General features: G+C 46.0%; 1 protein-coding gene and 1 pseudogene across 4 annotated transcripts; one reads left to right on the top strand and one right to left on the bottom strand.

Annotated features, from left to right (window-relative positions):
* Nucleotides 1-45,991: 45,991 nt before the first annotated feature.
* Nucleotides 45,992-110,864, top strand: ST8SIA5 (ST8 alpha-N-acetyl-neuraminide alpha-2,8-sialyltransferase 5; the record flags this gene model as incomplete). 3 transcript variants are annotated; one of them, XM_079717458.1, is made up of 8 exons in its annotated part: nucleotides 45,992-46,122; nucleotides 73,230-73,337; nucleotides 90,409-90,501; nucleotides 101,001-101,087; nucleotides 104,484-104,628; nucleotides 108,345-108,457; nucleotides 109,235-109,327; nucleotides 110,396-110,864. In XM_079717458.1, 8 exons carry the CDS (start codon nucleotides 45,992-45,994, stop codon nucleotides 110,862-110,864), a joined length of 1,239 nt encoding a protein of 412 aa, XP_079573584.1. The 3 variants fall into 3 exon arrangements, with proteins under 3 accessions (XP_079573584.1, XP_079573585.1, XP_079573586.1); XM_079717459.1 differs by lacking the exon at nucleotides 73,230-73,337; XM_079717460.1 differs by lacking the exons at nucleotides 73,230-73,337; nucleotides 90,409-90,501.
* On the bottom strand, nucleotides 49,935-50,363 carry LOC307062077 (small ribosomal subunit protein uS12-like; annotated as a pseudogene). Its single transcript has one exon. The product of its transcript is annotated as a small ribosomal subunit protein uS12-like (transcript).
* Nucleotides 110,865-111,116: the final 252 nt, after the last annotated feature.

Here is a 111,116-nt window from a genome sequence, read left to right as displayed (position 1 = left end):
GTCTCAGTTGGCTGTAGTGTTTATTGAGACACGTCTAGTTCTTGCAGAGTTCGTAGGTGTGCTCACTTAGGTATTTTCTATTCTAATATCTATTTCAGTAGATATTTCTAATATCTATATATATTTTTGAAAATACTGATTGTGACTCACTACACTGATTTCCTGACACATTAAATTGAAACGTCTAGTTCTTGCAAAGAGTCCATAGCTATTTTTCTATTCTATTCTGATATCTAACTATTATTTTAAAATTCTCATTGTGACCCACTTCATTGATTTCCTGACCCATTAAACTGTGTCAACCAGCAGTTTGATAAGCATTGCCTGACAACACTGGCTGTTGTCCAGTTTGCCAGGTTCAAACAGGCACCTATTTGAACCTAGCCAGGTTAGTAGCTCTTGATAGAACAACCAAGAATCCTGGATTTTAAAAAGTACTTTTTTAAAAAAAAAGCCTGGAAACATTGATTAACTAGCAAAAAATCAAGGAATTCTCAAGGAAGAAGTTGAGTAAAAGTGGGAGATCCAGAGAGTAAAGCAGAGCACTGCTGCAGCTGGCTTCAGCAGTTATTTGTTGAACCAGAGGAATTGACGTTGGCTTTCACAGGCTCTGGGGCATGACTACAGCAAGCAAATCTCAGAGGTTCTAAATTGTCTAATATGTGATACTGTCCCCACAGAACCAGAGCCCAAAGGGCTGTGCCCTTAGTATAAAGATGACATAGAAAATAATCCCACTCTATGAGGGAACCACAAGGAATCTTAGCTTTAGCTAAGGAGAGAAATTACTGCTAAACATTGGGAACCACAAGGCTTCACACAGTCTTGTGGCTTGAATGCACAGTATTAAATGTTTTGACAAAAACTTCAACCTAAGAATTTAGTGTCCCTCCAGAACGGTAGTGCCCCATGGTGCCTGGCAAATGTAAATGCAAATTCACTCTGGAAGAACCTACATTCACCCCAGAAAAAACTTCCAAGGCAACTGAGCTGCTTGGAGTAAAACAAAAATCTTCAGTTTACGGTGATCAAGAGGAAGAAACAATGAAACAACAAAAACCTTCACGGACTTCAGATAATGAAATTATCAAAGACAGACTATAAAATGACCATCTTAGCATGTTTAATGAAGTGAAAAACAAGACTGAAAAATATATGCAAGGAATGAATTATAAAGTATATCCAACTAAATGCTAAAAGGTACCAAATAGAACTTGTAGAAGTGAAAGTGATTGAAAAATTGAAAACTACGTACAGGTTTAACCACAGATTAAACTCAGGTCTGAAAGTTAATGAACAAGGTAAATGCTTTGCAAACTTTAATGTGCATGAAAATTATGTGGGAATGATATTAAAAGGCAGAATATGATTCTGTGTGTGTAAAGTAGGGCTTGAATTTCTGCATTTCTAAAAAGCTCAGAGGTGAGCAGGATCCTCCAGATTCAAGGAGGAATAGCAAGAAATTTCAGGATAAGTCAGAAGTCATCTAAAATGCAGCTCAGAAGTATAATGAGATGGAAAATATAAAGAAGTTGTTATGAGTCATGAATGATAGAGTGAGAAGGTCTAATATGTTTCTAGTTGGAGTCCCCAAAGAAAGGAAGAGAAAGAATGGGAAAGAGACAATATTCAAAGAGATCATGGCTGAGAATTTTTCAAAACCAATGAAAGATATCATGCCACAGATTCAGGAAGGTAATAAATTCCAAACAGAAATAAGAAATTTACACCTTGACATATCAGAGTAAGACTTTAGAACACCAAAATAAAGAGGAAACTATTAAAATCAAAGAGAAAATAGATATCTTCAAAGGTTTGACAGTTAAACCAATAGATGATCTCTCATTAGCAAAAATGCAAGCCAAAAATGGACACTTCAGTGTACACTGGAAGAAAAATAATCTAGAACTCAGTACCAAGAGGAACTATCTTTCAAGTATGAGAGTAAAATATATTTTCACTTGAAAACAGAAATTTGCCCTAATAAACCTTCACTAGAAGATGATATAGATCAGATAGGATAGAAGGAAGAAATCCCACATGGAAGAGCTCAGATGTGAGACAAAGGCCACAGAAAGTGACTGATTAGCAGATGTTGACTAAATAACAATTCATTGTGGGATTTTAAAAAGGGAAAAAAGATAGAATTAAAATCATAAGAGGGACTTCCCTGGTGGTCCAGTGGGTAAGACTCCACGCTCCCAATGCAGGGGGCCTGGGTTTGATCCCTGGTTGGGGAACTAGATCCTGTATGCATGCCACGATGAAAATTCCCCATGCCACAACAAAGATCCTGTGTGCTGCAACTAAGACCTGGCATAGCCAGAATAAATAAATATTTTTTAAAAAATCATATGAGTGGCATATGAATGGGGAGGAACCTAAATGCCCATCAACAGATGAATGGATAAAGAAGTTGTGGTACATATATACAATGGAATATTACTCAGCCGTAAAAAGGAACGAAATTGAGTCATTTGTTGAGACGTGGATGGATCTAGAGACTGTCATACAGTGTGAAGTAAGTCAGAAAGAGAAAAACAAATATCGTATATTAGTGCATGTATGTGGAACCTAGAAAAATGGTACAGATGAACCGGTTTACAGAGCAGAAGTTGAGACACAGATGTAGAGAACAAATGTATGGACACCACGGGGGGAAAGCCACGGGGGGTGGGGATGGTTGTGTGCTGAATTGGGTTATTGGGATTGACATGTATACACTGATGTGTATGAAATCGATGACTAATAAGAACCTGCTATATAAAAAAATAACATAAAATTCAAAAATTAAAAAAAAATCATATAAGTGGCATATGAGTGGGGAGGAAGTGATGAATAGGCTTTTTATTGGCAAAGAAGAGGGTAAGATATTAATCCGCTTTAGATTACATGTTGTCATTGTTGGAATAACTGCCAAAAAAAAAAAAAAAAATGGAGACAGAGTGAACAGCTTCCAAACTGGTAGGGGGATAAATGGGATGTAAAAACATAATTCAAATGATAGAAATGGAAGATCGAAGTAGAAACATCAAAATTGTGGGATAAATGGAAAGCAAAAAATAGTTGATATAAGTCCATATATCTCAAAAATTACATTGTGAAAATGGACTAAGTGCTTCAGGTATATTACAAAGGTGGTCAGATATCAAATAATATGCTGTTTACAAAAGACATTTGAAACATAAGAGTGCAAAAATGCTAAACTTAAGATCAAATTCTGGGCTTCCCTGGTGGCGCAGTGGTTGAGAGTCCGCCTGCTGATGCAGGGGACATGGGTTTATGCCCCAGTCCGGGAAGATCCCACATGCTGCAGAGCGGCTGGGCCCGTGAGCCATGGCCGCTGAGCCTGTGTGTCCGGAGCCTGTGCTCCGCAACGGGAGAGGCCCGCATACCGCAAAAAAAAAGAAAAAAAAGATCAAATTCTAACCCAGGGAATTTTGAGGTAGTTGTATTAATATCAAACAAAATGGCCACAAAATTATTAGATAAAACAATTTAAAAGTTATATGCACCTAGTAACATAGCCAAAATATATATTGCAGAAAATGTAAGAACTGCAGGGAGAATAAAAAAAAAATCCAGTCATTACAGGAAATAGTAACACACCTGTCTTTGTAAGGGATAGAGCAAACATTAAAAAAATTAGAAACCTACAGAATTAAGCATTAACAAACATGATTTAATGAATATATATAGAATACTATATCAAACAACTGCAGAATATACTTTTTTTAAGCATAGATGGGACATTTCATAAAGATTTCAAAAAGTTAAAATACAGAAGTATGTTCTGTAACCACAGTGCAGTTAAGCTAGAAATCAGTGCAAAAAATTACATGTCTAGAAATTAAGCATAAATAATTCATGTGTTTAAGAAGAAATTGTATGACTCTATATACAAAACAGAAACAGACAGACATAGAAAACAAACTTATGGTTACCAAAGGGGAGAGGGAGGGAAGGAGGGGCAAATTAGGAATATGGGATTAACAGATACAAACTATTATATATAAAATAGATAAGCAACAAGGATTTACTGTATAGCACAGGGAATTATACCCAATATCTTGTAATTTATTACAAGATAATTACAATATCTTGTAGTAACCTATAATGAAATATAAACTGCAAAAAAACTAAATCACTGTGCTGTACACTCAAAACTAGCACAGCATTGTAAATCAGCTATACTTCAATTTTAAAAAAAGTTTTATTAGAGATTAGAAAGTATTTAGAATTGAATGAGAGTAAAAACACAATATATATAAACTTTTGGGATATATCTAGAGTAATACTTAGGGGGATGTTTGTAGCCTCAAATATGTATATTAGAAAAGCTAGGCTGAAAATTGATGAGGCAAACATCCATATTAAGTTAGAAAAAGACTGGCATTATAAGTCAAAAAAAATAGAAGGAAAAAATAAGAGTAGAAATAAATACAACAGAAGAATGCAATAGAGAGATCAATATGTTTTCACCCCACTCCCCACAGCCTTCTTCCCTTTGCAAACTCTAACCCTTCAGATTCCAGTTTAGCCATCCCCTCTTCTAGGGTAGTGGTTCTCTAAGTGTGCATTCTGGGAGTTTATCAAAATTGCAAATTTGTGGTTCAGACTTACTGGGGGTGAGGCACAGCAATCTGGGCCTTGATGCTCTGTATACATTAACCAGGAGCCCTCCAGGGGATTCTGATGCCTGTTTAAGAACCACTGTTCAAACCACTGCTGAAACTTGAGTTTGCATCAGAATCCCCTGGAGGGCTGATTTAGTGGAATTTCTAACAAGTTCCCATGGGATGTTAATGCTCTTCTTTTAGAGACCACTGTTTTAGGGGCTTTTAAAACATGCCCAGGAGATTCTGGTTGGATTAATCTGGGTTGTGGCTTTGGTTTGGCAATCTGACAAACTTCCATGTGTTCCTAATATACAGCCACTTCTCCAAGAAAACTTCCCCAACAATCTGTGCCCTCCCAAGCTTTGAGCACATCTCTCTGGGGAGTTCTCCTAGCACCCTGTGCTTCCCTTCTCTGTAGCAATTATTTTGCAGCCCAGGATGGACAACTGTCTACTTGTCTGTCCCTCTCACCAGAAGATAAAACTCTTGTAGGCAAGGACCTTGCCTCCTTTGCTCTTCTACCCTTAATGCTTCAGTAGGCATTCTGTCAATATTGGTTGAATAATTAATACATGAAATGCCTCTGACTGTTAGTAGTACTTACCAGCTGGGTGGTGATAGTCTCCTTTGACACTCACAGAAGCACAAAGAAAGGCATGTGTTCTGGAGTTTGGGGTGAGGTTTCTGGAGGGAGAAAAATCAGTAGGGGAACTGAATCAGACATTCCCTGTCACTTGGAATTGAGCAGTCTGGCAGGACCCTGTCGTAATGGCTAAGAGTGTGGACTGCCTGGGCTCGAATTCTGCCTCCCTGTCTGCCATTTACTAGTGTGATCTTGGCAAAGTTACCTAAGCACTCTATATTCCAGTTTTCTCTTGTGTAAAATGAGGATAATAAAAGTACTTCCCTTTTGGGTTTGTCTTTTTTGAGAATTAAAATATATGTAAAGTTATCAGAGCAATACCTAATACTAATTAAGTACTATTATTCTACTCCCTTTTAATTTATGGAAGTGACTAAAAATTATTCGATGATTACATCTCAGGCTAGAATAAATGGCTCGCATTTGCCAAGCCTTTAATTAAGCCCAAATATTATTTTTCCCCCTAAGGATGACCACAGATGCGACCAAAGTAAAAAAATTAAAGTAGTAAAGCAATGCAAGCTGATAAAATTATTAAACCAAAGGCATTAAAGTATTTGCTAACATGAACTCATATTTTTCACTCAGTTTTGGTATATTTTCTAATTGGATGTATTTTGCATATAATAAGGTTATTACATTTTTCTTACTTTGTAGCTAGTGCCAAGCTTACATTTTATTGGTCTTATTGATTTGGCAATCCACCCCCTGCCCCCAGTTTGAGGTTCTCTCTTAGGCTTAGAGGTAAACTTGCTGTGAGCTCTGTAGAGAGGTAAATGTATTAAAACAGTGCCTGTACTGGCATACTGACTTTATTAGGGATATTAAAAAATAGCCTTTTATATAACTTTTTCCCCCAAAGAGCTATATCCCATAATCCCATGAGGAATATACAGCAGAAGTCTCTCACTCTCTCTCTCTCTCTCTCTCTCTCTCTCTCTCTCTCTCTCTCTCTCTCATTTCCGCAAAGGAAACCAAGCCACGGACTGTTCATCAAAGGTCAAACAGGACTCCAAATTGATTTCCAACCCAAGACATTTCCCATCAGGCGCGCTGTCTCTGGAAGGAGCAGTAACCATCTTACATGAGGCTTGGGAGGTAGTGGCGGGTAGTCATCAAAGGACACCGTAAATTCACTCATTTCATCCAAATCCACAAGCTCTTAACCCAGTGGTTCCCAGCCCTGCCTGCACGTCCGAGTCACCTGGGGAGCTTTCACAGATTAACCTGTGACTGGGCCCCACCACAGACCAGTTAAGTCAATTTCTGGAGAATGGGTGTCCAGCATGGACATTTTTTAAAAGCCTGGGGCAGGGGAATGGGGAGGGGAGATTCTAAGGTGCAGAACCATAGTGCCTGGAAGTAGGATAAATATCTGGAATGAACGAGCAGGAGAATGAACCCACAGGACTGTAGGAAGTTGCGGTGCACTGAGACTCAGTCACCTGCCGTGGAGAGGGTTAATTGTTCCAGAGGCTCCTGTCTACAGGGGAGAATTCTAGCCTTGCCATTGTCAAATATAGGGATAGCAGGAGAAATAAATATTGAAACTCTGGTTCCTTTTCCTTCTCTCCCTACCCCCCGACTCCCTCTTCCCCTTACCCCCAGACTAGCTGTTCATCCCAGTTGGGTTCCAGCCCCCAGGCCTTTGTGCTAAGTTAGAAAGTCACCTGGCCTTGCTGGCTGCCACACACCCACCCTTCAGCCCTTTGTGGGAGTATTGCTGCAGGTTCTGCATGGTTTGGGAAGGTCTGGTTCTCCCCACCCAGACTAAGACAGTCTTCCAAGCCTGGGAGGAAGACGGTGGATTTCTAATGATGACGCAGTACCCCTCATGGCTGCTGCTGCCCAAGGGGTTGAGTGGGACTGCCAGGGTCAGCCAGCGGTGTGCCAGGAACTCTGTTCCCACTCAAGTCAAAAAAACCTACAATCCAGAGTGCCCACAGGAACCAATGATCTGTACCTGGGACCTGTCAGAACTCAGCGCCTCTTCAGTATGCGAGTGGGGGAAGCTCTCCATGTACTTGAGGCTGAATTTCCTGTCTCCTCCGAGGGTGGGGGTAGGGTGGAGGTGCAAGCAGGATTATATTTATTTAAAGGAAATAAACACAAATGCCAGAGTTTATGAACAGATCCACTCCTGTTATGCATGCCAGAAAACAGAAAGGAATTAGCCTTCGTTGAGTGTCTAATAAGAGCTAAGAGTTATTGACCCCTTACTCCGTGCCAGGCACTGGTTAGCTCATGTAGTCAGCCCAGTGACCCTGTGAGGGTGGAGATGTTGAGGAGGTGAGTGGGAATTACTCGTCCAGATTCACACAGCTGCTAGGTGAGGAAAATGAGATTAGAATTCAGGCTGCCGCATTCCAGCCTCTTACTCAAATTGCTGGCTATGTCTCTTCACCTACATCTTCTCACTCAGTCCTCAAAACAAACCTTAAGGCCAGTGATGTTTCACCCATTTTACATCAAGGAGACTGGAGCACTAGGAGGTACACTTACCCAACATCTCCCAGCTACTAAATGGTGGACCCAGGGTCTGTCAGGTGATAAATACAAATTCTTCCTAATTCTGCATGTTGCCTCTGCCAGATGCCTCACCTCATTCTGTCTCCCCTCCCTCCATGAGGGAACAGTTGATGACAGAGCCAGTCCTTGCCTGGTTCGAGCAAGGCAGACACATAAGCATCTGTAATGTAAGTAATTATACTATAATGTGATAGGTGGTAAAACAGAGTTCCATGTAAAGTGTTGTGGGCAGTGGGGATGGAGTAACTGCTCTGTCTTAGAGGAGGAAGGGCAAAGTTCTGGCAGAGAACCAAAGGAAGAAGGATATTTTCAGGTGGATCCACTCATCCAAGTGAAGATGTCACCATGGGAAAAGGCCCAAGAAGTGAGAGGACTTGTACTTAAGCAAAGGTTGATCCAGGTTTTGTAGAATTTGGAAATTATACGATTTTGGGGTCCCTCTTTAGGAAAATACAATATTAGGAATACAAGGTTAGGTATGAAAGTAAATATTCACTGAGAAAGAAACAGATCACACAGTTCAAAATTTTAAAAGCTAATGTGTTGAAAGTCCCCAAGACCACTCTCAGGCTCAGTGATAAACTAGAAGGCTTCAGAAAAGCTGTTATGCTCATGGTTATGGCTTATTACAATGAAAATGTACAGATTAAAATCAACAAAGGGGAAATGCATAGAGGGTGCTTGTGTTCAAATAACCCATATTTTACTTAGTAATGGCTCCCAAATGCAAGAATCATGATGCTGGCAATTTGGATATGCCAAAGAGAAACCATAAAGTGCTTCTTTTAAGTGAAAAGGTAAAAGTTCTTGAAATAATAAGGAAAGAAAAAAAATCGTATACTAAGGTTGCTAAAATTTACTGTAAAAATGAATCTTCTACCTGTGAAATTGTGAGGAAAGGAAAAGAAATTTGTGCTAGTTTTGCTGTTGGACCCCAAACTGCACAAGTTACAGCCACAGTGCATGGTTAGTGTTCAGTTAAGATGGAAAAGGCATTAAATTTGTATAATATATTTTGAGAGAGACCGCATTCACATAACTGTTATTACAATGTGTTATAATTGTTCTGTTTTGTAATGTTATTGTTGTTAATCTCTTACTGTGCCTAATTCATAAATTAAAATTTACATAGTTATGTAGGTATAGGAGAAACCATGGTATATATAAGGTTCTGTACTATCTGCAGTGTCAGGCATCCACAGGGGATCTTGGAACATATCCCCCAACGATAAGGGGGGAACTACTGTACCCTCCCTTAGGATACCCCCTCAGAAGGGGGGACTTCTGATAAACAACAGAAATTTATTTCTCATAGTTTTGGAGGCTGGAAGTCTGAGATCAGGGTGCCAACATGGTCAGGTTCTGCTGAGGACCCGCTTCCAGGTTGCAGACTGCCGACTTCTTGTTGTGTTCTCAAGTGGTGAAAAGAGAGAGCTCTGGTCTCTTCATCCCCTTATAAGGGCCCTAATCCCATCCATGAGGGCTCCACCCTCATGACCTTATCACCTCCCAGTACCATCACACTGGGGATTTAGGTTTCAACATATTAATTTTGGGGAGGGGAAAACACAGAAGGAGGTCTGCAAAGCTTTCTCCTTGAGGCCCCTCGTCCTGGAGTCCAAATCTTCAGATTTAGCTATGACCCAGGCTCGCTTAGGATTGGAGGGCAAATTGGGGGACAACTGATAAAGCAACAAATCAGAAAACTTCTTTATTACTAACAGAATGACTTTTGTAAAATATAAACCTAGATTTCTACTTCATTTAGCATATTGATAGCTTTTTACCAAAATTATTTAGTAAGCAAGATTGAAACTTATTCAGTGTATAATTGAACACTGGTTTATTTGTATTTAATGGGTAAATGAAACAAACTATGATTACTAAAGGCTACTGGTATGATAAAGCTAACTGAAAAAACACTGATATATGAACTAATGAATAAAAATAGATGTAAAGTGCTTATATTTTAAAATAAACCATAAATACAAAGTTAAATAGAAAATGTACAAAATTTTACAAAATGGGCTACAAAAAATATTTTTTTAAAAGATGACTCACAAGACAATATAAATAGCTAAGCAGTGTTTTTAACATTAAGACAAAGAAATGGAATGGATGGCCATTCACAGATTATCTCCCTGTGCTTTCTGTGGAGAGAGGGCTGTGAAGAGGGGACCAGAGGCAGTTACGACCCTCAGACTCAGGCTGGGCAGCAGAGCTGCTGCTCTGCTCATGAACCTGCTCAGCTAAGAATACCATGAGAGATGAGTGACAGCTTCTGTAATCTACAGCGGTAGAGCTATTAGAAAAAACCTGGAGGAGGTGGATCAATCCAAAATCAACATCTGTAACAAAAGGCTTCACCCAGCTCCCAGCACAAACGTGCCACTGAACAGCAGCTAAAACGTGAGCATCCCAAGACTTTGAGAGCCTCATCAAATTCACCCTGTTGTCCCCACCCTGAGCTTCTGATGGTACTAATGGATAACATTTAGGTAGCACTGTAGTTTAAAAGTGCTTTTACTTATATTCTCTTATTTAATCAAGCATCATCAGAGAATGATTTACCAAAACTGATGGAAAGAAAGATACTCTAAAATTTAAAGAGGTCATTCTCAACCATAGCTAAACATTCAAAACACGTGGGGAGTGAAAAAAAATCTGTGATGCCCAGGCTGCATGCCAGGCCAATCAAACTTCAGGGGCTAAGGAGCCAGGTGGGAGCAGTAGTCACGTGTAGAGCTGTACTTTCTGATTTAATGTGCATCTGGGCCTTGGCCTGGGTGAGGGTTGGGAAGGGCCTCTGGCCTTTGAATATGCTCTGCATCATTGCCCAGGAACAGCAGGCCCTGCAGTGGGAAGAATGTGGAGCCTGAGGCGGGAGGGCCAGAGTAGGGGCTTTGAAGAACTTTCTTGGTGAACAGAGGCTTAATGAAGCGAGAACCCAGTCTGCTGCCAGCTGCCCCAAATTATCTGAATTTAGAAAGGAACACACAATTACAGCAAGTGCTGTATCTTCTTTTAGCTCAGGCGAACCCAAAACCATGGGTAGAAGAGAAAAAATAAAAACCCCATTCAGAGCTTACCTCCTCCAAGAATTTGGGAGATTTTTCATCTGTCTCCCTGTGAAGGATCATTTCATAATTCAGAGCAGCTGTTTTTCTTTTATCTTTTTTTTTGTTGTTGTTCATTCAGCTTTAATGGATAGAATTTCAACATCTCGAGGTGATGGGGAGGGAAGAGTATTCCAAGCAGAAAGAGACATGAGCCTCTACAGAAAGGTAATGGCTAGTTCATCCATGAGGCACTTCACATGGTCTGGTTTGTTATGGGCAAAAGGAGAATGAAAGAGGGACAGCAGAAGATAGAGTTTTGAATCCAAAGTTAATAAATTTGGCCTTTAATCTACAAGCAACAGGGAGCCGGTGAAGATTTTCTATCATCTTAAAGATGAGTAAACCTACAGCAGCGATGTGTAAGATGGGCAGGTAGGAGAGTGATGCTAGAGGAAGGGCATCAATGAGAAAGGTATTGCATTCCCACTGTCCAGGGCGTGATAATGACAACTTTGACTAGGTAGAGGCAGTGGGTATGGAGAGTGGACGGATGCCAGAATTAATGTAGGGTAGAATCGACAGAACTTAGCAACTGACAGAAGCAAGGGAAAGAAAGAAATGGCATCAAATGTAGACACTGATGTTTCCAAGCCGGAAACTCATGAGAGTATTAACAAAAAGGGGTACCCAGCCTGGAAAGCAATTTGGGAGGGAGGAGACCAAGATATATGAGGGAATATTCAGCGTTTATAGCACCTACTGAACATCCCAGAAGAAGGGACCAAGACTCCTGGAGGTAGCTAGATACTGACCACTTAAGCTGGAGCAGAGCGGGGCTGTGTTTTGGCAAAAACACGTACAAAACAGACTACAGAAATCTTACCACTGAAGCTTGCCTGGGCAGGAGTGAAAGGTGTAGCACCACTGAAGGAATCCACCTTTCATCGCCTGCCCTCGCCTCACGTTCCTCACAAAGACTCCCGGCACAGGCAGCCAGAAGTAGCCTTTCCCTCCCTGCTAGGCACAGAAGTTCCAGAACTTCCGTCCCTACCCATCACTGGCTCCCAGTCAAGGGAGCTCAATATACAGCGATGCATCTATTCCTGCACAGCCACCAGGCAGACCGAAAGCACATGGAGGGCACCATCACCTTTAGCCCGTCAGCGCACCACCCTCGTAGAGCTACATGCGAGCCACCAGCGTTGGAAGAATTCTTTCTTTTATCTTATAATCCATCTTCATTGTTAATCAAGTTGCTGAATGTATTTTGGCCTATTTCTCTGCTTTCTATTCTGTCCTATTGGTAATCTATCAATTCAAGTATCACTACCACACTGTTTTAATTATTGAGGCTTTATAGTGCATTTTAATATGTGGTCAAGCTATTTCCATCTTATTGTGCTTGTTTTTCAGAGTTGGAGAATAAGGTTTAATCAAAGTCACAAGTTTATCTAGCCTAGATCTAATCTTTCATGCCAGTGGTTTGCAAATGCTTTCTCTCTTTGCCCTGGATCCCTATTCTCTTTTCTTCATCTTTGGTGATACTTTTTCTTTCAAATTAAATCTTATGAGTAGATGAAGAGGAGTGACCCCGGTGAAATGGGGGTAGGGCCTGGAGCCTATCTCTGGAAGTGCTGCCATAGAAACCTGTGGTTTTGAAGAAGGGTCTGAAAATCAATGACTTATATACTTATTATCGTGCTGCATGATAATTTGCTAGAAATCACAAGCCATTCTTCTAAATAACTGCAATTGATATTTTAATATTGGCACCACATTAAATGTTTTTCTCTTCTCACTGTATAAACACTCCAGTCTATTGACTATTAATAGTATTCTCTTACCTGATGTCTCTCTCTCTCTCTCTCTCACTCTCTCTCTCTCTCTCTCACACACACACACACACACACCCTCCTACATTTCTCAGAGAACAGACCCACATCTTGCCCCACATTCCCTCAAGACTAGTGTCAGGCATGGCATATCAGAGCAAGAGCCCCTTAAGACCTTCTTCATCTAATTATTGATGCCCCTTATTTCCTTTACAGGAGAAAAATCCCTGACATAATAAGAAACATTAGTGTGAATAAGCACTGCTCCACGCAGATATGGACAGCTACCATAGCAAAAAGATGAGGAAACCATGGAGGCCACTGAGGGAGTCAAGGCCATAGGAAAGGAAGGGTAGGTATACAGAAGACTCTGGGACTTCACAATTTCGTAGTGGTCTCTTGTTGTCATTATCTTTCTATCTCCATGTGTACAGAGAGAACTATGGGCAGATGTGAGCTGGGTCCAGAAAGATGCAGTGAAGCCTCTGATTATAGAGCCTTCATTTTTCTTTGTGGGTAAATTGGCCTGTCCGGCCATCGTTTAATTGAGCATCTACTGTATGCCAGGTGCTGTGGGGAATATAGAGATTTTTTTAAAAATGATGCTTCTCTCAAGGGAGAAATAGGCAACGATCTCACAAAGATAGAAGTGAATGACAAATTCACTAGAAGATAACATAGGTGAAAATTTAAATGACCTTGGGTACGATGATCACTTTTTACATACAACACCAAAGCCATGATCCAGAAAAGAAATAGTTGATAAGCTGGATTGTTTTTTGGTTTTTTGTTTTTAAACTTCCTCCTCACTTCCTCCCCTTTGAAGTCTAGCTTTTATTTTTTTAATTTATTTTTTAAGCTGCATCGTGTCATGTGGGATCTTAGTTCCCTGACCAGGGATTGAACCCGTGTCCCCTGCAGTGGAAGCATGGAGTCCTCACCACTGGACTGCCAGGGAATTCCCCTGATAACCTTCTTCTGCTCTGCTAAAGACACTGTCAAGAAAATAAGAACACAAGACACAGACTGAGAGAAAACATTTGCAAAATATATATCTGATAAAGGATTGTTATTCTAAATGTACAAAGACCTCTTAAAACTCAACAATAAGAAAACAGGGCTTCCCTGGTGGCGCAGTGGTTGAGAGTCTGCCTGCCGATGCGGGGGACACGGGTTCATGCCCCGGTCCGGGAAGATCCCACATGCCGTGGGGCAGCTGGGCCTGTGAGCCATGGCCGCTGAGCCTGCGTGTCCAGAGCCTGTGCTCCGCAACGGGAGAGGCCACAACAGTGAGAGGCCCGCGTACCGCAAAAAAAAAAAAAAAAAAAAAAAAAACCCTCAACAATAAGAAAGCAACTCAAATTTTAAAATGGGGAAAAGGCACCTCATCAAAGAAGATATACATCTGGCAAATAAGCATATGTAAAGAAGCTTAATATCATGTCATTATGGAATTGCAAATTAAAACAACTTATTATAATGGCCAAAATCCAAAACACTGGTACCACCAAATGCTGACAAGGATGTGGAGCAACACACTCATTGCTGGTACAGACACTTTGGAAGACAATCTACTAGTTTCTCATAAAATTAAACATGCTCTTATCATACCGTTTAGCAATCACATTTTTTGGTATTTACCCAAAGGAGCTGAAAACTAATGTCCACACAAAAACCTGCAGCTTTAGTCATAATTGCCAAAACTTGGAAGCAACAAAGATGTCCTTCAGTAGAAGAGTAGGAGAGTGGTACATCCAGACAATGGAATATTATTCAGTGCTAAACAGAATTGAGCCATCAAGCCACGAAGACATGGAGGAAACTTAGATGCATGTTGCTAAGTGAAAGAAGCCAATCTGAACAGGCTACATACTGTATGATTCCAACTCTGTGACATTCTGGAAGAGGCAAAACTATGGAGACAGTAAAAAGATCAGCAGTTGTCAAAGGACAGTGGAGAGGGAGGGATGAATAAGGCAGAGCACAGAGAATTTTTAGGGCAATAAAATATTCTGTATGGTACTATAATGATGGACATGTCTTATACATTTTTTTTTTTTTTTTTTTTTTTTTTTTTTGCTGTACGCGGGCCTCTCACTGTTGCGGCCTCTCCCGTTGCGGAGCACAGGCTCCGGACGCGCAGGCCCAGCAGCCATGGCTCACGGGCCCAGCCGCTCCGCGGCATGTGGGATCTCCCCGGACCAGGGCACGAACTCGTGTCCCCTGCATCGGCAGACGGACTCTCAACCACTGCGCCACCAGGGAAGCCCCATGTCTTATACATTTGTCAAAACCTATAGAATGTATAACACCAGGAGTGAACCCTAATATGAACTATGGGCTTTGAGTGATAGTGACATGTCAATGTAAGTTCATCAATTGTAACACATGTACTGCTCTGGTGGAGAATGCTGAAGTGGGGGATGTTGTGCATGTGGGGAGAGGGTGGGCAGGGGGTATATGGGCACTCTGTACTTTCTGCTCAGTTTTGCTGTGATCCTAAAACTTCTTTGAAGAATAAAACCTTTTTTTTTTTGTAAAGGCAAGGTATACAAGCAAACAGTTTAAACTTTATTAGCTTAAAAAAATTGCATGGAAATACATGAACTGTCAATAGTCAGTTGCCTCTAAAACATGGAGAACATCTTTATAATCTTGTGTTAGGCAAAGATTTCTTAAGCCAATACCATTAACATTCACTAAGAAAAAATATACATTGAGCTCCATCAAAATAAAGTTTTTGGGGTTTTTTTGCCTTTCTTTTGTTTAATTTTGTAATTACATTTGTATCTTAACAGTCCACATAATTGTAGTGTTTAAGACTATTTACAAAAACAACATTCATGGGAGGTCTACGAATCAGTACTTCTCTGGATCTTTTCTGTCACTTTGAAAACTAGTGACAGACTTTGTTCTTTTTATAAAAAACATCATATACGTGTGATAAAAAATTCAAGGAGGACAATGTCAATGCCTAGTCCACAGTGAGGGCAACAAGAATTTAGTTTCTTTAAAACCAAGGAGGTGCCCTTGCACCTGCAGGACAATTTGTTGCCCCATCCATAGGGAGGAATAAGTTTCCTGTTACGGCTGCAACTGCTAAGAAGCTGGCCTTGCTGCGATTTCTCCCAGACGTTTTTAGATACCATGTGGCTGACAGGGTCTTGGTGCTCCAGCCAGGTGTCAGGGCTGAGCCTCTGAGGTGGGAGAGCCGAGTTCAGGACATTCATTCACCAGAGACCTCCCAGCTCCATGTAATATCAAACAGCAAAAGTTCTCCTAGAGATCTCCATCTCAACGCTAAGACCCAACTCAACTCAATGACCAGCAAGTTACAGTGCTGGACAGCCTATGCCAAACAATTAGCAAGACAGGAACACACCCCACCCATCAGCAGAGAAGCTGCCTAAAATCATAATAAGGTCACAGACACCCCAAAACATACCACCGGGCACACTGTTGCCTACCAGAAAGACAAGATCCAGCCTCATCCACCAGAACACAGGCACCAGTCAGCTCAACCAGGAAGCCTACACAACCCACTGAACCAAACTTAGCCACTGGGGGCAGACACCAAAAACAATGGGAACAATGAACCTGCAGCCTGTGTAAAGGAGACCCCAAACACAGTAAGATAAGCAAAATGAAAAGACAGAGAAACACACAGCAGATGAAGGAGCAAGGTAAAAACCACCAGACCAAACAAATGAAGAGGAAATAGGCAGTCTACCTGAAAAAGAATTCAGAGTAATGATAGTAAAGATGATCCAAAATCTTGGAAATAGAATGGAGAAAATACAAGAAATGTTTAACAAGGACCTAGAAGAACTAAAGAGCAACAAACAATGATGTACAACACAATAAATGAAATTAAAAACTCTCCAGAAGGAATCAATAGCAGGATAACTGAGGCACAAAAATGGATAAGTGACCTGGAAGATAAAATAGTGGAAATATCTACCACAGAGCAGAATAAAGAAAAAAGAATGAAAAGAATTGAGGACAGTATTAGAGACATCTGGGACAACATTAAATGGACCAACATTCGAATTATAGGGGTCCCAGAAGAAGAAGAGAGAAAGAAAGGGACTGAGAAAATATTTGAAGAGATTATAGTTGAAAACTTCCCTAATATGGGAAAGGAAATAGTCAATCAAGTCCAGGAAGCACAGAGAGTCCCATACAGGATAAATCCCAAGAGAAACACAGCAAGACACATTAATCAAACTATCAAAAATTAAATACAAAGAAAAACTATTCAAAGCAGCAAGGGAAAAGCAACAAATAACATATAACAAATAACAAATAACAAGGGAATCCCCATAAGGTTAACAGCTGATCTTTCAGCAGAAACTCTGCAAGCCAGAAGGGAGTGGCAGGACATATTTAAAGTGATGAAATGGAAAAACCTACAACCAAGCTTACTCTACCCAGCAAGGATCTCATTCAGATTCGATGGAGAAATTAAAACCTTTACAAACAAGAAAAAGCTAAGAGAATTCAGCACTACCAAGCCAGCTTTACAACAAATGCTAAGGAAACTTCTCTAGGCAGGAAACAAAAGAGAAGGAAAAGAGCTACAATAACAAACCCAAAACAATTAAGAAAATGGTAATAGGAACATACATATCAATAACTACCTTAAATGTAAATGGATTAAATGCTCCAACCAAAAGACATAGACTTGCTGAATGGATACAAAAACAAGACCTGTATATATGCTGTCTACAAGAGAACCACTTCAGACCTAGGGACACATGCAGACTGAAAGTGAGGGGATGGAAAAACATATTCCATGCAAATGGAAATCAAAAGAAAGCTGGAGTAGCAATTCTCATATCAGACAAAATAGACTTTAAAATAATGACTATTACAAGAGACAAAGAAGGACACTACATAATGATCAAGGGATCAATCCAAGAAGAAGATATAACAATTGTAAATATTTATGCACCTAACATAGGAGTACCTCAATACATAAGGCAAATGCTAACAGGCATAAAAGGGGAAATCGACAGTGACACAATCATAGTAGGGGACTTTAACATTCCACTTTCACCAATGGACAGATCATCCAAAAGGAAAATAAATAAGGAAACACAGCTTTGAATGATACATTAAACAAGATGGATTAAATTGATATTTATAGGACATTCCATCCAAAAACAACAGAATACACTTTCTTCTCAAGTGCTCATGGAACATTCTCCAGGAGAGAGCATATCTTGGGTCACAAATCAAGCCTTGGTAAATTTAAGAAAATTGAAATCATATCAAGTATCTTTTCCGACCACAACGCTATGAGACTAGATATCAATTACAAGAAAAATATTTGCAAAAAATACAAATACATGGAGGCTAATTACTAACTTAATAACCAAGATATCTACTTAATAACTAAGAGATCACTGAAGAAATAAAAGAAGAAATCAGAAAATACCAAGAAAAAAATGACAATGAAAACATGATGACCCAAAACATATGGGATGCAGAAAAAGCAGTTCTAAGAGGGAACTTTAGCAATACAATCAATAGCAATACAATAGCAATACAATCGTACTTCAAGAAACATCTCAAATAAACAACCTAAACTGACACCTAAAGCAATTAGAGAACAAAAAACCCCAAAGTTAGCAGAAAGAAAGTAATCATAAAGATCAGATCAGAAATAAATGAAAAAGAAACGAAGAAAATGATAACAAAGATCAATAAAACCAAAAGCTGGTTCTTTGAGAAGATAAACAAAATTGATAGCCCATTAGCCAGAATCATTGAGAAGAAAAGGGAGAAGACTCAAATCAATAGAATTAGAAATGAAAAAGGAGAAGTAACAAGTGATGCTGTAGAAATACAAAGGTTCGGGAGAGATTATTACAAGCAACTCTATGCCAATAAAATGGACAACCTGGGAGAAATGGACACATTCTTAGAAAAGCACAACCTTCTGAGGCTGAACCAGGAAGAAATAGAAAATATAAACAGATCAATCACAAGCACTGAAATTGAAACTGTGATTAAAAATCTTCCAACAGACAAAAGCCCAGGACCAGATGGCTTCACAGGCGAATTCTATCAAACATTTAGAGAAGAGCTAACACCTATCCTTGCCAAACTCTTCCAAAATACAGCAGAGGGAGGAACACTCCTGAACTCATTCTACAAAGCCAAAATCACCCTGATACCAAAACCAGACAAAGATGTCACAAAGAAAGAAAACTACAGGCCAGTATCACTGATGAACATAGATGCAAACATCCTCAAGAAAATACTAGCAAACAGAATCCAACAGCACATTAAAAGGATCATACACCATGATCAAGTGGGGTTTATCCCAGGAATGCAAAGATGCTTCAATATATGCAAATCAATCAATGTGATAAACCATATTAACAAATTGAAGGAGAAAAACCATATGATCATCTCAATAGACACAGAAAAAGCTTTTGACAAAATTCAACACCCATTTATGATAAAAACCCTCCAGAAAGTAGGCATAGAGGGAACTTACCTCAACATAATAAAGGCCATATATGACAAACCCACAGCAAACATCGTTCTCAATGATGAAAAACTGAAACCATTTCCTCTAAGATCAGGAACAAGACAAGGCTTGTGGACACACTCTCACACTACTATTCAAAATAATTTTGGAAGTTTTAACCACAGCAATCAGAGAAGAAAAAGAAATAAAAGGAATCCAAATTGGAAAAGAAGAAGTAAAGCTGTCACTGTTTGCAGATGACATGATACTATACATAAAGAATCCTAAATATGCTACCGGAAAACTACTAGAGCTAATCAATGAATTTGGTAAAGTAGCAGGATACAAAATTAATGCACAGAAATCTCTTGCATTCCTATACACTAATGATGAAAAATCTGAAAGAGAAATTAAGGAAACACTCTCATTTACCATTGCAACAAAAAGAATAAAATACCTAGGAATAAACCTACCTAAGGAGACAAAAGACCTGTATGCAGAAAACTATAAGACACTGATGAAAGAAATTAAAGATGGTACCAACAGATGGAGAGATATACCATGTTCTTGGATTGGAAGAATCAACATTGTGAAAATGATGATACTGCCCAAAGCAATCTACAGATTCAATGCAATCCCTATCAAATTACCACTGGCATTTTTCACAGAACTAGAACAAAAAATTTCACAATTTGTATGGAAACGCAAAAGACCCCTAATAGCGAAAGCAATCTTGAGAAAGAAAAACGGAGCTGGAGGAATCAGGCTCCTGTACTTCAGACTATACTACAAAGCTACAGTAATCAAGACAGTATGGTACTGGCACAAAAACAGAAATACATCAATGGAACAGGATAGAAAGCCCAGAGATAAACCCATGCACATATGGTCACCTTGTTTTTTGATAAAGGAGGCAAGAATATACAATGGAGAAAAGACAACCTTTTCAATAAGTGGTGCTGGTAAAACTGGACAGCTACATGTAAAAGAATGAAATTAGAACACTCCCTAGCACCATACACAAAAATGAACTCAAAATGGATTAAAGACCTAAATGTAAGGCCAGACACTATAAAACTCTTAGAGGAAAATATAGGTAGAACACTCTATGACATAAATCACAGCAAGATCCTTTTGGACCCACCTCCTAGAGAAATGGAAATAAAAACAAAAATAAACAAATGGGACCTAATGAAACTTAAAAGCTTTTGCACAGCAAAGGAAACCATAAACAAGATGAAAAGACAATCCTCAGAATGGGAGAATATTTTTGCAAATGAAACAATTGACAAAACTTTTTCTTTTTTAAAGAAGATGTTGGGGGTAGGAATTAATTAATTTATTATTTATTTTTGCTCTGTTGGGTCTTCATTTCTGTGCGAGGGCTTTCTCTAGTTGTGGCAAGCGGGGGCCACTCTTCATCGTGATGTGTGGGCCTCTCACTATCGTGGCCTCTCTTGTTGAGGAGCACAGGCTCCAGATGCGCAGGCTCAGTAGTTGTGGCTCATGGGCCTAGTTGCTCCATGGCCTGTGGGATCCTCCCAGACCAGGGCTCGAACCCGTGTACCCTGCATTAGCAGGCAGATTCTCAACCACTGCGCCACCAGGGAAGCCCCTGACAAAAGTGTAATATCCAAAATTTACAAGCAGCTCATGCAGCTCAATATCAAAAAAACAAACAACCCAATGCAAAAATGGGCAGAAAATCTAAATAGACATTTCTCCAAAGAAGATATACAGATTGCCAACAAACACATGAAAGGGTGCTCAACATCACTAATCATTAGATAATGCAAATCAAAACTATAATAAGGTATCACCTCACACCAGTCAGAATGGCCATCATCAAAAAATCTACAAACAATAAGTGCTGGAGAGGGTGTGGAGAAAAGGGAACCCTCTTTCACTGTTGGTGGGAATGTAAATTGATATACCCACTATGGAGAACAGTATGGAGTTCCTTAAAAAACTAAAAATAGAACTACCATATGACCCAGGAATCCCACTACTGGGCATATACCCTGAGAAAACCATAATTCAAAAAGAGTCAGGTACCACAATGTTCATTGCAGTTTTATTTACAATAACCAAGACATGGAAGCAACCTAAGTGTCCAATGACAGACGAATGGATAAAGAAGATGTGGCACATATATACAATGGAATATTACTCAGCCATAAAAGGAAACGAAACTGAGTTATTTGTAGTGAGGTGGATGGACCTAGAGTCTGTCATACAGAGTGAAGTAAGTCAGAAAGAGAAAAACAAATACCACATGCTAAGACATATATATGGAATCTAAAAAAAAAAAAAATTGTTCTGAAGAACCTAGGGACAGGACAGGAAGAAAGACGCAGACGTAGAGAATAGACTTGAGGACATGGGGTGGGGGAAGGGTAAGCTGGGACAAAGTGAGAGAGTGGCACGGACATATATACACTACCAAATGTAAAATACCTAGTGGGAAGCAGCCGCAGAGCACAGGGAGATCAGCTTGGTGCTTTGTGATCACCTAGAGGGGTGGGATAGGGAGGGTGGGAGGGAGACGCAAGAGGGAGGAGATATGGGGATATATGTATATATATAGCTGATTCACTTTGTTATAAAGCAGAAACTAACACACCATTGTAAAGCAATTATACTGTAATAAAGATGTTAAAAAATTCAAAGAGAAAAGGTAGTTAGAAAATAAAATGCATACAGGAAGATATTTCGTTCAAGATTTTTAAAAGCCACCTCACTGACATCAAAAGGCTGTAATCAATGAAAGAATACCCTCTCTTCCCTACCACAAAATTTACAATAATACATTCAATATAAAGGTGACAATATTAAGGTGACTCCAACAGCTGAATTTTCATTATGGTGTCTATAGCACTGTGAAATATCTGTCAAATGTAAGCAAGATGATTCCTGGGCTGGACTAACTCAGGCTTTCTCCTGTTGTGTGTTAGCAGCCTGTGTTAATCTCAGCAGCCCACCTGCTGATGACCAGTGTGACACGTTCCTGAGATGGGAAGCGCTGAAGTTCTGTGTTTTGAAACACACTGTTGAAAAGCGGAAAAGATGAGTTATAGACTGGGAGAAAATATTTGCGAAAAACATATCTATATCTCTCTATATAATATATATGTAAATAATCAAGAATAAGAAAACAAACAACTCAATTATTAAGTGGGCAAAGTGAACAGAAATTTCATCAAAGAACAGGTATAGATGGCAAATAATCACATGAAAAGATGTTCAACGTCATTAGTCAGTGGACAAATGTAAATTAAAGCCATAGTGAGACATCATTATATACTTGTTAGCATAGAAAGAAAAAAAAATGACGATACCAGTACTGGCAAGTTCAGCCCTCATACATTGCTGGGAGGAATGCAAAATGTTACACCACTTTAGAAAACAGTTTGGTAATTTCTTATGTTAAACATTCACTTACAATATGATCCAGCAATTCCATTCCTAAGATAAATGAACATTTATTCCCACCAAAACCACTATTTCCACTAAAACCTATACATAAATAGTTATAATAGCAATTTTATTCATAATTGCTACAAACTGGAAACAACCCAAATGTCTTTCAACTGGGAAATGGATAGATATTAACTGTGATACGTCTATACAACAGAATACTTAGTAATAAAAGGAAATACTGCTGATATACACAATAATATGGGTGACTCTCAAATGCATTGTTAAGTGAAAGAAGATAGACTCAGAAAATTACGTAACATGAGATGCCCTTTACATGACATTCTGGAAAGGGCACGAAACAGATTAGTAGTTGCCAGCAGATGGGGGTGGCAGGGGATATTGACTACAGAGAGTCATATGAAATTTGAAAGGGGGGATAGAACTGTTTTATTTGTTTTAATTTTCATGGTGGTTACACAACTCTGCTTTTGTTAAATCTCCTAGAACTGTATAGTTTAAAGGGTGAATCTTAAGGTAGGTAAATGTGATGGTTAATTTTATGTGTCAACTTGACTGGGCTAAGGGATGCCCAGAGAGTGGTTTATGAGGAAGTTTCCAGAAGAGATTAACATTTGTATTGATAGACTGAGTAAAGAAAGTTGCCCCCACCGGTGCAATCATCCAGTCTGTTCTTGAGGGTGTAAATAGAACAGAAAGGCAGAGGAAGGGCGAATTTGCTTTCTTTTTATTTTTTATTTTTTTTTGCTTGAGCTGGGACATCCATCTTCTCCTGCCCTCAGATATCTCTGCTTATGGTTCTTGGGTTTTTGGACTCAGACTGGGAATTATACCATTGGTCCTCCAGTTCACAAGTCTTTAGACTTGGACTTACACCATCTGCTCCCCCTGGTTCTCAGGCCTTCAGACTCTGAATTACACCACCAGCTTTCCTGGTTCTCCAGCTCGCAGACAGCAGATCATGGGATTTCTAGGCCCCCATAATAACATGAGCCAATTCCTGTAATAAATGTCCTCTTATATCTACCTATCTATCTATCTATCTATCTATCTATCTATCTATCTATCTATTTATCTATCTATCTATCTACTATTGGCTCTGTTTCTCTGGAGAACCCTGACTAATACACTAATTATATATCAATAAACCTGACCCTCCTAAATAAAAAATCCATATCAACAGAATAAAGAAGAATCATATAATCATCTCAATAGATGCAGAAAAATGTATTTGAAAAATTCATTAAAAAGACTCGTTCATGATAAACATTCTCAGCAAACTAGGCATGAAAGGGAACTTCCTCAACTTAATAAAGGATATCAAAGAAAAACCTACAGATAATATAATTAATGGTGATATACTGAACAATTTTCCTCTAAAATGGGAAAAAGGTAAGGATAGCCATTCTCCCATTTCTATTCAAAATTGTTCTGGGAGCCCTAACAGATACAGGAAGACAAGAAAAAGAAATAATAGAGTTACAAAGGAAAAAAAATATTAACTTTGTGTGCAGAGATATGATTGTATATGTACAAAACCAAAGGAGTCAATAAAGAAACTTCTAGAACTAATAAGTGCTTCATACTATGGGACACAAGATCAATGTTCAAAATTATTCCTATTTCTATATACTAATGATAAACAATTGAAAAACAAGGTTTAAAAGATGCCATTTTAAAGCAACAACTCCTCAGTCAGACAGAGAAAAATACTGTATGATATTGCTTATACGTGGAATCTAAAAAATACAACAAACTAGTGAATATAACGTAAAATAAGCAGACTCAAAGATACAGAGAACAAACTAGTGGTTACCAGTGGTGAAGGGAGTGAGGGGGAGTGGGAGGTACAAACTACTGGGTGTAGAATAGGCTCAAGGATGTATTGTACCACATGGAGAATATAGCCAATATTTTGTAATAACTGTAAATGGAAAGTGACCTTTAAAAATTGTATATATAAAAACAACAACAACAACAACTCCTCAGTAGCAGTGAGCACATCTAGTGGCCAGATCTTTGTTTCTACAACCATTCTCCAATGAACAGGAACAGGGTCCTTGGTGAAATGGCTGATTCTAGGACTGGGGCAGGAAATACACAAGATGAACCTGGAGCATCCTGCAGTGCCAGAGAGTAAGTGCTAAGAGTAAGTGCAAACAAACAAAATCAAAAAACACTTTGATAGGGATATGTCAAAGCAACACAGGAAATTGAAAAAGCTCCCAAAGGCTCAAAGCTGGAACAATTTGTACAACAAAATTAATAAAGTAGTATTAGATTATAATCCAAAGTATGTAATAAATATCCATGAGTCCATACTCTTATAAACAAATGACTGAATAAATAAATAAATGGGGAAGGAAAGATCACCCATGCAGAAGAATTCCAAATAATTTATGTAGATTTACTACTTCCACACTCCCAAAGTGTGGCTGACCACAGTGACTTCTTTCCAAAGAGTATGTATGGAGTATAGTATGGAGAGGGGGGAAAAAGTAACTTTACAGGGGAGAAGCCTGACCAACACTGCCTCAGCCAGGTGATCAAGGAAGGTAAAATCAAGAGTGATTAGTCATGTTGATAGCATGTACCCTTGATATGATATGATGAATGTGGCACTTCACCTCTGTGGTCCTCTTGCCAAAAACCCATACTCCAGTCTAGTCACAAGAAAAACATCAGACAAACCTATCTGAGGGGCAGTCTACAAGATACCTGACCAGTACTCCTCAAAACTATCAAGGTCATCACAAATAAGGAAAATCTGAGAAACTGTCACAGCCCAGAGTAGCCTAAGGAGACATGATGACTAGATGTAATGTGGTGTCCTGGATGAGATCCTGGAAAAGAAAAAGGACTTTAGTTAAAGACTAAGGAAATCTGTAAAACTCAGACTTCACAGAAAGTGAGGGGAGATGAATCTGAATGTGGAATGTAGAATAGTGGTTACCAGGGACTGGGGAATGGGGAATTATTGCTCAATGGGAACAGAGTTTTAGTTTGACAAGATGAAAAAAGTTCTGTGGATGGAGAGTGGTGATGGTTGCACAACAATGTGAATGTACTTAATGCCACTCATTAAACTGTACACTTAAAAATGATTAAAATAGTAAATTTTATGTTGTGTACATTTTTTCAAAATAACAAAAATAAATTTTTAAAAATAAAAATAATTTAAAAAGGAGGCTCAATAGGATACTATTCCACAGAAGACTCAAATGAAGTGTGCAATGCTCACAGTCATCAAACCGAGTTGTAACAATGAGATGCCGTGAGCAGTTTCATATTTCTGATTTCTGACTCTCTGTAAAAGGTTGCTTAGCAAAATGATGTTGTGTCCAATTTCAACTTAATAACTCTATTATTGATAAAATTTGTTTTCATATTGCAAAGACATGTCCTCATAAAAGAAATATAATTATCTAATGATACAATAAATATTTGTTAAAAAATTGGGGGGCAAAACTAATAAAAGCAAACAAAACCTGTATCAATGTCTAACAAATTAAATATTCTTAGAAACCAAATTTTATAAATGTAAAACATTAAAAACTAAAGTCATTAAACCTTCTTGTACAATCTATACAAAAAGACTAAGGAAGTCTGAATAAACTCTGGACTCTACTTAATAACAGTGTATTAATATGGGTTGATTGATTGTTACAAATGCACCATACTAATGTAAGTTGTTGACAACAGGGCAAACTGAGTATGTGGGGTATATAGGAACTCTGGACTATTTCAAAATTTTTCTTTAAAACTGTTCTAAAAATAGTTTATTTTTTAAATGCCACTCACAATAACATCAAAGAACATAAAATACCTAGGAAGAAATTTAACGAAAGACGTAGAAGCCCTCTATGATGAAAACTACAAAATATTATTGAGAAAAACTCAATAAAATATGAACAAATGAAGATGTATTCTATGTTCAAAGATTGGAAGATAATATATTTCAGATGTCATGTTGTTAGGATGACATCCCATTTTTGTTTTGTTTTTTTAAAATTTGAATTAAAAAAAATTAAAGTATAGTTGATTTACGATATAGTGTTATTTTCTGGTGTTCAGCAAAGTGATTCACATATATATGAATATATATATAATCATTTTCAGATTATTTTCCATTATAGGTTATTACAAGATATTGAATATAGTTCCCTGTGCTACACAGTAAATCCTTGTTGTTTATCTAGTTTATATATAGTAATATGTATCTGTTAATCCCATACGTCTAATTTATCTCTCCCAGCCCCTTTCCCCTTGGTAACCATAAGTTTGTTTTCTATGTCTGTGAGTCTGTTTCTGTTCTGTAAATAAGTTCATTTGTATTAATTTTTTAGATTCTACATATAAGTATTATCATATATTCATCTTTGTCTGACTTCACTTAGTATGATAATCTCTAGATCCATCCACATTGCTGCAAATGGCATTATTTCATTCTTTTTTAGGGCTGGGTAGTAGTTCATTGTATATATAAACCACATCTTCTTTATCCATTCATCTGTCGATGGACACTTAGGTTGCTTCCGTATCTTGACTATTGCACATAGTGCTGCTATGAACATTGGGGTGCATGTATCTTTTTGAATTAGAGCTTTTGCCTTTTCTGGATACATGCCCAGGAGTAGAATTGCTGGATCGTATGGTAACTCTATTTTTAGTTTTTAAAGGAACCTCCATACTGTTCTCCACAGTGGCTGCACCAATTTACATTCCCACCAACAGTGTAGTAGGGTTCCCTTTTCTCCACTCCCTCTCCAACATTTATTATATGTAGACTTTTTGATGATGGCCATTTTGGCTGGTGTGAGGTGATGGCTCATTGTGGTTTTGATCTGAATTTCTCTAATAATTAGTGATGTTGAGCATCTTCTTGTGTGCCTGTTGGCCACCTGTAGATGACATCTCAATTATAATTCCATTAGACTTTCTGTAGAAATATCAATTTTTACTTATTAAAGCTGATTGTAAAAATGCATATGAAATTGCAAAAGGACCTAGAATAAGCAAAAAAAATCTTAAAGATTGAAGTTGGAGGACTTATACATTCAGATTTCAAGATGTATATAAAGTTACAATAGATGAGACAATATGTACTTGGATAATTAAATAGATCAATGGAATAGAATATCAAATCTGAGTAAACCCATAGATACAGTATAACTTGATTTTCTGTAAAAGCACTAATGCATTTCGATGGGAGAAAAACGTCTTTAACAATAAACGGTATTGCAATAACTGAATGTTCTTATGGAATAAAAATGAACTTTTACCTCTACTTCACACCACACACAAAGATTAATTTGAGATGGATTATAAATTGAAATACAAAAGCTAAGTCTATAAACCTTCTAGAAAAAAACAGAGGGAACTATCTTTGCAACCTTGGGGTGGAAAAAGAATTCTTAGAACTCCAAAGTACCTAATCAGAAAAGAGAAAAAATAGAGAGATTTGACTTCATCAAAATTTTAAATTTCTAATAATCAAAAGACAATATTAAGAAATGAAAACACAAATCACATTCTAGTGGGAAATATTCATGAGCCACATAGATCTGAAAAAGGACATGTATACAGAATATATTTTGAAAACCTCCTACAAACAAATCCATAATAAAAGACAAATATAACAGCATTATGAAAAGGGCAAAAATTTTAAACAGGCTCTTCATAAAAGAAGATATAAAAAGCTGCTAATAAGCGTATGAAAAAGCTATCAATTTCTCTTCCTTTTCCTCCAACACCTTCTTTAGCCACAGGTATCAGATAAGTGTGTGTGTGGGTGAGGGGAAAAGGAACCAATAGGGTGAGTGTGTGTGTGTGTGTGTGTGTGTGTGTGTGTGTGTGTGTTTAGAGAGAAAGAGAGAGAGAGATTAAGGAACTGGCTTTTGCGATTGTAGAGGTTGGGGAGTCTAAAATCTGCAGAGCAGGCTGGCAGACTGGAGACCCAGAGAAGAGCTGAAGTTGCAGCTCAAGTCTGAAGGCCTACTGGAGGCCAAATTCCCTTTTTCTCAGGGGAGGTCAGTCTTTTTTCTCTTAAGGCCTTCACCTGATTGGGTGAGGCCCACCCACATTATGAAGAATAATCCACTCTACTCAGAGTCTACTGATTTCAATGTTAATCTCATCTAAAACTTCTAGAATAGTGTTTGACCAAATATCTGGGTACCGTGGCCTAGCCCAGTTAACACGTAAAATTAACCATCACCTTCAGCAAACACTTACTGGACGTAACATCCCTAGGTATGCCTATTGGTGATATAGTAATGAAGGAGAGAAAGGTTCCTGTCCTCAGCTCTCCACGGTCTGGCCAGGTAGGGCAGCTGCACGCAGAGGAGGAGGCAAAGAGCTTAGCCTGCAGGTGGGCATGAAGGAGTGAAGGGAGGGAAGGTGACATTTGAACCAAGTCTTGAAGGTTTATTACTATATCCTGAGCTCCTAGAACAGTGCTTGGCACATAGCAGGTGCTCAAGAAGTATTTGTGAATGAAGCTGAAAGCCATAGAAAGAGAGGTAGATTAAGATAGTGACAGTCATCACATGCCTGGCTGAAGAGTTGAACACAATGGAGAGTGACGAATGGATTTTAAACAGCATGTGAGATCAGCATTGACAAGCAGTTGGTGGCTGTGAGAACAGACTGTAGGGGCTGACAGGGGAGACTGGAAGAACCATCCAGAGTCTACTACACTAGACCAGGCATGACATAAATAGGAATCTAGCTAAGGCGTTGACAAGCCTAATTGGTAAGGGGTGAAGAGGAGATTTAGGAGGTGGGACTGAATGTTAGAGAGGCTGCAGGGATGCACCCAGCACAGAAGGCCCTCATATACCCTTATTTTACAGATGGGGAGTCTGAGACCCAGAGACGGGAGGCAACTTGCGTATGGCCACACAGCATGCTGACAGCATATATTGGACGGCAACCCAGGTCCCATCTCTGGTCAGGTGTTCCTTCCATGCCAGACAGTCTGTGTTCTGCTCTCTCTTGCTCTCTTAGCCAACCTTGTCCTCAGGAAAGTTTCCAAAGTCATCCCAGCCCCTGCAGTGGGAGGGGAGTCCCCAGGCCTCCTTACTCAGCGCTGCCTCTGGCTGCTGACAGGCCGGAGAGGCAGTGGATACCATGGTGGGCGAAGGTCACCTGAGGCTTCTCCTGGAGCAGCTGCCTGCTCTGCACAGCTATGAGGCTGACCCCCAGCGGCAGTTGTTATTTTAAGTAATTCATGCTGGAGGGGGAAGTGACTGAGGAAAATGTGAAAATGAGTAGCTATTGCAAGATGTGTGTGATAAATGAAGCAGGGAACATAAAGACAGACCAAGAGGCACATCTGTTATTTTTGTTCCTTTTTATAGCAACCTCTAAGTCAGACTTTTCACACCCAGTAGGAACCTTAGCTGCTGAGCGATTTCCTGACCCAAGCACTCATGAGCCCAGATGGGAGGGGAGGAGGGAGGGTGTGGCGGGGCCCTGGGAACAGTGTGTGAACCCTCAGAGCAGCACCCCAGGCCCAGGCGCCAGGCACAGCCGGATCTGAGGCTCTGAGCAGGAGGGGCTGGACAGCTTCGAAGGCCAGAGCACTTCCCCTCCGTTGACTGAAGAGTAGGGTGGTGACCTCAGTCAGTCCCTAAACCCAGGGATGTCCGCACCCACACTGCCCCTCACCGGCAGCCAAGAATGCAAGGGGGCCGTTTTCACAAGAATATGGACCCGGTACCCTGAACCTGGGGGAATGCTGGCTTTCTCTCTCGAGGCGCTTTCCCTCTGTTTTGAGGCAGAGGGAGTGCCCGGTGCCCCCGTGCCAGTGGGGACTGAACCTGGGGGCGGCCAGAAGTGTCCTGGCGGAGCAAGCTTCCTACAGGGGGACTCTCTCTGTTCTGAGGCTCATCAGTGTCTCAGAGGAGGGATTGAGGGGCTGCTGGGGGAACCCTATCCCTGAGATGGCCCCAGTCAGTCTGCTCAGGGCCTCCTCTGGATGCACACGGGAGGCTCTGGAGCATCCTGGGAGCGTGTAGGGATTAAGCCGTTAGCCATGAGCGCCTTCGCTCTTATTGTTTGTTTCTGTTGATTGTGCGCTCAGCTCTGTGCTGAACGCTACTGTGGGACTCAGGGAGAGAAGGGGTCTGCCCTTGCCTGGGCACAGTCACCTCCTGGTTGGAGCTGGAGCAGCTTCAGAGAAACAAGAGGGACAGATGAGCGGGAGGACCGGAGGCAAGACCAAGGCTGGGAACAGGGGCGGGAAGAGGGTTTCAGGAAAATGAGTGAATACTTGGAAAAATTGCAATGAGGCATGTAAAAGAGAGGGCCATGGCCTTGTCCAGGAGTGGGGCTGGAAGCCACACGTCCACAGACTTCCCTGTCAGCATGACTGGGTCGTTTTCTCTAGCAGTGGGGACAGCCTGGAAGCAGAAGTGGATGGCGAAGTCATCACTGGCTGTGCATTGGCCTGGCAAGTCCTGCACAGCAGGAGGACCATCCTCCCCTTCTCCCTTTTATTTGGAGCAGGACGTAAGCAGCAACTAGGTGTGGCTATGTGACCGCGTTCTGGCCGATGAGAGGTAAGAGGAAGGCGTTGGATGGGAAGGTTCCAGGGCAGGAGGATAGACCGCTGGGGCTCTGCCTTTTGTTCTCCCCTCCTCTTCCTTCCTCCGTTATGCTGCCTGGAATGTAGACACCATGGCTGGTGCTCAAACAGCCATCTTGGACTATGAGACAACGTGCAAACAGTTAAGAAAAGAGCGTGGGTCCCCATCCACTTAGTAGAACCCAGGTGGTGTGACTCCAGCGCCCAAGCTCTCAGTCAGCCCTAGCTTCTGCCTTGCACGGCGCTGGGGACCACCGGGCAGGGTGGGGAGAAGCGTGTGAGCCCAGCGGGGTGAAGGCCCGCGAGGCTGGCCGGAGGCTGGGTGTGCGAATCTTCCAGCACGGTGGCAGGAGGTGAGGTGGAGGGGAGGTGGCAAGTCACAGCACCAAGCGCTGAGTCGACAGACCCCTGCCCTGGGCCCTGGGGTTCTGAGGGCTTGGAAGACGACACAGGGCTCTAGGGAGCCAGCACCCTGCAGCGTGAGTTAGATTTCGGCTGGAGCAGAAGAAAGGTAGGCTCTAGAACCAAATGGCCTAGGGTCAGATCCCATCTTCCTCACCATGTCACCTTGGACAAGTTACTTAACCTTTTGTGCCTCAGTGTCCTCCTGTGTACGGGCATAATAATAGGTCCTACCTCATAAGACTATGCAGATAAAATGAATTAACAGGGCTTCCCTGGTGGTGCAGTGGTTGCGAGTCCGCCTGCCGATGCAGGGGACATGGGTTCGTGCCCCGGTCTGGGAAGATCCCACATGCCGCGGAGCGGCTGGGCCCGTGAGCCATGGCCACTGAGCCTGCACGTCTGGAGCCTGTGCTCCGCAATGGGAGAGGAAACAACAGTGACAGGCCCGCGTACCGCAGTGCCCCCACACAGTGAGCACTCAATACTCTTACTGCTGCTGTTTCACAGAGCTCCGTGGAGAAGGGAAGGGGCAGGGATAGAGTGGATCAAGGTGAGGAGGGCAGACGGTGAGAGGACTCCATGGAGGAACCACGGGGCCAAACCACCTGTCAGGGAAGGCTCTCTTCCTTCTCCTCTGCACATCACTCTGGACGTGTCCCTGGGCCTCCTCTCCTGGGTTACTTGCTTGTCAGTCTCATGTTTATAATATGAGGAACGACCTGACTCCTTCTAAGTAGATGTCTGAGCATCTCGGGAAGGGTGAGGAGTTTTCCTCTGAAACTCCCATGCGTTTCTGAACCCATGCCCAAGTATCACTTGGCACCTGTTTCATGGTCACTGTCCACATGGTGTTTGTTGGATGATGGCATGAGCTGCCCAGCTTTGCTCATGTGGCCAGGATGGGGCCTGACTTTGGTCCACCGCCCTCCTCATCCGGCCAGGTGACCGGTTTCCAGCCCCGCCCCTGCCCTGGCTGTAGACACTGCCTTGGCCCTGACTGATTCACATTCCATCTGGTTCCAGAGGGTCCCACACACTATGCACGGTTAGTGATTTCCTCACTCATGTCTGCAGTTATTATTAGGCACTGTTGGAACACAATCCTGCTGAGGGAACTGTTTTTATTAGCAAGTGTCATAAGGTTGGTATTTGTGCATCTGTTTAGGAAGCATTCTGGCGAGGCTGAGACAAGTATTAGTGAGGATGCCAGCGAGTCTGGGAAAGAACCAGGCATCCCCGGGCCAAAAAAAGCACCTGGATGGCTACAGGACTGTGGGCAGGTCAGAATTCCCTCCCCAGTGTCCCCACCCCCCATCAGGAGGGCTGTAGCTCCAGGCAGTGGCTGGCCCAGCCTCGGAGCCCAGGGTCTACCCTTACCTGTGCTGCTGACCCACTGTGTGACGATGGGCAAGTCATCTTGCCTCAGTGGGCGTCACATTGTCAATCTGTGAAATGGACATAATAAGTGTCATCTCACAGGGCTTTTAAAATGCCCAACCAAAAGTATAAAAATGAAAGTGCAGTGGCTCCCCTGGTGGCACAGTGGTTGGGAGTCCGCTTGCTGATGCGGGGGGTGCGGGTTTGTGCCCTGGTCCGGGAGGATCCCACATGCCGTGGAGCAGCTGGGCCCGTGAGCCATGGCCACTGAGCCTGTGCGTCCGGAGCCTGTGCTCTGCAACGGGAGAGGCCACAACAGTGAGAGGCCTGCGTACCGCAAAAAAAAAAAAACAAAGAAAGTGCAGTGGCTGTCATATGGGCCACCACGTGTGGAGTGCCAGCATGCACGGGTATTGTGTGGAGTACAGGAACCAGCGGATTTGACCCTCAGGACGGTGTGTGGGCTGGGGTGAGAGAGGTTACGTCTCTTCCAGAATCACAGAGGCTGTGAGCATAGGGGCTGAGATCTAGATCTTGGTAAGCCTGGCTCCAAAGGTCATGCTGCGCCAGAAGGCACAACAGCCTAAAAAAATTACCACCACACCCCACCCCCACCCCCACCCCCAGCTTGTCTGGGAGGCCCGGGCAATGAGGAGAGCAGAAGAGAAGATGGGGCTAGGACAGAACTTCGAAGGAAAAGGGAGAAAAGGGAAGGATTCCAGATGGGCAGATTGGATTGTGGGGAGCACAGGAGGGCTCTGGGCGCTGGTGGTTTCTTTTTTTTTCTTAGTGGTAGTTACCTGGGTGTCTTCACTTTGTGATAATTTGTGGAGCCATACACCATGATTTTTACACTTTTCTGTACATATGTTATACTTTTTAAAAAGATTAAAAAGAAAATAGGAACTTTGTAGCATACAGTTAGTACAAATGCATTTTTAAAGTTCATACTCATTATTACTTATGCAGCTCTCATCTGCGTCTATTCTAATGACACTAAAAAATTATGTTTAAGAATCTGAAGGTATCCAAGTAAAATTCCCAAGAGCCTGGGTCAATGTATAAATCCCAGCACTGAAATTCTGAGGATCATTGACCCTTCCCTGTGGCGGACTAGCTCCTGACATGGAACCCACCAGCGGTCGTAGGTCATCCTTCCTTCTTCTCCCATCTAGAAGGTGATTTCCTCCTGCTTCCCTTTTATTTAGGTTGACTACAAAACTCAGGTTAGCTAATGAGGTGTGAGCAGAAGTGTTATGTGAAACTTCAGAGAATGTCTTTGTTTAAAAAATTTTTACTGGAGGGCTTCCCTGGTGGTGCAGTGGTTGAGAGTCCGCCTGCCGATGCAGGGGACGTGGGTTCGTGCCCCGGTCTGGGAAGATCCCACATGCCGCGGAGCGGCTGGGCCCGTGAGCCATGGACGCTGAGCCTGCGTGTCCGGAGGCCTGTGCTCCGCAACGGGAGAGGCCACAACAGTGAGAGGCTCGCGTACCACAAAAAAAAAAAAAAAAAAAAATTTACTGGAGTATAGTTGATTTACAAAGTTGTGTTAGTTTCAGGTGTAAAACAAAGTGAGTCTATTATACATATACATATATCCACTCTTTTTTGGATCCTTTTCCCATATAGGACATTACAGATTATTGAGTAGAGTTCCCTGTGCTATACAGTAGGTCCTTACTGGTTATGTATTTTATATATTGTAGTGTCTATGTGTCATTCTCAATCTTCCCATTTATCCCTCCCTCCCTTACCCCAAGAGAATGTCTTTAAATGGAGAAAGACCTCCATTTCTTTATCTCTTTCCTCATCTTGTTAACTGGACCTTAGATCTGATGGCTGGGGCTCTGGTGTCTATTTTGGAACAGGAGGACAAGAGCTCTTCCTTGGAATATTAAAGTGATGAGCTAGAAGGAGCCTGGATCTTCAAAGACTTTTTTGAATGAAGCCATTCTCCTAGCCCTAGATTGCTGTTGGATGTCTGTTATATAATAGAAAAGAATGTATAAGTTTATTGGATTTCTGTCCCTCAGAGCTGAACCTGATTCTAACTCATATTCCCCCCATGAAAGACATGATGGCTTTTCCTTTTCCTCCTTGGGCCTCTCCATTAACCAAGGAGCTGTTGGGAAGCCAAGTTGTCACTCACCAGCCTGAAAAATACCATTAACCACTTCAAAAGATTAGGCCCTTCATGAAAGCTGAATGGACAACCCAAGTCGTGTGATCTTAGGGGATCCAGGGGGTCTCCCAACTACCTCTTTCACACACATGGTGTCTGAAATTCTATCTTTATGTATTAATTCATAAGATTATACAGCTATGAGAATTCCTACTCAAATACAAATGATTCTAGTAGGGGTACTATATTACATTATATTATATTATATTATATTACTTCTCACATTAGCATGAAGGCTTTTATCTTAGAAGTAGAGACTGAGTTAGAGAATTTTAAATATGAATGGGACTTTGGGGGATCATTTAGCCCAGTGTTTCCAAACTATGCTTCAGTAAGCCCATGCCTTTCTATGAGGGTGCCTAGGGAATGCCATTTGGGCTGAGAAGGGGCGCAAGGAGAGGGATGAAGAACACAGAGCACCCTTTTGCTTTGAAGCCAGGATTTTAATGCTGGAAAAAGTTTTAAAAACCAGAGCTCTCTTTTCTTTTATAGGCTCAAAGTCCAAGGTTGCCAATAGGTTAATCAAGCCTGAATTCAGATGGCCAGTTAATGGCAGAGCCAGAACTAGGATTCAGGTTTTTGATGCTTAGGATCATGCTCTTTCCATGATTCCATACTTCCTTAGGTCAGCTTCAGGTGTGTAGTGAGACACAAGACAGGTAAGTTTGGTGGGAGGAAAGTGAAGGGGGCAGATTGTGGTCTGGGTTCCAGTGGGGATGCTGGGCCAGCAGACAGGCTGGACCCTGGGTGTGAGTGGTCAAGAGCTGACGGGGAAAGAGGAAAGCCACCGGGGATTCCTGACCACCTTCACAAATTCATTAAGACTCAACTCTCCCTCTATCTCCAGCCATAGTAAATACTGCTGTCTAGAGTTGTACAGCTTTATAGTTTACAAAATGCTCTTACAGCTTTACATTTAATCTTCACAGACTCCTCCTTTGAGGGGTAGGTATTATATTTTCCGGTTTACATATGAGGATACCAGTGGGCTACAGAAGGTAGCTGTCTCTCCTGAGCTCACAGAGCTGTGACCTAAAGTGTGTCACCTTCTGACTCCCCATCCCTGGCTCTTTCCCACCATCCAGCAGCATCCCCACACTCCAGGACACTGTCAGCCACTCTCTCCCGCCTGGCAGGCTTTGCAGCCAAACACCAGGGCGTTCAGAAAACAAACATAATCTGCTTCCTCACTTGTAAGTTGGCCGACCTGTTGCCTGGCTTCTCTATTTTCCTCTGAGCTTGGTGACTGTAGTCATGGGTGTAGCACCAGTAAACCAGTAACATGTGTTGGGGGTTGGTGGGATGGGCAGGAGACAGAGCCATGGGTGATGCTGTACATGGTTCTGAAATGGCATTTCTGGGATGTTGAAGGGGCATGGGTCCCTACTGTCTCATTTCTTTTTTCTCAGCACTACTTGGTCACAGCAACAGTGTCCTATTAAAACGAGGAAAAGGGAAACATAAGTGAAAAAAAATGCACTCTTGGTGGACACGGTTATGGACTCTCCAACATTCATTCCATCTTCAACTCTGTAGCAGCAATGTGGTTTCTGGAATTGACCCCAGCTCTTGGGGAGGGTTCTTAGTAGACTAAGCCAACTAGGATAACACCATTGCCTTGTCAGTGATTGGTTCAAGGACCCAGATGTAAGCCAGTCCCGTGCATGGCATCCGTCCAGTGATTATTATGGGTCCCATGTTGGAGGAGAGTGCCTCTCTCTTTCTTCCTCTCTCTCTTTTTCTCTCTCTGTTCTGCTAATGTCTCAGTTATTGCTGACAGCCACTATATAACCATGAGGACAGCCATGCTTAGGAAGAAGCCTATACTTTACATGGCAGAGCTAAAGATAGAAAGAACCTGGGTTCTAGAAATACTGGTTAGCCAATTGTTGATCCCACCTCACCTCTAGTTTTTCTGTTATGTGGGAACATAAATTTCCCTATGGCTCCTGTTATTTTACTCAAAAGCTCTTAACTGGTGCACTGACCTTCAAGACACAAGATTTATTATCTCCAGAAGTGAGATGGAGTCTCATCAAGCAGCCCATATTCATGCTCAGTTGTTCCTGATGACCAGGGGCATGTATTTATGGTACAGCTGGTCAAAGTTAGAGGGCATTCTATGCATGGGAATGTCATCCTGTGATCTCCAGCCTGCACTTCAAGGATAAATGAATCTGCGCTAACCTGTTGACAGTGGATAATGGATTAACATGTTATAATCTATCAGGCCTTTGTAGACATAATGCCTGAACGCAGGTGAATGCCTTTTACAGTGACTCCTTATGTCAATGGAGTAGGACTTTTGCACAGGGCTCTGCCTATCACATGATATGGACCAGGGGCAGCCACCTACAGCCTGTGGGCCAACTCTGGTCATGCCCATTCGTTTCTGTATTGGGCAACGGCAGAGCTGCCTGCAACAGAAGGGGTATGGCCCATGAAGCCTACAGAATCTGGCCTTTCCAGTAAAAGCTTGCTGACCCCTGGTATACAGCACCATCTGCTTGGCCTGTAAGTAACAACGGTCTGGGCAAACCCACCACATAGCAAGGCCAGGCCATCCTACTGGTGACTATGCTTGTGGACGAGGCTCTGTTTTCAGGGTCTTCAGGCAGAATACATCCATCCTGTTGTTTTTCATATGAAAGTACTGACAAGAAAACATTACAAGAAGTTTTCTGTAAAGAGTCCTGTTTCCACTAATTCCTATTATAACATCAGATCCATGTTCCTCCAGAAAACCACTCTCCAATAGATTGCATTGAAGACACAGGAGGATGTGGTCAAAGTGCTGCTCACCTGAAGGTTTCCTTCCAGTACTCTCTGTGCAGCTCTCCTGGGACTGGCCTTTGTTACAGGCACAGATGATACTTCACATTAAATTTCCTTCCATCAGGAGCACTGAACAAAAGCTATCAGAGCCTTTCCCAAGAGCAGGGCTTTAAAAGGGAGGGGGAAGAGAGTGCTTTTGTACCAGGAACCAGAGGGAGCCCTGGAAAAAAAAAAAAAAGTGTATCAGAGACAGGCTCTGAGCTGTCCCAGTTTACAGTGGACCTGCTCCGAGCATGCTTAACGATTTCCATGAATATCAAATGAGCTGGATGGTGAAGCACTGACTACGGTGACAGCTTTCGTGAAGCAGTGAGCCTGTGTCTCTACTCCTTGCCTGCTCCCCTGGAAGGGGCAGAGAATGCCTTCTCAAGTTGGTACCGTAATGAGAGATCCATGGTGGGTCCGCCTGCCAATGGGGTGTGGGGCCCTGCAGCAGTGGGGAGGGGTCTGTCACATCCGTGTCTTTGCAGGCATTTCTCCCTCACGCTGTTCTCCACAAACCTGCAGATTGATTTATCTAAAATGCAAATCTGAGCATATCATTCCCCTACTTAAAATCTTGCAATATGGGCTTCCCTGGTGGCGCAGTGGTTGAGAGTCTGCCTGCCTATGCAGGGGACACGGGCTCGTGTCCCGGTCCGGGAAGATCCCACATGCCGTGGAGTGGCTGGGCCTGTGAGCCATGGACGCTGAGCCTGCGCGTCTGGAGCCTGTGCCTCCGGAGCCTGTGCTCCGCAACGGGAGAGGCCACAGCAGTGAGAGGCCCGCGTACCACAAAAAAAAAAAAAAAAAAAAAAAAAAAATCTTGCAATAGTTCCGTGGATAAAGTCCCAGCTCCCTGTGCTCTGGCTCCTGCCACCCCACAGCCTCATCTCCAGCCACACTGAGCCGGCTGTGCCACATCTGCTGCTGCCCACATGGCTCCTCTGCCCAGCCTGCCTCGTCCTCCCAGTGCTCCACCTGGCCAACCTCCTTACCTGTCTCAGTTCATGTCAAACACCGCCTCCTCTAGACACCTTCCTTGCCATTCGGCCCCTGCCCACCTCTCCACCCGACGCCCCGATTTGGGTTTACAGTCACACTTATCCTGCCCTGGGGTGCCGTGTGTCTGTCCTCACTGTGCTGTGAGCTCCTTTAAGGGCACAGACTATGACTTACTGATCTCGTTTCCCTGGCATGTCATAGAATACGAAGAACACGGGAGCACCTCCATCACAGCTACTGAACATCTGGAGTTTTTAGGACCCAGGACGGCGGGTAAATGACACGTGCTCTGCTGTGGCCATGGCATTAGGGCTGGGAACCTCCCCTGGTGCTTTAGAAATGGATGATCACAGGGGAGCAGTCATCCCTTTCCATTTCTCAGGTACCTAAGGAACATTAAACATTTCTAGGCAGCTACACTGATAGGCATTTTTTGAAATTCGAGCATTATACAGACCAGCAGCAAAATGTGACTCGGGGCCAGCCCTGGGTTGTTATGAAAAACATTCAGCTGAATTCGTCAGTGTTCTTCCTCAAAGGACAGGACCTGATCCCAATGTTTCTACCCCAGGATTCTGCCTTTAAGGTGAGCAAAGGAGATCCCAGGTCCCTTTTTGGCCACCATGTCATCTAAGTGTGTTCATTTTTTGGCTGCGCTGCACGGCTTGTGGGATCTTAGTTCCCTGAGCAGGGATTGAACCCGGGCCCTTGGCAGTGAAAGTGCGGAGTTCTAACCACTGGACCGTCAGGGAATTCCCTCTAAAAGCGTTCTGAGTGACCTTATTATAAACCGTGTAGCTGTTTCTATCTGTGGAAATATGACATGCCCGAAGTAGAAATGAATCTCTTTGCACTGCAATGCCCTGGAAGCAAAAACTATTATGGAATAATAATGTCTCTACCTTTTGAAGCAAACTGGGTAAACTGGGGCAAGTGCAGGAGAGAAATACCTGTATAAACAAAAAGTGTTGCCCACCTTTCCAGTTCTACAAGGATAAAGCCATCAGCCACTGCAGTCACCCACTGACACTGAGCCCTGAAGAAAATTCAGGATGGAGAAAAACAGGAAGCATTCTGTGCTTTGGATATACTGCTCCCTAGATAGTTAAGATGCGTAGCTAAAGAAAATTTTCAAGTGATCCCAGATTCTTGCATCTTCCCATACATAGAAAAGCACTAAAATCATTAACTTGAGATGTCTGTTCTTTGTGATTAGCAGTCATCTTTGGATGTTTGACTACATGTTTTTTCCAGCAAAAAAAAATTCATGTATCCTGGCTCCTCCCTTACCTCTTCGGAGTAGTTCCTCAGAGCTGTCTGGGCTATAGTCCTCAGTAAGGTCCCTGAATAAAACTTAACTCACAACTTTATGTTGTGCATTTTTCTTTCAGTTGACACCTGGGAGGTGGTGCTGAGACGGATGAAGGATGTTTCTCAGGTTGGAGATGTGAAGGCCAAAAGGTGACTTCATATCCATGTTCAAGATTATTTCATAAATTATTTAGAGCAAAATTCATACTTCATAAGGGAACTGAACAAGGAGTTTAAGTTATAGTTACAGTCTATAATAATAATTTATTGAAAACAAGACTGGTGGCACAGAGTCCAGTGTCTGAAGCTGCCCACCCAAGTGGCAAACCCTGGCTCTCTGGATTACGAGGCCATCCCTGGGCATTTCTAGTCAGTGGCCACAAGACACCCTCATCCCAGACAAAGTGTCCCCAAACCACAAATCTGCCTTGTTCATACAAATATAAAGATGCACAAGAACAGCCTGTTCTTATCACAAACTCCTTGAACACATGGGTGGAATGCCACTTACATAATCTGGCAGGCTGCAGTTGTGCCATTTGTTATAAAACCCAGCTTTCTTTTTCTTTTTTTTCATCAAAATTAAAAATCTTTTGTTTTAAAGGAAAAAATCAAGAAAGTAAAAAGACAACCCATACAACAGGAGAAAAGTTTTGCAAATTATATATCTGATAAGGGACTTTTTTTTATAGTGGATGTATTTTTAAAATTTTTTTATTGGAGTATAGTTGCTTTACAATGCTGTGTTAGTTTCTACTGTGCAGAAAAGTGAATCAGCTATATGTATACATATATCCCCCCTTTTTTGGATTCCCTTCCCATTTAGGTCACCGCAGGGCACGGAGTAGAGTTCCCTGAGCTATACAGTAGGTTCTCATTAGTATCTATTTTATACATAGTATCAATAGTATATATATGTCAATCCCCATCTCCCAATTCATCCCACCACCCCGTTTTCCCCCTCGGTAAACCCAGCTTTCTTAAACCAGTAGAAACCTCTAAGATCTTTTCAAAATAGGAATCTTTCCATTTTCTATTGGAGACAGTGCTCAGAGCATGAGTAATGCCCATCAGTTATCAGTTATTTAGCAGATTGTGCCAGTGTTGACATTTATTCTTGGCTTAATTGTGCATGAATGTGTGTTTTAAACAATGATGCAGCTGTCCCCATTCCCGGCAATTAGGATATAAAAATGGCGTTCGCTGAATCTGGCAGAGGGACCAGTTCTCCATGTGTTTACTCTTTTGTTTGTAAGGCCTTCTGAGTACTTGCTGCAATTCTACAATCAGAATATCAATCTGGCTTAAAATAGAACCATGTTTCCATTAATAGAAACAACAGGGACTGCAGACCTCCATGTTTCAAGATCTTCAGTCTCTGACTCCATCATAGATGCTTGCGATTGTGTGTATGTGAAAGACACTTCTTTAACTTCCTGTGGAGACAGGTTTAAAATGCCATTAGGATCAGAAGAGCAGTGTCAGCAGAGATCTGGACTATTGCTAATCATCTGCAGAGTATCAAGCGATCCAAATATCTCCCATATATAAGTTCCAGGACCCCAGTGGACACCAAAATCCACCAGCTCAAGTCCTTTACATAAAATAGCATAGTATTTGCATAAAACCTATGCACATCACTAGACTGCTTATATTACCTACTACAATGTAAATGCTATGTAAACAGCTGTAAACACAGTTTAAATGCTATGTAAATAATTGCTGGTACACAGCAAATTCAAATTTTGCTTTTTGGAACTTTCTGGAGTTTGGATTTTTTTCCAAATATTTTCAATCCCTGGTGGGTTGAATCTGAGGATGTGGAACCTGTGGATATGGAGGGCCCACTATACTGCCACGAGATTCTATCTATGGCTAATGCCAGCATCAATATTCTTCGCTGCTGATTCATGCAGGTGACCAGGCCATTGAGGAGAGACAGTATCCAGGGTCTAAAGCTGTTATTTTCTCTTGACTATTGTGGCTCTTGGCTTGGTGGGCTTTTTGTTATTAGATTAGCTAGTTCGTATCAGCTAGGATGGGACCAGTTCCTTATTAGGTCATGGCAAGTCTGAATAAATTACCTATGAAAAAATAACTTATCCCTTTGGAAACTGTTTAGCAGTACTCACTAAAGCTGAGCATAAGTACTCCATGCCCCAGCAATTTCACTTCTAAATCCTGATAGCCAACAGATACGCACGCATATATTCACCAAAAGACGTGCACTGGAATGTTCATGGCTGCAACTACGCAGGCGTCCGTCAACAGGAGAATGGATAAACAAGTTGCACTATAGTCCAACAATGGCATACTATAAACTAAACTCTAACACACAAGGCATTAGTTTTCTGTTGCTGTGAAACAAATTACCACAAACCTAGCAGCTGAAATCAACACACACTTACCAGCTCACAGTTGTGCTAGTCTTAAATCTGGGCCCAGTGTAGCTGAGTTTTCTGCTGAGGGCCTCACAGGCTGAAGTTAAGGTTTAGGTGCTGAAGCTCAGGCTCCTCTTCCAAGTTCATTTGGGTTCTTGGCAGAATTCGGGCCCTTTTTTGTGACTGGAGGACTGAGGTCCCTATTTCCTTGCTGCCTGTCACCAGGAGCCAATGTCAGCTCTTAGAGGCCGTCTGTATCCATGTGGACCCCTCGATCTTCAATACCAACAATGAAGAATTTCCCTTGCGTCAATTCCTCTCATACTTCATTTCCCTTTCACCAGAAAAAGCCCCATCCTTTTTCAGGGCTCATGTGATCAGACCCACTGAGAACAATCTCCATACCTTAAAGCCAACTGATTCGGGTCTTAATTACATCTGCAAAATGCCTTTACAGCAGCACCTAGATTAATGTTCAATTGAATAACTGGGAGAAGCTGAGAGTACAAGAGAGGATGAGGAATCTTGGGGGCCATCTTAGAATTCTGCCTACCACACAACAGGGATGAATCTCACAGTCAATAGTGGGCCAAGGCAGTCAGACATGAAAGAAGATATAATGTATGATTCCATTTCCATCTTCCATAAAATGCAAGAAAAGGAAACACTGATCTTTGGTGTTAGAAGTCAAATCGTGGTTATTCTTCAGTGTGTAGTAACTAGAAAGCTGCAGGAGGAGATTCTGGGGGACTCATAATGTTTTTGTTTCTTGATCTGTGTGCGCCGATTACATGGTGTATTTAACTTGTGAAAACTCAGCAAGCTGTACATTTTTAGAATAATTTGGATTTATTATTTTAAAATAGAGTCGTTTGGTTTTTCCAGGGAAGCATGCATCCAAAGACAGCTATAAGTGTCGGTACCTGATGCGAGTGGAGAATAAGCAGGAAAGGAAAGGAAACAAGAGAGTGCCTTGACTGGCATGATGGTGATATACCTTATGCACACTGCAGGCAAGGGCCAACTAAGTGAAGAGCTAGGACTCTGTTAACTCGAGCCTGCGTGCTGGACCTGCTACATAATTTATGTGGCCCATTGCAAAGTGAAGTACTGGGCCTCCTTGTTCAAAAACTGAGAATTTTTTTTTTTTTTTTTTTTTTTTTTTTGGCGTTATGCGGGCCTCTCACTCTTGTGGCCTCTCCCGTTGCAGAGCACAGGCTCCGGACGCGCAGGCTCAGCGGCCATGGCTCACGGGCCCAGCCGCTCCGCGGCATGTGGGATCTTCCCAGACCGAGGCACGAACCCGTGTCCCCTGCATCGGCAGGCGGACTCTCAACCACTGCGCCACCAGGGAAGCCCCAAAACTGAGAATTTGAAGACAGTAAGAGTGGAATGTTAAGCCAAGGCTGAGGGTGTGGGTTACGGCACTGGTCCCACTCCCTGGAAGCCAACCCTGCCTGTGGGTGTGGGAGAAAGAGCTACCTCTCAGATCCCAGTCTTTGAGCTTTGAACCTATTGACTGTAGACTGGGTTAGCCGGAGCCTAGGAGGTGTTAACTCATTAGTACATGCAAAAGCAAGCATTTTGATGGGCAAGACACCAGTCAAATGTGGGGACTATAATAATAATGGACCATCTAAATGTTTATGTATTATTTCTTTCGTTGGCTAAAACGCCTACTGGCAACCTCATGGATAATATGCATCTGATACATAGATAGCACAGGGTCCACTTTCACCTTGTAAATTAGCATGAATTCCAAGACATTGGTGGAACCCTAATCATGAGATTTAACCATGTGTTCTTTGGTCTTTTCAGTTCAAAGAGCGGACTATTAAATGCCGAGACCAGAATATTGGAGTCTGGGTACTTCACCGTCAAAGTTCTATTTCTTGCTGAGAGATTCGAGTTCCAGTCAGGTTCCAAGTTGAAGCCCCGACCTGACTCTACAACCTCCCCGACTGGCTGGAGGGCCCTGGGAAGGGGCGCCCTAGAATCATCCAGTGAGGGCTACGTGGTGACCGCCGGGGGCACGTGACTGCCAGGCGGTGGAGACTCGCAGTGCCAGGCTGCCTGGGCTGTGGCTGGGCGTGCGGGGTGGGGGGAGTGGGGAGGGGAGGAGGGGGGAGCACAGTTCGAGGTTAGGGTTTCTGATGCGGTACGGCTTTGGCATTGCATTTCTGATTTTTCCCTGGTGTGCACCCTTGAAGCACAAACCTTTCTAGACAGTGACTTACTAAAGCTTTGGGGGACAGTGGCTCCCGAAGGCGGCCAGCTGCCTGGACCTAAGATTTACGAGTGGTTCCAAGGATGAGACAAGGTCCCAGTGTCTCGGTGACAATGAGGTCTTTGACGAACAGGCGGGAGCTGAGGCTGGGGAGTGCGAGGAGGCCTGTGGCCCTGGCGGAGAGCCCCTGAATCTCCTCCCTGCTGGAGTGGGGCGCCCGGGACGCGGGCGGGCGATCCCGCAGGCCATCAGCATGCAGGAGCCGCGCGCTCCGTCCTTGAAGGGCTACCCGGCTGACCTTGCTCCGCTTTCTCCGGAGAAATCTCCCCGAGAGCGCGAGGACGCGGCCGCGGCGGTGACTCGGTGCCTTGCGCGCCGCATGCACACGCTCCCCTCCAGCCAGCCCAGCTCCGCAGCCGCGGTTTCCCTTCCTGCCTCCTTTTTAAATTCCACGATTCAAACCCGGCATTTTCCGCTCCACCCCTTCCCCTTTCCATCGCCCGCCTGTCTTCACCCAGACAGTCTGGGTGTTTTGTCCCCTACCTCCCATCTGCAGAACTGAAGGTCGACCTTCGCGCTCCCTCGCTGCGGGCCCGGGGATCGGACGTGGCCCGCCAGGGCCTGGCACTGCGCTCGAAGACCGATCCGGAGCCCGGCCGGAGGGGGCGGTGTGCGGCGCTCTCGGGCGCACAGGCGGACCTAGCCCGTGCCCCGCTCCCCATTGGCCGCCACCTCGGCGGGAGGGGCCGCCCGCGCTCAGGGCACCTGGCGTCGCCGCTCCGCAGGGAAATCGGAGGCTGCCGGGCGCGGAGGCCGGGAGGGAAAGGCATCCGGAGGGAAGGCCCGGGGCCGCTGTCGAGTTCCCAGAGGCCTGCCCTGTTCTGCCAGCCGCCCCGCCGCGGGCGATGCTCGGATGCCCCTGCTCCGTCTGCGCCAGCCGGAAACTTTGCCCGGAGAAGTCCCCCACCCTCCTGACCGCGCGGAGAGGCGCCTGGTGGGCCGCGCGCCCCCGGGGGCCCCGCAGCCCCGCGCGTGATTGCGGGGGCCCCCAAGCGCCTGGCGCACGCCGCGCCCCGCCGTGCGCGAGCGGCCGCCAGGATGCGCTACGCGGACCCCTCGGCGAACCGGGATTTGTTGGGGAACCGAACTTTGCTCTTCATCTTCATCTGCGCCTTCGCCTTGGTGACCTTGCTGCAACAGATCTTGTATGGCAGGAACTACATCAAGAGGTAGGAAAGTCCGAGCGCGGGTCGCGGTGCGCGGAGCCCGCGGGTGAGTCCCCAGGTGGCGGCCGCAGCATCCGCCTCGGCGTCCCCGGGGTGAGCGACCGTGGGGTCTGCATTTAGCCTCGAGCAACGCCGCGTTAGGTTCGGGTCACCGCGCTCCGAAGCGCATCTCTCCTCCCAGCTAGAGGAGAACGGCTGCCCAGCGCTGGCCGGAGGCGCCCAACAACTTTGTTCTGGTGTGAAAAATGGGGGACAGGTTGGAGTTCGGAGCGGCCAAGCTGACGATAAATCCATGTGAATGCCCTGAGCGGCCGCAGGGGTCAGATCGGTGTCCCCAGATCTACAGCGGCATGGCCATTTGGTTGGAGGGGAGGCTGCCGGGTGTGGAGGGCTCAAAATCGGATAGGCTTACCCCTCGAGTCCTGAACTTTTGTGGGGGCCCTTAGGGGAAAAAGCATATTGTTCCCCGCAGGAGTGCCGGGTTAGGTTGGGGGGATAATGGGCTAGGACGATGCGACAGAGATAGTGAATCCTTATAAACCAGTAACCACTGGATCTGTGAAACTCACAACCTCATCCCTCTGAAACAGATGGTTCTTTCTCATCCTTACGCAGAAGGTCAGAGCTGCAGCAGAAGTTAACCCTCCCCTCCTGGGCTCTCCCCCCGCCCTCACCTCATCCACGGGCAAACTCCATTAAGAGATAGAGCAGTGGGAGGTGTCACTCAGAAACTCGGGCCCAGCCTCAGTCCCTGTGTGTGCGGAAAATATACGGAAATGCCAACCGTTTTCTTCTGCCTGCCCTGCTGGCTGAGGGGAACCGCTTCGGGTTACTCTGCCTGGTTTCAGGGCTTGGGGAGAGGGCTGCCCCAGGGTCCTCTCATTTCTGAGCCTCTTTTGGAAAGAACCCACCTCTCTTTTCTGCTGGAGGTTTTTCCTTTGCTGTCAGTTGTCTTCCTGCTCTCGCTGCCCCTCCGCAGCGAGGCTGATAGAAAACAAAATGCCTGGCTAGCTATGTAAACATCCCGTCTTCTCTAAACTTCTAAATAATAAAACAGTTGTTCTCTTTTCATCCTTTGGATTCCACATCGGTCATTTGTGCCCCTAGTCTGGGCGGCACTCAGGGGTGGGAGAGTGACATTGCTGCTGGGCCTTGGCTCACAGTAAGAGAGCCAAGCAGTTAGGCCATTTTCCGCTCCATGTCCCAGAGCTGGGTAGGATGAGGCCCCTTGGCCAGGACATTTGTTTCCAACCAGCCACTGCTCCTGACCTTCCCAGAGAGCGTTTTTCTCTGGTTGAGGGCAGCTGACGAGCTCTGCCTGGTGCTGGTATCTTTAAAGGACATTTTCAGAGAGTCTCCCGGCTTGCTGGAGCCCATTGGGCCTGCTGCCCCCCAGAGATGACCCTGCTGGGTGCCAAATGGCCTGCTTGCTGCACTTGCTCCTCAGCAGGATGGCTGTGTGTTCCTACCCCCTGCTGGCACCTACCCAGAGCTGCCGGGGCTGCCGGGGCTGCCGGGATCGTTGCCGTCTCGTCAACAGTGGGAGAATATCCGTGCCCACGGCAAACGGCAGCTCAGCTTCTAAGCGCTTGCCCCGGCAGGCCCTCCCTGATCTTGGGTGGATGTGCCAGCTGCCCGGAGCTCAGCGGGCATACCAGTTGCATCCCATCCTCTCACACAGAGACCCTGAGCCCCTCAGTCTCAGAGGCCGCCTCACAGGCCTCACTCCAGGGACTGGATGAATCCAATCAAGCAAGCAAAAGTTGCATGCATTCAATCCTGGAAGGGCGCCGTGGGGTCTTTAAAGAAGATGATGTGGTCCTGGTGTTCACGGGCCTTGATGTCTACTTGGGGAAACACAATGGCCACAAATGAGATAGGAATGAGTGTTGAAATATTTAAGGCGGGAGGCACCACTGGGCTGGAGCTGTTAGGGAAGGCTGCCCGGAGAAGGCTTGACCTGAGTGGGCCCGTGAAGGAAGGAGAAGCTTTGGGCAGGTGAGTGGAAGTGCACATCAGGAACCGAAGAGGGCAGGAGCAAAGGTGCGGAGATGTGGCACCGCCTCCTCGCACCTCTCCCAGGTTGACCCTACCTGTACTGTCACACTTGGCTTAACCTTTGGTTAGCTGCTCCTGGGGCTGTCCTAACCCTGAACCAGGTTGCGGCTGCCACGTCGGAGCATGAATAGCACCTGCTCCCCTATCTTGTTTCCTACACATCTCATCACTGTAATGAATCGACTTGATGGGATTGTTGGTCTGTCTCCTGTGTAGAAACACTTGAGTGTTCCTCCAGCAGATGTCCTGGAACAGCCTGCATCAGAGTCACCTGCATGGCCATTGAAATGCAGATTCCCGGGCCTCTCTCCGGGGGTGGGATCCAGTAACCTGCTTTTTTAACAAGCTCCTCAGATGATTTGTAACAAGTCCTCTCTGCTGCTCTAGGCCCGTGGTTCTCAATAGAGGGCAGTGTTGTTCCCCAGGCAATGCCTGGAGACACTTTTGCTTTTCACAGTGGGGAGAGGAGAGCATCTGGCATCTCGCAGGCTGAGGCCAAGGATAGGGCTAAAGATGCTGCAATGCATGGCCCGTCCACGACAAAAGACTTATCCAGTCCCAAATGTCAGCAGTGCTGAGGGGGAGAAACCCTACTCTAGATGAAAATTCCATAAGCTAGGGGTTCAGTCTGTTTTGTCCCCAGCTGTACCCTGAGTGCCAAATATGGTGCCTGGCACATAGTAGGTTCTCAAAATATTGGGTAATGAAGAAACGATTGAAAGTGGTGTGTGCGTGCACACGGGCAGGGGTAGTGATCACAGGGACACAGTGAAGACGTGGATCCCACTGGCGTAAGGGGCAGCGTAGGGAAGGAGGGAACAGACGTAATATTGGGTCAGCGGCTTCAGTGAAGTGCTTTGCGGATTGGGAAGGACAGTTGGAACTTGGTTCATTAGGCCATAGGGAGCCACATGGGGTCCTTGAGTAGAGTAGGGATGTGATCAAAGTCTTCTAAGGAAGGGGCATTGAAAGGGAGAGAAGGGGAGGCTGTTGTCACAGCCTGGTCAGAAGTGAGGAGAACGTGGTGCTGGGGGCAGATCTACTTTGGAGCCAGGGATTCATTTGTCCATTCTTTGCTTCTGTGCTGAGCTGTGTGGATGCATTCGGCAGAGCCTTCATTGTTTGATGTGACACAAAGAGCTCAGGGGCACAAAGAGGGCCAGCTGTTCCAGTGAGAATCAGGGACAGATTACACCCGAAGGAAGTGGGGGTGTGAGTCAGTCTGCATTCTATCTTTGGGCCCCTGGCTTCTCCCTGTGCTGTACAGGGGACACTGCCGGGAAAGGGAGTGGAGGGGAGACGGAGGGGAGGGGAAGGGAGGAGGAGAGGAGGAAGGTGGGGCAGCGCAGGTGGCTTAGTGGGCTCAGGGTCTCTACAGGAGAAGGTGCACTGTATGTGGATTAGGAGGGAAAGGCAAGAAACAGAGCTGTGAAGTTTGCCCTTGGTGCTTCTCGGCTCCACAATCTGCTCTTGATTGAACAAATCCTTAATGAAGATTTCCTACACGCTGAACACCACAATGGTGTGCAAGACAGACACAGCCCAGGGTTCTCGGGAGCTCACAGTCTATGGGGAATACAGAAGGACACATAACACGTACACAAGCCACACTGGAGGTGTGGACAAGGAACTCTAAGGATGTGGAGGGAGCCATAGTGAATCAGGGTGTCTTCAAGGTGCAGGGAGGCATTTGAAGGAAGTCTTTTTTTTTTTTGGCATATGGAAATTTATTACTATCCTGCTTTGATCATCAAAACTTATGATCTTGGTCTCTCCTTCTTGCCTTTGTATAAGGCCAAAAGAGAGACATTGGCTACTATGACAAACTTAAAGCAGACTCCAGGAATGTCACCAACAGCATGACCTTTGCTACCAAATCCGGCAACCAGAACTTCATTTTCCTCAATAAAATTCAAACAACCATCACTGGGTACAAAGGCGGTGCTTTTTTTGCCATTCTTGATGAGTTGAACCCTGACACGCTTCCTGATGGCAGAATTTGGCTGTTTGGCTTCAACCCCTACTTTTTCAAGCACAATTCCCTTGGCATGAGAAGCACCCCCAAAAGGGTTGGCCTTCAGGGCTGTGCCCAAATGGGCTTTCTTGTACTGTTTATCATGCCACTTCTGGTCTCATCGGTGGCTACGGAGCTTCCTGGCAGTACGAAGACTGCGACACTTGCCCATCCTGCTGGCGCCATGGGCCTGAGCGAAAGAGTGAAGGAAGTCTTAAGGACAGGGGAATGACCCATAAGAACGTGGGAATGTGGAAGGATGGGGGAAGATACCCAGGTTGACCAACGGTAGAAAGGTGCAGGGGAGACTTGAGTAATTCTTCATACCTCCTATATAGGTGGGGGGCAGGGTGGGGCAGGCAGGGCCGGGTTATGGAGAACTAAGTGGGAAATATGTGAGAAGGAGCTTGTCCAGAGCAAAGAGGGTAACAAGTTCGAGTCTAGATCTGCTCAGACCCTGCAAGGCAATCCACTTGGAACTCTCCAGCAGCTCATTGGAAAGGAGCTCGGGAACTGTGGGTGGACAAGAGCCAGACTAACAATGGAGAGTTTGGAGTCGCCAAGCATCAAAATCAGCATTTTTCCAACTTTTAGGATTGTTATCCACAGTGAAGAAATATGTTATACCCAGGGATCCAGGACACACTCACATACACATCCATCTGAAACAAGCATTTTGTGAAAGAATATTTGGCCTTATTATGAGAAATTCACTTTAGTATTTTCTATTCTACTTCATTAAAAAATTCTGTTTCACTTCATTTAAAACATAAATTCAGCCTTAAAAAGGAAATTCTTTTTTTTTTTTATTGTGGTATAGTTGTTTTACAAAGTGTGTTAGTTTCTACTGTACAAAAAGGAAATTCTGATGCATGCATGGACGAACATGGACAAACCTTGAAGATGTTATGCTAAGTGAAATAAGCCAGTCACAAAAGGACTAATATTGTATGGTTCCACTTATATGAGTAGTCAAATTTATAGAGACAGAAAGCAGAATGGTTGCCAAGGGCTGCAGGGTGGAGGAATAGGGAATAAGTGTTTAAGGAGTACAGAGTTTCAGTTTGGGAAATGAAAAGGTTTTGGAGATAGACGATGATGATGGTTGCACACAATGTGGCTGTGCTTAATATCGCTGGACTGTAGACTTAAAACAGTTAAAATGGTAAATTTTATGTTATGTATATTTTACTGCAATAATTTTTTTTTTTTAAATTCTGGAGGCAAACCACTGAATTGATTTTATAATCTGTTGGTTGAAAACGCTTAGTTAGAAAAACACTGGCCAGTGTGATGGAATTGGATGAGATCACCCAGGAGAGAGCAGAGTGAAAGGCGTAGATGGGCAGGGGCATAGAGGAGAGCCTCGAGGGGTGCCTGCACCCAAGGGCTTGAGAGAGGAGAGCTGGCCGGAAGCTGTAGCTGCAGAGCGGTGCAGGGGAGGGAGGAGATGGGGGTGTTGAGGAAACTAGGGATAAGGGCACCAGGCAGAGAGTGGGCACCTGTGACTTGCACTGCAGAGGGATCAGGTATGAAAGGGCCAATCGGGGTTTGGCACCAGAGGCAAGGGAGGTCTTGGGGTGAACGTTGGGGAGAGGGCCGAAAGAAGGATTTTCTAGAATGAGGGCATGGAAATTGTCCCCTCTTCCTTTGAGCCCTCCACTGCTCCAAATTCCCTTTGTTAGTGCTAACACCGTCACATAAACTCATATCCCTGGAGTGTTAAGGACTTCAGTTATTCATACTTTAACAGAGGGGCAAGGAAAGGGCAATGTTTCTGTTTTTTTGTTTTTTTTAAGGTAGAAAGGACATTGTGTGATCTGGTCGCAACCTGCCTTTTAAACTTAATCTCAGAGGAAGACTAGATAGGCATGGGCCTTGAATACCCTCCTTTACTGTCTCTCAGTGGAGCTTTATAATTCTCCATAAAGAATTTGAACATTTTTTTGCTAGATTTATCTCTAGCTACATAGTTTTTACTGCTATTGTAAAAAAAAAATCTTAAAAAATTATATTTTCTAACCATTTGTAGCTAGTATAAAAAATAAATTTGATTTTTTTGTATATTGATTTTATAATCAGCAAGCTTGATGATAATAATAATAATCAACACATAAGGATAATAATTTATCTGTAGAGTCTTCTGGGATTTCTTTGTAGACTTTTTTTCCCCTTTCATTACAACCCTCATACCATTTTTTTTTTTTTTTTTTTTTGCATTACGCGGGCCTCTCACTGTTGTGGCCTCTCCCGTTGTGGAGCACAGGCTCTGGACGCGCAGGCTCAGCAGCCATGGCTCATGGGCCCAGCCGCTCTGCAGCATGTGGGATATTCCCAGACTGGGGCACGAACCCGTGTCCCCTGCATCGGCAGGCGGACTCTCAACCACTGCGCCACCAGGGAAGCCCCCCTCATACCATTTTTTAAAAAATTAATTTTTATTGGAGTATAGTTGCTCTACAATGCTGTGTTAGTTTCTACTGTACAGCAGAGTGAATCAGCTATATGTATACATATATCCCCTTTTTTTGGATTTCCTTCCCATTTAGGTCACCACACAGCACTGAGTAGAGTTCCCTGAGCTATACAGTAGGTTCTCATTAGTTATCTATTTTATACATAGTATCAATAGTGTATATATGTCAATCCCAATCTCTGAATTCATCCCCCCTTTTCCCCCCTTGCTGTCCATACGTTTTTTCCTCTCTGTCTGTGTCTCTATTTCTGTTTTGCAAACAAGATCATCTCTACCATTTTTCTAGATTCCACATGTGTTAATATGTGATATTTGTTTTTCTCTTTCTGACTTACTTCACTCTGTATGACAGTCTCTAGGTCCATCCACCTCACTACAAATAACTCAACTTCGTTTCTTTTTATGGCTGAGTAATATTCCATTATATATATGTACCACATCTTCTTTATCCATTCCTCTGTTGATGGACATTTAGGTTGCTTCCATGTCCTGGCTATTGTAAATAGTGCTACTATGAACATTAGGGTGCATGTGTCTTTTTGAATATGGTATATGTCCAGTAGTGGGACTGCTGGGTCATATGGTAGTTCTATTTTTAGTTTTTTAAGGAACCTCCATACTGTTTTCCATAGTGGCTGCACCAATTTACATTTCCACCAACAGTATAACAGGGTTCCCTTTTCTCCACACCCTCTCCAGCATTTATTGTTTGTAGATTTTTTGATGATGGCCATTCTGACTGGTGTGAGGTGATACCTCACTGCAGTTTTGATTTGCATTTAATAATTAGTGATGTTGATCATCTTTTCATGTGTTTCTTGGCCATCTGTATGTCTTCTTTGGAGAAATGTCTGTTTAGGTCTTCCACCCATTATGTGACTGGGTTTCTTTTTTTTTTTTGATATTGAGCTGCATGAGCTGTTTGTATATTTTGGAGATTAATCCTTTGTCCGTTGCTTCGTTTGCAAATATTTTCTCCCATTCTGAGTGTTGTCTTTTCGTCTCGTTTATAGTTTCCTTTGCTGTGCAAAAACTTTTAAATTTAATTAGGTCCCGTTTGTTAACTTTTATTTTTATTTTCATTACTCTAGGAAGTGGGTCAAAAAAGATCCTGCTGCGATTTATGTCAAAGAGTGTTCTGCCTGTGTTTTCTTCTAAGAGGTTTTATAGTGTCTGACCTTACATTCAGGTCTTTTATCCATTTTGAGTTTATTTTTGTGTATGGTTTTAGGGAGTGAAGTAAAACTGTCACTGTTTGCAGATGACATGATACTATACATAGAAATCCTGAAGATGCCACAAGAAAACTATTAGAGCTAATCAATGAATGTAGTAAAGTCACAGAATACAAAATTAATACACAGAAACCTCTTGCATTCCTATACACTAACAATGAAAGATCAGAAAGAGAAATTAAGGAAATAATCCCATTTACCACTGCAACATAAAGAATAAAATACCTAGGAATAAACCTACCTAAGGAGGTAAAAGACCTGTACTCAGAAAACTATAAGATGCTGACAAAAGAAATCAAAGATGACACAAACACATGGAGAGATATACCATGTTCTTGGATTGGAAGAATCAATATTGTGAAAATGGTTATACTACCCAAAGCAATCTACAGATTCAAAGCAATCCCTATCAAGTTACCAATGACATTTTTCACAGGACTAGAACAGAAAATTTTACAATTTGTTTGGAAACACAAAACCCTGAATAACCAAAGCAATCTTGAGAAAGAAAAATGGAGCTGGAGAAATCAGGATCCCTGACTTCAGACTATACTACAAAGCTATAGTAATCAAGACAGTATGGTACTGGCAAAAACCCAGAAATATAGACCAATGGAGCAGGATAGAAAGCCCAGAGATAAACCCACACACATATGGTCACCTAGTCTGTGACAAAGGAGGCAAGAATGTACAATGGAGAAAAGACAGCCTCTTCAATAAGCGTTGCTGGGAAAACTGAACAGCTACATGTAAAAGAATGAAATTACAACCCTTATACCTTAATTTATTTTTCTTATGTTACTGTGCTGATTAGGACCTTTGACATCATGTTCAATAAAAATGTCATAGTGAATATGCTGGCCTTAATTCTGATTTTTTCCTTAAAAAATTTTTTTAAAAAGAATCGCTATATTGAAATATACTCATAAATCCACCCATCTATAAATTCATAAAATTCACCCATTTGAAGTATACAGTTAAATGGCTGTTAGCATATTCACACAGTTATGCACCCCTCATCACAATCAATTTTAGAACATTTTCCTCACCCTGCAAAAGAAACCCTGTACCCCTTAGCCATCATCCCCTAGTACCCCTATATCTCCCAGCTCTAGAAATAAATAAATACACTAATCTGTCTCTATGGATTTGTCTATTCTGGACATTTCATATAAATGGAAACATACAATATGTGGTCCTGTGTGACTGGCATATTTCACTAAGCATATTTTCAAGGTTCATCCATGTTGTAGCATGGGTCAGTTCTTCATTTCTTCTTTTTTAATTTTTATTTTATATTGGAGTATAGTTGATTAACAATGTTGTGTTAGTTTCAGGTGTACAGTAAAGTGATTCAATTATACATATACATGTATCCTTTTTCAAGTTCTTTTGCCATTTAGGTTATTACAGAATATTGAGCAGAATTTCCCATGGTATACAGTAGGTCCCTGTTGGTTATCTATTTTAAATATAGCAGTGTGTATATGTCAGTCCCAAGTTAGTACTTCGCTTCTGTTTATTGACGAGTAATGTTCAATTTATGGATATACCTTTTTTTTTTTTTTTTTTTGCGGTATGCGGGCCTCTCACTGTTGTGGCCGCACAGGCTCCGGACGCACAGGCTCAGCGGCCATGGCTCACGGGCCCAGCCGCTCCGCAGCATGTGGGATCCTCCCAGACCGGGGCACGAGCCCGTGTCCCCTGCATCGGCAGGCAGACTCTCAACCACTGCACCACCAGGGAAGCCCTCACTTTCTTGATGATGTCCTTTACAGCATGAAAGTTTTAATTCTGATGAATTCCAATTCATCTACTGTTTTCATTAGTTGCTTGTGCTTTAGGTGTCATATCTAAGAAACCATTGCCTGTGTACAATATCTAATGTCACAAAGATTTACACCTATGTTTTCTTCTAAGAGTTTTTATAGTTTTAGCTCTTATGTTGAGGTCTTTGATCCATTTGAATTAATTTTTGTATATGGTGTCATTAATCCTGATTTTAAGGGAAATGGTAAAGTGTCACCATTGAGTCTGTGTGCTTGGTTTTGTTTTGTTTGTTCTTGTTTTGTAGATATCCTCTAGTAGGGTAAAGAAGGTTCCCTTGTGGAGTATGCTAAAAAGTTTTGTTGTTTTACTGTGTTTGGATACTAATTTTAATCAGATGCTTTTTCTACATCTATTGGAGGATATGGACTTTTTCTCCTTTACTCTTTTGATGTGGTAAATTGTACTAATAAATGTTAAACTTATAATTTTAGAGATAAACCCATGTTCATGGTACATTATTTGTTTTATATGATGTGACATTTTATTGACTAATATTTTTATTTAGGATATTGTATCTCATGTTCTTGAATGATATTGGCATGTAATTTTTTTTGGTGTTGTTGTTGCGGTACGCGGGCCTCTCACCACTGTGGCCTCTCCCGTTGAAAGCACAGGCTCCGGACGCGCAGGCCCAGGGGCCATGGCTCACAGGCCCAGCCGCTCCGCGGCACGTGGGATCCTCCTGGACCGGGGCACGAACCCGTGTCCCCTGCATCGGCAGGCGGACTCCCAACCACTGCCCCACCAGGGAAGCCAGCATGGAATTTTTTAAATGCTATTTTTGTCTAGTTTTAAAACCAGTCTTGTAAAATGAGTTGGGAATGTTTCCTTTTATCTGTTTTCTGGAATGGTTTATGGAAGTTTGACATTTATTTTTTGAAAACTTCGCAGAATTCACCTGTATAGCCACCAGCACCTAATGTTTTCCTTGTTAAATTTATTAGAATTAAATTACTAATTATTAAAATTAAATTACTAATTCTGTTTCTTTAATGGTTCAAGACTTCAGGTTTTTATATTTCTTCAATCATTTTTTAGCAAATTATATTTTTACAGAAAATTTTCAAAAGACAGATTTATTCATACAAAGTTCATAATATTCTCTGTTACATCTGAGTTTTGGCCACTTTTTTTATTCCTAACATTGTTTATTTGTTTCTTTTTCTATGTTTTTACTGATGTTTATTAAATGGCCAGCTTCGGGCTTCGTTGATTTCTCTCTTGTATCTTTACTTTCTATTTCATTAATTTTTATGCTTTGGTTTTATTCTAGTATTATTTTTCTAACTTCTTAAGTTGGATGCTTATCTCTTTAATTTTCAGTCTTTAGTATTTTCCATTGTAAACTTCTAAGGTTATAAAATTTCCTCTAAATAATTCTTTAGTTAAAGCCCTATGTTTTGGGATGATGATGATGATAACAGCAATTTGGTGTTATATTGCATTTACCATATGCCAGGTACCAGCCCAAGTGGTTTATATATTACCACACTGAATTCTAACAACAAGTAATAGATGCAATTACTATTCTCATTTTATAGGTGAGGGAACAGAGGCACAGTGAAATTAAGTAATTTGTTCAAGGTCATACAGCTTGTAACTACCAGAAGTACTTTCATTGTCTTAAACTTTTATTTATTTATATATTAAAAAAATTTTGACTGCGTTGCGTCTTTGTTGCTGTGCACAGGCTTTCTCTAGTTTCGGCGAGTGGGGGCTACTCTTCATTGTGGTGCGTGGGCATCTCATTGTGGTAGCTTCTCTTGTTGTGGAGCAAGGGCTCTAGGCACGTGGGCTTCAGTAGTTGTGGTGTGCGGGCTCAGTAGTTGTGGCTCGCAGACTCAGTAGTTGTGGCACACGGGCCTAGTTGCTCCGTGGCATGTGGGATCTTCCCTGACCAGGGATCGAACCCCTGTCCCCTTCATTGGCAGGCAGATTCTTAACCACTACACCACCAGGGAAGCCCCTTTCATTGTCTTGAATTCCAAATATTTTCTAATTTCTCTCATGATTTATTTATTTTTGCTCATAAATTTAGAAATGTTTTAAAATTTCCAACTACTTTATTTATTTATCTTCTTGAATTTTTAACCCAAATTCATTGTGATAATAAGAGAATATGGTATTTATAATGCTGATTCTTTGAGATTTGTTGAGATTTTCTTTGTGATCTCGTATGTGGTTGATTTTCATAAACATTAGGTGTGTACTTGAAAAAAATGTGATCCTCTCATTGTTAGGTGCAGTATTCTTACTTGTCTTTTCTATCAAGTTGTTTTTTAAATTTTTCAATCTTCTGTATCCTTTTTTTTTCTGTTTTTTGGCTCAGTTGTTCTGTCAATTTCTAAAAGATGTGTATAGAAATCTTCCTCTGTGATAGTAGATTTATCAGTTTCTCCTTGTCAACTTACCAACTTTTACCTTATACATATTGAAGTGATGTTACTAAATGCATACTAGTTTAGACAAATTGTATTTCTAGTGAACTGAATCTTTTATTAAAGCGTAGTGAGTTTATTTTTAGTAATATTGATACATTGAACCTTAAAGTTGACGTTATCTAATATTAATATAGTGAAACAGCTTTCATTTGGCTAGTATTTGCTTGTCATGACTGTCTCTATCCTTTTTTTCAACATTTCCATGTCTTTCATTCCATGTCTATGTAACCAGCATATAGTTACTGTTTTTATATCTAGTCTGACAATATTTATCTTTTACCTGGAAAGCTTAGCGTATCTATGTTTATTGTGCTTACTGATGAATACCATATGATATTAGAATATTATTTCTACCATCATATTCTGTGTTTTTTATGTATTCTGCTTTTTTTTTTTTCTGTCTTGCCTTTGGATTATTTGTGTTTTCCTGGCTGTAGGAAGAGGTTTCTAACGAGAATCTTCATCTTGGGTAGGCCCTGTTGCCATTGCAAGGGAAGCATGAATCATGGGGATTGAGCGATGCCCCTAGGACAGCCGCTGGCTTTAGAACTCATCTACTACTTCTTTCCTTGCCATATTATTCATCCATTTAAGAAGGAGTTTTACACATATTATGTGTATTTTAGTGTTTTGTAGTGGGAAATGTTACAGATTGGGTTCCCTGGAAAGCAGACTCTTTGCCAGAGACTAGAATGCAGAAGGTTGATTAAGATGTGCTCTTGGGATCAACACCTGAAGAAGGGAGAAGGAATAAGATTGAGCAGGGGGAGAAATTGAGCTGCAGTGCAGTCCCAGAGAAGGCCTTAGCCACCCTGTAGGATTCCTTGAGTTGAGCCTTCCTCAGGGTGAGGAGGCTGGGCCTTTGTACCTCGGGGTTGAATTTTCAGTCATTGGATGCAGCTGCCTCTGGAAGAGGGTGGTCTTGACCAAGTTGGCTCTCCTTACATGAGGCAGTTCCCAGAGGGAACTGAGAGCTGGGGGCTGTCAACTCTGGGCACCCCCAGAAGGTGGGGAAGAAATCCTTCATTCCTGAAGGGGCACCTGCCACAGAGGGCTTTTCAGCCTGCCATTTTGCCAGAAATAGAAGTCCTCGAATGTCTCCATCCCCTACGCCCTCCCCAAACAAAAGTCTTACCCCCATGATCAGCCTGTGCCTGAAGCCCCACTATTTTTTTTGAAAGAACGGAGTTCTCAAAACTTTATTAAAGTGACTTTTCCAAAAACGTGAAGAGCCCACTATACCTCACCCCTTTAGTGAAGACGGAACAACCCACCTTGCAAGCCCCAAAAGGATCACCTGAAGCCCTACTCTTAAAGAAGAACATCGCTCCTGCCAGCCAAGGGTCTTTTATACACATCACATCTGTCCTGACTCTGTGCCTTTACCCACACTGTGTTCCCACCTGCTATGCCTCCCGCCTGTCCCTCTGCCAGTCCAAATCCTGCTTCTCCTTTTGTTCTCAGCCCACAGTGCGCTTCCCCTGCTCTGAATTCATAGCGCTTGTGCTGTGTGTACTTAGCACAGGCTGCCCAGCACTGTCCTGTTGTCTTCTGTGTGACTGGACAGCAGGCAGGAGCCCAGGCTGGGCCTGCCTTGTCCTGCCTGGTGTAGACAGGACTCCTCTATACTCTGTCTTCCCTCCAGCCTTCCTCTTTCCTGTGCCTCAAGGGGGCAGATCTGGGCTGCCTGCATATGGCTGGTGCAGGCCTGAAGCTTGAGGATATGAAACTGGGTCAAGGAAAAGTACAGCCTGACTTCGTGCTGTGTCTCAAGTGCACATTCGAAGGCTCTCACCGCTGATCCAACTCTCCCCCTACCGAGGGGTAAAGCCCTCTGTTTGACTGCCTGGAGAAACAGGCACAGCCCCAGAAGGTGGGGATCACAGGGACTGGAGGATCTACCGGGGGGTGGCTCTGGAGGGGGACGGTGCCTAGCGGGGACAGGGTGGAGATGGAGGGCGCCCTAGAGAGGAGGAAGGGGCTGAGCTGACCACCGCCTGGGGTCTGTGCTTCGCTGGCAGAACCGCTCCAGTTTTGCTGGTCAGAGCAAGTTTTGATGGGGCACCTGCTTGTAGGGCTGGGACTGGGGGGAGGCAAGCGAGGCACCCAGGGGACAAAGTTTAAGGAGGCTCCCTCTCAGGTATCGACCCTGCGCTTGCACAGGGTGGAGGGTGGGGCCGTCCTCGATTTTGTGCCCTGGGTGCCTTGCTTGCCTCCCTCTAGTCCTGGCTCTGGGCTCTCTGCGCCCAGCTTGCACTAGGTGGTGGGTATTAATCAGCTTCCTGTCCCTTCCCCAGATGTCCCTCAGGGATGCAGAGCTAGCCTCTCACTCCTCGCCCTCACCCATCTCTCTCTAGTTTTTTTCTTTTTGGTATTTGTACTTTCCAGGCAAATTTTACCTCTTAGAGGATCTGGTTTCTCCCCTTTGACTTATCCAGGCCTATTCACTTCTCATCTAATAGGCTCTCATCCAATAATTCTCAAACTTAGCTCTTAACCCTATGTGTAGGGACCTCCCCCTCCACATACATACACCTACAGGTGATGGATTCATCAGGTAATTACATGAATTATTAATATTCATTAAGGGTTCATGAGCGAGGCTCTGACCTAAGCAGATAATCCTAAATGAAGATTATCTCATTTAATCTTCACCATAATCCTGTTAAACAGATACAATCCTCCTCATTTAATACTCAGAGAGGATGAGTAACTTCTGTAAGTCTGCACAGCTTGTAAAACCCTTGTAAGAGATATTTTATTCATCTCTGAATTCCCAGGACCTAGCACAGAGCCAGACATTAATTGTTGAATGAATGGTGCGTACAAAGAGAATACACCAATTTTTTCCCTACAGTCAATGCATGTCCATTAAACACTCATTCCGCTTTGTGCTGGGCGAGAAAGGATGTTACTCAAGAATTATTGGGCTTCCCTGGTGGCGCAGTAGTTGAGAATCTGCCTGCCAATGCAGGGGACACGGGTTCGAGCCCTGGTCTGGGAAGATCCCACATGCCGCGGAGCAGCTGGGCCCGTGAGCCACAACTACTAAGCCTGCGCATCTGGAGCTTGTGCTCCACAACAAGAGAGGCCGTGACAGTGAGAGGCCCGTGCACCGCGATGAAGAGTGGCCCCCGCTCTCCGCAACTAGGGAAAGCCCTCGCACAGAAACGAAGACCCAACACGGCCAAAAATAAATACATAAATAAATAATGTAAACTGACATGTCATTAAAAAAAAAAAAAAAAAAAGAATTATTAAGTATGCTACATGTCCTTAAGGAACTTACAGAACGCTGAAAGGGACAAACATGAAAAATAGGTAAGATGGTATGTATATAAATACATTTGGAATTGTGTGACAAAGACTATAAATCTTGTAGGTTTCAGAGGAGACAGCAATCAGGATGGTGAGTAGCGAGGTGGGACTTGATGTGGGCTTCGGAGAACTAGTGGGTTGCAGAGACTGGGGTTGGAGATACTCTGGGGGACAGGCTGGGGTGCTGAGGCTGGAGGAGCAGGTGATGGAAGTCACTGAAGGCTTTTACATTTCTTTTTGTTCCCTGGCGCTCTGAGGCCAATGGCCTCTCTGGTCTCGGTTTAGTCTTAGGTAGTATGAGTGGGTGGCCTAGATGCTTTTGTCACAGGTTGGGCTTTGCCAGACCTTTTGAGGGGGCCCACAGGTCCTGCCGAGGCCCTGGACTGTGGAGGGATGGAAGTGGGGCAGGTAAGCCAGGAGGTGTGTGTGTGATGCCATGCATAGAGGGGGCTGGGGTTATTGGGAGAAACAAATACCCAAACCCACAGATGCTCAGCTTCCTTACAGTCAGCCTCTGTATCTGCGGATTCCACATTCATGGCTTCAACCAACCGTGGACTTGGACCCTGCCAATGCGAAGGGCTGACTGTACCATAGTCTGGGGGCTTAAACAACAGAATGTTATTGTCATACAGTTCTAGAAGCTGAAGTTTAAGATCAAGGTGTCTGCAAGGGGGTTCCTTCTGAGGGCCGAGAGGAAGAAGGAACCCCATGCCTCTCCCCTAGTTTCTGGTGATTTGCTGGTAATTTGGGGCATTTTTTGGCTGGTAGATCTCTGCCTTCATCTTAACACAGGTTTTTTTCCTGTGCACGTGTCTGTGTCCAAATTTCCCTTTCTTTATAAGAGAACAGGTCATATTGGATTAGGGGTCCACCGTACTCCAGTGTGACCTCATCTTAATTTAACTAATTACATCTGCAACAACCCTATTTCCAAATAAGGTCACCCTGGGATTAGGACTTCAACATATGATTTGTTTTTTGGGGGGCAGGGAGACACAATTCAACCCATAACAGCCAAAGGAATTAAGAGGGAGGCAAGGCTGGGGCAGGAATGAAACGATTGGAGAAGTTTAGCTGGACTGGGTTCCACAGGTCTGGCCAACAGTGTGAGATGCTAACCTCGGAGGCACCTGCACACGTAGAATCTGGGGGCTGCCATAGGATGGAGAAAATAGAATTAATGGGCGCTCTTGACAGAGAGAGTAGTTGGAATGAATGCTTGGATAAGTGTTTGAGGGAACCCTCCCCCATGTCCCCATCACTCTACTGCCGTCCAAGGAGGGAGGGGGTCCCCACTCTGCTCTCTGTGGTGTGCTGTCTGCAGCCTGAGTCCCGGAAGAAGCTGGAGGGCTGGTGTGCGCCTCCCCATGGTACCCCATGTTCCTCCTGAAAGTGGCCCCCCTTAGGCTTGAAATAAATGTTGAGCAAAGATTTGACAAAGAGTAGTTGGAAGGGCTGTAACATTTTTGGATGGCCTAGGGTACCCACTCTTTGGGTCTGGCCCTGACAGTAGAGGTCTGGAACGCCAGCCAGGGGAGCAGGACTGTTTGCAGGTTGGCCAGGGGGGAGCCCAGCTTCTCTGTGATGCAGAGGCTGGGGTGGGGCGAGGTTGCCCCAGAGTTGTGCCTGGAGCTCATCTGGTTTCTCTCTCTGGACCCCTCCTATGGCTGGTGCCCCCGTGTGCACCCTCGCCTCCCTTCACCTTGGCACTGGCTGTACTTGGACTCCCCGCGGGCCACTCCTTAGCCAGAGGCTTCCTCAAAAACATGGATGGCCTTGGCATCCAGGAGGCTCACTGACACCAAGGGCCTTTCAAGGAGGTCAGCCCTTTGCCACTCGCCTGCGGACCCCCACCCATGCCAGTGCCCACCACTTGCACCACCAGCCTTCTTTCCCCTCTGGGGGTGGAGAGCATGGGGGGGTCAGCCTGGGGAGCGCCCCCCCATTCCTGAACTCAGGATGCTTCACCTGCAGCATCTTTTCTGTTGCCCCCAATGAAAGGCTCCACAGGCAAACCCTGGGGAATGAACGCACTTCCCTTTCCCCCTGAGGTTCTTACCGTCAGGGAAATAAAGTGAGTCACTAGTGAGTCAGGATGGAGACCGGGTGAGGGAGTACGTGGAACCTGATAATTATGCGCATTAATCCTCCTGCAAAGGCTTCCCAGCCGGCAGGCACTTCCTCTCTGAGCTGGGTGGGGAGGGCCTGCACCTTCTCCAAGAGGGCCTTCCTGAGCACCCATCCCAGCTCCTTCTGTGGACCTGGGGACAGCGGAGGACTGTGGGAGGGGAGGAGGGCAGTCTGCAAGCCCCGGGGTGGGGGGAGGCCGAACCCCCAGACTCCTGGGGGCCCAGCTGAGTTCTTTGCTCAGAAGACGACATTGGTCACCTCCCTCCTAGATGGCTTTGAGGGGCCGCAGAAAGGTGGCGCTGCTTCACCTGCCACCTGCCCTGGACCCCTTGCCAGCCCCAGAAGGAGCCACTGTGCTCATGCCTCAGGCCACTGCAGGTGCCAGTCCTCTTCTGGACCATTCTTTTCCCGATCCACCCGTTTCCTCATCACCTACTTCATATCCTGCTCAGATGTCACCTTCTCAGGGAGAAGACCACCCTATGTGGAGCATCTCCTCACCCCAGACTCCTTATTCCCCTTGCCACCCTTTATTTTTTCCTCAGCACTTTTTACCATTTGACACATTATGTGTTGTGTCTCCTATTAGCTTATCTGTCTCCCTCTGGTCAAAATTAAGTGTCACTGGGGCAGGGCCTTTGCTAGTTTGTTCACTGTTGAACCCCAGCCTGGCATGGCTGTTCAACAAATATAGAATAATAAAATAATATATGTATATGTGTATATATATATATACACACACACACACACACGTATACGTATATAATGAAATAAAAATAGCATGAATGGATAAAGGAAAGATATCATGTCAGCTCTGAGGTACAACATAAGTGCTTTGCTGATTAGTTATAGAAGAGTGGTTATACATTTTATTTGACAAGCTTGGTGTGAAAGAAATGGCTCATTTCCTCATTTTCTTTTTTTTTGCGGTACGCGGGCCTCTCACTGTTGTGGCCTCTCCCGTTGCGGAGCACCGGCTCCAGGCGCGCAGGCTCAGCGGCCATGGCTCAGCGGCCCAGCCGCTCCACGGCGGCACGGCATGTGGGATCTTCCCGGACCGGGGCACGAACCCATGTCCCCTGAATCGGCAGGCGGACTCTCAACCACTGCGCCACCAGGGGAGCCCTCCAGAAGGCTTTTGCATCTGCTTTTTCTTACTTGAGAAAGTCCAAGCATCATTTCCTAAGGACCTACTAAGTTCCTCCAAAGGTCTATAAAGTTGTCTGCGATGATTGTTATTTATTATTATCATTATTATTGTATTGCTCTGAGTTTGCATTGTTTCTACTTTTTTAATGTGATTATAAAAATAATACATGTTTGTTTTAGAGCTTATGGAAAGGACAGAAAAGTATAAATAAGCGGGGAAAAAATCCCTCATCATGCCACATTCAGAGACATATTAGCTTTAGGGAATGTTTTCTCCTAGGCTCTCCTCTGAGCATTTTTTTAAAAAGAAATGAGATCATAGTGAACTTACACATATATTCTATTTATTTATTTATTTTTTACTTAAAGTTAATGATTTCCCTGCGCCGTTTAAAATGACTTCATAGATAGGATGCTTTGGGGGCCACATGGACACCTGTCATTTAGCACCACAGTTCCTTAGCCTTTCCCCAGTGTTGGGTATTTAGGATGTTTCCTGATTCATAAAAGATTCCAGACAACTGTGTGTCTGGTTCAAAGCCCTCTGATCTGTTGACGAAAATTCAATTAACTGTCAAGTTAAGAAGAAAAAAAGGGAATTTTATTCGAGCCAAACTGAAGATTATAACCAGGGAAGCAGATTCTAAGAAAGCTCTGAGAACTGTTCGACCTGTTAGAAGTCGAAGGCACAGTCATATGTGTTTTTGAGACAAAGGATTGTACATCAAAATGACATACTGATATTTTACATAAAGTTCACATAGTCCACGTAAACACATACAAAGCGAACAGCAAGTCACCATGACCGCCAATGGAAGTGGGAAAGAACACTATTCTTTTAAGAAGTTATGGGGCTTCCCTCGTGGCGCAGCGGTTGAGAGTCCGCCTGCCGATGCAGGGGACACGGGTTCGTGCCCCAGTCCGGGAAGATCCCCCATGCCGCGGAGCGGCTGGGCCCGTGAGCCATGGCCGCTGAGCCTGCACGTCCGGAGCCTGTGCTCCGCAATGGGAGAGGCCACAACAGTAAGAGGCCCGCGTACCGTAAAAAAAAAAAAAAAAGAAGAAGTTACGCTGCTAGCTTCAGCAGAAAGAAAAAAAAAATTGATCTTTATGGTTGAGCAGACACTCCCATCTTTGAGGAGCTCTGCACATTACTGCAGCTGCGCCCTGCACGTTAGGGAGGGAGAAGGCCCAAACAAACACACAGAGAGAATTTTATGTTTAATTTTTCTTGTCCTGCCTTAAAATATAAATTTTATTTTATCGGATCAAAGTTCGATCATTTCCTGAGGATCCTGGAAGGGTTATCATTGGGACTGAAGGTATAAACATTCTTATACCCTCTGATACATATCCCCAAATTCTCTTCCTGAAAGGTGATTGACACCAATGAGCAGCCCTAGGTATTAACATTACATGTATTTTGTCAACTCAATAGGTTAAAAAAAAGAATTGCATAACTTTCATTTGCAAGTCTTTGGTTACTAGTGAGATTAAACCCACACCACAATTTACCTTGATTTTGCATGTGTCAGATTCAAAAAGCACTAAAGAGTATGGATGTGGAAAGTAAGACTCCTTCTCACCTGGTCCTCCAGCAGCTTTCTTTGTCTTCTCTGGAAGAGAACTCTGAGTTACATGCATTTAAGTTGTATGTTATTAGATTTAAGCTCTTACACATTTGTTAGAATTTATATATCTGCTTTTGTGGACTGTTCATATCCTTAGGTCGAGGATTATTTCTCTCCTTTGACAGGTGGGGAAACTGAAGCTTCAAGAGGTGAAATGCCAGGAGTCACATAGTTAGCGAAAGGGGGTGAGCTCCGGGGGTATCTCTATCCGGGAATCTTTGGAGGCAGGAATGAGGCAGCTGCAGGCACGTGTGAGTGGGAGGGAGCACCTCCTCATCCAGGAATGTCTCCCTCATCAAACTGCTGCTGCCGCCCGAAGTCCCACCAAAGGCTGGCCCGCAGTTGGGCCATTCCAGTGTCTGAGAACTGGGAACTGGCAGTTTCTGAGGTGAGCCCTGCACGTGGCATGTGTCCAAGCCCTGGCCCTGCCTCCTCTTCTCTGCTTTTCTGGTCCCCTCACACCCCACCCCAGGCCAGTTCAGGCCCCCTAGCCAGTTGCCCTTCGAATCCAGCCTCTCCCTGCCTGGGAGGGTGAGAGTTTAGAAACACCTCTGTGTCTACAACCCCTCTACCCGCCCCAGGAGGGCTGGACCCAGTGAGCCATCTGGGGTGTGTCCCCCCACCCCACCTTGTTTCTTCCTCTTTCCTGGGATGTGAAAACCTCGTGCTCTAATTTTCCTCAAGGGGGACCCTGGAGAGGGTGGGATTCAGGATCCTGGAGTTCTAGAACCTAAAGGTACCCGAGTCAGCCCCTTTTTCCCCACTCTGCTTGCTTAAGGGATCTTGGGTAAGACAATTTTACATCAGGTTTATATACACGTCTCTTCTCTAGAAAGGACTATAAGCATGTAGGGACGACACACAGAGAGGTAGGCAAAGGGGACCAGTGACTCAGGGCAGAATGTGTGGTGCCGAAAGGCTTATGCTGACTGGGCCAGGGGGCTCAGGGAGGAGAAGACACTTCAGCTGGACTTTGAAGTTTGGGTGGGAGTCAAGTAAGTGGGGGATGGGATGAGGGTGAGTGGGAATGCCAAGGGCAAAGGCTTGAGAGTTGAAATGCCATGGTGGGTCACGAGGCTGCAGGCAAAGCTGCAGGCAGCTGCTGGAAGGGCCCCTGAGTTGAGGGTTTGGAATTTGTCCTTTGGCGATGGGGATTCTTGGAAGGTTCTGGAACAGAGGAGGGGTGTTGCTGGCATGGTTCTCAGGGAGCCAGCTCTGAGGGAGCATAGGAGTGCATGAAGACTGGAGATGAGGCTCGGAGGTTGGTGCCTTCCCATCCTCTTCTGACCTGGGGAATGCAGAAATGACAGTGGCTTCAGTCTCCCCCTGCAGAGCCTGAGGAGGCACAGCCTTCCTTGGAGGTGGCTTGTGAGGACAGGATGCAGATGCCATTTCATCCAGAGGCACCCCGCCAGCTTTTGCGTGATCTGGGCTGCAGGCCCAGTGCCCCATTGGGTTGTGCACTCAGTGCCTGGAGTCCTGGGCTCTGGCATCAGGGGTGCGATTTCCCAAGGAAACCCAAGTGTCCACAGTGCCCAGTGCCCTGCACCCCACGGATTCAGCCTGTTTTGGCTCAGCGTCCCTGGTGATTCCGACATCTGAGGGGGCATTGCCTGACACTTGGCCCCAGGGCCTGCTGTATGCAAAGGCAGGTGGTGCAGTTACCCATACACTGTGAATGGAGTGCTATGGATGCACCACACCCCCACCCCCATAAGCCATCTCCACTGGCTTCCTCCAGTGCGGAAGTCCCAGGTTAGAAGTCTGTGACGCTGGGTCTCCCATCAAAATGGGGGAGGATCTCAGAGGATATTTAAGCAAGCTCCTTCATTTTACTATAGTCTATGATTTGTTTTATATAAAAATATTATCACTAAATGATTGATGGCAAAGGCAGCAGCTCTAATACTTAAAATAATAATAATATAAATTTATAAATAGTTAAAAATATTGGATAATGACAGATACTGTATGATATTCCAGTTATATGTGGAAGCTAAAAAAGAAAACAAGCTAGTGATTATAACCAAACAAAAATAGACTCACAGATATAGAGGACAAACTAGTGGTTACCAGTGGGGAGGGGATGAGAGGAGAGGCAAGATCAGGGTAGGGGATTAAGAGGTACAAACTATTATGTATAAAACAAGCTACAAGGGTATATTGTACAACACAGGGAATACAGCCAATATTTTATAATAATTGTAAATGGAATATAACCTTTAAAAATGGTGAATCACTCTTTGTACACCTGAAACTTATATAATAACATTGTACATCAACTATACTTCAATAAAACCTTTTTGTAGAATATTGGATATTAGAAAAGTCGTGTGTGTGTGTGTGTGTGTGTGTGTGTGTGTGTATGTGTGTGTGTAAAAAGCATGGGGACAAAAGGGGAGGAAGAAGCAAGGGCCTTGGGATCAGACATGGACTTGAATACTTTCTCTGCTCCTTCCAGGTTCCGGGCAGATTATGAATCTAATCTTATGAGCCTCGATTTCCTCATTTGTGAAATGGGGGGATAATAATACCTACCTCCAAGCTGTTGGGAGGATTCAAGATAAGAAAAACCTATCACGGTGCCTGGAACATATATATATATATATATATATATATATATATATATATATATATATATATATATATATATATATTTGGCTGTGCTGTGCAGCTTGTGGGATCTTAGTTCCCCAACCAGGGATCGAACCCGGGGCCCCAGCCATGAAAGCACAAAGTCCTAACCACTGGACTGCCAGGAATTCCCTGGAACATATATTTTTTTAACTCACTGCCATACATCTTAGTAATCCTTCATAATTTTTGGAGGATATTATCAATGGAGGTAATACCACTCTCATGGGCACTTCTGTCTGTTTTTAAATTGCTTCTCCAATATATGATTTTGTCTTTTGCCCTGAAACTCCCCCTGGTAGTTGACTCTGGGAAGCCTGGGCCGCTTTTGCTACCTTCTGACGGCTGCAGGAATTACTGCCATGAGAGTCAGGGGTTAACAGACATGACTGTGGGTTACACAGCAGGAGACCTAGCTAAGCTGGGCTGTCCTCAGCGACAACAGAGTAAAGCTGAGCCTCAGTGAGCCTATCACAGATTTCATAATCAGAAAATCTAGACTGGAGCTATTTGAATTTTAACAGTCACAGAACCTTTAAGTAAGTACAAGGTGTGAAGTGGCACCCTAAGCTTTTCAGTGCTCAGGGCCTTAAAATATCTGAATCCAGTCTTGAATAACTCAGTTTAAATAATTCTTTACATGTCGTATTTCCCCAGGTTTAAGGCAACGTTAATGTTTGTTTCACCAGCAAGGTGCAAAGATTTCTCGAGGCTGCCACAGCCCAGGAAGTTCCCTGCACCGACTCCAAGTCCTGTTAGTGATTTCAGTTCTGCACTTTGGTTTTTAAAAATTATTTTAACACATTTTTATCATGAACAAATTAAGAAGAAGATGGAGAATGATGTGACAAACACCATGTAGTCATGACTGTGAACTATCAATGTTAACAAACGTTAACATTCTGCCCTATGTATTTCAAATCTTTTCCTCTCTTTTAAAATAAATTAGACATAAAAAACAGAGGACCCTTTGTAGCACTTGATTGCTAATATTTTTTATCTTGTTTGCTAATATTTTCATGTGTGTTTGTGTAATCACTGGAGCTGTAGGGTAAGCACTGAGAAAACATGAGTTTGCTCACCTTGGGGTCCTGACCCAGGCCCCGGCACAGTTGCTGGCACAGAGTAGATGCTCAATAGATTTTTGTTGAATGAATGAATGAGTGAATAGAGCTTCTTTTTCCTTTGTTATCCTCCTTCATATCTCCACGTACCTTTTCCTCACTGGTGTTTCGTTGGCTAATAATGGACAATTCTTACACTTAGCTCAGGAATAGAATTCAAATTACTGTGTAAAATATATTGGTTTTGAAACTTACACAATCAGGTTTTTTGGAGATAAATTAGAAAATGTTGCTAAACAGAAAGAAGGAATAAACCTGAATCCTCCTTTCAAAGATAACCAGCTTTATGGTTTAAAACCCTACAAAAATGGGATCATTAATGCATATCCCCTTTTATAACTTGCATTTTTCACTGAATTTATTATGCACACCTTTCTGTGTCATAGTTCCTGCTAAATATTGTAATAATTGATGTCTTCTTAGTAGTCTGTCACTTCAACAACCCTGGGAGGACTGTCTTGTGAAGAGACACCCGGGTCTCACAGGGGCCAGTTTGGGCGGGAGAGTGAGAGTGCTTCTGGCTCACCCTCACCCCTCGTGCACTCGGTGGACACAAGTCTCGCTGGCCGGACTCTCTCTAAGGAGCCTGTGAGCTTCCTAGCTGAGTGCTGGGCTGGGAATTGCTTGAATATGCTTGTGAACCAGCTAATTTTCAAAATCGCAGGTGGAAATACTACTGTTTTCTTGGCCTATAGACAGTCTGGTACAAGCTTTTAGGAATAAAGGTTTTTACAGTCAGAAAGCCAGAAAGTGCTGGGTTTAAACCCTAGGTTGGCCACCTGTTAGCCTTGTGGCCTTGGGCAAGTTACTAAACCTCTCTGAGCTGCACATGTCATCACCTATAAGTGCAGAAAATGGGACTTGCCACATTAGCCTGTTGTTGGAATAGAGATAATGTATGTGAAGGGCCTGGTTCACTGTAGGTAAATGTTTCCCTTCCTGATAAACCAAACCCAAATTCTCTCTAAGAAATACCTTGCAATATTACCTCGAAATGTCTCTTTGAAAGGAAATATAACAGATACATAAATAAAGGTATTTATATTATAGATATTTACAATATATTTATAAATGCATATAAGATCGATTTATGTATTATATGCATATAATATTTGTTATGAATAGATAAATATATAAAGAACTTGAACCAGAACCAAGTGGAACGCTGCTGTTCCCTGAACACTAAGAACTGGACGGGCATTTTGCTGTGGCTTCGGACTCTGTCCTGTGAGTTGTGCCTATTCCTCTCCCAGGCCAGCTCCGCTCTGCCGAGGAGGCTGGAGAGTGTAAGAAGAGAATCGGAGTCACTTGGTAAAAGCATCGATTGAGCACCTCATGTGTGCAGCCTTCTGCTCACGGGGCCCCAAGGACGTCCTCCGCCCAGCGTCTGGCTGGAAATGGGGCAGACTCGCAGGCGGGAGGTGACCTGGTGTTGCCATTGAGGACACAGCTCAGCCCTGTAACACTTTCGGTCAAGAACTTTGGAGACATCGAGACAGTTCTCCCGACTTGAAAGATGGGAATAGAGGCCTAGAGAGATGTAGAGACTTCACTGAGGTCACTCAGCTCATTAGTGGCTGATCCGTGTGGACCAGAGCCCAGCTCCAACCACTGTCGCTGCCCCATTTCCCTTAGTGTAGAGACTTTATTAGAGGGCTTTATTTTTAGGGGTTTAACTGTTTTATTTTTGTTTGCTTTATTCTCTACTTAAAAGTTAAAGTTTACCCCACGTACCAGGGTCTTTAACGGGACTTTAAAATTCACATTTAAGGGCAAGCCAGTCTCTAGAAGGTGCACTGAAGCTCCGTGTTCTGGGCAGTGGTTCTTAACGGGGTCGATTGTCTCAACAGAGGACACTTGGCGATGTCTGGAGACAGTTTTGGTTATCACAGCAGGAGGGTGGAGGATGAGGACCTGCTGGCCTCAGAGAGTAGAGACCAGGGGGGCTGCTCACCAGAGGAGCTGCTCACCAGAGGATCACAGGACAGTCCCACAGCAAGGACTGTGCAGCCCCAAATGTCAGCAGTGCCAGATTGATGGGGCGTCAGCAGCCCTTTCCTCTGTAGCCTTCTCTTTTGACTTGGTCAGGTTCCCTCCGGGAAACCCATCCATGCCCAGACCTTTGGGGGCAGGGTGGCTGGGACTGGGCGTGCTCAGTAAGCTGACTTTCAGGTCAGCCCAGCTGTTTTTAGCCTATTATCTCGGTATATGAAGAGTGCCGTCTGCAGGGTGGGCAGGCAGAAGGTCCGGACTGCTTGGGCTTAAGGCAGGGGACTTGGGTGTGTGGAGGTGGGGAGTGTTTAACGCTCCTTATAAACCTGAAGCAACTCTCCTGCCCGGGGCTCCATTCTGCAACCCCACCTTCAGTGGCCCCCCCGCGGCGCTGTGAATTCCCGAGCCTTCCCGCATCCTGCACAGAGAATAGATTTACTTCTCACAGGCGTCAGGGCTCCAGTGTCTCTGGCCTAAGGCAATTACTCATCTGCTTTGCATCTTCCAAAATGTCGCTGGCCCCTGCTACTCCCCTCCGTCCATGCTCACGCCCTTGTTAATGCCTTTGCTGTCCTTTCAGTCAGGTTGGGGGAGGGAGCGAAGAGAACCCTGTGTGTTGAGTCCATCATCTTAAACCAGGAGGTGTGTCCTTATGAGTTGGAAAACTAGATTTCATTAAAAGCTTTGCCGTGTGTGGTGCCTCTGGGGAAGGCAAAGAGCTGGCGAGCTGGAGCTCTTCTGGTGTGAGTCTCTGGAGGCGGAACTGAAGGGCGCACCAGATGGGGAAGGGGAGCTCTGCGACCTTGATCTCGCTAAGCCTCAGGTTCCCTGCGTGTACAATGTGTAACCCTGCCCCGCCCGTAAAGGTGAAGTAAGGGCACGGATGTAGACGAGCAGAGAACACCGTAAAGGGCTGTGATTTATTACCATCGTCCTCCTGGGTGGACATCCCTCTCGTCTCCACTAGGCGTGATCAAGGCGAGGTGTCACGTGGCACACGCCAGAACGTGACTCTCTGGTGATGGGCTTACCCAGCACGTGAGCATGAGTACCGACTGCCTCGTTCTCTTGCCAGAGGTCTCCAGTTTGGTTGGCAGAGTGGTGACCAGCTGGCCAATTGGACGGGGCTCTTTAATGTCACGGACGACCCAGCAGTGCAGAGTGGCAGTGACTCCAGCTCCAGGTACAGACCCCGGCGAATGACCAGGGAAGCTCATCCCAGGGTGACCCTGCATCCCCTGCCCCATGGCCTACCCCCCAGGGCTGCCCTCAGGGAAGAAGCCGTCTCAGCACAGTGGCCCAGAGCTCACATGGGGATCCTGCCTTGTCTGCTTTGACAGGAGGGGTGAAGGCTAGGACCCAGCCAGAACAAAGCACGGACCCCTGGGCCCCTCTCTTTTGGGGTGGGGGCTGGGATGGGGGCTGGAGAGGGAGTCTGGGTCTCCAGCCTCCATTTGAGATGGGGACAACATTCCACCCCTGCTGCAAGGCTTCCGGATACCAGTCCACAGGTGTGTGTAGGTTTGTGGGGGGTGAAATGGGGGTGGGGGAGGGTCGTGGGCTCCCTGTTCCTCTGAAATCCCACTGCACGGGCCATTCCTACTCTGCCCACCTGTGAGGCTGACCTTGGCTGGGGAAGAATGTTTTCATCAAGATACAATGCTGAGGGCTTCCCTGGTGGTGCAGTGGTTGAGAATCCGCCTGCCAATGCAGGGGACATTGGTTCGAGCCCTGGTCCGGGAGGATCCCACATGCCACGGAGCAACTAATCCCGTGCGCCCCAACTACTGAGCCTGCGCTCTAGAGCCCGCGAGCCACAACTACTGAGCCTACGTGCCGCAACTACTGAAGCCCACATGCCTAGAGCCTGTGCTCCGCAACAAGAGAAGCCACCACAACGAGAAGCCCGCGCACTACAACGAAGAGTGGCCCCCGCTCGCCGCAACTAGAGAAAGCCCGCATGCAGCAACGAAGACCCAACACAGCCAAAAATAAATAAATAAATTTATTTTTTTTAAAAAAGATACGATGCTGAGAATTGACATTCATACCATCACGTGGTTATTTCTTCTTGATCGGCTGTAGTGTTTGGAGTTAAATAAGTAATTAAGGGCACTCTGTTTATTCAGGAGCAGGAATTCAGGAACTATTTGTAGAATGAATGAAAATGGAATATTCTCAAGTAGGGCACACGCATTGCGGGGGGCAGGGGGGAGCATTGTGGGGAATTTTTCTGATAAGATGGGATGCTCTCTCTGCTTGGAGCTGGGTGTGGCTGGAACTTCCCAGCTAAGGGTTTCCTGGGGCTAAGTTGTTTGTTTCCTTAATTTTTGCATTTATAAGTATGGGCTAACTTTCAGATCAGTTTCCCTGGGAAAGAGGCCTGAGTTTTCATTGCTGTTAATTTTGACACCACAACATCAAATCGACCCTGCAGAGGAGAAGTAGTATGTTTTTCAGGGACCTCAATACATCTGATTTTGTTCAATGCTTTGAAAAAGAAAAGATGTGGCTCCAGTGTCAGAAGCCATTTGGGAAGGTGTCCACAGACAGGCCTTGGAGTGTGGTGGGCAGCCTCGGACTGTGGCCTGGGATCAGGGTCTTATTCTGGCCTTTTAGGAGCCCAGTTCTTTCCACATATGCGTGGTGGGAGCCCTGGCCAGCCGCTTGGCCCCTGGGATGTCACCCAGTGAGAGTGACAAGTCCAGAGCTGTCTGTTCCCTAGGTAGAGCCTCCAGTGTTGGTCCTTCTGCTGTGTGACCTGCCCACACAGATGGCGGGTGGTCTAGATAACTCTTCAGGTGTCTCCCTGGGAAGGACTCCTTGAAGGGCTCACCAAAAGGTTTTGGCTAGAAGGTGCTAACAAATTGAGCAAGACAGAGCAGGCCCCTGGGAGGCCATTCTGGGCAGATGTCCTGGGCAGGGGCTGCACGAATTCTAACTTTTCCTCCTGCCAGCGGCTTTGTTCTCTCTGCCCTTTTCCTGCAATCTTATCTCTAATTTCTCTACCTATCTCACCCCACCTAGTCTCTCCTCTCCCTTTCTTCCTGTCACCCTTCCTTTGTCCACTTTTCTTTCTTAACCCCTGAGTTCTGCCTCTCTCCTCCTCCCTCTCATCTCCCTTCCCCTTTATCCTCTCTCCCTCTCTCAGCAACTCAGGCCAGCCTTCCCTTCCCTGTCTCCTGGGGTCCCTCAGGGCCAGAGACACCTCTGGCATCTGTCAGGTGCCCTTTATTCAACATTGTTACCAACTGAGTTGATTTCCTTCCAGAGAGCCGCCATTTGACCAAGAGCTCCCTTAACCACTGAATAAATGTGATGGCCACACATTCCAAGTTCTTCTGGGACACTTCCAACTCATATCCCAATTTCCAGTTGACCCCCAAACTCCCCACATATGTGAGAAAACACAGTATGTATTTCAGACGTGTAGAAAATAATGGTTAATGTAAGTAGAACTGACCTGTATGTTGGTGACTCTTTTCTTTGGTGTGGGAGCAGCTTCCGCCTTCTTTAAAATGGGCAGGACAACTCCTGGCAGCAGACGTGCAGGGCTTGGGGGAGGACCTAATGACACTGTGAAAGGGCTTTGCAGAATGAAAGTGCATCATCCCAGCGGACAACTCTCCATGCCTGGAATATGGGATGAGCTTTGTGGTATTGTTCACCTATTGAATAATTCAGCATATGCCATATTTTGCTATCCGTAGCTGTGTGGTATGTTGAAGTGTGGCACACCTGATGTCATTTTTTATTAACACTGTTGGAAGGGAAGTCAGGAGGTACCATTTATAACAGAGGATAAAGAGGGGCAAAAAAAGCAATGACTCATAAATTGAATACTCAACCAGGAGCCACAAGAAGGAACAGGTCCAAATGATCGGTCTGGAGCATTCCGAACAGGACCGCAAAGGAAATACAGGCCAGATGGTTCTCATAAAGGCTGTGGCCAGGTCTTCACTTTGGGCATGAGCTGGGGGAAGTCCAGACCCAAATGGAAATATACATTGACATATAGCTTTATTGATTTCAAGTCTAGATCTAAAAGCGTCCAATAAGCATCCCTAGGAGAACTGCTTTAGTGAACAGATAGGAATAATTGTTAATCAGCCAATGCTTCTATTTAAGTGGGTGCTTTGAGCAAGCAGGAAGGTCTTTGAAGCCAGCTCTCATCATGTTCAAATTATGTGTTTATGTTTCTGTCTCCCCACCTAGACAGTGATTGTGCTTCTCCATCTTTGAATTTTTAGCACCCAGCATGGCACCGGCTCAATAAATGTTAATTGAATAAAAGAATGCATTAAGCAAGAACATAGTAAAGACTATTGTTAAGAACGCAAGCTTCAATGTCAGTGTCCTGGAATTCTCCCTTAGAGATTTATTCCTTTGGATTAAACCTTGTCTTCTGGCACTGTCTTTGAAAATTAATCCCTGGGAAAGGGAAACACTTTGGAATCATAAACTCATTCACAGTTTGGAATGACCAGAGAATTTTTTCTCTTGAGAAGAGCAGGTAGTAAGGAAGTCTGAGAGTTCTGGGTGGCAGGGTGGAAAAGGGGAAACTGATCGTGGAGGAGGGGTATGTAGGAAAATAGAAGGCAAGGAAGGCAGATGATGTACTTTTGCAATAACTGACTGAGAACGACGCCCCCCCAAACCACCCCCACCACGGCGCATGGTGATTCTGGGAAGGGTAGATAGGGGAGGGGAAGGGGAAGGAGGGCACTTGTCCTGTCAGCTCACTGCTTTGACCTCTCCAGCCTGGCCAGCTGCCTGCAAGACCAGTGACCACCTGGAGGGCAAGGGGAGGCACAGCACCCGTCTGTCCTGCAAAGTGGAGAGTCAGTGTTGCCTCCGCTGCCTCAGGACATCCCAAGGAAAGGTCCCCCAGTCACGAGGGCTGAGGGCAGCTGAGGCAGGAGTCCCCGAGGGGCTGGCTCGCAGCCTGGCTTGTAGCCACAGCTCAAAAGGCTTCACTCAACTTCTGCCAAACGGATCCTGTTCCATAGCCCAGTCCTTGTCCTCCTGCCAGGATCCACCTCCCACTAGGCCTCCTCCTTGAAGCCTTCCCTGATAGCCCTTTTCACTCTGTGTGCACTCTAAGATGTGTCTGCACAGAGGGCTATTTCTATCATTACGCAGGCAGAGAACTCTCCAGCAAGTGCACGTGAACCACTCTGTGTTTGCTCGGGCATTCCCCAAACCTCGAGGAGCCTCCTACCCTGGGGAACTGGGCTGGACTGCCTGTGCATGCAACTTCAGGGCCCTCCGGACACGATAGCTTCAGACACAGCCCACAGGCGGCCTGGCTGGCTGGCCTCCTCAGCCCCTCCTCCCAGGGTGCACACAGCCTTGGCCCCCTGGTCCGAGATGGATGGCAGGAGATGGCTTGCAAAGACAGCTCAAGGAACACTTCTCTCTGAGGTCTAGGACAGAGCTGGCCCAGACTGTCGCCCGCCCAAGCTGTCTGTTCCCGGGACAGCATTTTCCCTGTGCTGCTGGGCTTCTGACTGGGGTGCTGGGGACTTTCTACAGACGAAGGTAGCACTAGCCACAGGAGTAAAGGTCAGGCCCCAAACTGGTGACACAAAAGCCTCTTAGCTCTGTAGAATAGCAGGCCAAGTAAGTGTCAAGGCTAGAGCTTTTCTCTCTGGGTCAAGGTCTGTGTTGTGCCTAGCATGTACCGTGCAGTATGAGGTGTGGAATCATCATATTTCAGAGCTGGAAGGAACTAGACTGAATTCAATTTAGCACTTTATTATGCTATATTAAATTGCTCCCTAATTGTTTCAAGAAAGTGTATAATTAAGGAATAAATTGTGTGATACAAGTGCTCCAGGAGCCTAGTGTAGAAGTCAGAGGCGCTTCCATGGAGGGGCTAGACTTGGCTTGGATGTGGATGGGTGATGCCTGTGGCCGAGTGCTACTGGGGGCTGGCTGTGTGCCAGGCATGGTGCTGGGCACCTGACATGTATTACTGCAGTCAATCCTCACACTCAGAGCTTTGAGGTGGGTACTGTCATTGCCCCCATTTTACAGAGGAGGAACTGAGTCCCCACTTCCAGGTGTGGTGGGTGGTGCAGCTGGAACACACCCCATGCAGTGTGACTCTTGAGTCCTAGCACTAGTGGGCCATGCACGATGGAGGGATTCTTCTTTCTGGGCTGTGGACAGACATCCAAGGTTGGGTTGGATTGGGTCCCCTCGTTTCTCCTTGCCAAGTCCTCTCAGACCGCCTATTCCTGCCCTCAGCTCCTGGCTGTTAGACTGGACTAAAATGGTCATATTGATCTAAGTAGGTGATTACGTGCATATCTTCTTCGAGTATTGTCATTAGCACTAGAGGCAAGACAATCTTTAGGGTCTTTCATCTCTTCCTCTCCTCTTTCCCACTTTTTATATTCTGTGTCCACCCACCCTCCACCCCCAGCCTCTATGCTTCATGTTTTCCTGATTGTTATCCCTGAAAAATGCTTCCTTCCATCTGCTCCTGGGGGTCCTGGATTTCAAAGAGAAGCCCTTGGTGGCAGGGTTAGCCCAAGGGAAAGACTTTTCCATGGTGGACTTACAGGTGTGGTGACAGCTGTGAGGGGTGGGGTCTGCACGCCTGCATTGTGGGTGCAGGCTGGGTTAGCATAAGCCTTTCCGGTCAATTTTCACTTCTGCAGAAAAGGACATAAATAAATAAATAGCCGGAACTCTTGGGCTCCATCCAAGATGGCACTGCTTCCTCCTTTCCTCCCACACACCCAATGTGGGCCTCTGGTGGCAGACAGACAGAAGAAGTTGACTGTGAAGGCAGGGTTGTTGGTGCCCTGAGACTCCTTGGGTGGTGCCGTTCCATGAGCTTTGTGGCCCTTAGTTTAGTCTGAATTGAGTGTCCTGGGCAAATAACCACTTACATGATCCTTTCTGTGCCTCAGTTTCCTTCTCTGTGAAGCTCCCACCTCGCTCAGTCACTGGTGGAGTCCCCTGGGTGGGCTCACAGCTGGCAGGAGGTGCTCCCTCTCGGGGCCTGGTTTTCACATCAGATGATCATGGCCTCACCCCTTCCTCACCCCCACCAGCTCCTCAAACCCTCTGTTCCTTGCTTCTGTGGCCTGTTCTCCCTCCTGTCCTTCTTCACAGCTCCCGTGCTTCCTGCCTCCTGGACTGTCATCAAGAATTTTATACCAGTCACTTAGCACAGACAGGAGCACAGAAAGGAGTGAGAATGGAAAGAAATGGAGAATGGAAAGGACAAGAGATCTGGGGTCTGGCCGAGAGGACCAGCATCCACCTGGTAATCAGTTTAGGGGATGCTCAGAAGGTAAGACACCAGGGTCGTCCAGTTGTCAACTCTGTGTAGCCATGCATAGCCCCCACCACCTTCTTCGATGGCCATGAGGTCTGTGGGACAGTGGGCAATGGGGCTCCCAGAGCCTCGCAAAGAGGCTGTCTTCCACCGCAGGCTTCCCTGGGTGGACTGAAAACCTTCCCTCCCTCACACTCAGCTGGAGCTCCTAGGTTTACCTTTTGAAGCCTCACAGAACACTTAAGTCTGTTCTTCTTCATCCAGCTTTTCCTTCACACATCAGGGAATCCCATTCTCTCCACCTTACCCATGGCGAGCTCTGCATACGCTCACTGTCTTAGTCAGTGCAGGCTGCTATAATGAAATGCCACAGGCCAGGAGGCTCATAAACAGAGATTTATTTTTCACAGTTCTGGAGGCTGGAAGTCTGAGCCTGCCTGGGCGCCAGCATGGTCAGGTTCTGGTGAGGCCTCTCTTCTAGGTGTCAGCCTGTCATCTTCTTGTTCTGTCCTCACATGGTAGAAGGGGCTAGAGAGCTCTCTGGGGCCTCTTTTATAAGGGCACTAATCCCATTCATGGGGGCTCCACCCTCGTGACCTCATTACCTCCCAAAGGCCCCACCTCCTGATACCATCACCTTGGGGGTTAGGATTCAGCATATGAATTTTGGGGGGACACACATTCAGCTCACTGCATACACTCACTCCTTCACATTGAACCTCCACAGTCTCCACCTCCAGCTTCTCCTACTTCTGGCCTTGTATCAACCCACACCAGTGGGGCTTTTGCCTCCCTGCTCCCCCAAATCTGTTTTTCTCAAGGTCACTGATGACCTCCTAGTTGCTAGATCAGTGGGGCCTTCTCCATGCCCCTCTCCCTTAACCTCTGTTAGCATTGGATGAAGCTGACCCATTTATCCCAGAAACGCTCTCTGCTCTGTGCGTCCACGTCATAGGGCTCTCCCGGTTTTCCTCCATCCCACAGGACTTACTTTTCGGTCTCCTTTGCTGGCTCCTTCTCCTCTGCCACCAGCTGAATGTCAGAGCTGACCGCAGGCCCATCCTCTGCCTTCTTCTCTCTTATGTTTGCTCTCTGTCCTGGAGATCTTATTGAGTTCTTTGTCCCTTGACTCTGGGATGTGTATCTCCAGCCTGACCTCCTCACTGGGCTGCAGACGTGTGTATCTGACTGCCTAACCGATCTCCTGTTGGGTGTCTGAGAGTCATAGCAAGCTTAACATGGCCCAGGAACCTTTGATTCACACCCAAACCTATTTGTCTCCATCATTCCCACCTTCTTCAATGGCTCTGTGATCCAACTAGCTGTCCAAGCTAAAATTCTGGGATTTCCTGTTGATTTTTCGCTTTCTCTTTCTAAAAGTTGCCTTCAGCATGTCCTACTGGTTCTTCCCCTAACCTCTTTCCTGGTCTGTCTCCTCCCCACCTCCTCTGCAACCCACCATCTTCTCATGCTGCAATCATTTCCTGTCTCCATGTTTCTTCTCTCTCTTTACAGGCCATTCTCCCTACAGCAGCTGGAGGGGAACTTTTAAATCAGATCATGATATTCCCCTGCTTGGATGCTCTGCTGTGCTGGGTGGCCCATGAGTCCAACTTGACCTGGTGTTGCTCACCTCTCTGACCTCGATTCCTCTCACTTCCCACCATCCCCTCTGCCCTGGCCACACTGCTGCTGCTGTCCTGCAGCCTTCTTTGGCCTTCCATAACCCTTCCAGGCACCCTCCCATCCCCTGTCCTGCTTTAATTTTATAGAGCTCATCACTACTTGGCCCTATGCTGAATTAATATTTTGTCTTTTCTCATGGAAGTCCACGAGGGTGGGGCTTTTGTCTGGTTTGGTCATCGCTGTATCCTGGCCTCAAACAGTACCTGGCACATGGTAGTGGATCAGTAAGTCTTTGGTGAGTGAAAGAAGAGAAAAGCTGTCCTTGGAGGGGTACAGACAGGCAACAGAGGAGTTGCATGTAATCTGGTATAATAAGGACTGGGCTGGAGGTGTGCCCAGGGGCCGTGGGCACAGGGGAGGGAGGGCAGGGAAGGCTGCCAAAGGAAGCTGACACCTGGGCTGACCTCTGATGGATGAGTAGGTTGTAACTAAGAACACACAGCGAGGAAGAGTATTCCAGCCAGAGAGGAAAGAAGACTGACTCACGTCCCTGTCCCTGGGAGAGAGAAGAGGACTTCTAAGGAAGGAGGAGTGGCGAGATTGGGGGGGGAGATGAAGTGGGCGGGGGCTACTAGGGAGCAGCTCTTGGCTTGGGCACCTGGGGATGATAGTCAAAGCCACCAAGAGCTGTGTGACAATATGTGCAGAGAAGATTGACCAGAGCTACTTTAGACCCATGAAGGCTCCAGGCTGCTGAGCCGAATTTTACAAAGGGGAGCTTTTTTTTTTTTGCAGTACGTGGGCCTCTCACTGTTGTGGCCTCTCCCATTGTGGAGCACAGGCTCCGGATGCGCAGTCTCAGCGGCCATGGCACACGGGCCCAGCCGCTCCACGGCATGTGGGATCCTCCCGGACCGGGGCACGAACCCATGTCCCCTGCATCGGCAGGTGGACTCTCAACCACTGCACCACCAGGGAAGCCCCAAAGGGGAGCTTATTAGGGCTCCCTGGTCTGGCCCAGAAAATAAGGCTGCCATGTAGGTACTCTTGCAGGGAATGTGCTAGATACTGGATCTGGGGCCCTGCAGAGCTGCTGGCTGGGGAGGAGGAGTGTCAGCATGAGGCTTTGCCCCTGACCCTCCCCCTAACTGTGCCAGGAATAACACTCCACTGAGGTTCACAATGGAAGCAGATTAATCACAATACAATCAAGGGTTGCGCTCAGAGCGTCAGGCTATGTAGCTTTCAGTTCTGATTTCTCAAAATAGCTCTGGGGATTCCTGTGGACAGATGAAGAGACACTGGTCTAGAGAGGGCCCTGGTCCACGCCGGGGTCTGAGTCAGGTCCCTCCACTACCCAGGAGGGGCAGTGTGTCCTGGCAGCTGTGACCTGCTATTGTTAACAGCCAGGCCCTGGTCCACGCAGGGGTCTGAGTCAGGTCCCTCCACCACCCAGGAGGGCAGTGTGTCCTGGCAGCTGTGACCTGCTATTGTTAACAGCCAAGCCTTTCTTGCCTCTCCCTGCACCTATCTGAGAAGACACTCCGGTCCTTTGTGTGTCAGGCTGTAATTTTCAGACTTTGATTTCTGTGTGTTTGCCTTCTGTGTGTTTGCCTTAGTATGGTATCTCAAGATGGCAGCTGTTCTGCTCTAAAATAGCACTGAGCTCACTGAAGGGCTGTTGGCCTTGGGAAGGGGAGGGGGCTGCTTACTGAGAAGCTCTCAAATGACCGTGGCTTATGCCAGTCAGGGAGACGGGCTGCACTGAGGTGACTAAGGACATGGGTTCTGGGCTCTTGAAAGTGTGAGGTTCCTTTTTTAGTGCCTCCATCCACTGGCTGAATGACCCTGGGCAAGTTACTTTACCTCTTGTAGCCTGAGTCTCTGGTGTAAACCAGGACAGTAATGCCTGCCTTTTAGGGCTGTTGAGAGGATTAAGTGAGGCCAAGTTAAGGATCTAGTATCAGGCTACCACATACAGTTGTGCAGGGTGGGCGCTGCACAAAAGTATCTAGCCAAGTGGAGTTGAAATCCAGCTCACTCTCATTTGACAAGCCATGTGCCTGGCATGTGGAGAAAAAGGTGCTTTTTCCTAATTCACACAGAGGTGCCATACCCACACTGTTCCTACCCAGTGTGGGATAAATAAACCACTCTGTGGTTCCCTGAGACTCTGCACCAGGCTTGACAGGGGCCCAGGGGTTCAGATTGCTGAGCTGGGGCGTCTTCCCTACTCCTGGGGCTGGTGGAGGTCCAGCAGGTGTGCTCTTGTGTGACACAAGGACTGCCCTGGGCCTCCTGTTTTCTTGAACAGCATTAGTATCTGGGGATGAAGCGGCGTATTAGATAGAAAGCTGAATGCATGGGCTTCATCTTGTACCAGCCAGTGGCTTCTGGGTCTCAAAGTACTGTGGCCCCTAAGGAAGATCCCACGGTCCTGAAGGAGCTCTGGAGGTGGGATCAGGTGAACAGAGGAGCCCTCTGTGGGGCAGGCTCATGGGGAGGGGCTGGGAGGAATGACAGAGCCAGACTCTGCATAGTGGGTCCTGGGCATGCTGAAACGAGGCCTCCTCAGCCTTCCAAGCTGGAGCCCACGCCTGCGTGGGAGGAAGGGAACCAATATTCAGAACCGTTGTGGCCACGTCTTCATTTGTCTTCTCGCTGAGTAGGGGCCCTTGCCTGCTGATCAGGCAGCCAGTGCTGCCCAGCTATGCCCCCCACACTCCTGAGGGCACAGAGACGGGGGCAGGATGGATGCGGCCTGGCACCAGCATTGGACTTGGCTGACAGAAGCCAAGTGGCATCTGAGATGAGCTGGGCTCCTGATCTGAGCGGCTGGGACTATTTATACCTGTGAGGTGCCCGAATGTGGTGCCAGCGTCCCCTCCCCTTTGAGGTGGGTAGAGATCGTCTTTCTAGAATTGAAAGAAGAGACAGTGACGAATTCACCTTGAGAGGCTAATGGAGTCGAGGAAGTTGGAGAAACTGTTGCTCTCAGTCTTCTAGCAGCTCAAGGGAAAGCTTGAGATATTTAGAGAGAGATCCATGACTTAAAGGGGCCTTTCTTAGTGGTTTCCAATAGTAAGAGAAAACTTATAAAAATATAGAAAAGTGTTTTTTGAATCATTCATAATCCCATTACTCAGAGAAACCTACTATTTTTTTAAAAACATCTTTATTGTAGTATAATTGCTTTACAATGGTGTGCTAGTTTCTGATTTATAACAAAGTGAATCAGCTATACATATACATATATCCCCATATCTCCTCCCTCTTGCGTCTCCTTCCCTCTCTCCCTATCCCACCCCTCTAGGTGGTCACAAAGCACCGAGCTGATCTCCCTGTGCTATGCGGCTGCTTCCCACTAGCTATTTTACATTTGGTAGTGTATATATGTCCATGCCACTCTCTCACTTCGTCCCAGCTTACCCTTCCCCCTCCCTGTGTCCTCAAGTCTATTCTCTACATCTGTATTCCTGTCCTGCCCCTAGGTTCTTCATAACCATTTTTTTTTTAGATTCCATATATATGTATTAGCATACTGTATTTGTTTTTCTCTTTCTGACTTCACTCTGTATGACAGTCTCTAGGTCCATCCACCTCACTACAAATAACTCAGTTTCGCTTCTTTTTATGGCTGAGTAATATTCCATTGTATATATGTGCCACATCTTCTTTATCCATTCATCTGTTGATAGACACTTAGGTTGCTTCCATGTCCTGACTATTGTAAATAGAGCTACAGTGAACATTGAGGTACATGACTCTTTTTGAATTATGGGAGAAACCTATTATTAATATCTTGTTACAGTCCTTCCCTTTTCCCATGTGTTCACGTATGTATATATAATTCTTTTTGGCGATCATAGTTTTGTAACTTGCTTTTTTCACTCAACATTATCATGAGCATCTCCCATTACACACAAAAATTTAAGCATCTTTTTTTTTTTTTTTTTTTTTGCGGTACGCGGGCCTCTCACTGCTGCGGTCTCTCCTGTTGCGGAGCACAGGCTCTGGACGTGCAGGCTCAGCGGCCATGGCTCACGGGCCCAGCCACTCCGTGGCACGTGGGATCTTCCTGGACCAGGGCACGAACCCATGTTCCCTGCATCGGCAGGCGGACTCTCAACCACTGTGCCACCAGGGAAGCCCTAAGCATCATTTTTGATGTCTGCTTGGTGGTCAGTATCCAGACCAAAAAGGGATTTCTATGGCTTCCTCCAGAATGCCGTCCTTGGGCCTCCTGTCAGAAGCAAAATCGAGGGGTGACCCATGTGGCAGTGCTTCTTGCAGTCTTATTTCCTCAAGTCATTCGTCTTTAAGGAGTGAGATGGAGCAGCACAGCCTCCCAAAAGCAAAGCCCAGATATGCTGGAGAAAGAAGCAAGGGCTATTAGCTCCATTTTTCAGATGGAAAACTAGGCTTTAGACCCAGGCCTGCAGTGATTTTGATGACGTGGCTGAGGTACCACATGGAGTGTTTTCAGAGTACCTGGGATTTGTTATCACGTGTGGTAAGACGCACAGACGTGGAAATGACTGTCGTGAAGGAAGAGGTTTTTATACTTACAGATCTCTAGAAACAGGAAGCACACCATGCCATGTAGGACCACACAGGAAGCACCAGAGTCAGTCAAGAAGCAGAAGGAGTGAAGGGAAAAAGTGGTCAAGAGCCATATAGGCAAAGCGTATATGGAAGGAATGGATGCGACAGGGTATGCAGACCTAAGATTGGCTAGTGTGAATAATTTCAGTGGGCTCTGGGGCAGAGGGCTGTCCCTAGTTGTTTGGCAGCTGGCCTTGGGGTGATTAGGGCAGAGGGATAAGTGGCCCTAAGTGTGAGAGGAGGAGGTGGTGGTGGTGGTGGAGTATAAGCTCTGGATTGCTTGTTTTGCGTATGAAAGGTGTGCTCATGGGCTGTTTACCATCTCTAGGAATTGACTAGTTCTAGGAGAGACAGTCTCTCCAGGGCCAGCAAGGCCCCAGATGTCAAAGCATCAGAAACACATAGTTAATCTATGGAGTCTGCAGCAGAGATGGGTGACCAGGGACATCCCCACGTCCAAGCAGAATTCAACATGGGCTTTATCCTCAGGGTGGTAGGGGAGAGGTTTACTAATAGCAGCAGAAGGAGGATGGCAGCCAATCCAGATGGTGGAGAACTTCCTGAGTGATTCGTCTCTGGCTCAGCTCTGCCATCAACTAGCTGAGGGACTGTAAGCATGTCTCTGAGTCCCTGGGCATCCACTGGCAGCTCTTGCCCTTTAATGGCAGGAGAAAGAGAAAGAAGGGAAATGGACATGCCTTGGGCACTTCCTGTGTGCCAGGCACTGTACTAGTGCTTTCTCTGAAACTCTCATCAATATCTGCTCTCAGCCCTGTCAGTGTACTGCATTTTTAATGCTGATTTTGCAAATGAAGAAGCTAAGCCTCAGGAAAGTGATGGGCCTAAGGTGGCTAATGAGGGGCAAAGAAGGTTGTGAACCTTATTCCGAAATCCTCTCCACCTAATAGCCACTAAACACACCACACAAGACCATTTGGAATCATTGAACTGCCTAGTGATGTGCATATGAGTGATGCTGGGGATTCAGGAAAAAGGAAGACTGAGTGGAGGTTGGCAGAGGTAAGGCCAGGAGGGCCTTGTGAAGGCAATGGAGGGGCTGGCTGATCAAAGGGAGGTGCTGCTTGGTTTTAACTTCCTTTGAGAGTTTCTTTCTCCTGTTTGTGGATCATTAATTCATAGTATTGTTCTGGCTTGGTTAGTAAGTGGGAAAAACTGAGGGAACCTTGGGGATTGTATTTAAGTGCTGGGTGGGACTTTAGATATCACCTCGTTCAGATTATTTTTAGGAGGAGAAAAAAGAGGCCCAGAGAGGGGAAGTGATTTACCCAAAGCCACAAAGCTGGTTTAGAGGCATATCCTAGATGTGTCTGCAAGTGTCCCAACTCCCTGAGAACACTAGGAGAAGCCTCCTCTTAATAATCTTCTGCATCATTATAATCTGGAGCTTTTCTTAGAAGCATCCTGAGATCATGGCTTCAGATGACCCAGTGGATTCCAAAGGGCTTCGTGTCACTGGCTCTGGTTGCAAATGATGATCTTTGTGATAAGACACCAGACCTCACTTACTGTTATGTGACTGGAAAAATGGCATGAGTTGGAGCCAAGGTCATGGACTTTTTTGTAGCCCCAGGCTGACACCTTGTTCTTAGTTTCAGATAACAGAATCCATTTTAGCTAAAGCAGAAAGGGATTTATTAAGGGTAGAGATAGCACAGAATCATTGGGAAAGCTGAAGAAAGACTCTAGGCTAGCTTCCAGGAATGTCTCTGCAGATTGCATTGTGAAATTGGGCCATCGTGGAAGCTGCTGCCTCTGATATAATCGCAAAGGTGCTGCCACCACTACAATTTCCAAGAGCCATGCCACCTCTGCCACATTCTGCACCAGCAAAACAATACCTTGAGCTTTGTCATTCTTCTAGAACATGGCTCTGACTCAGTCTCATGCTACTGATTGTTGAACCTAAATTGCTTCAAGGACCCTAGCTACAAGGGAGTCGGGGAAATGCAGTTTTTAGCTTTCTTGTCTCTGTAGTACAAAAGGTGCAGAGATACCAAAGACAAATTCCCTGTGTTTGAGATACTCCTCATTTGGAAGGGGAAATAGATATATAAACAGACTATTATGATACAATGGTATCTGCTCTAATTAGGGGCAAATGTATAGAGGGACCCTGAGAGTGAGCATTAGAAAAGGCTTCCCAGAAGTGGGGGCATTTGAGCTGGATACTGAAGGATCAATATGAGTTTGTCAGCTGAGAAAGACAGAGAAAGGAGTTGTAAAACACAAGGGAAACAGAAAAAGGAGAGTGTGATATTTTGGGGATCCTCCGTGCCTAGTTCTTATGAAATCTGCTTAAATTCTTTTAAGACATGAGAGAAAGGAGAGGATTTATTTTGTATAAATAGGAGCCAATGTGTTGTATAAAATATTTTAATATTCTAAAATATTATTTAAAATTTCTTAAATATATAATTATAATATTTTAAAAATTAACTTAAATCACATTAAAATAAAAAACAAATATTTACAAATATAATAGTTTTAAAGTGTTAAATATCAAATTATATTTTTACATTATTTAAAATACCGATATTTTAAAAAGAAGCCAATTTATTGGATAAATGTCTCAATATTTCTAAAGCAGCACAGACTTAAGTTTGTCCACATAAGTTAGTGAGAAGATACGTGACATAGCTGCTGCCACATTTTGGGAGGTTTGTGGGAAATGCTCAAGGACTGACTTTATTTTAAATCCTTGGTTATGGCTTGCGGTGCCCAGCAGCCGTCCTGGGGCTCCATCCCCACCTCCTGCTCTCCAGGGCTACCTGTTGAGAGGCCACTGCCCCAAGTTAGAGAGGCTGACCCTGCAGGCTTCTTGATTCTGGGCTGTCATGGGATCCCACCCTCCCAGCTTACTCTGCCCCAGCATCTCCTGAAAGAGAGGCCGTGAGGAAAGGGTGCACCTGGCCTCTGCCCTGTGGGCCCCTTCTGCCTCTGTGGCCAAGTCCAGCAGTGAACTACTGTGTTTTACCTTGGTGGGAACCCTCCCCCCGACTCTCCCCGCCCTCCGGCTCCCCCACCCCCCGGGCAGGCGGATGTTCCCTGGGCTGGTGCAAACTGTCAGGTGCGGCTATGGGAGGCCAGAGGGCACTTTCTAGGGCTTACCAGCTGTCCTCGTAAGTGGGTGGACAAGAGCAGTCTTGACTGTATGCACTGGTACACAACGCAGCTTTGCCACCTGCCACCTCCACGACTCTGGCAAGTGAGTTAACTCCCAGAGCCTGCTTGTGATGACCGCTTTCCTGGTGGGCTAGTAATAAAGATTGAAAGGGAATATGATGCTTAATGAAATAAGTCAGACAGAGAAAGACAAATACTCTATGGTATCACTTATATGTGGAATCTAAAAAATAATACAAATGATTGTACATGCACAACAGAAACAGACTCACCGACTTAGAAAACAAACTTGTGGTTACCAAAGGGGAGAGGGATAAATTAGGAATATAAGATGAACAGATACAAAGTACTATATATAAAATAGATAAGCAAGAAGGATATACTGTATAGCACAGGGGATTATACCCATTATCTTGTAATAACCTATAACGGAATATAATCTGCAAAATACTGAATCACCCTGCCGTATACCTGAAACTAACATAATACTGTAAACAACTATACTTCAATTAAAAAGAAAGAAAAGTGAATGCTTCCACGTAGAGTGCCGGGCCCTGAACGTGGCCCATGACAAGGGCTCAGCAGTATTGGCTGAAATTGCTATTGTTTCTCTGCGTGAAGCTGCAGAAGGTACTGCAAAGTGACTCTGACATGCCTGGAGCCAGCTGGTGTGGGAGTGGGCTCGGGCCCGTCTACACTGACAGCACCACCTGGAGTGCCACCTGTTTAGCCGCAGTTTTCTCAGCTGCCAAATGGGGAGAAAGAAAGAGTCTCACCTAGTCACATTGTGAGCATCGGCATCAGTGAGCTAATGGAAACAAATACTTTTTTTTTTTTTTTTTTTTTTTTTTTGCGGTACGTGGGCCTCTCACTGTTGTGGCCTCTCCCGTTGCGGAGCACAGGCTCTGGACGCGCAGGCCCAGCGGCCATGGCTCATGGGCCCAGCCGCTCTGCGGCATGTGGGATCCTCCCGGACCGGGGCACGAACCCGTGTCCCCTGCATCGGCAGGCGGACTCTCAACCACTGCGCCACCAGGGAAGCCCAACAAATGCTTTTTATAGTAGAAAAAGCAGCTTGTGTTTTTTCAGCTATGCTTGTGGCTGTCGTTGTGTGACACTTCTCCCAAGAGGAGGAGAAAGGAGAAAAGAGCAGGAAAGGGCAGGACCAGCTGAAGACCTGTAGCCTCACTGCCCCGGCTCCCAGGGCTGCCTCCATCAATCACTGGTCAGAGGAAGACCGCAAATGAGAACATGCCCAGAGCATCCTCTTTCTCCTTCGAAGCCACCACGTGGAACCAAACCTGCTTCTAAATGTCATGATTTACTGAAATGGGTTCATGCTTATACTTCCAGGTTGATGGGGGTGCTGAGAGTAATCAGCCACCAAGTGATCAGGCCACAGGGCGCCAGCAGTCCTGGAGACAGACCCTCATCAGGTCGTCTGCTGGGGTGGGCTGGTTTGCTCCATTAATTTGGCCAGATACCACCCCTCTGCCCCCTGCCCCCCGACAACAAGAGCCCTGACAGGTCCCTGAAAGTCTGGCCGCTTCTCTGCGTAGTAACCTCTGTCCCTATTGGTCCCCAGGTACTTTGAATTTTACGAGGGCCCTTTTGAGTATAACTCCACGAGATGCCTGGAGCTGAGGCACGAGATCTTGGAAGTGAAGGTGCTTTCCATGTGAGTGTGGCCGGGTGGGTGGTGGGTGCAGGGTGGTGCACGTGGGGATGGGCAAGGCAGGATGGGGTGGGGGGTGAGGGGTTGGCCCAAGGAAACTGGAAACTTGGTGCATCACTACAGAGAAAGAATTAGGGTGCTTCCCCGGGGCCTCTGGCATTTGGAGAGCTCTGGAGGGCTCGACGCAGGGATGACTGTTCGTGTTTTATGAAAAATGCCAAGTTTGCAAGGTTACCTCTGGTGACTGGGCGTTCCAGTCCCCGGCTCAGTTACCAGCATCTATGGTTATCATCACTGGTCTCTTCTTGGATAGAAATCGAAGAGGGCACAGGAGCATCTTATCTGAAATTCAGTACTTTGTGGCTTAAGCATTGCCCTCTTGCTATTCATTAAATTTTAAAAAATTATTTAAAGGATACAACATTCAAGTGGTACAAAAAGATATACAGTGAGAAGTCCCCTTCCCACAGCTACCCCCCTCCAGTCTCTCCCTCAGAGGCCACCCATGTATCCTCGTGCATCCTTCCAGAGGGTCTGCATAAACCAGCACCCGTGGGTGGATGTCTTTTACCTTTTTTTTGTTTTTTGTTTTGTTTTTTTTGTAGTACGCGGGCCTCTCACTGTTGTGGCCTCTCCTGTTGCGGAGCACAGGCTCCGGACGTGCAGGCTCAGCGGCCATGGCTCACGGGCCAAGTTGCTCCGCAGCATGTGGGATCTTCCCAGACCGGGGCATGAACCCGTGTCCCCTGCATCGGCAGGCGGACTCTCAACCCCTGCGCCACCAGGGAAGTCCCCCCTTTTTTTTAATACAAATAACGAGAACTGTGCTCCCCACTCGCCACCAACGGTGTATCACCTGTGGCTCTTTTACAACCTGTGTGAGGGAAAACGCATTACATGCTGGACTCACTAGTGTGTATGTGCCTCCCTCACAGCACTGCCATGAATTGAGAGGAATTTGTGTCATGTTAATCATGGTAGGATGTATGTTTCTTTGAAAACAGTTATCACTGACCCTTGAACAACATGGGTTTGAACTGCACAGGTGCACTTATATGCAGACATTTTTTGAGAGTAAATGCTGCAGTGCTGCTCGGTCCAATGTTGGTTGGATCTGTGGATGCCAAGGAGCTGTGGTCAGGGAGGGCTGACTACAAGCCCTGCGCTGTTCAAGGGACAACTGTACATCCGGTGTGGGAGAAGTACAGTTGATGTGGAGCCAGGCAGTGCTGGGTGCTTATGTGGACTCATGGGCCCCGACACGATCCCAGGACTTCCATCCATGGCCCACAGGCAGGAGCCACTGCTCCTTTAGCCACTTGACATGATATCCAGGTCATGTGGGTCATTGAAAGAGCTTGGAGCTTGGGGTCAGGCAGACTTGGGATCCAAAGCTGACTCTGGGCCTTAGAAGCTCTGCATCTTTATACAAATTACTTAACCTCTTTGAGTCTTTCCTTACCTATAAAAATGGGGACACAATTCCCTACTTTTAAGGGTTGCAGTAAAGACTAGCTGAAGTAACATATGTGAAATAGATAGCCCAACAGTGCACATCTACAGCAGCACACCTAATAGGTGCTCAGTAAATGTGAATGTGCCCTCTCTCTCCTCCCTCCCCTTTCTTTCCGTTTTGGAACCAGCAGCAGCTTTTCTGGGCTGACATTCACAGTCTCCATCAGCTTAGTAGTGCAGGAAAGCTCCGGGGATAAGGCCAAACGTCTAGCTGGGATCAGCTGTGTTGTTCACGGTCCTTGTTCTGGTCCAGGGTCTGTATAGCGCCTAGAGGGACCACAGGAGGCAGCTCACCCTCTGTCCATCCCACCCAGCCCTGAGCGGAGCACACCATGGAGGGTGCTAGGAGTTAACTGGGTCAAGAGGATTCTAGACTGAGGGGACAGTTTGTGCCAAGGCCTGTGTCAGGAGGGGCCCACTGTGTCCCAGGCTCTGAGAGCTGGCCTGAGGGGGAACAGGAGCCATGTCCCTGGAGGAGCAGGCAGGCCTGGACCTTATGGAGCCTTGCAGTGTGGACCGGGATTTAGATTTTATCCTTTTCTTAGGTCCATGGGCACCCATGGGAGAGGTTTTAAACAAGTGGGGGCGGGGGGAGGATAATGTGATCGGTGTTTGATACGCTCTGCCGAGGAGCTGTGACTTAGTGATGAAGACGTCTGTCCAGACCGCAGGCAGGAGCCAAAGGTATAAGCAGAGAGCCTTACCTTTTCTCAGAACTCAGAGATCTCGGCCCCTTAAATGTTTCACTGCGGAAAGTTGGAGCACTCTCACTGAGAGCTTACCTTAGAGTTTTCAAAGGGTAGATAATTAATCTTTTAAATTATAAAAAGCAGACAGTGTTTTCATGGTTACTTCAAGATCTAGACAGGAAGTCTGAGAGACCCTATAAATGGGCCGTCCTGTCCCATCCCATCCCTCTACCCATATATTTTCTCTGCATTAGTATAAGTCCTTGTTTTGATTTGCTCTGGCTCCCATAACAAAGTACCACAGACTGGGGGGCTTAAACAACGGAACTTTACTTTCTCACAGTTCTGGAGGCTGGAGGTCTGAGATCAAGGTGTCGGCAGGCTTCGTTTCTCCCGAGGCCTCTCTCTTTGGCGGATACATGGCCATCTTCTCTCTCTGTCTTCCCTCCGTACCTGTGTCCTAACTTCCTCTTCTTATAAGGACATCAGTCATATTGGATTAGGGCCCACCCTGGTGATGTCATTTTAGCTTAACCACCTCTTAAAGACCTTACCTCCAAATAGAGTCACATCCTGAGATATTGGGGTTTAGGGCTCAACATATGAATTTTGAGGGAGATATAATTCAGCCCATAATAATCCTTATCACAGCTTCCATTTAGGGACCATATTAGAAGTTACCGGGCCCTTTGTTTCAAGCCTAAGTCTTGAACATTGCGGGGTGTGATGGGAACCTCATTTCCCCCCATGATCTGTGGCCGCCCTTTGTCCCTTGTCAAGGACTTGTGTTGGTGACAGAAGGTCCTCTGCGTGTTTGGCTGTACTTCTTGTCTCTGCCTTTGGGGCACCCTCTCTGTTCTCCTGAGCTGAGCGGCCATCCCAGCGGGCGACCTATGAGCTGTACCCCATCTGTCACTTCCATGTCAATTGCCCTCCATGTGGTCCCCTGGCCCTGGAGTCTTGGCGCTGGTGGTACTGGGGGTCTGAGAGGAGAGAGGCTGGGCTGTTCATGGGGCATGTGAGCCTGCTGGGTCATCAGGGAGCAGTGATACCAAGTGGCTCCTTTCCTGAGTCCTCAAGCTGAGGTCAGTGGGCTCCCCCAGGGCTGGAATCGTAGAAGACAGAGGCTGGTCTCTAATCCTAGTGTTTCTGATGCTACCTGGGCACCTGTGGTCTTCACTGTGCTCCAGCCCAGAGCCAGGAGCGGTGCTCACGGTGGAGACCCTGAGTCATCCAGAAAAGGTTAAATCTCCCATCTGTGAATGGAAGGGGCTGGACGGATGTGCCCAGAGGCCCTTCCGGTATATGAACGTCAGCTGGCATTCCATCTGAGGAGACAGTGGGGTGTGTGATTCATCTGGGAATGATTCTGATCCAGAATTGCTCCAATGAATGGTAAAAATCAGTCAGCTGGAAAATTCCCATATGGTAAAGGCCTCGTTCCCAGACAATGTCCAATACAATGAGGATTTACTCTGTGATGATTTGTTACGAAATCACATTGTCCCTAATACTTGTAAAAATTATTTATGCTGACTTTTAGTCATTCTAGGGCCTCTTTATTTATTTATTTTTATTTTATTATTATTATTTTTTGAGGTACGCGGGCTTCTCACTGCTGTGGCCTCTCCCACTGTGGAGCACAGGCTCCGGACGCGCAGGCTCAGTGGCCATGGCTCACGGGCCCAGCCGCTCCACGGCATGTGGGATCCTCCCGGACCGGGGCACGAACCCGCGTCCCCTGCATCGGCAGGCAGACTCTCAACCACTGTGCCACCAGGGAAGGCCAGGGCCTCTTTATTTTTAAACCAATTGCTGCCTGTGCTCACACACTGATGGGGGCCATGCCTGGGACCTCACCCTTGGTGTCTCCTGCCACTGCTTCCCCATCTTTCTCGGCTGGGGAACCCTGCACAGAGCCCTGTACTGAGACCAAGAGAGAGGCTGGGAGCAGTGCTGGCTGGGCAGAGCTTTCAGGGCTGGATGTCCCTTTGTGCCCACACTTTTCTGAGTCTTGTTGCCTGACCCTACCCAGGCTCAGGACGTGTCTGTTAAATGAATGAGAAAGTGGACGAAACCTAGGTGGGAACAGAAGAGTTCATGGCGGAAAAGGAGGAGAACGATGAGGGAGAACGAGATGATGGTGATCGTCTCCTGCACACGACTAGAAAAGTCATGTAGAATACAAAAGTTTATAATAATAAAAAGCAAAGGTCCTCTTCCCCACACCCTCTGCCCCAGGCCTGCTACTTGGCTGTTTCTTCTGGGAATTACCTTGTACCTCTCAGTCCTATGCGTGCCACGTATGCCACGTTTAGCATTCACTGACGTCCTGCTTTGGTGGGTGAGGATTCAGCTCCCTTACCCAGCCCAAACCATCCCCCCACTTCTCCCAGTTGAGGGGTACTGCTGTTTTTAGTTCTTCTATCTATAGATTGCCTAAGTAACCTATTTCTTGTTCTACCAAATGTTGGCAGTATCTCTGGATCCTGTACTTTGTAAGATGAGGCTATTAAAATTACCCCAACTTTTTAGTTCCAGCCTCTGGCTTCAGTCATCCGTGAGTTTACCTTTAGAATGTCAAGGCTGATAACATTTACATTCTATTTGTAACCATAGCAAGCCGCTTTTGGGGCTGCTATGGGCAGACTCTAAAATTTGAGGATCAGAAAACAGTGATTCTCATCTCTTTTCCTATTCATCTTTTTCCCTTTTTTTCTCGAGCTTCTAGTCCTCTTTTCCCTTTTGAACACTTTGTCTCTATCATGCCCCATTTTTTTTTTTTCCTGCCTGTCCATCGACCAGGCATTCCCCCAGGGTTTCCCGTCATCCTCTTTCTCCATCCTGGACAGGCTGCTCTCTTGGTGGGTCACACACTGTTGTCACCTCCCTTCTCTGCCTCCGTAGGTTAGATTTACCTGGAGCTACTTCTTTCTTGGTTTACTCCTTCGTTTTGCTTCCACCCATCTTCAAGTAAATTCCCCCCAAATGGTGGGTGGAAGGTAAGGGTTTGAGTCCTTCTGTGTCTCAATGACCTAATTCTTCGCTTAATTTTTGGTTTGGTGGCGTTGATATTTTAGGTGAAAATCATTCACCCACAGAACGCTGAAGACCTTCTCCATGATCTTCCGGTATCCAGGGCTGTATGAGCACGGGACTAGCTGTTCCTTTGGAGCTGACCTGTTTTCTTCTGTCCAGAGTCTTTACAGATCATGACAGTTCTGGAATAGCCTGATGGTGGACCTCAGGATACACGCTCATGGAGACCTCTTAATCTGGAGCTCACTCCAAACCCTTGAACTTTCTCTTGGATTTCTTCATATTTCCTCCTCTCCAGTTTTCTCCACTTCTTCTTTCTGGTACCTCTAAGAGTGGTATTCTTCTGGATTGCTCCTCGAATATCTTTTAATCTCATCTTTTCTGTCTCTTTGCCCTTTGCTTCTATTTTCTGAGAAATTCCTTGACTTTACCTTCCAGCTTTTCTAATGAATTTTTTTTCCCCCAAGAGCTCTTTCTTTTTAGATTGTTCTCAGAGCAATCTAGTCTTTTTTATCCCTCTTCTGGAATATTAGTCATGTCTTGGGAGAAAGGAGGCAAGTGGCTGGCTCAACCCTTCATCTTAAAGTAAAGGTGATCTCTGCATTTGTAAAGCAGCTTACACAATTTTTTTATACATATTGTCTCATTTGATCTTTCTGACAACCTTTGAGATCAGCAGAGCAGAGGTAATTATATCTGTCTTACAGATAAAGCAGCTGAGTCTCAGAGAGATTAAATGACTTGTCTGAGGTCATATTGCCAGTTAGGGATGGAACCAGGATTCCAGGCTGGGTATCCAGGCCCCGACCTTGGTCCAGTGTGTGACAAGGACATTGGAGGCACAGAGGTTGGGGCCTGGACACCGGTAACAGTTGAACTTGGGACCCTGGCCTTCAGTGTTGCCAGGGTTGTGTTTCTGGAGGCGTTAGAGACATTGGCTGTTCAGGGTGCTGCCCTAGGGGCCTGTGGGTTGCAGGGAGTGAGGGAGGGCAGCAGTGGGTGAGCAAGGGTGCCGCTGTGTAATGGCACCTCTCCTCCAATGTCACATGAGCTAAAGAAGCAAGAGCTGCTATGGGAGGTTTGGGAAAGCCAGAAGGAAGGCATCAGGATGAGAGGAGGGACTCCTTCCAGCTCTTTAAAGCTGCCAGGCAGGTTCCTGCCCCAGGGCTTTTGCACTCACGTCTCTCTGCCTGTAATACTCTTTCCCCAGATGTTTGTGTGGCTCACTCATGCATCATTTCAGTTCTTTGTGCAAGGTTCCCCTCTTCAGGGAAGGCTTCCCTGATCAACCCATCTGAAATAGTCACGTTTCGACCCCTGATTCATTTTTCTTTTTTTTATTATTTCTTTTTTTTAAATTGAAGTATAGCTGGTGTACTATATTATATAAGTTACAGGTGTACAATATAGTGATACACAATTTTTAAAGGTTATACTCCATTTATAGTTATTATAAAATATTGGCTATATTCCCTGTGCTGTACAATATATCCTTAGAGCCTCTTGCTTCATTTTTCTTTTTTTAAAATGGATTAACTTGGTTTTTTGTTTGTTTTCTGGGCTGTACCGAGCGGCTTGTGGGATCTTAGTTTCCCAATGAGGGATTGACCCCGGGCCCTCGGTAATGAAAGCGTGGAGTCCTAACCACTGGACCACCGGGGAAGTCCCTTGCTTCATTTTTCTTTGTAGCACTCACCACTCCCTAACATGACATTAAATATCTGGGTTTGTTTTTTTTCTGGTTGTGGTAAGAATACTTAACATGAGATCTACCCTCTTAAATTTGTAAGTGTCCAATACAGTATTGTCAACTGTAGGCATTAAGTTTTACAGCAAATCTCTAGAACTTATTGGTCTTACATAACTGAACCTTTATAGCAACTCTTCATTTCTCCTTCCCCGAGCCCCTGGTATCTATCATTCTACTCTGTTTCTATAAGACTGACTATTTTAGATACCTCATACGAGTAGAATCATGCAGTATTTGTCCTTCGGTGACTAGCTTATTTCACTTAAGATAATGTCCTCCAGATTCATCCAGGTTGTCACATATGGAAAGATTTCCTTTTTTTTTTTAAGGCTGCATAATATTTCATTGTATGTATATAATACATTTTCTTTATCCATTCGTTCATCAGTGAACATGTAGGTTGTTTCCATATCCTGGTTATTGTGAATAATGCTGCAGTGCACATGGGGGTGCAAGTATTTCTTCAAGATTCTGATTTCAATTCCTTTGGATATATACCCAGAAGTGGGATTGCTGGACCATACAATAGTTCTATGTTTAATTTTTTGAGGAATCTCCATACTGTGTTCCATTGTAGCCACACCATTTTACATTCCCACCAACAGTGTATGAGGGTTCCCTTTTCTCTATATCCTCACCAATACTTGTCATCTTTTGTTTTTTTGATAATAGCCATTCTAACAGGTATGATGTAGTATCTCATTGTGGTTTTGATTTGCATTTCCCTGGTGATTAGTGGTGTTGAGCACCTTTTCATGTACCCATTGACCATTTGTATATTTTCTTTGTAGAAATGTCTTTTCAAGTCTTTCGCCCATTTTAAAATCAGGTTATTTGTTTTTTTGCTGTTGCATTGTAGGAGTTCCTACGTATTTTGGATGTTAACCCCTTATCAGATATATGGTTTGCAAATATTTTCTCCTGTTCGGTAGGGTTGTGTTTTTACTCTGCTGATCATTTCCTTTGCTGTGCAGAAGGTTTTTAGTTTGATGGAGTCCACTTGTCCATTTTTGCTTTTATTGCTTGTGCTTTTGATGTCGTATCCCTGTATATTTGCTTCCCATTTGTAAGTTCTGTGTGGGCAGGGAGTTTTTCTGTTCACCACAGTATCTCCAGTTCCTGCCATATCGAGGAATTCAATACATAGTTATAGAATTTATTTGAACTCAGACTTATTGATTCATTCATTAATTATTGATATACTCCACAAATATTTACCACTCATCTGCTATGTGCCTTAGCACTGGAGTCACAGTCAGGCATGATCCCCTGCCCCAGGGTATTTACTATTTACTGGGAAATATCAGGCATAGGTAATGACAGGTTATGGGTTTTACAGAAGGGGAAAGTACAGGGGGCTGTGAGTCAGCATTGTCAAGACGGCTTAGTTTAACAGTAATAATAACTTACACCTGTAGGGCACTTTCCACGTGCCAGACACCATTCTTAGTCATTTATTGCATCGTCTTATTTAGTAGTCTCAACAAATCTGGGTGGGTGAGCAATAATCTAGTGTTATGCCCATTTTCTAGGCAAGAAAACTGAGGCTCAGAGCAGTCACATAGCCTGCCTGAGGTCCCATAGTTAGGAAGTGCCTAAACTGGGTCTGAGGCCCAACTACCCTTCTGGTTCCAAAATCTATGTACTTAGTCACTATCCTGTATGACTTTTCCTGCAATCACCCCTCCCTGCACCAGTCATATACTCTCTCTGTAGGTGAGGCTTGCCTAGTTTGGGAACAACTGTTTCCCCCTCCAGTTAAACACAGGGGGACACAGTTCTGCAGAATGAACCTGTTTTTTTTTTTTTACTTTACAGTTAAGTGTTTGCCTTTTTTTGAAATCATGCACCTTTTTTTGTGTGTGTGTGTGGTATGCGGGCCTCTCACCGTTGTGGCCTCTCCCGTTGCGGAGCACAGGCTCCGGATGTGCAGGCTCAGCGGCCATGGCTCACGGGCCCAGCCGCTCCGCGGCATGTGGGATCCTCCCGGACCAGGACACGAACCCGTGTCCCCTGCATCGGCAGGCGGACTCTCAACCACTGCGCCACCAGAGAAGCCCCAAAATCATGCACCTTTTTTGAAAGCTGATGAAAGCTTCAGATTTTCCCTAAGATGTGCACATGGGTGGACAGACAGGGGATTTTGCCTATAATTCAGAGGGTTCATAGGTTTCCTTAAGACCTTTGGTGGACCTCAAAGTAAGAACCACAATTAATGGTAGTTTTTTGATAACACTCAGCTCCTGGGGGCTCGTCACTTTCCCATTCATGACCAAACCAGAATGACCTTTAAAGGGCTCCCCTTGCACCAGTGTCCAAGACCAGCCAGCATCTGAACCGGGCCACAGCCAGGTAACCCTGGACAACTGTATAATGCCTAACTGTAGGATGGGGAATGTGGGAGGTCAGGAGACAAAAGTCATGGCTCTGCCTTTAAGGAACTTATGGTCTGTCCAGCATCTCCCGGCATTCCTGAGAACTCCAGTCAGAGGCACCGCTCAATGGGAAAAGGGTTCCATGATCCAATTCTTTTTGCTGGTTTCAGTCAAAGGAAGAATCCTGCATGATTTAGACATTCCCTTTCCAGGGAGTGCTTTGGGACGTCACAATGCTGAGATGTCTAAACCCAACTGGCATAAAGCCTTGCAGATGGTGGTTCAGACAAAAGGCTTCTCACCTCTTCCTCTCTCTCGCTGGAAATTGTGATCTGCCCTTGAGAAAAGAGAAAGAGAAGGGCATTGTGCCCTTGTAATGAGCCCTACTGTGTGCTGAGCACAGTGTGGGGTGATCTACAGACCTTAGGGAAGTGGCCTTACACCCTCTATAGACAGCTGTTCCTGGGAGAACTGTGAAGGCCCTTGGGGGTGGGCACGTGAGGACGGTGTTTTAAAATGTGCCGGGATTTGTTTTGATCACATATAGTAAGACACACAGACATGCAAAAGGCTATTGTGAAGGAAGACGTTCTTATGCTCACAGATCCCTAGAGACAGGAGGCATGGCACACCATGCAGGGACACATGGGGAAGCACCAGGGTTGGTCAGGAGGCAAAGGGATGAGGGCAAAGCAGAGGTGAGACCCTTTATTGTGGTTTTCGTGGAGAGGAATGGACAAGGCAGGATAAAAAGGTTCACGACTGGCTAGTTTGAATAATTTCAGTGGGCTCTGGGGCATAAGGACTGCCCCTGGTTGTCTGATCCCCAGCTCTGGGCTGATGAGGGCGGGGACTAGTGGCCCTGTTCATAAAGGAGGTGGTTGAAGGTGTGGGTTCTGGACTAGCTGAGGTGTGTATGGAAGGCATGCTTGCAGGAGAGTGGTTGGCTATCTCTAGGAATTCACAAGGCCCCAGATGCCAGAGAATCAAGAGTACAGCAAATTAGAAAATACAGTTAATACAAAGGACCAGCCCAGGATCTGGCATAAGGGGGGACAGGAAGGGGGCATGTTTGGGGATGGTGACGTTGTCCAGCCTGGCCCTTTCATGCAGTCTCTGCTCTCCACTCCCAAGGGTGAAGCAGTTGGAGCTGTTCGACAGGTGGAAGAGCCTCCAGATGTGCAAATGGGCGATGGACATCTCTGAAGCCAACCAGTTCAAGTATCTATGACTCGTCTGTGCTCCCCAGCCCTTCTGCTCATATGGTCCTCCCGGCCACCTCTTCAGATCTCCCTCGTCCTGAAAGGCCAGCCCCCAGGGACATCTTCCCCAGAGCTGACTCTGATTGGGCTTTGGAATCCGGGAGCGGGGAGGTTCTGACTCAGCACACAGGCTGAGGCTGGCGTCTTGCTGGGTGTTGTCCGCCATGTCCCTGCCTTTAGTCCTGGCAGCAGCCCTGTGTGGTCAGTGTTATCGTCTCCAGTACAGCCCCTGACGGTGAGGTGAGGTGTTTGAGGTCTCCAGGAGGCCCATGCGTTCAGGTACATTAAGCATCTTCCATGGCCTTACCCCGTTCCCCACCCCGCTCCTTGGGCAGCTGCTCTAACGTAGCAGTCCTCTCCTTCTCAGAGCACTTGGGCTTCTACAGCCTAGACCAGCCACTGGAGCCCTGCTGTAGCTTATTCCCTAACTGCTCTCTAACCGAAACTGACAGGTTCTAAGCTCCCAGGAGGCAAAAGCTGTATCTTAATGTTCTCCTGTCTTTGAGAGCCTAGCAGATGTGCAGACAGTCTCTGTGATTAGTGGTGAGTTATAGGGGCCTCTCCACTCTAAAATTCTAGGAGTTAATGGTATGATTTTAGTGCAGGGTAGACCTTATTGGATGGAATTGACAGAATCCTGGGAACGTGTGTATAAACTGGATTTTAGCAACTCAGGCTGCAGTCTGAATGTGCTGAAGAGCCATCTGCATGAAGGAATCCTACACAGGAAGCTGTGAAAAGCAAATAACACTAAGTATTTTGTATTTTCTGTATAAGTCATTTGTTCCAGTTTGTTGCAGTTCTGGGCCAAGTTGAGAGGCAGTTTTAAGTGGCGCGTTTTAGGAACGTGCTGCAGGTGCCAGCAGCCCCCAACCAGATGCCTCTAGGAGACGGCAGAAACCCAGCTAAGGCCCGGCAGTAGTTTGCAGAGACCCACGTATCATAGACTAGAAGGTGGGCAACAGGTCCAAGGTCTGTGCTGTAAATGCAGCCCCAATTCCACCTTTAGAGCGAAGCGATATTGCGGGTGGTGCATGACGGGGAGGCCCAAGCACACCGAGGGCACACTGATAAGCGCTCAGCGTGGACGAGGTCAGTGAGATGCCAAAGGATGTTGTCCAGGCTGAGAGCTGGACAGAAGCCTCGCCAGTGGGATTCACATACCTAAGGAAATAATGTAGCAACGGGAAGATGATGTGGCAAGAGAAAAACCAGGATCCGTGGGGGAGCCTTTGGCAGGGATCAGCCAGCACGATCCGGGCAGAGGCTCTGGGGGAGCTGAGACCTTTCTGGCGGTGGGGGAAAGAGAAGTGACATCCAGTCTTGCTATGCTCTGAATGGGAAAAGCTTCAAGGCCAGTTGGTCGTCCCCCTTTGCTCTCATTACAAGCTCATTGAATGATGATGAGATTCTTAATTTAGGCGCAAGAACCTGGTGCAGTGAAGTGGGGTGGGATGGGGGAGTGTGCTAGAGCACAGGCATGAGCATTCCAGTGACAGGAAAGGAATCCTGTAACAGAGGCCCTCCCCCGCCCTACTGCTTACACATGGACACACTGGCACTCTGGTTTATATATCAGTCACTCGTGAGCTTGGTTAGTTTGAGTCAATCTCCCTCACTTGGGTACTCACCAGTGGGCTGACAAAATGGAGTTTCTGGACCAGCCAGATGCTGGTTTATAATGCTGACCTATGGCTCCTGCCTGGCCAGGCCTCTGGCCTTGCCCCTGGGAAGACTCAGTCACATTTTAAAACCCAACCCTCCCCAGGAAAGGCCGCTCTCTATGGCCGGCAGCCAACTGATCTCCCCAGTGAAGTCCCTGCAAGAGATAAAGTCACAAAAAATAATGGGTACAGCCTTCCTGGCTTTGGCAATCTGGAGTCACAGGATTACAGAGGGTCAGAAGAGCCAGCCCCTGCATTCTACAGTTGAGGAAACGGAGGCTCAGAGAGGGGAAGAGACCTGCCCGAAGCCCCACAGCTGGTGGGGGCTGAGCAGAAACTAGAAGCCAGGCCTCTTGACGCCAGGTTGGCGGCTCAAGTTTCCATCCCACACCTTCGGTGTGGATTTTCCAGAAAGCTCGTCCTCAACTTTAGTTAGTGGTCATCATCCAGACTCCATGGAGATGGTGTTCCATTCCTCCCAGGGCTGCCCAGAGGCTGGATGTAACTGTGCCCAGAGCCAGCGTTGGGCGATGAAGGCCAGTGTGTACTGGCCCCCTGCTGCTGTTTGTGGAGAAAGTGGGTCCTCGTGGGCTCACAGCCCCCTGTGAGAGGGTGGCATTTTGCATCCTTTGTCAAATCCAGCCCCTCTGCAGCCAGGGTGGGGCTTTGGGTCCCCAGGATAGGGCAGCAGGATTTGCCTAGGATCTGACCCCATCACCAAGCCTTGCAGGCACCCTGGAAGAATACACTGCCGGGCGGAACACCAGCTGCAGAGAAGAGAAAATCAGGATTCTCTGGCCTGGCTAGCTCCCAAGCCCGCCTCACAGCCCCACTCTCCCTTGAAGGCTGTTTTTTTTAAGCCTGCTTGCATCGTCTGAGCTTTAACCTTTCTGTAGCTCATGTTTGAGTGTTTTTGTCAGTGAAAACCACAGTGATTTTCTTGTTTTTAAATAATGAACTCCTTAAAACTTTTGGAAGCCAGGTTCCACTTTCTGCAGGCAGTCATCCAGTATCAACCCACCAGCCCAATTTCTGACCCTCCCCTATTCCTAAGACAGTTTGTAAATCACTGAAATGGCACATTTCTGTTGACTGTGTATGTCTTGCTTTTTGACCCCATCAGACAGGGTTAGCCTTGTCTAGAGTCAGATATGGGGGCCAAGAACCAAGGAAGAGCTCTCATGCCTGTGTTTTCCTTTAGAGCTGGATAAGGAAGCATTTCTGGGAAGTAGTAGAAGGCTTAGCGGCTCTTGTGAAATCTCACGTGGGGGATGCTTCAGCCCGCAGTTGGCAGGACTTGGTAGTTGACCCCTACATGTCTGACATTGTGCAGGGTCCGGAGAGGCAGGGTCCCTGCCACGCAGGGGCTTTCGCTCAAGCGGAGAGGGAGTTGACAGATGATGAAGTGAGTGATGCCCAGTCTGTGCTCTGGGCCTTTAGAGGCCAATGCGGCCAGTGGGGACAGGGCAGCTGGGAGCTCACAGAGGGAGACCAGGCTGGACCCTGAAAGGCTTGGACATTGGGAGGAGTGTTGAAGCAGAGGTGCGGGGGGCAGGGGAAGGGGTGGGTGGGAAAGTATGGTGCTCCCTGGCCTCCCCAAGGGACCTCAGTTCCATGACCCCTCTGTTCTCTGAGAGGCTCTGCCCTGCCCTGTGTCACTGGTCTCTCTCCGTTTATCTCCTGCCCGGCAGGTCCACTCTGTCCAGGTGCTGCAATGCCCCCTCCTTCCTCTTCACCACCCAGAAGAACACGCCCCTGGGGACGAAACTCAAGTATGAGGTGGACACCAGCGGCATCTACCACATCAACCGGGAGATCTTCCACATGTTTCCCAAGGTGCTGCTTTAGGCAGGGCGGTCTGGGTGGGACAATGGAGCTGACCCAGTAGGGCCCTCTGTGGCCATGTCCGTGTGGCGTAGCATCACTCAGCTGTGCCTTGCACCCAGCTGTCCTAGTCCTGGCTTGCCATTCTCTTAGGCTCGGTAGACTGTCCTCCAGGGTTCCTGGGGGTTCTGTCTGAGCACAAAGAATGCCAACTGGCTGTTACTTGAATGACTTTTGGCAAGAAAGTGGTTGTGAAGTTTTGGTTATTGCCTTGCTTGCAAAGAACATCCCGAAGCTATCTGGGAGCAGGATTAAGCATTTGTCCCCAACCCGAGGGAGGCACAAGAGCAAAAATGTGCATGCAAAGGTTGTGTGCACAAGAAACCGCAAACCATACAAAGTAAAGCACTGAAAGATTGATCTCGTATTGGCTGACCTTGGGCAGTCCTTTTTGTCTTCCAAGGCTTCACTCTCACTGTCTGTGACACTGGGGTTTGGACTAGGAATAGGTTTGGCTGCTTAGAACAGAAAATCTAAAATATCAGAGACTTAAACAATAGAGACATTTATTATTATTTTTTCCTTCACTTATGAGAAGTCTGGAGGGAGGCTGTTCATTCAGGGCCAGCATGAGTCTCCTTGGCCAGGGGGACCACAGAATGAGTGACCCATGTGAGCAAAGTGCCCAGATCACGGAAGCCAGGCACAGGCAGGCGCTTCTGGCCTAATCGTTGCACCAGACCCTTGGAGAAGGGACCCTGGAGCCTGTATGTTCAGTGGATGAGGATGGTTACCACCTGAAGAGGAAGGTTCCATGCAAGGTGTTTATAGGCACCCCCTGGAGAGTGCCAGCCCAGGGCAGGGTTTAGTGGGTCCAGTTTGTAGAACTGCTGGCGTTCTAGCAAACTAGGGGGCGGGGCGGGTTCAGTTCTTGCTGGATGAAATGTGAGGGGCTGGGCTGCCCTGCTCTGGGGAGTGCTCATGAAGCAAAGCCCAGGGGTTCCCTGCATTCTTGCTCCGAGCACCAGAGTGCACTGGTATGACTGGGCCTGGGTGGGGGGGAGGGGAGAAGTGGGGGGGAGCTGGAGGTGGACGGGTGTCAAACATACCCTCCCACAGCAGCGCTGGAGGACGATGGGGTGTGAGTCGTCTTTACGAGGTGGGTCTTTCAAGGCCTGGAACGTGAGACTGGTGACAGCAGGTGAACTTGCAGGTAATGCCAGTGGGTGACACACAGCTCAGGTATAACATATGGATGCAAGGAGGGCCATGGGGATGGGCCACTGAGGCCCAGGGAAGTGGAACAGGGGTTGCCAAATATGCAGGCCATATGGTCTCTGTCACAGCTACTCACCTTTATCGTTCTAGCATGAAGCAGCCACAGACACGAGTAAGCAACAGAGTGTGGCTGGGTCCCAATAACGCTTTAGTTCCCATTAGACATTGAAATTTGAATTTTATATGTTTTACACATCACAAAGTATTCTTTTTTCCCACACTTAAAAAATATAAAATCTATTCTTAGCTTGCCGGCTGTACAGAAATAGGTGGTGGGTCAGATGTGGCCCACAGACATTAATTTACCACCCCCGAATTAGAGCATGTGATATAGAAGTATTTCCCAAACTTCCCTAAGGTGACTTTTTTTGGGGGGGTTGAAAAATATGCAGCTTCTTGGGCCCCTACCCCGACCCTGAAGATTCTGATTCTGTGGTTCTGGGATGGAGCTAAGGATGTATATTTTCAGAAAGTACCCAGGTAGTTTTTGATTTACAGAAGTGTGAGAAACACGGACATAGAACATAAAAAGCCCTTGATGATCTCTCCAAAAAGGACTTTGTTTTTATTCTTTCTCTGGTCAAAGTCAAACAGTGCAGTTCCCCCCACTGACCATGAGACGCCCTTGTTTTCCCCGTCCCGGTTACCAGAGCCTGTCCCTCCAGGGAAAATGTGCCATGAAGAAGGACAGTCTCCCACAGACAGGTGCAGCATCTCCTTTGGATTTAGCCTAATTGCTGATGATCCCATTGTAGTGGGATTTTCCGTGATGCTTGTCTGGCAGTTGGTTCCAACGTAAGCCCCAGGTGCTGACCAGGGCCACTGTCACGCAGGGCTGGCCAGCTGGTGTGAGATAGGAGGAAAGCTGCCCGGCAGCCTCTGGGTGACAGAGATGGAGGGTAACTTCAGGGCCATCCCGTAATAACCACCTGGTCCCCTTGCAGAGACACCTCTGCGCCAAGCACTGCAGTGGGTAAGCTTTTCGTCTACTCCAGTGGTTCTCAACGTGGGGGACAGGGAGGTGGAGACATTTTGTAACGTCTGGAGATGCTTTTGCTTGTCATGACGGGAGGATGCTCCTGGCGTCTAGTGGGAAGAGGCCAGAGATGCTGCTACACATTCTACAGTGCGCAGCCAGCCCCCGCAACAAGGAATGAGCTGCTCCAAAGTATCAGTAGTGCCAAGTTGAGAAGCTCTGCTTTACATCGTCTCAAATGTAGAGCCACAGGAAATACACGTTACTATTCTTATTTTACAAATTACAAAGTTTAATTTGTAATAAATTTTACAAAATTTACAAAACCAAGTCACCGAGAGCTCAAAACACTTGTCTGTGGTTTCCTCACCTCATTGTGGGGCAAAACCAGGATTGAACTGGGTCCGTGGACTAAGGGTGCCCAATCCTGGTTTGACCAAATATAAGTCCTGCATCCCAAGCAAAGTGCCCTAGTCCTGAGCCAGCTGGGATGGTTGGTCACCCTACCCTGGACTCTGGGTCTACACTCGTGCCCTGAGCCTGCCTGGTCCCACCTGCCTCAGGATGCCCACGAGGCCTAGAATGGGGACGTGGCCTAGAACCAGGTCTCCTAATCAGGCCAGTATTTGCTTTTTCCTGCCTACTTGCCTGTGGTCCCCTGGAAAGCATGCCCAGGGAGTCTTTGTGGGCAGCCAGCGCCCAGACCAAGGTAACACCACCAGCCGAGGTATGACCAGGTTGGAGCGCTGGGGGATGCTCCCTCCCAGTGACCCCGTGGCTGCCATCATTACTAGAGTGAGTCCTGGGCTCCCTGCACTCAACGCTTTTTCTTGACAGAGATCCCAGTGTCCCTGTCTCTCACTGCTCCCCTGGTGTGGCCTTGCTTGCCCACCCCTCGTCACTTGTCTCTGCTGCTACCAAGTCCTGGCATCTGTCCCGGTCTATACGACCTTTCTATCCCAGGCCTGTGCCCTCCCCATGGAGCAGAGGGAGGGTCTGTACCTTACCCTGAGCTGAAAGGGGTGAGGGCTAGGGTTAGGGCCCTGGTCCCTAGTGGCTCTGCCACATCTCTGCTACTGTCATCTCCCAGAAGGTCTGCATTAACCGTTAAAATATGTGGACTAGAAGTAAAAGAAGCTGAGCTTCCACTGGGAAAACCAAAGGCAAGCAGGGTTAGCCATAACTTGTACTCTCGTCTTTCTGGAAACTGGAGGCATCCCAGGGCTTATTGAAAAAGGCTGTGGAGATCTGGCTTCCAGTTCTAGCTCATTCCTAGTTGCCTGTGGAACTGAGAACAAAGCTTTTGACCTCTTTTTTCATTTGCAAAGTGGAATAACCACTTTTCTCCCACATTGACTACAAGGCTGTCTTGTGAGGCTACGAGGAGTGGAGGTGGACGTGGGCACAGAGGTGAGAGCACCAGATGAAGGCAGGGGTGGCATTGCCTCTGACAGCTGTGCCCCTGTCTCCCCAGGACATGCCCTACTACCGGTCCCAATTTAAGAAATGTGCCGTGGTAGGCAATGGGGGCATCCTAAAGAACAGCCGCTGCGGGAGGGAGATCAACAGTGCCGACTTTGTCTTCCGGTAAGAATTGCCCCGGGTCTCCACCTGCCACTTCTGCCCCCATGGCCCTCCCCCTCCATGCCTGCCCCCTTTCTGGTTCCCCAGCCTGCTAATGCTGCCATTTACGTGATTAATCCCCACTCCCCACCCCTGCGGACCTCATGCTCTGGGTTGTCCCTTCCCCCTTTAGCTCTGTCCCTTGCAAGGGGTTGAATCTCTCAGGTCCTCAGTCTCCACATCTGAAGAATGGGAGCAAATAGCATAATAGATGTGAAGACACTGAGGACTCCCAGGGGTCATGCAGATCTGTTGGTGAGGTCGTCTGGGCAGGCACCTCTCTGGTTGGGTTCCACTCTTCTGGAAGCACCGCTTGGAACCAGGGTAGTCTTGTGGCTGACACCAATATGAGCTTCACCCTGGCCTTACCTAAGCTAGACACTTGTACTTGTATTTCTTCTTCCGTATGTAGAAGCCCTTCTTATCTCTTTGGGGATCCTCATTTACCTCTTTAGCCTGGGTGAAGAAGATAGGTTGAAAATGAGAACTTAAAGCAAAGAGACTTGGGTTGAGGCTGCAGTGGGATCTCATGGGTCGTGGATCTACAACCATTGGGTCACCCAGGGTTGGTGAGGGAAGGGGTTGAACTTGCCCTTCCATGCCCAGGCACGAAGATTCCACCCGGCTGGTTTCCTCTGTGTCCCTCTGCCCACATGATCACCAGCCCTTTCTTCGCCACACCCCAGCTCCATCTAGAAATGACATACCACATGCAGTCGGGCTGCCTCATCTCTTCTGCAGGTGCAACCTACCCCCCATCTCGGAGAAGTACACCATGGATGTAGGGGTGAAGACGGATGTGGTCACGGTGAACCCCAGCATCATCACAGAGAGGTCAGTGGCCCTCTTTCTAAACCTGTGCTGTCCAATATGATAGCCATTCATCATGTGCGGCCACTGGGCACTATCCAGATTGAGATGTGCCATCTGTAAGTGCAAAACACACACTTGATTTAAAAAATTTAATATGAAAAAGAGGATGGTCTATACCTCATTAAAGTTTTATATTGATTACATATTAAAATGATAATATTGGGGGTCACCTACTTCTTTCTACTTCTCTAAATGTGCTTCCTAGAACGTTTAAAATTACATTTGTGGCCTGCATTATATTTCTTTTGGACAGCACTGGTCTAGACTCTCTTCCCCTAGAGATGGGCCCGAGAGCTTCCCAGTGTGTGACGGGGACTGTCCGCCCGGCAGTGGGGAGAAGCCTCCTGCAAAGACCTCAACCCCACCTCCTGACTCCCCTCCTGGGGTTCTGTCTGGGAGGCCTGGGGGAGGGGCTAATGGGGTTAAAACTCCAACTGGGGCATAGTTACATCTCCAGGTCAGATGAAGGGTAAGAGGAGGGGGAGTGGTTAAATCCGGTCAGATGCCCGGGCACATTTACACGGAGTCAGCTGAGTGAGGGAGCGCATTCAGAGAGAGGCGCAGTGAGCCAGCTGGGAGGGCTGTTCAGTGTAATGAGAAAGGCGAGGGAGGGAGGGGAGGAAGGGCTCAGAGGACAGGCAGCTGGTTTGGTGTTCTTCACTGGGGGAAGGCAGTGACAGGTGAGTCCTTGGGGAAGGCGGGACAGGTGAGTCCTGAGGGCTCTAGGGGAAGCCTCCACTCCCTCGCCCCTTCCCCTCTGAGCCCACCCCGGGCACTCTCAGCCGTATGGGTTAAGTATTACCCTTCCCCTTCAATGACACACTAGATAGTTGTCCCTTTGGGTCCAGATTGCCCTCTCCGGCACTCGCTTACAAAACTATAACCGTCCCAGAGGAAGGCGGACATTCATCTGCTAAGTGACTGAGCCGTAAGAAGGCGGGGGTGGCCTTGAGAGGCTCCTACCCCAGGGTGCAGGGGTGGGGCAAGTGGAGGGTCCCGGGGCCCCGTCTCACCCTGCGCCCCCGCCAGGTTCCACAAGCTGGAGAAGTGGCGGCGGCCCTTCTACCGGGTGCTGCAGGTGTACGAGAACGCGTCCGTGCTGCTGCCTGCATTCTACAACACGCGCAACACCGACGTGTCCATCCGCGTCAAGTACGTGCTGGACGACTTCGAGTCGCCACAGGCCGTGTACTACTTCCACCCGCAGTACCTGGTCAACGTGTCGCGCTACTGGCTCACCCTCGGGGTGCGCGCCAAGCGCATCAGCACCGGCCTCATCCTGGCCACGGCGGCGCTGGAACTGTGCGAGGAGGTGCACCTGTTCGGCTTCTGGGCCTTCCCCATGAACCCCTCGGGCCTCTACATCACCCACCACTACTACGACAACGTCAAGCCCCGCCCGGGCTTCCACGCCATGCCCTCCGAGATCTTCAACTTCCTGCACCTGCACAGCCGCGGCATCCTGCGCGTGCACACGGGCACCTGCAACTGCTGCTGAGTGCGGCGCAGGCTGCCCGCCAGCCCGGCACACGGAACCTCGCTCCTCCTCGCCCGCCCGCCCGCAGGGCAGGGCGAAGGCCTGGCGCTGAGGCTGGCACGCCCTCGGACGCTCGGCTTCGGGCTTGGGTCCTGTGGGCTGGGAGGCTGGGCTGGGGGCCGGGCAGAGTCAGCTCCGTGCCGAGCGCCCCCCACCTGCGCACGGGTAGCGCACTGCTGGGCCACACCTCAAGGTCGCGGCCCTGGGGATTGC

This window comes from Hyperoodon ampullatus, assembly GCF_949752795.1.
Source record: "Hyperoodon ampullatus genome assembly, chromosome: 13".
Lineage (NCBI taxonomy): Eukaryota > Metazoa > Chordata > Mammalia > Artiodactyla > Ziphiidae > Hyperoodon > Hyperoodon ampullatus.
Note: the sequence above shows the minus strand (reverse complement) of the source record. Positions and strands in the feature narration are given on the sequence as shown.